Below are 144,179 nucleotides of genomic sequence, written 5' to 3'. Positions count from 1 at the left end.
TCTTTGCGTAGTTCTAAGATCTTTCGTTGCGAAACAATTAGTTCCATTTGTTAAGCGCCGGAACCAATAGGCTTCTTTTACTTTACGTACACGACTTCCCCCGGTATAGTATGTAAACATCGCCTATTCTAAGAAGAGACAAAGGGACTATACTATGCAAGCCTTTACTTGGAATTCCCTTCCACTGTTACTTTAGATACCCGGCTTGCGCCGCAATAAACAACTAAAAACGAAATAAAGCTTAACTGCGCGTATTAAAATACGTTTTCGAGACATTAGCGTCCGATTCTAGAGAGCGTCTCGTCCCCACACACCGGCCAGCCTTGCTCCTTCCCACGTCGGACGCCGCCGAACGACCAGAACTGCTGACAGGGTAAACAACGAGCGTCCACAACAATCTCCCACACAGACACGTATACAAACCCGTTTCCTTCAACATCAAACACGTGTTTACGATTTCCCACTTTTTGTTCTTGTTGTTTTGTGTACGAGCATCCGCATTACACCCGCCCGTTCCCACACGCTGCCACAACGCGCGCCGCGGGCATCGAGGCGCATTGTGTGCAGAAGTAAACTTTTTCTAACGACGCAACCGAGAGGCATATCTTGAAATTCGAGTTTTGTCGGTCGTTAACAACAGCGCGCGATGCATGAATGCATGCGGGGCCGCTGTGCTCGCCCGAGGCCGAGGCTCGCGCGCGCTCTCACATACGTCGGGGGGTTCGGGCTTGGGTTGGTCGGAGGATGGTTTCTGGTCATTGGAGCGCGCGGGGTACGGCCCTCGCGATTAATTGCGACCACTAATTATTTGTTTACCGGCCCCTGTTCCCATCCCGAAATGACGGAGCAGGTGGAGGGGATGGCCAAACCGTGAATGGAGGAGGGTTCTGGAGCGTGCGAACTGCGGTGGACGTTGCGGGCACGAGGCTCCTCCGACGGGGGCTCCTCGGCAATACGTGGACACGGCTCCGTCGTGGACGCGTAAACAATGCAGAAAGGGGAACGGTCGAGTCGTGGTCCGTTGGTCGTAAAATTACGTGTAAAACCGTTTTTGTTTGATGAGATTAGTTTCACAAGAACCATATTACTTCAATAGACTGAACGCTTACATATGTTGTTTCCTTTAGCGTGTTTATAATGGGAACACCATTGACCAGGACGTTGCATGTCTTGTAGATTACAATTATCCTGCAGTGGCGTCTAGCTTACCGCATTTACCTTTTTGCACGGATCTCTTTTGAGACTGGTTTGGCACGACAAAGCATGAGTTACTGCGCAGCGGGAGCCACAAATAATGTTATAATTATTTTTAATGAAAGTACAATGGTAGGAAATCTGTTGACGCGCTATTTTATGTGATCTGCGTTGTCCAGGGCAAAGACTTCTTTTTCAGTACGGGTTTTCATGTGCTGAAGTTGTCAGGTTTACTCAAACGAGGCCGCATCAACGAGGGCTGAAAAAATTGCACTAATATCTTTATACATTCAACGCCCAATAAAGAGAGGACACATTAGAGACATTTAGTTCAAAAGAGGTCTGCTAGAAGTCAAACAGATCCAATTTGAGTTTTTGCGAGATCAACGTAAGCAGCGTTTTTTCTTGGCAATTTCGGAAGTCCGTGTGCATGGTTCTTTTGTCTTCCATAAAAACTGGCGTATGATGTGCAATCCAGAAAGGACGAACATTCCATACAAGGCAGTGTCAGGGAACAAATATCAGTGATATTTATTTACATGCTTGTGCCGATGCGTCTCAGCAATAAAAATCTGAGGGTGTAAAAGTACGTGCATGCAACTGAAAAGGTTCTTTCGAAATTCGATGATGAGCAAGATTGTTTACACTTCGCATTTACAGCTGCTTTTCACCTAGTGTGCTTACCAGATTAAGGCACCTTTATATTTTCCGTGTATTTAAAACCTGTGATTACTTCGTGTTCTGTAGCAAAACCACGCGCAGGCGGAACACACCAAATAGATTGAACAGTAATTTACAGAACTTCGAATAGATATACTTTTAAATTTTCTTTAAATCGGAAAGAAAAATAATTTTATAGAGCTTTCCGAAGTCAGTGTATGTCGCATTGGTTCGATGTTGCAGTGAAACTATCTCTTCGCTCATGAGGTTGGGCTCTGACCGTTCAGACAAGATTTGTTAGCTCTTTAGACCAGTACGTCACGTGTGACCCGTGAACGATACATGTTTGATATGTGTTCAGATTGTAGTGACAAACATTTCGATGGTTATAATTATATAGCGGCACTAGCCGATAAGAATGCCTAAGAACGAATCATTAAGCAAAACGCTTGAAGACACGTCCTGCGATTCTTAAGTTGTTATAGACTACACCATATTCTCTGCTCTCTATTTACTGCCGAAGAGCAAATCACAAAGCATGAAAGGCGAGCATAATAAGACGCCCTGCATTTTCCTAGCCTCTGTGACTATGCGAAGAGCAAGTATGTCTGCTTTTTGCTGCGTGCCTGCAGTAACGTCAGAACGCCGAGCTTGAATTGGCTCTGATCGGGAGGATAGCGGGTAGACCTCAATGCTAGTTGCCTTGGATCCCTCAAGCAGCCTCAAGGCTAGTGGCCTTAAGGTTACTTAAGGATCCTGCCATCAGAGCCAATCAGGGCTCAGCATTTTGACGTCACCGAAGCACCTGCGCAAGAAACAGACGAACTTGCGCTGCGCATATGCACGTTTTATTCGTCTTACATAAAATATCCCACGTATTTCACAGAAAACACGCGAGTTGGCACCTATTTACATGCACAAATTTTCGCTTAATTTATTCTCGGTAAATATATTATGCCGTCGACGTCGCCGCAAGCGACGCTGCCACGTGGAGCTCCGACGTTCTGGCGCACGTTTTCTCGAAGCCGCGTCTGTGGCCCGAGCTGGCAGTCCGGCAGAGAAGACCGGGTTCCGAAAGGGGGCAGCACAAGACGGCAGCCGGGCCGGGTGCCGCATCCACTGCGGCGCAGGCGGCAGCCAATCAGATCGAAGCCAATGGCGAGGGAGACAACGCCCTCGCCAGTCCCCTACACACGCACAGCTGGGCTTCTCCGCAAACTTCTGGAGCCGTGCAGAAAAGAGAGACGCATGTGCGCCCCAAGTTTGTTGGACCCCAAAGGAACGGAAGCGTAACGAGACCTTTCTCCAAACGTTTTCGAAACTTTTCATAAAAAAAGGAAATAAGAATTGTAACAAATAAAAAAAAAAAAAAAGGGAAACATTTTTTTGTTTTTTTACTAAACTTATGCGTTATGCCTTTGTATTTGCTCGAGAGAGTGCTCTTTGAGGAATAAAAAAAAAAAAAAGAATAAAAAGAAACAGCTGTCTATCATGAATTCGCGTATATTTTTGTTTGGAAATATGTGATCGTAGCATCACGTACGTTGAAATAAAAATTATCAAAAAAAGTGGAGAAGAGTTCTGTTTGATGGAATGAATGAACTAAAGCACATAAATTCAAAACGAGTCAGTCTCTTTTTTTTTTTTTAGTTAGTTACTGAAACGTCAAGCTTTGAGTCGTTTATGCATTCTTGCGTTCTCTACGAATGACAAAAGTTTGTAGATTTCGTGCAGTGGTGCATAAATAATGTGTAGCTGCAAAGCTTCTCCGACAAACGACTGCTTATAAAAGTAGTATTTCGACACAGTACGGCAAAGTATAAGAATCTTAAGATTTGCATCACATTGACAATAATATTTTAAGCATGTCTTCACTCACTGACAGTTGTGAAATATCTAGTTTTTGTTTTGTTTTAAAAAGCGATAGAGATTGAGGTCATGATACTTAACAAATAAAAATATTTTAAACTTAAAAAAAAACGGGGTTCTCTTTTGTTACGGTCTTGTTGGAAATAAACTCCTGCACTCAATCCTACCTAAAATTATTCTTATAAAAACTTTCGTCATCAACCTCAAGGTGTTTGCAAATATGCAAATATCTATGGGTAAGTAATAACCTATATTTAATCACCGTCGCTTATTTTTCTTGTTCTTTTTATCGGGCGAGTAGGGCCAAAAAAATCTACGGACATTCATTTCACTATACTCTCTTAATAGAACATAATATTGCTAAAAAGTATACATCTTTAAATTCTTGGTATTGTTATGATAACATAACAATTTCTGCATCTAGTATGTACTTTTATTTTTATCAAAATTGTTGTAATAATGCATTTGACTTGAGCCGTAATTACTTCTATTCCCCTTTATTTTCGATGAACAAGACAGTCTTTTCCAAATTGTGGGTCGTGCGACAGATTCAAAAGGGAGGGGTCACGAAGTGGTTCGGGAATTTCAAAAACACAAAACTGACCTCAAGGGGTTGCGTCGATAAAAACAGAGTACACTGCAGGCTGCAGCTCAAGGATCGCTGCTCAGCACCGAGCCGAAGCTGGATTTGCGGTGTCCGAACAGCGCCTTTGTATCGTAAAACTGCGCTCTAATGCTCTAGTCTTTAGATAACAAGCGCACTTTAGTAAGTAGGACCAGTCATTCCTGTTTGTATGCATCTTTTTCTTGCAAAAGAATCTCGTCCATCTGATTCACTCCCTCGCGGTGAAAACTGAAAAAATAAAATGTCTGCATCATTTTTGTGTATTACTGTTCATGCACTTAAATCTTAAAGCATGGGGCGTCGCCAAAACCCGTGGAGGGAGAGGGGGGGGGGGGGGTTGCGACGCAGTATTTTATATTTTGACGGGGTCACAGCCAGGGCACCAGAGTTTGGGAAGCACTGCAGTAAAATATATCGTTCGCAGTATATGTTCGTTTTAATTATATTTGAAGGGGTTTATTTGTCAGTATTCAAATCTTAAAGAAGCAAGATATCACCGACGGAACTAAGTGGATATACTGCTCGGTGCTAGTCAGACGCTACCGCTTTGGAAATATACACTAATACATAACATATTTAGTGGCAGTTTTGTGTGTTCCGTCCAATTAGAGAAACGTTTGGGTCTTATAGGAGTTATAGTAACCAAATGTCTGGCACCAGCACAGATCTGTTACCTCTCTTCTGTCAACAATCACGCTCTAACTCAATTTCGGCAGTCCCGCGCTTCTGGAAGAAGCCCGTAAGTTTTAGCAATGCTCGGCGTGCCGGTTAACTTGATTTTTACTCCAAACAGTGACTAAAGAGTCAGAAAAAAAAAAAAGAGAAAAAAACCTATTATATGAATAGAGTCGTAATCGTGGAAATTACATTTTTTTGTAATATATCAATGTTCCCCACATCTGCTGCGCTCGAAGTTTTTAGGGAAGAATATGAAGTCCGTGAATAAGTTGAATATCCGGATACTTACGTGTCCCCTCGTGGGATGCGCGATGCAGAATCATAGCTTAAACGAGGCGCAAAAGAGTCAACGCGAGGGCGGCAGATGACGCGACACAGGCAGCTAAGGAGAGCATCCGTTTTGTCGCTGCTCCTCCGGACACATACCCGCATCGCCAACTGGAAATCGCCCAGTGCGTGCCCAAACAAATTACGACGAATGACCACCGAGTTTTTCGATCAACGAGCCACGTCGGAGCAATTAGTGCGTGCGTGTGGCGGCGGCCTCCGTACACTTCTCATTCACATAACTCATCCCCGAGAAAATTCGGGTTTGTTCGGGGGGGGGGGGGGGGGGGGGGGGGCCTAGGCAAGATGGCGGCGACGTCCTGGTGCGCATGGTTGCCCACCGTTCGCGCTCCGCGATTCCGCCCAAGGCGCCGCCGCCGTCGCCTCCCGCGCGGATTCGCTCCAAAGGAGCGAGCGCCTATACTTCATCTCGCGCGGCGTTAGAGCCTGCGGGAGAGAAAAAATGGGCGCCCGTCGTAGCAGCGTCGTCTCTCCGTTGGCGGCTCGCGCACCTTCGGGAAAATCCTGCCGCTGACAGGAGCTTAATAACTCCGCTGCGTGGCGGAGAAGCCGGGCTGCTGCGCAAAGCCGGGGGGATCCGTCGCGCTCCATTAGCGCTCTTCTCACACCCCGGGGCCATTAGATGTTGGTGCGTGTTTGGACCGTGTTCGAGAGTTGGACGCCTGCGTATGCTACTACTCGTGGGTACTGCGGTCGGGCGCGCGTGTGCGCGCGTGCGAGGGGCGGTCCGAAGATATGTTTCTGCGGGTTCAACGCGACGCTGGGTCGCCACGAGCTTGTGCGCCAGAGAAAATGTATGTGAGACGCATATAGGAACCGCGCGGTGCCGGCTCTGAACGATTCGGGTTAATATGTCGGCCGGTGTGCGAGGGATAAATCGGAGTTCTACTGGGACTTGGCGAAACATCTCGAGTCAGGTAGCGACTTCGGCATGTCCCGTGTGCTCGTAAGGTCTTCGACCCCTTGTGAACACTGAAATGCATCATTCATCGCGGGCTTCGCTTCGAAAAATATTATCCCACGGCGTTTCCAAGATTTGAAGGATCGATCGTTCATTGGTTCTCGTGACATGCATATAATTCAAGATAGAATATAATACTTTTTCTTAGATGCTGGACATTTAGTGTACGAAGAAGTATGCTCACAGCGACGGTCAGGGCCATCCAACGTGCGACATTTTATTTTTTATTGCGCGATTCTGGAAAAGCAGGAGGCACGAGCTTATAAATGTGCACAGAAGCTGCTGACAATGATATTCAAATGACTACTGGCGCTAAGGGGTGTCAATGAGGCAGGCATCATCTGTCAAGTCTCCAACACGCTTGCGAAAAATCAAGAAAAGATTGAAGGGAATTCGGAACTTCCAAAAAATTGTTCAACGTTATTTAGCTCTACATATAGTATTTGCTGCACGCAAATGGCAAATACACTTTCCTTGCGACAAATTTGAGAGTTAGCTACGATAAGCACGCACACGTCATTTATAATGCAAAGCAAACATTTTTTTTTTTTTTTGCGGTTTTAGATTCGCCTATTGACCTCAACTCGTGTCCGTCACGCATGTTATAGTAAATCGAGGAGCCATGTTCCGTTTTACTTGAGATGTGGAGTACAGTAAAGGCTGGGGCCCGGAGGCAGACTCTCGATCTCTACTGCACCATGCACAAAGGGTGGTGAATAAACTAACCTCCAAAGTATATGTTATATTTCCTATCTGTTCATCGGTATCTAGAATCATCGTTTGTGTTTTTCAGAAGACCTCATCTGGCTCCAGATCAAACTCAAACCTCCCCGTGCAGCCGAATGCTGACGGAATATTTGTGTGCAATCGCAATAGTGCGGAAACCATATTTTTATAACCAGCATTGCCACTTGTGGGACATACACAGCGGCGGTTCCCGCCCCTGCCATGGGCTTTGCCGGGTGACAACTCCCAATACCAATTCTGCTCTAACCAAAAAAAGCAATGAACCCCCCCCCCCCCCCCCCCCTCCCCATTCCCCATACCCCACTGTATAAGGTGTCATGCCACATCGTATAGGGTTCTTTGCACGAGTTCGTGATGCAACTTTACTTCCTGTTCGAAAGTCTCGCCGGAGCCCGCCGGCATCCATGTTGGAGCCATCCGTCGTTGTTAGGCTATGTTTTGTGTGCTTTGGGGCCGTGTTATCGCCGTAGTTTTGTCCCCTCAGTCGAAATGGTCAGTGGCGCCGTAATGAATTGTTCTAGCCGTAGAAGACGGAGACAAAATGGATCTACGCCCTGCAGTATTGGTTTCTTTAGAACTCCGGCAATAATTAGAAACCAGGAAAATGCGACACTCGAGCAATCGGTTCGCTGGCGTCATGAATGGCTCCGACGGACATGCCGGCACAGTCTCGACAGGCTGCAGCTTCGTACAAACTAAGGGTTTCTGGACTGCAATTCGTGTCAGGGAACAAACCTCCTTGCAATTGACTAAAGTGAAGCAGACGAAATTTTGTACGGCAGCTTCAGTCTTTGGCCTCTAAACTCGTCAAACACATAATTTGGGGCCGAAGTTGACGGAGCGCTACGATTGGCCTGTTACGATGATGACTTTGCACTTTTTTCGCCGACGTCCAATCGGCGCGCTCCACGAACTCTCTGCTCCAACTTTGTGTTTGACGAGTTTAGGGCCCTTGAACTGTGTCGCCGCCCAAAAGGAAGGAGGTTCGGCTATAGTGCTGACCACTTTTGCACAATATCCCCCAAATGAGTTCATTATGAGGGAGGAGATTGGAGAGACACACCTCTAGCGGTACGCTTACGCTGTGGGGACAAGAAACCGTTTTTTTTGTTGTTGTTTTTTTTTATCCGAGAAGATGAAGATGACGATTCGAACACCGTTCCTCGTGCAACCAAAGCGCTGGTCAGAGCGAAGCGCTCGTACCCAGATCTATAGGCGAGCTTCAATCTCTTTGGTACGCTGTGTTTGTAAACACGGGTCTGTGAGGAGGACAAGCTCAATAAAGTGCCCCCTATACTTCCATCTCCTGTCCAATAGATATACGCACTAATTTTCTTGTCATTCATCGCAAATGATTACCAGGCGACGCATTTTTAGCCGCCCGTCGGATCTCTGGCGAGGCATTCAAGTGCCGAGAGACAGCACTCCGCGTGCGTATTCAAGTGTCGTCTGATGATGCTAAACACAAGTCACGCCTATTCTGAACTGTGTTTCATTGGCTGCTCGCCGCCAATTTATTTTATCATTAAACTCGAGCGAGGCGAATGCCAAGGGTCTACAGCATTACTGCTGCCCCAATAAGATGCCGAATGCCTCCAACATGGCGCCAAGGTACACGACAATGCTGGTTTCAATTTCGAGGCTAACCAGAAGTGACGTCAGGTGCAAGACGTTCTTAAGCCATAATCGCACTAATTTATTTTTCGAGTGAAAGTCTTAACTGATCTCCAGTCTTGGAAACGTCAGGTAAACTCTAACGAATTATTTAAATACTGACTCTCAGCGTGCCGGAGTAACTTGCATTGCATATACAAGTCGCAGTGGTGAGAGTTCTCGGGCGAACAAAGTTGCCAACAATTTCGCTTCTGTCTTTTGAAGGACCGAAAGAAACGTATTTACCCGAGGGACTAAGGCTTGCATATTCAAACGCAGCTTAAAATGCGAGATGAAGGCTGCGCAACTTCCAGCCTGCCTTTGCGTACCCCCGAGATAGGGAGTGAGGGAGAGGGAGAAAGAAAGGGACAGAGAGCAAAGTCGAATCCTGTGCTCGGGGCAGAAGCGGATTGCAGCAACGTGTCTGCCGGCCATGATTAAAGAAGCGCTTGTTTATTAAAGCGGGCATCCTCAAATGAGCGCCTCTCTTTCTCCCCACCGGGCTCGCCGAGGGCCAAGGAAGCCCGAATCGGACAACCGAGGCCAAGCTGGGCCTACGAGGTGAATAAGTAAGCGGTTAAATAAGTAACGCCCGGAGTGCACGCTCCAAAGCCGATGTTCGTCCTCCATTCCTAATGAGACAAACACAAACACGCACGCACGCATGGGGCAGAGTAAACTCAGGTGAGAGCTCGTGGAAAGGAAAAAGCCTCAAAGGGGGGAGGTTGAGACTCGAGTTAGGTCCGCAGCACCGGGGCTGCTAGTGTACAAAAACAAAAACAAAAAATGATTCCTCGAGTGACACCGCAAACGGTAATTTATGGAGGTCTCAGATTAATCTTGATAAGCCCGATTATAAGAAGACGACTTCGAGTAGCTGGCGGGCGGCTCGGCTCTCGTCCGTTCCGTTTTTTCCTTCCTCCGGGGGATATAGGATAGGCATTCGCGGTGGTGGTGGTGTCCGTACATACGCACAAACGCCCTTCGGAACCCCGCCGGCATTTGGGAGGGCGAAAGGAGAGCCGGGCGAGGTGAGCGAGGCTTTCCCGCGCGCTCCGTACAAAAACGAGCTGGGGGATCGCAAAAACCGAAAGTGGTATAAGAAAAAAGAAAAGCAGACACAACACCGGATGGCGAAGAGACGAAGAAGAGAAAAAGAAAGGGAACCGGAGGAGAAGTCAGGTTTTTTTCCTCCCTCGTCTCGGATTCCTCCTTACTATTCAGCGATGCCGCCTTGCAGAACGTGTTGAGAGGGCCGGGAGAGGAGGAAAGGCGGCGTGCCTGTCCTGATTGGTCGATAAGAGGCACCTCCTCTCCCAGGTACCGGTGATCGCGCATGCTCCCTGGCGGCCGAGTCGCTCGGATCGGTAATGGCGGTCGGATCCGGCCGATGTACCGGCGAAGGTATTGAACCGAGATGGCAGCCCTGCCTGCACGCGGCCGTTCGATGCCTCCCTGCCGTTTCATTTCTTTGTTTTACAGTTTTCTTTTTTCTTGTCAAGGAAACGGAGTAGTGAAACTTTGAGCAAGCGGCTGCTGTTTTCTTGAGGAGTAGCATGATCCGGGTAATTATGGTTCCCGCTTGTAACCTCTCGAAAAAAAAGCGCTATAAAAAATAAACAAAAATATTGAAAGACGAGGGCTTCGTGAGTTTCCTTATTTATTTCTAACGTCCTTCGCGCAGTTGCACGCCCCAATGTAGTAAAGTGAAGACAGGTGGGGTGCACCACATGCACGTGGGGAAATGTTACGGTCAGAAAAGAAATTCAACTGACCCGACTTGTGATGAATACTGCGTCATACGTAATTCTGGTGAAGTGGAATACGATTTAGAAGGAAGACTTCCTTGTCAAGTAAAAACAAATGTGGAAGTTTTTTTTTATATCATTAATATTCTACAAGTTATTGGTGCAAAGGATAGGTAACCGAATTCCGACATCGAGGAGAGATATTGTACTTGAATAAACATCTGTGTTCTATTTTACGTAGCTGTAATTTTCAAGGCGTGACAAATAGTCCTGACTTAAGCAGCATCCCTCTGAAGTATCAAAGAGGGATCTGGCAAGAATTTTAGTTTTTGTATCAGCCAACTGTAGTGGAAACGTAATCCCCTCCATGGCACTATTGCCCAGTGAACATAGAGGTGTTCAGGTTATATATTCAAATTAGGAAGGAAAATACGTTTTCTTACTGTATTTTGGCAACAATTTTGGTCGTGAAGGTATAAAATAAGATTAAATGTCAGACCTAAAGCTTTTTCATTGCACATAAACATGTAACGTAGGGTTGGTCTGTATGTACAGAAACCAAGTTTTGAGACATTTAAATATGTGTCCATCTTTCTAATAAATGCATATATCAGAATTTGAATTCATTCATCATGCACAGAAAGCATTTTTGTATGACTTATATGAACAGGTTCTGAACTTGTTTGCCACATTGTTCAAGATGCGCTGGCAAACCAATGTGCGGTGATGAAAAGATAAACTCAAACGAAATTAATACAAAGGTTTGGAGTTTCTTGTTAAATCCATCCGGCAGGTGGAAAGTCTGAATACAAAGTGTAGCTTGTAAGCATTACTTCGCGCGGCAGTAATAAGGCCTCAGTAAGCTTTCATTGAAGTTGACTAATTCGTTGACACTCAAAGTTTGTAATTATCTTTCTTATGCATTCGCCGCGCAAACACTATAGAGTGCAAATAAATAAATAAACCAAGCACTATAGGCGTTGCGTCTATTAATCATTCTTTATTAAGAGCACTTCCTGCAAAAAATATAAGCAAACATTAAGCTGGGGAGTCCTGTTTACACCTGCTGCCTACGTCGAAAATTGTTAAAACGAACTCGAAAATTAAAACTAAGAGCTATATTTCAAGCGACAATCGCGCCATGAAAATGTTAAGCGCAGAGCTACTTTCATGAGGGCCACCTGTCTTTTCTCGTCGTAATTAACGTCTGACCTTTCAGAGGTCAAGAGAAAACCTTTCATTGAATGAAGAACAACCAGCTGGGGCTGCAGACCTCAGCATTTTCATGATCCCAACAACAATCAGTAACTTCGTTTGCGTTCCGTTGCCATCCGGCGATAGTGGCTTTGAGCCTTGAATGTTCCATTACATCACGCCGTCCAAATTTACTTCATGACGAAATACCGTGGCCGAGCTTTTTCTCTTTCTCTGCGCTCTACGCCCTGTTAACAGACTTATTGTTCTGAAGTGCTTGAGCTGAAAGGCAGACAGTAATAAAGTATATGAACGACAGGTGGTGAGGACGCGATACTTTGGAAAATCGGATAAACATTGAACAAGCAATATATAAAACAAAAACTTTTATACGTATCCTCCCCTCCTTCCCCTTGTTTCCTACACAGTATTTCACAAAAGTTACAAAACCCAAACTAGAAAACTACGCATCGCACGAAAGATTGATCCCAAATTGGCCACCACCAAGTTGCGTATTTAGACAGGTGCACAGCACCGGTAATTAAAGCGTGAATTACTTTTAACGTTTATTTTTCAATAAGTAAAAATAAAAGTGGTGGTTTTATTTATCAGTGTATTGGACATCGTGAAAAACTACTAAGTAGGGTGATTTTGAAACTTGCAAGTGCGTCGGGCGTTTTACCGCCTTAAACAAAAACAGTTCCAAAGTATTTCTCAGATTTTCATTTTCAATAGTGGTATGCATCTAAGGGCCTTCTGACAATAAAAAAACAAACACTTGGAAAAATACGCGGAAATTGGGGTATTTTTCGAGGCGCTGTGATACGTTGCACGCGCGAAAAACCTTTGTAAAAGCGACTTTTTTTATTGGCAGCCGTTTCCTAATTTAAACCATACGTTTAGTACTTAGATATTAGTAGGGTAGAAATAATTAACCCTTTAATCATTCGAACCGATGTGCGCTTCTAGAAAGAGTTTCTTGGGCAATTACCAACACCACATTTATGCCTCATTCCGACGCGCAGTTTCGGCGGGAAAGGTTTAGCTGGAGTCGAATTAACAACATTCACTTTTATATGATATCTGAGGCCGATCGGAAACGATTATTGTGCTGGTTTATCACCCGTCAGTCTCACCGCTCGCTTTGAGCTGTCCACAGTTATAATCAGCGACTATACGCAGCTTTCCTGCAATGAGATAGGGTTGTTCTGGAGCCACCTGTACGCCCAGCATTCGCGAAGAAAGGCGAGAAAACTCTTAGTTTTATAAGTATTTAACAACTCTTTGATCCTTCACTGGCACGTGAATGTAGCTATGGAATCTGGACATTCGCGGCCGTCGCAGATGCTTCCGTTCGTGGAGACGAAACACATTCCAAAGCAGGTTTCTCGAACTAATTCTTTCGCCCCATCACCAATATAAGGTCGAAGTGAAGGGTAAGCGGGGACTACGGTATACGGCCGAAGTACAAAATAAAACCAAATATAACTTTGATTAAAAATTTATGAGATGTAAAAATAAGCATAAAAGCGCAATACCAAAATGTTATTCGAGATGCGGGGAGCAGACAACCACTCAGATGGATTCATGATGGTTAACGACGTAAACGAGCCCTCGGCTTTGTGCTCTGCGATGCGGGGCCCCTGTTGTTGGATTGCGCAAAAACGCCGGCGCCGAGATTGCCCAAGCGGAGAGATGGAACGGGATCCCAAACTCTGGCCGACATAAAGGAAAGAAGTCACGTGGATCTTGAGGCACTTCTCGGCTCTCCGCGCTGCCAGAAAAGGAGAATGGGAACCCGAGGCAACGACGCAATCACGCTAATGCAGCGCCGCAATCACTGCCGATCACTCGACCCATCCAATTCCGGACTCCTTTGTATTCGGACTCGGAGCCAATCCCTATTAATCGACTCCGTTGTTCACTCTACCCGAAGGGAAATAGAAAATGTCCGGAGCATCCAAATACTGAAAACAATAGAAAAGCGAGCTGAGAGATGAGAGATAAGACCGACGTAATAATGTGTATAATATAAAGGAACATTTCTTCCAAACTTATTAGATCCCCACACATCCTATTTTATTTATAGCGATGGAAGGCAAATTATAGTATGGCATTGATCGCTCATTTACCATATCTAATCTGCATTAATTGTAACTTTAGCCCGGGCATTGACTGCATTGACGGTTCGGTTAGCAATGACCCTTTAACGTGCCTTGACGCAATTTACTGTCAAAATAGATTTGCATTGAATAGCTATTATTGCAGAAGCGCAGCACCAGAAGAAACCTCGAGAGCAGGAAACCCCCGTGATGCAAATAAACAGGGGGGGGGGGGGGGGGGGGGGGGGGGGGGGTGTTGACGTATTTGACGTATTTTGTAACTACCGGCAATTACCCTTTGCACTTGATTCGAAATCGCTTAGAAAAGTATTTTAAGTGCATTTCTTTCTCAATACCAAAAGCGTACAGGCCATGTCTTGAAAGACTCGAGTAAAAGACGAGCAATCTATGATTGACATTCAGGTTTATTGGGTGAAAGAAAAAAAAACCTAAAAAAATTCGAACCTCGATTGTGCAACCTTTCTTTCCTTCCCTTCTCTTTATATGTGCAAATAAAAAAGAACACTTAACAAAAAATACTACAGCTACAAAAAACAAAACAAAAAAGACAGTTATAGTTATAGGATTTTCACACTCTTATTACATTCAACGGGCATATTATAAAAATTCCGAGACAATGTAAAATACACTTTGTTTTTTAGATTTCCAATGGACTACCCAATCACCTTTGAGTACGCGAGTGCAACGGCCTCGCAAAACACTTGGCGTCAGTTCCCACACCGACGACCAGAAACCACCGACGTCGACAAAGCAGCGTCCGCGCAGCGGCGGCGAGAGCGGCATCCTAAGCAACCGAGCAAAAAACGGAGGCGGACCATCCATAACAGCGTGACACCGGCATTTATAATATCAGGACTTACGGCAGCGCGAAGGGGCCCCTTGCACAGGGGGCATTCCGGCGCGCCGAGGTTCGCAGCGAAAGACGTCGCTGCCGCGGCCAACAAACAGCTCGAGAGAGAGGAGACGACCGAACACAGCGTGCATGCCCTGCATTCTTTTGGGGCCCAACGCGTCGGGGGAGGCAGCCCAGAGTCCCCGCGGGCGAGGCCACACCACATTCGCGGAGCGTGTTCCACCGAGTAGCCAACGAGATTTTTTTTTTTTCAGGTTGAGAAATAAGAAGCACGACTTTGGTTTTCTTCGTGGGATGACACAGTGACAGGGAAGACAAATGAACGTGCAGAGCGCGCGCCTGCCGGCCGCGACGCGTAGTACGCGATTTAGCCAAGAGGTCGAGGGATGATAAGTTATCGTGGCCTCTGCTGGCGCGATGTTCGGCATCGCGCAGGGCATGACGTTTCCGGAGTGAGAGTGTGTAGACCCGGTTGCGTGGCTGGGTTTTGGGCGGTGCGGTGGTAAGCGCTTAGCATTTTTTTTTTTGTTGTTGTTGTAATGTTTGTATTGACCTGCGTGCGAACTTGAGGAAAGTTTGGTATCGATATACGGCGTGGGAGTCCGATGGAGCGGAGAGAGGGATGGGTCCCTGAACGACGACGAAGGTAGAAGGATAACTGCTCTCGTCCCACTTTTGTGCCTATGAGGTAATGAATATATCATAAGTTGTCCCATACATACATTTTTTAGGAATGTGCCGTCTAAGCACAGGGAACTAAAGTCGAGCTCGATGCTGTACTTTAGTAACAGGAATCGCACAGTGAAATTTCTAAATGCGACTATACCCGTTGCGCGTTTTGTACTAACTCCTTCTAATGTAGCTTGAACGAAAAATACGATGTTTGCGCCCCGATACATTTTAGTGAATATCTATTTCAACCCGTGTACCAAAACGAGATTATGATAAGTAGCATCATTTTGACGTGACAAGTCCAGAGGCGCGATAACTTTGCCACATGTTATGAAGCAATCCACAGAGTGAGCCCGTCGAATCTCCACGGAACAAATTAGGAGTCTGGAAAGAAATAATTTATATAATTTAATGTTTCTGCACATCGGTGCGATATTATATATGTTACCAGGAGCGCATCATTTATATACTTGTAAGAACAGATTTGGGAACATTAGTTGTAGTGTGTTCTTGCTATCCATGCTTATCCGTGCGGGGGAAAAAAGATCGAATTATTTTGGACATGACCAAAGCTAAGCATCTCGAGAAAGCAAAAACCGCTGATAACCTGCACCATTTCTTCGACTCTTCCTTCCTCAAATTAACCAAAAGAATCTGCTACTGTCGCTTTACAGTGTTCGAATAAAACGAATTATCGCAGAAAAGTGTTGGAGAGGTGGCCATATTTAAATAACATCGAAAAATACTCGTTTATCTTGTTTGCACGTACGAAATATAGCCAACAATGAAATGAAGACTCTTATTAGGTCCTATATAGAGAAATAAAGAAAACATAAAATTATCACCGCTTCTATCGTCCCTTGACAATTAACTGAAATTTCAAAATGGCCAGTAAATTTTAATGGGAAAACTCACAGCGAGTGTTGCTGTCGGCAAGTACGCCAACTCACTCATAGTATCCCGCGAAAAGGCAAGCTGAATATAAGAGAATGAGTGGTACAGTAGAACACAAGGCGTAGCATCTCCCTAATCACCTATTGTCATTCAACATGTCCAACCACACTTGTCGCAGCAACGAATAGAACCTACTCTCACCTAGAAAAAAAAAGGTGACTAAGACTAAAATCAAGAAGGAATCAAGCGAAAGCAATGCAGCGTCATCGCGCCAGAGCGCGAGCGAAGGAGAAAAAGAGATAAATGAAGTGGGCAGCACGGACTGGCGAATGGGATTAACCCCAGGCAGGCGCTTAGCACCCGGCCCCAAACGACGTCCTAAACTTTTACGACGCAGGGGAGGGCTGGCGAGCGACGAGACTCGCTTCGCTCTGGGCTTGTTTACGGGCGGCCACAGTAACCGCACCACGCCGGAGCTGAATGCCGCCTGCTCGTAGCTGTCTGCTGTTAAGCACGCCAACGACTCTATAAATTGACTGCCACTCAAAACATCGTCGCCACAAATGGCACGTCGCATGCTTCTCCAAAAGGAGAGGGGTGGTAGAAGTACACGTGTTGTGTTATTGTTATTTTGATCAGGGATACTAGGCGTTTTGGATGCTGACGGCGAGGCTTTTACATATTCGCCATATTTTGCAGCTGTTTTTCTTCGCCTGTAGGTAGTGTTTTGGCTGCCCTTGCCCAATATATTACCTAGCTTCGTGCTTACGAGATTTTTTTAGATTTTAATCCTATTCGACATTTAAATATTCGTCACCGTTTACCTTGTAACAACCAAGACAAAGGGGAGTAGCTGGAAATCTTACCTTCATTCTTGAATATTACAAAGACACTAGTTTGAGCCTCATAATTTGGAGGCTCGTGCAAACCTTAAAAGATGCCTCCAAATCCCTATTTATTTAACCCATTCACGATCTTTTTCTTTAAATCATGTAAAGCCGGAAATAAGAAAATAATAAAAAAACAACGATACAAGGAATTCGTATGTGCTCAAAAGCACGAACTACGCGTTCAGCAGCTTTTCGCCCGTGAAATGTCGACGGCCTTTGAGGATATAAAACGATTTAGGTGAAAGATTGCTTTACCACGCGCTCAACATCGACGCACATGCCCGAGTCGGAATATGAGAATCGGTTTAATACTCATGGCGATGGCAACAGTCGCTATATGTTACATGCTCAGAGCGGCTAAGACACTTGAAGCACGACGTGTCAACTGTTACTTCATAAGCAGCGTTTGGAAAGTCCGAAAGCCTAAAGGATTAATCTTTCTAGCTTGCAAGAACGACATGAAAAGCTTTAGCACACCTGAAACCAAACACAAACATCTCTTCTGAGGAATTCCTCTGATTTATTACCACTAATAAGCAAAAAAATTGGTAATCGCTTTCAAATTTGACCGCCGAAACTTGAGATACCCCCTAACTCCGGTTCCTTCTCTTTCGTTCCCTTAATTTCTCACAAATCTCTGTTTCAAGTTGCGTAAAAACAACATTTCACACAATACAAGGCGTCTATGCTGATTTGCGTGGCGTCCCGATGTGAAGTCGTGACATGTATACACAGAGGAAGTATGCGCATCGATGACCTAGCGCAGCTATCTCCAACTTCATAGGATTTTGTGCCTTTCAGACACGCGCCTTTCAAGCGTTGCTGTTATTCGTGTTTCTATCACCTTAGGAGTACAAGTTTAATTAAAAAAACTTACATCTTGCGCGATTCTCTTTTTACATCAAACACGCAAACAACTACCGCAGTTGTTTTCGTGGCCGTTAGAACCACTTGGAAGCTTACCCTCACACAAATCTATGACAGTCATTGTATGAAAGGCAGTTACTTCATTAGCGAACCACAGGTAGCAAATTCTCTTCGTAATTACGTTTTTTACTGATCTGATAAAATCTACAGTAATACAGATGTGGAAAAATAAAGATTATTTTGATCGCGCGTCCCAAGTTCAAAAGAAGGAACCCAGCAGGAGGACTGAGTTACGCGCTGCGTATTATTATAGTAACTCAATTAATTAAATCATGTATTACGAATAAAAAATTAATTGAACCAAATTGGTCTACTATGACTGTTCAGTCTCAATGCTTTGTTTATTATAATATCCAAACTAGTTCAAGTATCTGCACACCGATTTACTGTGCCCCAACCATGTTTTTGAGGTTTTTTTTTATTGTTTTCTTGTTATAAGCATATACTAGATGATATATCGACGTCAGTATGAAGGTATTGGCTATTTCTGGGAAGACTATGTTAAAATAATATAAAACGCTACGAATCAATGTGGTATACGAAGAATCGGGAGAATAAAACTGGTTCCCTTGTATAGATTAGTATACGTACTGTAGTAAAGAAAGCTTACACGGATAATTCAGTTTTATACTCAAGATAAATACAATAAAGCAGCACCTCGGGTTTATATTTAATGAATCTGTCGAAATGAAGACAGATCGGTATTTATTATTAACGCATACTGAATTATTATGTAAACAATTCTTTGAACTCTCGCCACGAAAACGTCACATAGTTCGCCACCTTCTCTGATAATCATCGAGAAAACGTACTTCAATCGTTCACTGAGATTAGCTTTTTAGAAATGGTAGCATTACCTAGGTATCGAAGCACATAGGAATTTTAAGATAAAGACGAAGAAGTATGTGGCAACATATACAAAATTAAATTTTTAAGATAATCGAATTGTTGGTACAAAACTTCTGACTTTAGTGTTAATGAACGACTGGAATCAACTCTCTCTCTCTCCATGCCAACTGATACTAATTCTTACTCGGTTTTCTATTCTAGGTGTGCATCTTCTCGAAAATACCTTTCTTTTATATTTACGTAAAATTTTTGTTGTTATGATTTCTCATTCCAATTGTGTGAATTACTACGCTTTGTTGATAGTATAGCATATACGTTAAGTGCCGTTATCGTCGAAAGGGCCTCTGATGTTATTAGACCATCTAGTATGGACGCCACTGACGAGCAAATAAATTTAAACTCGAATAATTGTATGCAGCCAATTAGAATTGTTTACACTTGAATAATCATCAGAGTGATACCGCAAATTTTACTTCTCAACATCATCCTGCACATTAAAAAAAAACAAAGAAACTTTTAATCCGCTTGTAGAACAAAAAACACAAACACGCACACAACAATATATATATTGAATAAGAAAACAATAGAAATCGTTTGCAGTCAAAATAGGGTTCCCAGATGTCGAGTTTACTGCCAACGACAACCGCACCACGAGGTATAATCACAAACACAACGTAAAAGCATTTCTTATTGTGCGTCCTTTTCTCATTTCCACTCACCTCGGAGCGTTTACATCATCTGACGGGCTCCTTTATTCGACCGGTTCGCTCGCTGGCCCTACGTCGCATCATCCGCCCGCAACTAATTCATTACGGCATACCAGGTTCGAAGCAGGAAAGAAACGTCGACTTACCGCATGCCACATGACGTTGTTTCCCCTTTTGAAGCTCTTGCGACGACGAGTTGGAAATCGGGAGCAAGATGGCGGCGGCGGCGTCCCGACGCTCCGACGCTCGCCGGGCGCACTTCGTCGTCGCTGGCCGGTGGCGCCGGGCTGCTCGGGGGAAGAGAAGCCGTTCCCGTTGTCGATGATCGTGTTCGGGGAAAATGACGTCGTGGCGCAACTTCCACGCGCCCCTTTTCTGCCGGGCTCGTAACTCGACTAGGTGAATCGAAAATCGAGACTGCGACGGTTTGGGATACACGGAGACTTCCGCGGAAAATTTTCTGCCGGCGGGCTGCGGCACCGAGCCGCCGTGGGTGCGGGGGGATCGGACGGCTGTTCCGGTGGCGTGTTGGGGGGGTCCACGGACGACGTTTCGGCGCCCGCTTTTTCCGGGAAATACGAATGGGCTTGGCGCGAAGAGAAATCAAGTTTGGTGGTGTTTCGGGCGTTAGGTGTTCCAACAGCGGTTGGCGGCTTCACGTGTTCGTGTTTGGCCTGTTTATTATGATAAGATAAGAACAAGTGCCCTTGATCCGGTCAGGTTAGGTACCGGCGAGGGTGGTCTGAGGATTGTATTCCATCTTGGAAATCCTGTTCGATGTTTAGAATCTGAAACTAAATTGCGTGTGGTTGTTCACTTCAGTATGTGCTTCTTTGACGTGGAAATAAAGCAGAAGTGTATCGGTTGTGTTCTTTTGTTGTTGGGGCACAGAAATAAAATATTACGTTCGAACTAGCAGAGTATGGCCTTGTTTTCAAGTTGACGGGTCGATTCTCTTGTGCCCTTTGAATTGAAGAGTTGCCTATGGTCCAACACTAGTGTGTATATTCATAGGCGTAGGCGGACCTGAAAACGTGAAAAGAGCGACAAAAAAGTGGAACGTGACACGATATCTGAGATCTATACACAAATTTTACTTGAGCGACATGACTGCGAATAGTCTCGTTTTACAATGTACAAGGTGGAAACCTGTGTTTTTGCAGGATTCGAGGATCCGAAAAGAGGGAGACGTGGAGTCACGTAACATCACTACAAATTCAAAAACGGAATGCATGCATCCACACGTACGCAGGAATCGAATACCCGAGTAAAGTTTAAACCACCAAAATAACCTCCGTAAATTATTTTCATTTGGTGCAAAAAAAAATAAAGCAGTGTCGTATTATTTTCTTTATCGTAAAATAATTTGGGCGTGGCCACTAAAACCCTGCAGCAAAGAAGGATACTTTTAATGTATTTGTATTTCTGTAAATGAAAACGGCTATTCCGATAGATATTTCTGTGTAAAAAATAGAACACCAATTTTCAAAATATTTCTGGATTTAAAAAAAAAAATAAGACTAAAGAGGCAATGTTGACCTTAACAAAGCGGCAAATGTACGGCACAATTTCTGCGAGCTGATCCAGTATTATCCACTCCTCACTCGCACCGCGAGGCATCAAGAAATCAATCACATTGAGGACGACTCGTGAAAGCCAGGAGTGCATTCAGTTCCGCTGTTGTATACGTATATCTCTTCGAGACAGAAAGGTATACCTCGCTACTTAAACCGCTCGTTTTTACCTATCTGTAGAAAGGGGTAAATCGCTCTGATATCTCCTTCACTCTCGACGGTTCTCTCTCCCAACGATTCATTCGAGGAAGAGATAAAACTGATATAGACAACCCTCTCCCCGCCTTGCACAAACAGACATGCAAAACACAGCGAGACATGCACCCACACGCGTTGCACGCGCGACACGAAACAAGAAGAGACGACACCCGTCTCATCCCCCCACTCGCACACACCATCTTCCCACAAACACGCACACGCGTGTCAAGAGCATCGACACGCTGACAGGGTCTGAGAAGAACACGAAATTATATAAAATGAAAACAGGGCACACAAATGAACAAATATTTTCGGTGAGAGGAGACTCAGATCCTCGAGAACACGCACACATCAACACTCACGGTGGGGATGGGCAAAAGAAACACAACGGGTTTGAACTTGCACTCCCGCTGACTGCGACCGATGACCAGCGAGCGCCAAGAGAGTGAAACACATCACAGACACTCACGCACACACGCACGCACACACACGCACGCGCGGGCTGCATCGGAGTCACTAGCCGAACGTCACCGCGCCACCACGGTGAACGGCGAACCTCGTTGATGAGCCGAGTCTTTTTTTTCTTTGTTTTGTCCGTTTTCCCTTTGTTCGTTTCCGTCGCACACGTGCATCTCACGATAACTCTGGACCAGAAGAAGGAGTTGTTGTTTTCGTCGGGTTCGGGGGAGGCAGGAGGACACACCGCCGTGGCTGGGGGGTCGCTCGTGGCGCGTTGCAATTGTTCCCGCGGTTGTCCACTTGTTGTTCCCGCGTGGCATCACATCACCTCGGTGACCGGCAGCAGCAAAGAGAACAGCGTCGGCGCGGTGAAGCAGCGCAGTGTCGCAAAAGAGATCAAAGCATCGCCGCATACCACTGCGCGTGTAAGTAAATTCGCTGAGAGGAGACTCAGCCAGGCGAAATGGCGGCCGCCGGACGACTCATGTGCTGGGGCTTTCGGGCCAGACCCAAAGCGTGTTGCGCAAGAAGGGTGCGAGCGGGTGGCCGCCGGAGCCACCGCGCTTTTGTCGCTAAAAGCATCGCCCCTGCTCGGAAGAAGCCTTCGAGGGCCGCGATGTCGGGAAGCACGCGCGTGCACGCTGACACACAGAGACGCGCCTTGTCCCGGCAAAGCCCTCGGGTTAGGTAGCGCGTGCACAAAGGGGCAGGAGGGGAAGGGGGAGGACACTCGCTTGAGCGCCTGCCTAACGAGTTCCCGGAACTGAGGTACTCGCAAGGAAGCCACAACTAGACGGAAAAAAAAAAAAAAAAAGAATAGGAAAAAAAAAAAACCTTAAAAAAGATTGGAGAAACCGCCTTGGGTGTCACCAAATAAAAGACAGGAAAGCGGGAGGGGGGAGTCGAGGAAACCACAAAAATGTAACCCTATCGGCAAGATAAAAGTAGAGTTGTTTCGGTACCTTGAGTTTTTAGAAGGCTAACAATTGTTCCTTTATCATCGAAGTTACAGAGCTTTCATGGAACTGCGCTGTGATTGATTGCTAACAAGCGACACTGAGACTGGCAAGACGACACGACACACAAGTAAGCACTTGCATGTATATGTTGTGTCGTCTTGCTTGTCCCAGCGTCGTTTATTCGTAGCGCTTCGCAGCGCAGTTTCATCAAGGCGTAGAAAAGAACCAACCAGCTAAATCCCAAGACCTGGACTGTTAAACGAGACCAGAGGTTTTTATAGCTATTTAAAGTTGTTCAAGCTGCTAGCACAATCGGCGAATAAAAAACAGAAAGCTGCTTCTTTCTTTCCTTTTTAAACCAGTTTTACACGACAGGGAGAGAGGTGTTTAGTACAAAACAAAGCTTCCTTGCGTGCTCGCAGAAATCGCGTTACATGACGTACACCGCGGATTTAGGGGTTGCAAAGACGTCAGATGGTCAACGCCACGTTCAGTAAATCACACAACCTTGCTTTACAACCATCGGATGCACTGGCAGTCGCGACGAGTGTCTTGAAGACAGACAAAGAGTTTGGGCGACATTTCTGACAGGGAATCTTAAATTATAAAATGGGGAAGAAAACAAAACAAACTAGAATGAGGAGATGAGTATTGCACTGTGAGCATCAGTTGAGTTGTGCCGCTCCAACAACGTCTTGTACGTATATCGGTATTCGAGAATAAACAATACGAACTCATCGGTTCCATACGTATATATGTATAACACAAACTCTACGTTAAAAACAAGAAAATAGAAGCGGGCGGAACACCCACGGAAGATTCGCGGTCGCACCAAAACTTAAATAAATACTCTGGAGGGAACATACAGGTGCCTTGCGTATATGAGGTACTTCGGTCGTTCGCAAACGTACTTCGATCATAAACGGCGATAGTAGCATTATCGGCTGGTGATCTGAAAGCGATGAGGCAAACTCGAGATGTTCTAAAAGTTCATGCAATGAAATTGAGCTGTTAGATTGCATTCAACGTATACGTATGCCTGGGTATTAAAATAAACGGTGTGAATAAAAGTGACCGATATTCCTGTCTCAAATGGAATTTAGGGTATAGGTTTAGGATTAATGTTCTGCGTTCAGCTGTTGCTGGTTTTTGAATTAAATATTAAATCGCTCGCCCTTAAAGTGTTTGCTACATTGCGGTAACCAATTTTGTTTCTGCGCTTACAGGCAGTTTCGCTCAGGGGCGGATCCAGAACTTCGTTTTAGGGGGGGGGGGGGGGGCGGAAAATTTGTAAGGAGACTATTCTCCCATTCTTTCGTGTGCACAGATGGGTACACCCATGTAAAATTGCCCTCCGAGAAGGAAGGAGGGGGGGGGGGGGGTCGACTTTGTTTGGGGGGGGGGGGGGGGGCAGCCGCCCTCGTCGCCCCCTCTTGGGTCCGCCCCTCGTTTCGTTTGATGCGATAGTTGAATGATACTTTAATAATGGTAGCCTGTTCCTTATTACGTTGTGCCATGAATGAACAGAATACTAGATCCTCGATTTCTGGCGAAAAGATAAGAAGCATGTGGTACTACATTAACTACATACTAGATAAACCAGAGATGTATTCCCAACCGAACGTTTCGACATGAACATCGTTAAAGAAATTCAACGCAGAAAGTGTTTTTGTCAGAGTATGCCTGCTTCTACGACCGACTTCAACGTGCTCTTTAAGATTACTTTTTAAAATTTTTGGGGGGTTTGACTACGTCGCGTACCGTAACTTCAGGATGTGAACCCACCTGTGTTAGTGCCTTCCCTCAATAACAAAAAAAAAAAAATAGAGCTACATTGGGATGCAGTCCTACCTCCATGAAGGCATGCAGCACACCGCTGAAAAGTTAACGTCGGACGTGGACAATTCTGCTGGCCACGAGAATGTAAAAATCAGACTGTAGTTTTTCAAGGTGCCCGTAAAACTAGCCGTCAATCAAACACAAATCCCGTGGCTCTAACGTATTGAATAATCTGATCAGTCCATGTTGCTCTTAACGATGATTTGTTTTGCAGCGCTTTAACAATCGAACAATTTCTTCCCACATTGTGCTTGTCTACACTATTTCTTCGTTAACCATTTAACTCTCAAGTGGGATCCATCTCCGACGTTTGCCAAATTTATATTACATCGTTTGGAAAATATGCAGACGCCCACAGGCTTGTCCTTGAAAGACATCACGGCGATGTTGTGGACTTTGAATTGCGAATTCAAGATCGTCGAAACGGGGCAACCCAAGTATATCACGTAACCGAATGATGATTACACATAACTTAATCGAGAGAGAGAATGACACCACCAAATCTCACGGAATTGTACCTTTGTCCAAGGGACCACAGAACACAAGCAAGCTTCAATCAATCTCGAAAGGTGACAATTAGGGCGGCGGGTTTCTTCAGCCATCGACGTACCAAGTAGACGTCCGTTCGACTTGGCGGCGACGCGGAGCCACGTGCACCACACAACCGAAAGAAGTGTCCTTGTCGGGTGAAACAGCGCCCTTACGGGCGCGACACGGAGTAGGGAAGGCGTTGGGGGCTTGAGGCATGAGCTGAGGGACCAACGGGTGAGGCGAGAAGCTGCGGAGCTGCAGTCCAGGGGACGATGAAGATGCGCGCGGCCGGGGCCTCTCTTCTACTGCGGCCCGTGGTCGGGGTGGTGGCTGAGTTCCGGCGGACCGTGGCCCAAGGCGAGGCCGGCTTCGAGCTTGGCCTTGTTCTCCTTCTTCCACTTCATGCGCCGGTTCTGGAACCAGATCTTGATCTGCCTCTCGGTGAGGCACAGGGCATGCGCGATCTCTATCCTCCTCCGGCGGGTCAGGTAGCGGTTAAAGTGGAACTCCTTCTCCAGCTCCAGAGTCTGGTAGCGCGTGTACGTCTGGCGGCCCCGCTTTCGCTCTGCAAACGAACAAGAGGGAGGGAGTATTAGGCGGGTGAAAACATGTGATAGGAACCCGTTGTAATACTGGAATAAGCATTTACGATGCCGGCATTTGAAAGATAAGATGAAGCAAATGCTTTCAAAAGTTCGGTATTGGGAAGCGAAATGTGCAACTTGCATGCGCCTTACACGTTGACTCTTCTTCTAATGTTACTCTATTGCCCTCGTTAATGTTACCCGATTATAAGCCTCTAGCGACCCCATCCGTCTACTGTACTTCAAAAGCCCGCGTCATGCAATCTGATGGCAAGATGCAGAATTACTATTCGTGATATGTGAGAGGCCACAGAACGTTCAGTACTAATAGTAATAGTAACGGTAAAAGTAAAAGAAACCGTAATGTTATCATTAATATTTATTTTGGTACAAGAGAGCCGCGGCACCGCACAGAGACAAGTTCATAACGCGACGACCTACGGCGCCGCATCATGATGATTTGATAAGATAGTGTACAGATGATAGAGAGGTTCTAGGTTCCAATGATGAATAAGTGGAGCTTGTGTGCGACTTAACCCTACAATGCATGGAGTATATGATATGATACAGTCATGCAAAAAGCGCTTTTCAAGAAATCGGAGCGGAAAGGCACCGAGAATGCATGTTGTATCAGATCCGCTAAATGATTTGCGCCACCTGTCTCGAGAATGCTTTTCTACATGAGCCATTTGGTTTACCGGCGCTCAGATGCACGGCTTGCTGACGTCGGCACCATTTTCTGGCAAAGCCCAAATTTCAGGCAGCTCTCCTAGCTCTCAGGCTGAGCATCCCTGATGTTTTGAAACTGCGAGAAATTTGCTGTTTCCCTGCGCTCGAACGAAGACAAAAACTGCTTTCGCCGTATCTACAAGCCATGAATGAGGCACCACTGCATCGTGTCTCAGATATAATATATAAGATATTGCTTCGTTCTTTTCATTAAAAAGAATCTAATACAGTTTTTCTAAATCATGTTAAGAATCAGGCGCGTAGCCGCGGGGGGGGGGGGGGGGGGGGGGGGGGAGGGGTAGGGGGGCATAGGGTTCGAGTTTCCCCCACCCGCAACCAAAATCTTGAAATCTTTTATTTTGCTGGGGCCTTCTCTCCCTCCTCCTCCTCATACAGTATTTTGTTATAAACAGGCCCCCGCCCACTCGCCCTGCCCCCCCCCCCCTCCTCCCCCACATCAAAATCTTGGCTACGTGCCTGTTTAGAATCATGCTTTATAGTAGGAACCACCCCTAAATAATTTAATGAAAAAAATAAAAAAGTCATGCATTGAGGGTAAAATTATTCTCATGACTCGCGCTATCTTTCCTAAAAATCATTCATAGAATGTCTGAAAAATAGGTATACCTGAAAGAAACAATCAATACACACCGAAAGGAAATTGTCCACCCCCGAAAAAGACCATAATGTCGCAAAATCAAGTAAAAACGTCATGACTGCCCCTTTAAGGACTGCAGATTTCTCTGATGAACTCCATACCTTTTTATTTTATTACGCGTTCTCTTTGTGTGTGTCCTTGCCTAAGTTAAATCTAATTCACAAATGTATGATTCTGAAATATGCACAACCCCTTATTGTTTCTTTGCTTAATCTGATCACTTATTGAAACCTGCTGCAGATACGTTTCATTCCGAGAAGAAGGATTTGCTTGATCCACGAAAACAAAACATCTCAAGACTTCCTTCTAAAAACCCTTTAGAACTCTAAGCCCACTCCAAATTATATCCAATCTCCGCCGCAAAGCCAAAAAACACAAGAACCCAATAGAACTTATACGGCGTTGCCCTATGGCCCGGACAAAGAAAAAATATAAAAACGTACTCGACTCTTTGCTTGTTTCCAGAATAAAATATAATTTGGGGACGGAAAGCAACCTCACCGAGACGCCATCGAGTTCCGGAATGACGCGTTCTGGAGACTCTGATACCTATCCAATCAGAAACTAAGTCCTCGGGCTTCGTTGTTCTTCCTAAAGCCCGAATCTTCCGAGACAGACCCGGAGATTGAGTCTTCTCTCCTAAGTCTCGGGATTTGAAACATCCCACACGGGGTCCGATATCCATCCCAAGTTACGCCAAATTGCTTTTGCAGAAAGAGATAGGAGGGGGAAAAAGGACGGACAGCGGGCGCGGGAGAAGGGGGGACTGTGTGTTTGTACGAGGCAACCGCGGAAAGTCCTTCGTCCAATCTCGACGAAATTCGAGCGCCTGAAAGAGATCCCAGATTGTCGCGCAACGAAGGAAATTGAAAGATAATTCAGCCTCGCGTGCTTTCTCCACGTAGCCCCAAAGGTTGAAGAAACAAACAACACTACGTCTTCGAGTTCGTCCTTTGCTGTCGAACGTATAATCTAAAGTGAATAAAGGCCCGAAAAAGTTAAGGAACTGGACTCAATACTTTAATAGTAATAATTCGAAGATCTTAGTTTTCCGCGCTTCCGGTATGCCAGAAAAATGGTGATTTTATGAACTAACGTGGCATTTCAAATAAGGCAAGCCGTCAAATGGTTTTTAACGCGTATATTTACGAGCTAATGCAATCAAACAAAATATATGTTATGTGGCTTAGCAACTTAGAAAGATGCAGATACAAATACAATTAAGTTCATGTAGTTATTAGATTGTGTTGTATCCTAAATGCGCGTTTCAGCAGCGCGTTACTGTCGCCATGCTTGATCCTAAAGCCCCAAAAACTAAAAAAAAAAAAAAAAAAATTCTCTACTAAGTTTTTTCTTTCTTCTTTTTTTTTCTTTGGTGTGGCAAAAAACAAAAACTCAAAATACGCCCCTCCGCCTACATTTAGCCAGCTTGAAAATCTACACTAAGTCGTCTCCTTAGGCACTGGCTATTTTCAAAGAAAAAAAAAAAAAGAAACCGTTTTAGATAACAATACAGTCGAAAGAAGGACAATCTAATGGCAAGGGGTTGAAATTCTTCGGTGCCCGGTCTTAGAATGAGGTGAGGCAGGGAATTTCACCGAACTGTTATCTTTGTTTAAAGGCGAAACCTCTTTATATTCGAAAGCTGCTGATACACACGAATACCTTAACTGCTTTTTGTCTCTAAACTTTCGCCATATTTTTATATGAAGGTTTTGCTTTGTTTCAATGTTGAGTTACTCGGCGTGAAGGGGTCCAAATAGAATCCGCGACTTGGCTCAGCAACTAAGTCTACTTGGCTCCAAAACAAAGAAAAAATGTATAAGGAAAAACAATTCGCCGGAAAAAGTAGACGAAAACTGTCCACGTTCTAAGATTACCTATTAAGAAAATTCGGGGAGAAAATGAAGTGGAGACTCCCGCACGGCGTAACGGGTAAGGTTAAAAAAAGAAGAAAAAAAAATGATATAAGAAAAACAAAAAGAGCCAGGAAAGTGTTCCGTACTGCCTGATTCTCTGAAAATTGCCTTAAAAAATGCGAAACTTTATCGTTTGTGTGTTTCTACCGAAACGAGATGGTGCAGAGTTGGGAGAGGTGAATTCCAATTTTATTTGCCCATTAAGTCCGAGGACAGGAGCCTGGCGAAAACTATTCTCCCGCGTTCGTACGCGACACAATAACAGTAATACTGTATTTACGAAAAAAAAAAAAAAGAAAACTAAACTTCCATGTGATTTAAAAAAGTAACTGTAAATATTAAAAAAAAGAAGATAAAATCTAGATTTCAAGTAAAGAGAACTCAGGAGCAGGATTGGTAGATGGAGTGGAACCGAACGAACGCCAGACCCAAAAGTTCCGGGGCGTGAAATTGTAGCACGAAGGCGCGAATCCTTCTTCCCCGGGGGCGGAACTCAGCTAAATTGTGACGACGACTACGTACGCGTGGATGTCGATGAGAAGACCGTCGTGTTCTCGACGGGCACCCCGAAAATTACAGTCTCATTAGAAGTCGATCTCACCCGAAATGACATTTTTTGATTATGTGCTGCTTAAAACAGACTCCTTTGCAAGCAGGGGTCATGAGTCTTCATTAAAAGCCGAACACTTTCTAAAATTATTATCACTTTTCCTTGCAACAAGAACCTAGTCGCTGATGTACATATTTGATCGAGGATAGACGACAGTGGCAGTCAAAACAGTGTTATGAAAAGGGGCAAAGTTTGGTACAACTTTGTCCAAGAAGTCAGCAAAGAAAGATACTACGTATTTATTTTCTAATTATATATTTTTTTCCGAGAGGCCAGCATGGAGGCAGTCCTTCTAGGCATTTGACTGCCAAAAATAATCTATGAATTGCGGCGCATCATTCGTATCGATGATTTTATGTGTATTATATGGTAGTGTCAACTGGACGTAGAATTATTTAACTGTGAATACACCTAAACAAATGCTACTCGAATTTACTACCTCACCCCCTAAACTTATCTTAATTTGTCTTGCAATATAAAAAAAAAAAAAAACACAGACATAAAAAAGAATACATTAAACAAAAAACTTTTTCTTGTAGGTGAGGGTTTTTATGCGAGCAGCTATTTCAAAGTTATTGAGGATATTAAGCTCATAGAAACACTGAATACTCAGTTATAGATACTTTCGGCTTTTAATGTTTTTCAAGAAATACTCGTTTGGTTAAACGAGGCGAATCACTCATTCCGCATTCAAGTTGTTTCTTTGAAACTACCGCGCCCGCAACCCCGTACCCTATACGCGACGCCGTTATCGTGAACAAGTGATTGCCGGTTCTTCCTGTTTAAGTCCTACCATCTGAAGGCTGCCATAAGAACTACCACGGCGGTGGAAAATGCGCACTTTGTCTATTCACATAGCATTCAAATTTGTGCCTTACAATACCATTTTTAAATTAAATAAACAAGAAAAAAACAATCACAGGTGTCGTGTTCGTACTATCATTGTCACGATACTAAATCGAGTAATCTGGTACTAAGCTTATTTTCTGCAATGGCGGAGAAGAAAATATGCCAAGCTGTGGCCAGACAGGTCCGACTTTTCTAGCTACTGTTATTGTGTCTGGTAAATAATGAATAAAGCAACCTCGAGACGAGTGACGCTTTTTAGTTAACGTGAGCGTTACTGTGGCTTTTGCTGAAAGGTATTCTCGATCATCTGGCGAATTATTTCTTAATGATAAATTAGTTTCCTGTGAGGCATTTGGATAAGCAACCCATTCAAATCTGATCTTTTTCATTTTTATTTTGTAAAATACGGACATCATGCTCCTTAGTCATTAGAGGCAGCAAAAGACAATGAAGTGAGATCGTTAAATTTTAAACCAAAAAGAACAAAAACTCTTTGTCGCCTATTGCATCCGAGACCACATTTTAATTTGAAGACATGTTAGTTAAGCACTGCGTATACGTCAATTATCAAGAAACCAGAAAACTGGTTTTGAAATTTTTACCGGTGTCTTACCAAGACGGTAGTTTTCGTACTGCCTGAGCTCTACTCAAGAATCGAAATCAAGGATGATTAATGCATAATCTAGTGCTCGTTTTTTTTTTTTCTACGATGGCTAAGAGCTTTGAAAGGCAGAGAATGTACTGTAAAAATCGCTGTGTGGCAAAAAAACAAAAACAAAAAAAAAACGTGAATACGGGATAACAATTGTACGCGCAAACGAAAAAACGTATAATATTCTCTTCTTGTCAGGGGGGGGGGGGGGGGGGGGTTATGGCGACTCCGTGTATGCAGTTTGAACGCGCAGCTCCCATTCAAAAGCCGGAACGAAAATCAAGTACGTTCATGTAGTACTACGTACAAATATTATCGATCCATAAATATTTTGCCCCCAACGTCCATCCCTCTTGTTGACATTCGACGTTACGCGTTGCCAATTCTATCCTCGGGCGTTTTTTGCAGACGCAAGAACGCCACAAGAAATGTTCCAGCGACCCAGTGGTAGGTGTCCGAGCTGTTTTCTCAAGATGCCATGTTTTGCTCGAAATGTGCTGTCTCGCTCGTCTCCCGGAGTATATACAAGTACACACCCACCTACCCACGTACGAAAATGTAGAAAGAAATAGGCACACAAGAGAGTAAACTTTTTGCAAGCTTCCCGACCCAACCGATTGAAGACCACCAAAGAGCACCCCATCCTCCGAAAAGTGCGGCACCACAAGGCGAACTTTCTCTTATTCTTATTATTGCATGTTTGAGAGACCCTTCAACAATACAAACACTAACCCTTAAGTCTAATTGGCGAATACGCCTCCCCTTAAAAAAAGGGGTGGCCGCAACTAGCTCCAGGCGCCGCGAAAAAAGGGGGCCATTCAAACCAACAAACCAGCAAACACACATCGTTGTCGTCGCGCAGGAGGCCCCCGCTTGAGAAAAGGCACCCAAGACTCAGCGGCAACGGGGAGAAACAGAAAACCCAACCCGCTTCAGGCCATAAATCCATCAAACGTCACTGGCTTCCTCGAAGGTTGCGTGGCTTCCTTTCTGTCTGACCCCTTCTTCGTTTTTTTCGTAAACCTAACCAAAGCCGGTTTTTTTTTTTGTGTTTTTTATTTACTAAAAAAAAAAACACCCACACCCAGGTACCATTCCCGACAAACGCGGCGTTGTTCTTTCCTACGTAAATGTCCCGTCGCCTTCTACCATCAAGGACACGCTTATTTTTTCCGTCTACCTTTTATGACTCGTCCCTGGTACGACACCAACTATTGTGACAAACGTAACAAAAAAAAAACACAAAAAAAACGAGGCAGGCAGACGACACCTGCACAATGAAACACGTGAAAACAGCGCCCACCAGCCACCTCCTGAAAAAAAAAAAAAGAGCATGCGTTTTTTAGTGCTATAATTTTAGGCGTTTTTTTTTTTTTTTGCTCGGTACTGAGTTGACTTTCCAGCATTGGCGGTAGTTGCAAAGCGGGTTAAGTAAGAAAAATCGCCGATTCACGCAAGCAAAATAAAGAAAAAGTTGCTCAGAACAGGTGGGAAAGGGGGGCGGTAGTTGGAAAAAAGGCGCGCCAAGCAGGTCATTGCATAGAAAGGTCTCTTGCGAGTGACGGAAGACATAACAGGCAGGTCTTGGGGAAGAGCTTCACAGCCGGAAGAATTCTTCCTCTGCACGCGCCTTAATCTGCGCGGCAAAGCTTGTGGGAAGGGTCAAGAGACAGGCGTCGGACTTCAAAAGATGCGAAGCTCTCGTTCCATGCGCCGAACAAGAAAACGCTATCGCTTATGGGCGTCCAGCTGCCAACCTGCATAGGTGGCGCCGAGAGTTGCTGAGCGATTCAGGTTAGACGATCTGTTTGCATTACCGGAGGTCCTAACAATGACGGAGGAATCGTCGTAAGACTACGCGGCTTCTGGGGATTTTCGGATGGTCTCTTATCTGCACCGTCTTTCTTTGCAGGGCCGGACAAGGACGGGGCGTGAATATAGATCGACGACTTGCTCTACTCGTGCGAGCCTGAAGAGCGCAGGGACGGGCGCCGCACCGAGTGTACGCGTTTCAGGGTCTCGCCGAAAGAAGTCATATAAAACCTAATCACCTTTTCCACTCCCTATCGGTGGCATATACGGCTGAGAATTCACTTTAGGAAAGAGGATGGGGATATTTAATGCGACAAGTTTGCTTTCTGAAGTGTTTGGCCGGGGGCCAGGTAAAACAGAATAAAAACAAAACGCAGTAAAAAAAGAAACGTATTGTTGCGGCATAGGTGTAGTTTGGCTAGTGAAATGCAACTGCAAGGTGTTCTAGCAGTACACAAGCACGCGTCCATAAAGTTCCTTCGGAATTAGAAACGGTGAACTATGGACTCCAGCTCTCGTGTACTCGGGTCTTCAGAACGTGACGCGCTGAAGTCTATCGACGAGTAAGATTGTACACCTATCCTAGCCCATGAACCTTCCCTACTCTACAGTAGTGAAATGACAGTAAAATATTTAGACAGTTTTCGTTAACCTATTTATGTTGACCTATATAATTGAAGCTTACTTTTACTTTAAACTATAGATTTGAATACTACCAAATTCACTTGCATTCTCGGAGATTCTCCCGCGTAATAACTTTTACTTTAAACTATATATTTGAATACTACCAAATTCACTTGCATTCTCGGAGATTCTCCCGCGTAATAACTTTTACTTTAAACTATATATTTGAATACTACCAAATTCACTTGCATTCTCGGAGATTCTCCCGCGTAATAACTTTTACTTTAAACTATATATTTGAATACTACCAAATTCACTTGCATTCTCGGAGATTCTCCCGCGTAATAACTTTTACTTTAAACTATATATTTGAATACTACCAAATTCACTTGCATTCTCGGAGATTCTCCCGCGTAATAACTTTTACTTTAAACTATATATTTGAATACTACCAAATTCACTTGCATTCTCGGAGATTCTCCCGCGTAATAACTTTTACTTTAAACTATATATTTGAATACTACCAAATTCACTTGCATTCTCGGAGATTCTCCCGCGTAATAACTTTTACTTTAAACTATATATTTGAATACTACCAAATTCACTTGCATTCTCGGAGATTCTCCCGCGTAATAACTTTTACTTTAAACTATATATTTGAATACTACCAAATTCACTTGCATTCTCGGAGATTCTCCCGCGTAATAACTTTTACTTTAAACTATATATTTGAATACTACCAAATTCACTTGCATTCTCGGAGATTCTCCCGCGTAATAACTTTTACTTTAAACTATATATTTGAATACTACCAAATTCACTTGCATTCTCGGAGATTCTCCCGCGTAATAACTTTTACTTTAAACTATATATTTGAATACTACCAAATTCACTTGCATTCTCGGAGATTCTCCCGCGTAATAACTTTTACTTTAAACTATATATTTGAATACTACCAAATTCACTTGCATTCTCGGAGATTCTCCCGCGTAATAACTTTTACTTTAAACTATATATTTGAATACTACCAAATTCACTTGCATTCTCGGAGATTCTCCCGCGTAATAACTTTTACTTTAAACTATATATTTGAATACTACCAAATTCACTTGCATTCTCGGAGATTCTCCCGCGTAATAATTGACACGGCCTGACAGGTTTTATATCTATATTTTGTAGAATATCCTTGACGTTTTGCTTTATTTTCACAAATAATGAGGAAGTCTTTCGGTTTCAAAATTACTGTCGAAATTCACAAGTGGAAAAATGTAGCGTAAGGTGTATTTTTAATATTTTAATTTTATCTGGTTTTCTTAAAGATGAGAGTAATCGGCCAAGACACCCTTTTTCGGCGATTTGTAATCTGTTCAGTGCAATATGTCCTTTTGTAATGCACGCAAGTAGGAAACCATAATCCAGATAAAAGAGGACCCATGCGCTCAAGTGATCGTACCCCAGAAGTTCGGCTGCCCACAGTGCAAGAAATGTTTAGAACTTTAATGGTTACATTTACTCGATTAATAAATCGGTTAATCGGTGTAATGTAAAGGTTGATACCACTGTTAATACATTGCGGAATTAAAATGTAGCATCTACGATCAGAATTGCCGGGATTCATATAGCCTCCACAAGGCACGTCTGATGAAAACGTGTAAATCAATTTAATTCATTTGTACGTTAGACATTAAGATTTCATGGGCTGGATGATATCAGAAGTAGGAGAGATGATAGAAAAGAATGTATGCACCTTTTAATGATGCCGAGCTGCCAACCTCTAAGCATTGTACAGGTAATAAATGGCACAAGTAGTATGTAATTCGCCTACAAATATTGTAATTAGAGATGAGACAATAATATTTAAAAAAAGGCAGAGCGGTACTTTACATATTCACCATTCCCCCTATCAAGGGCAATAGCCACATATAAAAATGAAACCTATGCGAATAACAAGGAAGAAGAGAAGTACACATTTAAAAAAAAAAAAAAGCGGAAAGCGAATTCACGGTTGCCTAGTTGGAAAACATGACATCTAGCTAGTCAAACATTTCCACTGATTAAAATCGAGTTTAACAGCGATGAACATGATGAACGTCAGAAAGCCAGAGAAGGGTGTCCTGGCCCTTACCAAAATTATCAATGAGTTTCAATTGAGTTTCTAATGTATTCTACAAGAATATATATGAAACTCAATTGAAACTCATTGATAATTTTTTGCTAGGGGAACGACTAATTGGATAATAAATCAGTCGGCGATTAATGCATTCCTCAATTAAAGGGTGGGTAATCGATAAGTTTTACCGACTACAAAGAAAATAATAAAAACATCTTCTATTCGTGACTTTTCTACCTTAATTTTGACGTGAGTCTTCAAAAACCGGGAGACACGAGTTTTGATATTTTTAAGTCCTCCCAACAGCAACCTGTACAATGTTTCAAATAATAAACTCGATTGTTCTTAATCATGTAACTAAACCACAGCCCCGCAATTATATAGACAACTTCAGGGGATGTTTCATCTATTGAGGGTGTTCATTATGAACTGAAATTTTGAAAACCTGACTGACTTTAGAAGTAGGAATCGCCAAGTACTCGTATTTTTCTAAATGTTAATAGGAAGTCCGCAGCCTTCACGCCTCTTACTTTTCCCGAAGCATAATAAAACATATAAAAACTCTGAACTTTGGGGAGAAAAATAAAGAAAGGCCGAAAGAAAGCACAGGACGGTAATTAACGCCACAAGGTGCGAAAACTGTCAAAAGAAATAGTGTTCTTTCTGAGGAAATTTGAACCAATAAGGATAACAATCTTAGCCGCGCCATAAACGCGCTGGTATCCTGACGTACCGTTTAGCCAAGCAAACAAAAACAAGAAATCACGCGACGCAGGAACATTACAGATTGTGTACGGCGCTTAGCAACACAGCGCCATTACACGGATGTAGCCGCAACGAAGGCTCACGCTTCGAACACATGGTAGGCGAGACGACTTATGACGCATTCATTATGCAATTAGCCGAGCTCGGAGCACACACACACGCTCGATTCCACCACGCCTCTGGGAGCGGAATAAAGCGAGCTATGGCGCGGGGAGAGCGGCACGAAACCTCCCCTTTGCTGCACATATGGGCGCATTAAGCACACGCCTATGTGCTAATAATGCGCTACGTGGAGAGTCACGCGCTGGCGATAAATCTGAAGGAAAAAAAACCCTGCAACCATGACCATCCATAAAAACAAGGGCGCGCGTCGGCGCCACACAATCGATCCTTCGGCAACACAAACACACCCCAAAAAAATAAACAAACAAAAAACGGCATAATTCCAAGGCGCTGCAAATGTGGTTTAGAATAGTGTGTTTAGATATGCGATTAGTTAGGCTCATAAAACAACGCCTCAACAACTCAAGCTATAGGTTCATTCCTTTATATCAGTTCTCCGTGATATATAGTCAGGGACAGGTTAAGAGTGCAGGAAAGGTTCCTCAGACCGCTTTCGACTGCAGCAGAGCGAACGCTGGAGAGGAGGCGACATCCTCTCTGGATTTCGATCTGTTACAGTGGAAAAAGGGAGAAAAGCTTTCCTTGAATTTTCTACCTGTCACCTACTATATGGTGAAGGACGTAGCTTACGAGACGATTGAAAGTGTTTACTCTGTGGGGCCGAGTTTAACGAACATTATACGCCCTTATTTGTTGCAAAGCAACGAATAATAGCGATAAAAGAAGATAAAAATAAATTAAAAATAAGTTAATTACCGGGCCGCGAAGGGAGAAACTGTCTGTCTCTCATATTTATCCGAAATTTTATTCAAGGTTTTCCTGAAGGGCAGCAAATGGGAAGCTGTCTCGAGTAGAGTTCCTGTATAGGCTCCCTACGGGAGCCAGAGTTGCGCGTTTGATTCCACGTGCCGCATGCCGCCCTCGTCGCTATTTCGCCGAGATCCGATCACGTGAGGAGCCGTATCAAGTGTCGTGCAGCAAAGTAGACGTCGCACGCGCCCCGGCGTACGTTCCCCGGCTTTTGAGCGCGCCGCGCGCCTCGAACGCGCGGAGCTGCTATTCGCCGAATTCAGTCACGTGAGGAGCTGTATCCACATGCCATGCATGAGCGCGCAACTCTGGCTCCCGTAGAGAGCCTATAAAGGAACTCTAGTCTCGAGAAGCCGGCTTGTGAACTGCGGTTCTCAGATAATTTAGAAAAAACAAAAGGATGAAACGAGAGCTCGAAAAATAAAACAACAGCAAAAACATTCCCGAGCAGGAAGCAACCCCAGCAGCTCCCTTAGATTGCCCTTAATTTATTTAACACGTAATACTTCTAAAGTATGAGAGAAATGCTCGCCGGCCCCTTTTTGTACGATATTTTATTCACCCATACCGCGAATTGCGCGTCGATCACGATTGTGGGCGTCAACGGGCCTAACAACTTTAACGCGCCGCCGATACGTCCGGTGGCCCTCCATAAAACTAAGTGGCGACGAAACGAAAATTTGGGGCTTGCTTTTGAGCAGGTCAAGAAGGCGCTTGGAGGAGATCCGGGAGACGCCGCCCCCCATCTGGTGCTTCAACACCCAACTTCCGAGCAGAGGTCACGATTGCCGTGCGACCTACACCAGACATCGATACTACTGAAAGCGAGACTAATGACTGACTGTATCCACTGACAACTTAAGAAACCGAGGGGGTGGTGAGACCCGAGAGTTTAAGAAGCACCAATAGACATGGACGTACGAAGGTATACACATAGAACATGGACATGAATTCACGCTTTCTATGCACTCGTTCACTTTTAAGTCCGAGAGAAGCCGACGCTACGATCGACGGAGCTAATAAGGCAACGCCAAAAGTGCAGCGTCATGATGCTCATCACCTACGTGCTTTTGCTGCTAGAGGCTAAACCAACCACGTACTTAAAAAAGCGCAAAGTTACGCTGGGCTCGAAAGTTTTTAATTAGATAAAACCCGACAATTGTACAAAGCTCGACGTCCAACAAATCCTGAACTGACCTCACCTGGAACACGTGCTCATTGAGCTTGACACGCTCTGTGGGAGAGCATCGAGCGTTTGGCTCAGAAATAATTTTCTGCCTCGCCATTTGTGGATCGGAGTGACTTTATCTCTCTGCACTCTTGGCAGGAAAGTAGTTTCGCGACAATTTCTTTTTTTTGAAGGATGCGTTAAGGCATTTGGAAGTCCCACTTGTTAGCAAAGATTGATACCCCCCAAAAAAAGGCTGTGGCAAGTAGCTTAGCGACGCAACCCCCCCCCCCCCCCTCCCGCAAATTCTTCCGGAAACAAGAAAAAAAAAAAAAAACCTTAAGTGTAACCTATATGCCCAAATTGGGTATGAAGTTTTCATAAACACAACTAACTTGACCAGACTGTTCCAATCGTTGTGATCTGTCGTGACAGAAACCCATACCATAACAAATGAAGGCCTAGAGAGCAGATAGACCCTCGAATACAGTGTGCCTTAGGAATCTTGCACCTGCAACGTTCTGCTCGGTGTTCCAGTCTAGATATCTTATTTTTTATGTTCGAATGCCGCATTGACTCTATGTTTGCTAAAGTTATTCTGTCAATATATCTATGGCTTCGGTTAGCGCCTTTCATGTCCTGTGAAAAAAACAACAAAAAAACGTAGGCCTGAAAATTGAACGATTCTACACTACGCAGGTGAATACGCCATTTTATATACTATACTTTTGTTCAATGATATTCGCCTTACCAAATGCCAAAATAATAAAAAAAAATACCGAGCTTTGTTTTGGCCAGTGCATAAATTTCGCTAAAAAAACCCTTCCCACCCTTGTTTCATGGAAAACAAAAATTGTAATGCGAAGCGTTAACTCTGAACCTGCCGAACTGGTAAAAGAATCGGTGAGGGCGTTTTTCAAAGCTGCGTCGACCAGCAACAAATGACCCTGGGCGCGAAAGAGCAATAGTGCAGACCCGCACGCACAAGAGAAGCAAAAACATGCAACAAAAAGCAAGAAAACAAAAATAAAACACCAAGTCACGGCGTGTGGTTTCGCGTGAAATATGAAACCTCGCTCGCACCGTTATATATAACGCAGCAGCTTCGCGCATGCTGGACATACACACGCCAACACCCACCCACCCACACACACACACGCACAAACACACACATATCAGGAAATGTGAAATAAATGAAACCCCGCGAACGCTCCCTGCAACATATATAAAGGTTGAGGCGACGGCCGAGCAATTAATTCAGGGGCCCCGCGTATCTTTCCCACTTTTCCCTCGAGATCAATAAAAAGAAAAGCACCGATAGAAAACGGAAGCACAGAGCGGAAAGGAAGGCAACTTGGAAAGGGAGAAACAGTTTCTTGTAAAGGTCCGGCGGCGAAACTGATATCTCGCTGCCGTCGGTCTGCGCCACAGAAAGCGAAACAGCCGGGCCAGTCTCAGAGCTCGCCGGCTCGGTGTATACCCGGCGGCCGCCTTAACCGAGGCGACTTGATTAATCGCAAACCGAGACGCCTAAATGAAGATACCGGCTTTCTGTATTGCCTTTCGACGTTCTTTGTTTTGTTTTCTAAGGCCACACAACAATGACAGAAAAAAAACGTGTGAGATTAATTTTTGATTTGCTGGTAACATTGGAAGCGGATTCGGCGTACAAATGGCAACCTCAGTGCCAATGGAAGTGCTACTATAATAAAGGAAAAGAAAAGCCGGGGTAAAGTATTCCTTCGCACCTGGGTACACGGCACGGCTAATGGAATTAGACACCATGCAGATATATCTGTAGTACATGTCGTAGCCGGAAAAGCACAATTGACAGGATGTGTGCAAGCGCATTTTAATGTGCTTGAATATGAGCATTTAAACTTACCCAAATGTTGCTCTGCCCTGCGCTAATCAAACAGGCTTTCACACTCTACAAAAAAAAAAAATCACGCCACAAAAAAGCATTCGTTTGTTGTTTGCGTCTTTAAAAATAAGGTGGGACCGAACCCCCTCGATACTGCCCGTAACTAGCTGGAAACGCCACTAGTACGGCAAGATAAATATAAAAAATGAGTGTTACCATCTTCTCTCCTGCTACACACTGAACATTGTCTAAAACTAGCACTCTCATGCCAGATGAGCCAAATGCGAAATGGAGTTACACACCGACTGACGCCATGTGCGAAATGATGCGCAATGGAATTACACTCCATTTTGCCATTTGCGAATTGAAGTTACACGCCGAGTTGGCAGGGAGTGAGTCATTCTTTACTGAGAGTTAACTCCTTCTCGCAGGTTTCCCTCACATACGCGCAATAAATTGATTGTGAAATCTGTCCTATCAGGCAAAAACAAACAAACAAAACACATAATTTACATGTGGTCTTGGCAGCCAACTTAAATTCGACGGAAGGCTGTCTTTTTATCACACGAACTGCGCCATCATTACAGACTCGCAAGATGTCCACACCGGGGTAGTTCCGAAAGGTAACGAACCAAACCCGAAAGCCGTTACACTCTCAATTACTCCCATTCTCAAAGCTAAGAAGAAACAAACAACAAAAGTCTCAAAGCTAAGAAGAAACAAATTACAAAAGAAAAGTAGCGCTAAAGCAGATCGGGGACCTTTCCGGCTATACATACAGCAGCACGCGTGACGCCTGATAACAAATCCGCTGACGTGGTATGTTTAGGACGCAGCCAAGTGTGGTGCTCGGGCATTAAGACAGAACGGCCGCTCTCCGCGCTGCTCACACCTCGGAAAGCTGAGAGAAGCCGGCCGACCGCGGACCGTGAGATGCGCTGTGGCGGCGGCGGCGTCTCCCTTGCCGACTGCCCCTGATGCTGCCACGCCAAGTACTAATATGCACCTGGGGAACCGGCATAATCACGATTTATAATTTGCCGAGCACCAACCCACGAAGGGGCAGTTTTTTTTTTTTCATTTTTTTTTTAAATTGTGATGAAACCAAGCTTTGCCTTAATAACATCGTAATTGATTACTCGTTTGCGATAGGGAGACGGTGCGTGTACGCAGAGGTAGCCAAGAGCTAATTAGTTCGCTGGCCGCACTCCTCGCGCACTTGCCCATGAGTGTTTTTTTTTTCTTCCGAGTTTTGCTTGTTTCCGTTGTTTTTGACTGAGTCTAATGAATGATTACGAAATAGAATAATTAAATTTCCTCACGTTTTAACACCAGGATAGCAACTTTTCTAGGTTAAAAAAAGTGATTTTTCTTCATGTTCTCAAGAACATAAAAAAGGTTTATGGTGCTTTTTTTTTTTTTTTTCAGGATTGCGTGAAAAGCAATTTGATGACGGCTCTCTGACTCCTCTTTCTTTTCCCTTCTTCCTCTTTCCTCCTTCTCCTCGTCCTCGTCCTTCTCTCTCTCTCTCTGTCACTGGCAGGAGCACGACTTTGAGGCTGTCCTTTTTTCGCAAATGCAACGAATCAAGACCGAATTGCATGTATGCAGAGGGTCGTTCGCCGCAGAACAATCTTGATGAAGGTCGTGCTGTTCCAATCAACACGTAGGTCGGCCATTAAAACGACTATCGGGTACAGATGTAGTTGACTTGAGGATTTCTTTTCAATAGTAGGCTGGAATTTCCACGAACGCAAGTGCAAACGGCGATTGAGATGAATATACCTTGGTAGAGAGCATCACTGTTCCGAATTTAGCGGGTTTTGGCTTAAAACTTAGGTGTTTTTATTGTTTCTGGAGTGACAAATATGAATCCTGGAGAAGAGCTCACCGGAGAGAAGCTCACCGGAGAAAAGCTCACCGGAGATAAGATCACCGGAGAAAAGCTCACCGCAAAACTGGCGGAAACGGAAAAAAGCTCACCTTTTTTTGTTTTTTTATTTATATGAAGGTTGTTGGACCATGCGTAACATATGTCGCCCCGTCCCCCAATTTATTATCATTAAAATTCGTCAACTCTGTAAAAGAGGAAATGTCCTTTGTTGTGTTATTTGCTAAGCTTATTGCATATATCGCCTTCAAATTTATAATTGCGGGCCAGTGTTTTTTGGGGTTTACTCTCTAGGCAACGAAAGCTTAACTGAAAACTTTATGAACTTGAAGAACAGAAAAAAGTTCGAAAACTTAATAATGTTTTCCCGAAACCTAAAAATCAAAACTAAATTTCCGAAAATCCGAAAGTGCATGGCAACAACGCGGTGCCTGAAATTCTCTTTGAAGCTTCTGCTAACCTTAGAAAACGGGATAAAACACCTAGTAGGATATCGAGGTTTCTTGCTTCCATGGACATGCACGTTTTCTAGCCGTTCGTGCTGGTGTTTCCACACGTTGCCTTTGTGTGATAGTGCCCTTCTACGACGAGCTACCCCTGACCTTCAGAGCTGCACACTGCCGCCGTTGTTACTTGTGACCCGTATAAGAACTCGTATTATGTAAGGCATCGAATTGGGCGAGTTGGTAAACGTTATACATGATGAAAACCGCTTAAACGACGACGACGGAGTGAAGACAACAAATACGACAGGACGAAGCTGCTCTCGCAACTAAAGTGTTGTTAGTGAAATTAACAGAAAGAAAACAGCGTAGTTGCCATTGATTACATGAACAAACACATATTTATCTATCAGGCACTACACAACCTTTGGAGCTGAAGCGGTTCATACACCGCTATTCATATTAGCTCGCAAAGAACAAACGTCTTCATTTTTTTCTTTTTGCAGAGCTACCGACGGCGCACTGTCAGCTGTCAATAAATTGTTGTCTTTCTTACCGGTGTCCAATGTTCTTATTGCATACCACTTTGCGGCTCCATTAATATACAAAATTGTTGTATACTAATTTCTGACGAATTAGTAAATATTCCCAATGAATTTCAAAAATATTACAAAAAAGGACATAGTTTCAATGAAGTAAGGAATTCGAATTGTGTTACATTGCCCCGTGTGACGCAGAATCTGCTAAGCTAAAGAAATATTAAAAAAAAATAAATCGGTGAGCTTTTTTCCACATTCGCTCAAAGGCCGGTGAGCTTTCCTCCGCGTCTGCCGGTTTTGCGGTGAGCTTTTCTCCGGTAAGCATTTCTCCGGCGAGGTTTACTCCGGTGAGCTTTTCTCCACCACCCGAGAAATAGCCTTTTTGACGTCATATTAGGAGTTTCCAGATTATCCGCTCTTGCGCATCTTCAGTGAATATCATAAGCTATGCACGCACACTCTTGCTATTTTCAATAAAAAATATTTAAAGAAAAGACGTCACGTTTGGTATCAGTGTGGGGGAATATACATGGCAAGCTTGCATCTGCACTCGCTGCCCATACGAGCGACACGCGCTTGGTGGCCGAAAGAGCCTTTGAGCGGCGAGATGTTTTGGTGGCGCTTTTGTATGGTTACCTTTCGTGGCGCCATTACCTTGCGAACAACAAGTTCGATATATTTTTAATGAGCACGGGGGAAGCTTGAAATCATTACGCTTTGAAACCGACACTGCCAACACCATCGAAATTGAAGTTATAACATTGCTCTTCTTTCCGTCGATGGGAAATCTTTTGCTGACGTCATAGTCAGCATTCGGCCAATTCTAGAAGGCCGACCACAGCGACGCTTTCGATTGCGCACGTCGCCCCATGACTGCAGCCATTGCCACAACGAGCACTCGAGGTCGCCGCTTTGAAGGGTTCTTTAGGGTGCCTTTACATATCTGTCTGACTCAGGGTGAAGACATCCATTGTTGCACTGAATGTGCCAGCGCATGACGCTCTCGCGCACTCGATGCGTGACTTGGGCGATAAAATGGCGTCTATGCATCAGCAAAAGCTGCGCGCGCGAGCTGAGTGACACCGGATTGCACGCACTTCAAAATGCATAAAAAAACGATTGGGCGGGAAAATGGCTGAGATGCCACCACTCAAGCAAAAGCGCGCGTGTGCATGAAGACGACTAATCCAAGGTTTTTTTTTGTGTGTGTGTTTTCTCGCGTAAAGTTACGTCTTCGGGGAAAACAAACGTGATATTCAGATTTATGGGATAAAAATACTCTTGAATTCACCTCTAAATCGTTTTTGTCAAGGACCGCTTCAGCTTCCCTTTAAGGGGGTACGGAAACGAAATGTTTGCTCTTGTTTCTTTGTTTGGGCATGGTCTATTTTGTAGCGGTGGCCCTGAAACACTAGTCTAGACTGTTGTTTCTGGGCTGCCCGCAGAAAAATGAAGAAAACGTATTTTAAAACGAATGAACAGATTTCAAGATTGCACTTGGTGGCGGCCTGTGAAGCTCCGTTGGAATACCGCCACGTCATCGGCCTCTACGAAGCAGCACATGTTAGCGGCAGTGTGGCTCGCTCGTGGAGTTACCTAGTCCTGAATGTGACTTGGCGGAGAACGCTCAAGTTTAGTACTTTGTATATTTTAACTTCCACAGTGCTTCCGCAACGTGCATTTCACACCATCAATATCGCTGTTCTTTGCAGACGTTAGATTGGAGCTTAATCTGTGGATGCGAGGACCTCTGCCAAAACAACCATACCACCAAATACTTTACTAGGGGGAATACATTCCACTCTGCTAATTTGCATTAGACAGAACTCCTACGGCACCGAATGACGGAGGGGAGGTCCGCGTCAGTCCACGCTCAAGTGCACGTGGATGTTCGCCGCGGCCGCAGCGGTGTCGTCTCCGATTCCGCCTAAAGCCCCTTCATGTTTCAAAAGTAGCGCAAGGTGCGTCGATGCACGAGGCACGTGCAACGTGCAACTCTTGGGAAGATCATGGCAGCACAGTGCAGCAAAGTATTTAGCGCACCACTGAGCTCAATTTTAGACGCCATTTTATTCTTAGAATTGGCGCGCGGCACGTGTCTCGCGCATTTCCACAACAATGAATTTGGTATGTAGAACAACCATCATCAATATCATCATTTACCGCCCGATAGCCGAGACCTCCCCGACGATAGATGGCTCCCGCCAAGTCCAGAAAACCTGTCCGCGCCGAGGCTATTTTATTTGAGAGGAGTGGAATGTATTCCTTCTAATAAAGTATTTGATATCACTGCCCCCCAGGCCCCCCCCCCCCCCCCCCCCCCCCTCCCCCGAGGATGCGCTGTGTAACAACGCGCTCAAAGATGGTACCCATGTGAATACCTTATATACATAGCTTGCAGGTCGCCATGCTGGTGTCGGTTCTTTCTATTTACTCTTTATATATTTAGGTCTCTCGAGCTGCGGTGTGGAACTGACATGGTGGCTCGAACGCTCGTGGCATATAAAATGCCGGCATGGCCATGAATGACGTTACGGGCAGCTATGTATAGGTCATAAGGCGTACAGTCCTCAGATATACTACTTGGCGAGATTGTGACGCGTTGACGCCACCAAGTGGCAACGCTCGCAATGACAGTACCCTTGGCCGTGCAGGAGCCACTGACGTCACGAGCGCGATAAGCTTCTCGCTGGCCGATTTCGAAGCGAGAGGTAGAGAGATCGTGACCACGTAATTTCTTTTCCGTAGCCTTTAAACCCGGGGTCACGCTGGATATGCATCATACAAAAGGCAGTCTGCAAGAAGATTTGAACGCGAGTCACCGCGAGAGCCATACTTCGAATGCCGCGTGTCAATGAGTTCAAGGAGAAAACTTGGTATGCGGCATTCAAACCATGAATATTTCGGTGACTCGTGTTTGCACACTTTTTTTTTAACGATATATGAGCAGTGTGACCCCGGCTTAAACGAATACTGCAAGGAAAAAAATTTGTTTAAAGGGAATATATGGGACACGTTATTGTTTAAATAATTTTTCCTGAATATTTAGGCCGTTAGACGCAATTTAGGTACAGGATGTAGAGGTCGCTGCCCGCTAAGCCTCGCCCATGGTGCTTACAAGGTGCGTACATCTCTCATTGGCTGGAGGGATGACTGACGTGTGAAAGGTTGGTTGTAAATTTTTATCTCCGTGCCGTGATATAATTTTTATCGACGATTTTTTTTTATGTTTGAAAAACCAATAATTAAAATAGAGTGAATATTATTTTTATATGTCTTCTGAGATTGCTTCTCCCGCTTTGGTTTGAAACGTTAACAAACATGGCTGCCGGCGTGTGCGGAGTGCTGAACAAGGCGAAGCTCGTTGAGCTCGTCCATTTTTATAAGTGCGAAGAGTTTAGAGTTTGCAAATTTTTTTAGAAGATCTCCTCGAAGTAAACAACCGCCGCAAGTACGCGCCTTCGGAAGCGCTGTACGGATGGTTGCTCACGTAGCGGGACTGGCCTAAGCCTAGCGTCATAGATCAACTAGTTTGATCGATCTGGTTTGATTTCTTTCTTTGCGCGTGTTGATGGTGAATAAACATGCTGGTCCCAGTAAAAGCAGCCCCGTTGGTCTGTGAATCGTGCAAGCATCGTGATTGCGACCATGATTTCAACACATTGAAGATACCTACACAGGTAAGAATTTGCGAGCCATTTGGTTGGAGGCAATCGGGCGTTCGGCTCGTATCGAGTTTTTCCAGGTATGTTCCCGTCATTGCGCCTCGAAAGGCAAGCTTTTAAGTATTCCAGTGCACCTGGCCTGCTAAAGCGAATATTTTTACGTCACGTTTTAATCGTGGGTCAGGACGCTCACCCGCCGTGCTCGTGGATGCCATGTAAAAAAATAACAGGAACAGTAAAGCTAAAAAGACTGCATATTTACTTTGTTGATTTTCTTAGTTCTCTCGGTCACTTATAACGCACATCGATAGACGCTTACAGATGCTTGCATTGAACCGCAGCTCGTGCATGATGAAACGATTGCCCGATGCAGAAGTGCTTAGACGGCGGTGAAATAGCAGACGACGCCGGAAGCTGCGGCTCGTCTGCTCGCACGACTAGCATGGAGTGTTAGACTTCCGGACTAGACGCACAGGATGACGCGAACGGGAGACACTACACTTGTTAGCCCCTTGGGTGAAGCAGCCAAGCCAGTCCTTGTAATGAGCGGAGCCACTGATTTGTGGTAGGGACTTAGAGCGGGGTGTAACCTCAACCTAAATTGCGTCTAACAAATTAAACATTGCGCGAAAATGTTTTTTCGCAGTTAAGCGTTTTATCTGTGCTGTTTAAGAAAGAAAGTTGCCCTTGCTGTTTTTTTTAAGGGCTCTGTCGTGCACGAATTTGTTTTTTACTTATTGTATAAATAAATTGAATCAAAACATTGTTCTTGCCATGCGTCAAAAATAGCGCGGTTTTGGGGTTGTTCTGGATATCTCCAGCGGATTATTGATTTCTGAGTAGTCGAGACTGATCACTGTGAAGAGACGGACTGATGGTGGCCTTTTACAGTAAAGAGAAAACAGCGGAAAATGATGGTAAACCCAAGGAAGACACAGAAAGAGAGGCGCTCGTCTGTGGTCCGCCGTCATTTTTCTCTGTTTTCTCGTTTCAACGTATCTCACCAACTCGCCCAAATGTATACGTCACCTGTTCCTGCCGTGTGGACGAATGTTTAACAAAACTATTTTTAACTTGTGCACTATCGCGCGATCCTGCTCAGTATTCGGATCATGTGCTTGAAAGGCGAATATTTAGCTTCTTTTCGATTTAAATTTAAGCAGTTCTGTCTTTCGCCGATAAATGTATAGTACAAATATATCGACGGCGGTATTGTTCTTTGTGTCTACTTAATAGAACCCATGCTTAGAATGAATGCAGATAGTGAACGATTCCGACGAAACATAGTTTTCTCCCTTCTGCGTGATTATCTCGTCCGCATCCGAACTGAAAGGCTAACTAGGAGTTTGTTAAGCCGCTTATCAGTAGCCATAAATTTCATCTATCCCGCGTTCTGTATCGGCATTCTCCTTAAGAAGTATAGTTGTGACTGGAATACGTGAAGCAAGCCGTGCATGCGGTCCGCTTCCGGTCAGCACTGGCCCACCCCATTCCGTTGCGAAAACGACCACAAAGCCGGCGTTCTTCTTAAAAGTGGTTTCAACACAATCGCCACAGTATCTAAGCCGTCCGAAACTGACAGGACGAATGCCTCTTCCGCGTCTAATCCCCACGAAAGAAGCCAGCAGTTACAGCTCGTGCTGGGATTACTAACTTTGGATTGGCGTCACCCCTTGGCCCGCTCCGACGAATGACCCTTGTACTGACAACGCGGAGTAAAGCCTATCTTTTCATTTGGGCCCTGAAGGAAACTTGCGCTGGTTCTGCCTTACTGCAGCCTGCTGGGAACCGGAGAAGGAACCCTCACTATTTCATTAATATATGGGTTCACAACGTTTTGCAACGTTCCATTTCACAACGCTGCATTCAATATGCGCATATGTAATAATGGTGGGAAACCTAATTTATTTTGGACTGTTTGTATTAATATATATTTTGTTAGTCTTCCTTTCATGTCAAACTCTGTAAGTTTTCGAAAATGTTGCTATATTTTTGCATGTGAATAGTGTATTATATTTCAGTTTCGAAATTTTAACGGGAGCGCAGCTTTTTAGAAAGAATAAACAACGCCCGATAGATATGCGGCCGTGATCGTTCATGCTTGAAAAGAGGTCAACCATTGCGCAAGCTTTATTTATTATAAAAAATCACTAACTGGGAGTGGGCCAGTGTCTTCTGTGTTCTAATTTTGCTTTCTGAGAAAGAGACCGCGTTGAGTCATGAAGTGCGCCAGCAGGAAAGAGGTAATCACATTACAATATATTGCAGACAGGAGTCTCATTTAAAGTAATAAAATATTGTACAGATAATTTTTTTAAAGAAAATTTGACCTCGTATTTTATTTAGACCAGTAAAGCACAGTGGTTTGATAGGTAACGAATCGAAACACAACACAATTTTGGAGCCGTTCCTAGTTTGCGCAGTTGGAATAGACTCAAAAAGTAGTATAGAAGGTAGCAATACTCATCGGCGTAATTTTTTAATGATTTTGAAGAACGTGAGGTCGCTAAGTTTGATACGTAAATAAATTGACCTCGGCGCATACGCGTTTGCCATAGCAAATAAAAATATTTAATTTTACATATTTTGTATTGCTGAGTGATGAATACTTCGCAAATCTTGATGCAAACCGTCGTCTGGTTTGGGTTCACCTGGAAATTACACACAAGAAGCAAATGTTTCCTGTTGTAGCGTTTAAAAGAAGCCGTCATTCGAAACGAATTTTGTCCAAACTATTACGGGGACGTTGGTTCGTTTATTTTACAAATGCTTCCGACCCAAATTTGAGCTCTGGTGCTATCTTCGGCTTTGAAGAAAGTAAAGCCAAGACCGCGGCTTCATTAGAAGGGACGACGAGATAATTTAGCATCTTTTAGTTTCTTTCGCCTTCCTTTTACGTGGGTCACCAGGCAATCAATCGTGCCGTCGAGATAAGAAAGCCAGGCAACGAACGCCGGCAGAAATCCAAGCACCTACTAAGTATCAGTAAGAACTATAAAAAAGAAAAGGTGCAGACAAAAACGACGACGACGATGTCGACTCTCTAGGCGCTTTAAATGACAGTCTGACTTATATAAAAGCAAAATACAAACTAGCAAAAGATATACCGAAAGGACTCGAGAGGCGTTATCTTCCAGCGCACCAAGATGAACGGCCCATATTCTATTATTTGGCTCCGCAAGAATCCTAGCTCCTGCATATATACTCGTACGGCACAAACATGTACGAACAAACGCCGTGGCCCACGGACGAACTTGCGTGCAAGCATTTTTCTGTATTTGTCTTCCATTTCTAAGTTCACACGCGCAGCTCTTAAAGTCTGAAAAGAAAAAAAAAAAAGAAAATCGCAGAGGGCATCGGTCACGGAGTTGGGGAAAGCAACCACCTCAAGTAACGAGCGAGTAATAATAACAATAATAAAACTAACACGAATAAAAAAAAAAGTGCACCACGGCGCTGGAGATATCGTCCTGAATAAATGGCGACCGGATTTTCCATTCAGCCGCTTCTGTTTGAGGCTTTGCGAAAGAGAGGAAGGCGAGATGCGGACCCTCCCCCCCCCCCCCCCCCCCCCCTTCTTTTTTGGCAATCACGGCCACTCCACCGCTGGGGCGCGTGCAAGCCGGAGAGTTCGGAAATTAAAGAACAGCGAGTGCGTGCCGAACAACTATAGAAATATATATATATATACATGGAGAAAACGGAAGAATTGGGAGAGCTACGCTAGAGAGAGACGACTATACCGTATCTCCAGAACGGTCTGGCGGGCAGCTCCTATCTGGATACCATTACGCGGTGTTCTCCCCCTTTTGCGCTACCAAACCCAATTAAAAGTGGGGCGAATCCAATTATGCAAATTAGGTTTGGCCATTTTCTTCTCATCTTGGCTATTGTGCTCTTAGCGCGCACGATGCCCCACACGCTTCGGAAACTTTCGATCTCGGACGCGCTCGTCTGTTTCGGTCCAGAGTGTGCATATATATGTACGGTGAGCGGGTACGAATGAGATCCCGATCGCAATGTAAATAGGACGCGCACATCAGCCGAAACGCATTCGGAATTGCGCTACTCGTCTCGACCCTAATCGCAGCCAAAGCGGCGGATTTCCGAGAAAAGCTCCGTTGGCTATCTAAATTACTTCGGCTTAATCTAGGAGTGGGTCAAAACGCTAAGAAGCTACGAAATAGGGCCGGACGTATAAGCCGGTGTTTCGACGTGAGGGAAAAAAACAAACAAACAATGGTAGCCGGATTCGTGCAGTATTTGTTTCAACGTAAAATGGTGTGCATAGCGCATCGACCAAGGAACATTTAAAGGGGCCATGAAACGAATTTTGGGTTGGGATGAATGATTTTAAATTGGGACTTGACAAATCGCATATCGTTTAGTTGACCAAAAGAAAGAGGCTAGAAAGTCAAAAGCCAGCTTTTCGGTACGAACATTTGAAAATATAGCGGATTATTTTGTACCTTCTTGCCTTCGAAAGCTCTCCGCCTTTTCACTATGATACATCCGCGGTTCTAAAGGCGCGTCACCGGCGCCAAACTGACGTCAGCAGAGCCCAGCTCACGCACTGGACACGAGAACTGCGTCACTCGGACGTATGCGCTCGTCAACAATCAATCCGTCGACGAATATTTGGATTCGCGTTCGTGGCCAATGAGTGCCCTGACAGAACTTATTGCCACTGGGGAATGACAAGTTCTGTGGTGTGCATAGAAAGCACGGCGGAAGCTAGGAGTCATCGCACCGGTACCGAAGGAATGTCACGACCACGTGATTTCACAATTCGCATTTGAGTTGAGGATTAAAGCTAAGGAGGAAGAAGTAGGAAAATCGTTTCATGACCCCTTTAAGCCGCAATCTTATTGACCGCGGAGCGATAATAAGATGATCGGGATTTGCCACGCCCCAAGCATCTTAAGCTGATAGCGGCTGTAGTTGATATGACGGCGTTTATGGCGCTCCCGGTTGCGTACAGCTTTTTACCCCACCAAGTAAGACCATGACACGAATCCGGGGCTCCTGATTGGCACTTTAACGTGAAACGTTATTCGGCTATAGGTGTTCGGCATTTCGTGAAGCCCAGATAAAAGCGTGGCCGCGAAGATCGACAGTGATTGGTTGATGGGTGGGAGAGGGGGAGTGAGGGGCTAGACGCGGGTTGGTTAACGAGGAGGCCATGTGACCAGAGGGGTAGGCGAGGAGGAGCTCGACCACCTGTGCTCGCTAAGGGAGAGGAGCTCGAGTGTATGGAAACAGGGAGATCGACAGGTCTATCAGCCCGATTGGCGGTAGTAACGTCATTCTAGGAACAACCTACGAGTGTACATATGGTACCCGTTAAACTATCTAACTCGGAGCATCGCGAAACATTTGTGATGATAGAACGTTTCAAGTATGCAACACGATCGCCTAGCAATTTGCCATAATTATCTTTTCAGCACCATCACTAATGCGCGACCCGCAGGCACCGCCGGCAACTAGACACGCGCGTAGGAGGGAGCGGCTTTCTTTTGTGACTTCTTACGTTACTCGCTTGCTTACACGGTATAGAGAAGACGGGGGGGGGGGGGGGGGGGGGTTAAGCTTTCGGTAAAGAGCCTCCAATGTTTCACGCGTATAGGGATGCCGCCTCGAAGATGATGATGCCACCTGGGAGATTTGCTTGCTTATACGGCTTTTGGCATGTCGCACGTCAGCGCTGCTCCATTTACTGTCACGAGCCGTTTGATCACAAACAACAAACAACGAGCGCAAAAGGTCGCATCCTGCTTGCGAAAGAGCGGTCCATTCAAATAGGCCATTTAGGACCCTGGATTTCCTCCGTGGTTTTACTCGTGGCGAATTCCACAGGTCGTTTTGGAGCGCACCGGGATCGACTTTTCTGGAGCGCGCCTAATTCAACGGGCGATCGGGATCAAGACGGACGTGTTCTGTACGTCGTTTTAATGAGCTGCCCACTCCAGATCTTGATCCGGATGACGAGAAAAGTCGCACCGCCGATTTCGGCGGATCGGACCGGAAGCCAGCCTGGCCAGCCCTCGACGCGCAGACGTCACTTCCTTTCTTGCCGGGCAAGGGCATCTCGACTCGGAAGAATTCGTAATAGCCGCTCAAGAAGTGCAGCCCGCTTTACTACTGCTGCTGCTGCTTGATGACAGTTCGTCGTCAAGTTGCTCGAACAGCTCCTCCAGCAACAGTGGATCGAGTAGCAGCCGACGAGGATTGCTTGTATGACCCGCATGAATTCGACCGCCTGTTCGGACCTCCGCAGAAGATGCCGAAAAGCGAGACGTACCTGGACACCGTTCACGAAAATTCCGATAGAGAGGCCAGTGTTTGCTACGCTGATGCACATCGCTTACCAACAAGCAACTTTCAAGTCATGATTAACTTCACTCGTGCGTTGAACACGTGTTGTTAGCGCCACGATTGCGAGACATGTGCTTCGAGATCCGGGACCGCGGGAAGGGTATTCCCGTGAATGGGAATGACGGGAAGGCCTGCGCTGATCCCGGAGGAGTGTTCATGTTTAATTGGAGATCCGGAAGCGGAGCGGTGATCCATCTCGGATTTATTCTACTGATACCGGCGTGCTCCAAAACGACCTATAGAATTCACCATCAGTGAGGCAGTTCCAGTATGTCTCCCAGATTGGTTCCTTTATATTCTTACCTTAAGTCAGATACAAGTTAAGAAAGTGCGAGGTGGAAAATGGCACGCAGGAGAAAAGCCATGGTGGAACGGAGGCTGCTCCTCTCCCACTTCTGCCTTCTACATTCCGATCTTTTCCCCTTCGCACTGCCTTCCTTATGCTGTATCTGGCTATAGTGAGGCTACCATTTCATGGAGGCCTAATTGCTGATTTCACTGGCGCAACCCCGCTTCAATGATTGTTGAAGCTCGGTAAATAATTGTTTGTAACCCGTTCTATTGCCACCGACAAGGTGAGAAGGGAGGAGCTTCAGTTGCCCCGCCCCCAGCCCGAGCATCCACCTTCGACAACGCGTTGGCGGCTCGCGCAGCTCAAGTACGCCCGCGTGAAGCCAAAGCACGGAGGGAGGCATGGAGCGCGTGCTGGTGGCCGGGCTTGGAAAGACAAGCTCACCCGTTCTCGTTCTGTCACTGACTATAGACCTTTCCAGCGGCAGTCTCGAACGAAGCGCGCGGGCGAAAAATGCTGAGTCACTGAGCTGTGGACGCACGCGCAGCATCCGATATACCGCACAGCAGAACAACAGCGCATGCTCAGAAGGCGTTCCAAAGCCCAGCAGGCAAAGATGACAGCGCGCAGAAGGCAATTTTTGCAAAGGTCTATAGACGCCATTGTGAGGTATACGTAGAGTGAAATAAACTACGTACTTTCCGTTGTTTCGCGATCAACGCGACCTCTCAGCTTTTCGCGATGCCTTGGTAAGATTGTATAATCAACGAAGCGATTTGTTGTTGCTAGTTTGCCAATAGTTATATTACTCTTTTTCTTTACGGGTTTAAATTAAGTTGGATCCGAAACCACGAAAGCAACAGACGAAAGCAAAGAATACAGCTGCGACGATGAGCGAGGAATTGTTGCTGCGCAAAGTTTAAAACGGCACCGCCCGCAGGCTACATATATTATGCTCCCGAAATGAAATTACCCGGTGTACAGAATATTCCAATACTGTTCCGCCCAGGATGGAAGTCGACAATTTCTAGCTGTTTCACACATCATCTAGCGCGCTTTGTGCAATGGGTACACGAGCTCTTGAGTTTGAACCAAATATATTGTGGCGAAGAAACGCCAAGGGAAACGTGGCACCTCCACCAGAATGTGAGGGTACTCAAGAAGTACACGCAGCGGCGGTTGCTCCGTTGGAATCTATTTGTCGAAGAAGAAGCCCCTCGATTCGGACCTTGCACTCCGAGCTCGAGACGACGGATAAGCGTCTTCGCTCGTACGCGGGAGGGGGGTTACAAAATTTGTGTCGTTAATTTTTGTATAGGCGAAAAGCAATTTTTGTTTTATTATAACACAAACGAAATTTATGAAGCCACCTCCTACCCCAACTATAATAGAGCAAATGTATCTACCCTGTAGTAAAGAAAAACTCCAGTAAGCACACGTGTGGCTCCCATTCTTTCGCAAATGGAATTCCAGTGCTTTTTACTAACATAGGAAGCATAATCCGTAACCGCGATGACCTGTCAATATAGTTATTGACGCGTCATCAAGCGATATTGCTGTTTTGACAGAATCGTGGCTTTCAAGCGTTGTCCGTGATAGTGAATATTTTGACCCTAATAAATGCTACTACTTTTCTCGGTGTGACAGAACAGATAGGCATGGGGAAGGTGTACTTATCGATGTGAATAAAGCCACTGAATGCTATCACGTAAAAATAGTTTCTTCGTTGGAATTTGCTTGCGCAGGTCTGCAATTTTCTTAGAAAAATATAAATTTGTGCGCTTGTTACCGCCTTCCTAACGCTCTCTCAAATGCTTGCTCAGATTTCCATGATTTATATATGATCTGTTCAAGGTTTCCTCTTGTATCTGTATTTTTACTAGGTGATTTTAATCTTCCTCAAATAAGCTGGTCTGGTCTGTTTCCTGTTTCATCTTGCAGTTCTCCGGGGTACCCTGATTTTCTCTGTTTTTCTACTAATTTTTCTTTTACACAATGAGCCACTGAGCCTACTCGTATTACTGATACAACGGCCAATGTGTTGGACCTTATTCTCACAACTGACCCGAATCTCGATTGTTCTATAACTTATTTGCCTGGCATAAGCAACTATGCTGTTTTGAATTTCAACCTGCTTACCAAAACGTAAGTCTACGAAACACTTTCTAGACAAAGCAAACTTTGACGCAACAAATAACGAGTAGGCTTGCTTTCTTGACGAATTTCGGCCTGCGCTTACAAAAGGTACGGAAGAGACCAATTGGAACATGTTGAAAAACAAAATTAATAATCTTCGTAATTTGTTGATCCCGTGTCGGATTATTGCATCGAACGGTTCCAACCACACGTCTCCTTGGTTTAACACAACTACTAAACATCTTTCTAAAAAAAAAAAAAAAAGAAAGAAATGCCTTTTCCGTGTTGCAAAGTTGTGTGGTCTCGCTGAGCGCTGGGAGCTTTATAAATCTGTTGCAGATGCTTATAAAGCAGCTGTTCAAGGAAGAAAAACGGTCTTTTTTAACGTTACGCTTCCATCAATGTAATCAAACAGCACTAAACAATTTGAGTGTTGTAAACGGGCATAAACGAATAGTTGTACCCCTCACAGGTGTTGATCGTATTGTCATTCCGAAAGCCCAATGTGCATCCGTTCTAAACGATGTCTTTGTCAAGGCTTTCCCTGAAAATGATGGTTTAGTTTATCCTATGTATCCAGATTATGCCTTCTTTGCCATGGATCCACCGATTTTTGTTTACGATGGGATTGTCAAGCTGATCGATAATTTTAAGATTTTTTTCCTCGTGTGGGGTTGACAACATCACCTCTAAATGCCTTATGAATACTAAAAATGACATGTCGATTACTCTTACTAAAGTCTTTTTAGAAAAAACTGAAGTTTGTTGTCTTACCGCTTGATTGAAAAACATGAAAGGTGGTTTTACTTCACACATCAGGTAACAAGCATGATCCTCTCAATTACAGACCCCTTTCGATAGCCAGCACCCCGTATAAAATTTCAGAACACATTATTTATTCTCATTTAGCTAATCATTTAGAGTCTAATTCTTTCTTTCCACCTTCACAACGTGGTTGTCGCAAGTCTCTCTCATGTGAAACACCGCTTTTGTCTTTCACTAATGAACTACTTTCTATTCTTGACCGTGGGTCCCAGGCTGACTGTATTTCTTGATTTTGCCAAAGCGTTTGATAAAGTTTCTCATAAACTATTACTTTTTAAACTTGGTAAACTTAACATCGATGCTAATGTTTTGTCATGGATTACATGTTTCTTAACTAATTGATCTCAGTATATCAAAGCTAACGAAACTAGTTCTTCCCTTAATCCTGTTACCTCTGGTGTTTCACAAGGGTTCGTTTTAGGACCTCTTTTGTTCCTTACATAAATGACTTACCAATGTGTTCATCATCCTATATTAGTTTTTTTTCTTGCTGATGACTGTGTAATTTATCGTGAAATAACTAATCGATCTGATTTAACACTACTTCAATGTGACCTGTGTGCTGCATCCGAATGGTGTAACTTGTGGAAAATGACTCTTAACATTAACAAATGTAAATTTTTGAGGGTTTCACCTCGGAACACTGTTCATCTCACCATATACTCAATTTCTAACAATCTGTTGCAGTCCGTGACGTCTTATAAGTATGTTGGTGCTTACATTACTTCTAACGTTTCATAGAAAACCCATACTGATCATTATAGCTAACGCTAACTCTATGCTCGGATATCAAAGAAGAAATTTTTATTTAGCCCCAATATCATTAAAGATACTTCTGTACAAAACTCCGGTTCGATCAAAAATAGAGTACGCCTCATGGATCTGGGACCCCGGACATACAACGCTTGTGACTAACTTAGAAGGTCTGCAAAATCGCAGAGTACGTTTTATTTATTGTAACTATCATTGCACCGCCGGTGTATAATCTATGAAAGCCTCTTTCTTTCTTCCTCTCCTTTCTTTGCGAGGAAAAATATCTCGTCATTGTCTTTTTTACGAAATGTATCACTCTAACGTTCCTCTAAAAAAAACTTATTTATTCCTTAACCACTCATACATGTTTTCACACATCCATCATCATTTCAAGGTCGGCATTCCTCAATGTAAAACATCAGCATAAAACAACTTTTTCATACCAAGAACGTCCTCAAAATTGAACCACCTTCAAGAATATTTAGTAACTATATCCCATCACTTGATTTGTTCAAAGAAGCACTAACTAACTAACTGACTAAGTAAAAAACCTGTTACAGCTGCAGGGAGATTTACCAACCTCGGGGATATTGTTGAACCCCAATCCCTTCAATCAACCTTGAATCTTGGCCCCAAGTTTTGCCTTCAACCGAATCTGCGCCCTCCGGAACTACTCACTTTGGCAAGAAAGGTGGCGTACAGGACTAATGAGAAGATACGACCTCGATGTATATAGGCATGTGTTGAAGCTATTTCTGGCTCGGGGAAAGTCCAGACCCAGGATCCTATGCGTCTGGTTAACTTCTTGGTTGACAAACAACAGCGTGTTTTGGAGGCCGATAAAGAAGGCTCCTTCGTGATAATACCTAAAAGCATGTATAATGAAAAGCCTGCGCAGCAGTACAAAAGAACTTTCGACAGGTGCAGATTGTGATAAAAAAAGTGAAGAGCCAGGCTCTCAGTCTGTGTGAACGTCTCACGTTAACAGAGTTAGCTGCCAACATAAGAAAAGCTGAAGAGCTGCACTTAGAAATCTTCTTTAGTGCCAAAACACACAAGGAAGCATGCCCATTCTGAGCTATTGTTACTAAAAGAGGTTCGTGGCGGCGGCAAGTGTCGACATATCTGCAGAAACACCTTTCAGGGTTAATAATTAACGACCCCTTATTGATCAGCAATTCGGAGGCTGTTCTTGAATTTCTGAAGACAAATGACTTTAACAATCACAGTGTCTTCAGCGTGGATGTTCAAGACCTCTTCTACTCACTTCCCCATGATTCCTTGCTCGCCTCTGTCAGGTCCTGCATTGAGTCACATGATGAACTTTCGTTCCAGAACTCAAGTGGAATAACGTTGGAAAGTTTCCTAGAACTTCTCCATTTCTACCTCAATTCCACTTTCATAGGGTGGCGAAATGGGGTTTATTTACAAAACTCGGGTGTGTGCATTGGCTCATGTGTAGCACCGGTTTTAAGCGATATTTTTCTTTCAGGTGTTGACCGTGCTATTGAGTGTTCCATTCATCCCACGACTGTCACAAAAGTGTTTAGATATGTCGACGACTTCTTGCTGGTGCACAAAAAAAAAAACGGTCGATGATGATGTTGTCTGTAAGACAATGGACATTTTACACTAATGTGGTTTGGGACTTGTCTTCACCTGTGAAACGCCAAAGGAAGGAATTTTGCAATTTCTGGACCTTTCGCTTTCTCTGCTACCCAATCACCTGTGCTGGACCTTTTCCCCTCGTTCCAAGAAAGGCTTCCTAAACTACACGTCCTCTCCCTCCAAAGTCGTTAAACGGGGTATAGCTATGTCATGCCTTACAAGCGCCTTAAATAAGTCTAATACCCTCAAATGTGGTTTTAAAGCACAAATTGAGAGGCTGACATCCTCGGGCTTTCCAATGCAGGTGCTGACTGAGGTAGTGCGAACACTGGTCAAGAGAGTGAAGGGAGCTCAAAAACCTAAGCCCGCTTTTGACAAAAAAAAAGAAAAAAAGAATTGTGGTCGTCCCGTATATGCATAAAATTTTCCACAATCTTAAAAAGGTGGCTAGCCGTTACGGGGTCCCTTTAGTGAAGTCAGCCCCCCAAAAAATGGCTCAAATTTGTCAAAAAGTTCATACTAAAGTAAACAATTAAAAAAAAAAAAACATACGTGCAACAAGAACCACTCCCACTTTTATGTGCCCTGCTACCTGAGTGTAGTATATAGTATCCCCCTTTCATGTGGTAAAAGCTACGTTGGACAGACCGGACGGTGTGTGAACGACCGGCTACGAGAGCACAATTTCTGTCTAAAGTCTACGGTGGGGAGCCATCTACCCCTGCACTGTAGATCCTGCAATTGTACGCCATCCTTAGCGAAAACCAAGACAATAGGCGGGTACCGAGAAAAACACACCAGAGAGATTTTTGATGCTTTCATTATCCTAAGCATGGGCGAGCGATGTGTTAGCTTTCCGTCTGTTTCATTAACAGAGGAGGAAATTGTCTTTTTAAAATCATTTTCGTGTGGGTAATTTTACCAGTCCCCCTCGAGCCCTCGGGCCTGTGGTCCCTCGTGCCTGTGTGGCCAACGCTCGAGCGGATTCCGCGTTCTGTACCACTTTCTTTTCTTCTTTCGTTAATATATGAGTTGTGAGTGTGCGCTTGTCTGTCGTCTACGCGTTCCTCTTCTCTGTCCTTGTCCTTGTGTGCGCAACTGTCACTATGTTCACTAACTAATCACTGTTGTCGATACTCGTCGATTTGTTTGTATTTTCATCACCGCTTTCTATGTTGTATTTTTAAATAAATTCTTATATGCCCCTACCCCTTTGTAGTGCCATATAGACCCTGAGGGTATTTAAATAAATAAATAAATAAATACGCGGGGCACCGCATGCCACGGTTCCCGTGACGCTTCTTCGCCACAATATGCTCTTTTCTCACAGTACAGATAGTTCCGTGCAGAGACCTGGATGTTTGATTTATACGGGTAGAAATCGAGAGAGAGGAGGGAGACGAGACCGGCGCGGGGTCGTCAGAACACCGAGCTCTGGTTGGAAAGATTAGAGGGTAGACGCAAAGCTAGTTTCCTTTGTCTGTACTCTCCGTTCGAACGAGTTCGAACGCGTACGCCAAACGCCGGACGCCGGCGTTCATGTTCGAACGCGTTCGAACAGCGAGTACAGAGCAAGGCAGCTAGCTTTGCGTCTACCCTTAATCATTCAAACCAGAGCTCGGTGTTCTGACGACCCTACGCTCTCTCGTCTCCTTCCTCGCACTCAATTATTATATATCTATTATCTGGGCACAAAGACGGTAGGGACAGAAATGGGGCAAGCTTCGTTCGAACTCGAGCTCGTAACGAGGGTAATTAATTGCAAGCTCGGCAAGGCTTAATGTATACAAATGAAATCAGTAGACACCTGTATAGAGACTTACAAGACGATGTAACATTTGCGAATCCGAAAATAACCTTAATTCAGTCATACTTTCCCTGACATCACTCGAACGCATGGTTTTGATTGATTCGTGCAGCAAAGGATATAAAGACAGGACACCCCCGCTTTAAGTTAGAACATGAGTTTCCTAGAATAACGCGTTAACATACCCCCCTGCAACAAAGGCCGGACAAAGCATGGAACCTACAAGGGAGTCGAATGATGAGCTCGCAATTTTGATCACAAGCACACCGCTTTCTCTGTATACTGCGACGTCGACATTCCGCATTGACTTCAAGATAACCCGCATCCTCAGCGTTGGAACTAACCATCGACATAAACTTTTTTTTTTGAATCATGGCGCATTCAGGCTACGCCAGAAAATATCAATAGGCCCCTCGGCGCGTTTCCGTCATATGCGTTAACTGGCTTCGCGACAACACCGAACCTCAGAAAAATGCACCACAATAGAAGACAAAAACGAAAACACTGCTCCTCAGCGGCCATCGACACGGTCATCCGTCAGGAAAGAGTCCGAGTACAGGCCTCGAAACGTTGGAACCCTAATTATGGCCTGGTTGGGCGTCCCTTCCTTTTGACTAGCCTTGTCCATACCAGATCTCTGTCAAATGTTTACGTTAAACTATCTCAAAAGCGTATCGGGAGCTCGTGTCCATTAATAAGTCATGACGTTATTATAATCAATAACACAAGTCGAACCCCTCGCACATGAGACAGTAAGGTTCGATGAGTGTGCCACTTTTAAACCCCGGTAGTGCTACTTGGAGCATTGAAACATTTCGCTGCATTGAAAGCCTCGGGAATTTGAATCTCTTAAAAACCTAAACGTTTGAAGTCACCTAGACCAAGCATTTCGCATTTTGTTTTTCAAACTCGTGCGCTGAAAGGTTTAGCCTTATTCTTTCTGTCGTGCCATCCATTGCCAGAAGTACTAATCGAAGGAATAACGTGGTGCTTCGCGATAGCCCGTGAGCTCTAAATGAGCCAAGAGCTCACGTCAGCCTCAGTCTTGACTCTTGAGCTCAGCATGACAGCGGAGAAACAAAAGCATGGACGTACACGTGCTGCTGACGGTCTGCTTCTTCCTATATTATGACATGGCTCGAGGCTGCTTGGCTGGGAGGGGGATATTAGACATTTAATTTGCTATTGATTCACCATATATTTGTTTTCAACCATCGAATCCCCTTTCTCGCATGACATCGCATACCATTGACAGAAAGCAGAGGGCCATGAGGGTCCCTCGAGGTATAAGCTAAAACAGAGCATCGTCCGGCTTTATACTGCAGCGTGTTTGATGACTGAATATGACGTTTTATAGAATGAGGGAGACGAAATGTGACCGGGTTATTCCCAGCCAAGAAAAAAAAAAAAAAAACTGACCGCTCATGGCCATCTGTGTCGATTATGTAAAAGTGCAAAAAATAAAACATGAACCTGCGCCAGTGATTTCATAACTGTATAGAGACGACAAAAATTAATCATAAATGAAATAGACAGCCCTATCTAAAAATGTATACGACTGATTAGTTTGGGAAATATAATCCAGTTGGATTTTGCCGTTGATTGTAGAGTTATTAATGTATTAATTCGGCAAGAAACTTGTACTGACACTCTTGTGAGAGAACGTGACTGCACCCCATATGGCGGAGAAACATGAGGCGTTCTGGTCTTTTCTATCGTCCCCATTTCTACTATGAGCCGTCTGAATGTTAATCCCACTATGTATGTATTATACGTGATTGGTTCACACGCAGCAAACACGTTTTCAAGGTGTTAACAGGAAACAACACCTAAACCGGAAACGTCTCATAGACAAAAAAAAAAAAAAAAAAAAACACGAAAAACTATAGGTTTGTAGCACATAACGCCTATAAAATATTTTTCAAGACATTTAGAAACATTTTTGCGTGAACGCCTATAATGTTTCTTGGCAAGTTGTATTGTTGTTTGTAAACAGCTGGGGGGAAGACGTTATCTAGCATTGAATGTGCTGAAACATCCTGTAGCTGAGTTAATTCAACGTTATTTGGTTCCTACAGGGCTCCTGAAAGGCTACTATTGTAACTTTAAGATATCGGCGAACAGAGCTGCATGCGAAATCGGAAGAAAAAACCGCCACAGCAACTCGTGCTACTGTCGTTCAGTTCCCCCCAAAAAAGCAACAAAAGTATACAAAAAGTCCATAGCCGAAATACGCCGTCTATAAAGGGGTCGCCACCATTGAAGTTTCACTAAAGTGGATTCTGAGATCGTCTTTTTATGGCGCAAACTTAATACGCCCCTATAACTGAGATATGTACCTCAAAAAGAGGCGTACCGAGACTTGTGGTTTCGTTTTAATAGAAAAAAGGCCACGTAATCTCGTTTTTTTTTTTTTTAGAATGCTTGATATGCGTATAGCTTGAGTTTATGCCATAAAGAGACGACTTCAAAATCCTTTTGCAGTTCCCTTTTTGACAACCGATACAATGCCTGGACCAACGGGTCGTTCCGGATTGAGATGTGTAGCATACACTCCAGAAAAAGAATCACTAACCCACCACGTAAAACTGCCCCCATTATAGCTTGTGCGCATACACCCATGTAGTATAGTTATAAATTTCACAAACCTGCATTTTCCTTTACTTTGTTAAGATTAAAAGTATATCCTAAGGCGAGTCTACAGAAAGTTCAGTCAGAATGATCACTGCTCGTATGAAATATTCCTTCGATTGTTTTCTGAACCTTGAGAAGACCACCAAAACATAGCCTTTGTACCAGTAAAGTGCATACTGATATACGTCCTCAAGACGCCGCAGGATATCAGTTTCATCTTCGCTTTTCTGCCCCTGCTCTTCCCCAACCCACCATTGCCAACCGAGGCAGGTCGTATTGGTGAACCTCTCTGTTTTTTTTTTTCCGCAGGCTGCTTTTTTTTATAACGATAGATGGACTCAAAGAATTTTACTTCTAGAATGTGTACGCTCCGAGTCTATTATTATTATTTTCCATATAGTGTACACGCTTCTAAGGCCAAGGGCTGTTTGTGTCCAGAATAAACAGAAAAAAAAAAAAGGAATTTGGAAGGATCAGTGAGCTCGATTATTGTATATCTTCCTCTGTCCGTTTACGCCTCCCTCGATAACCCTGGACCTCTTTGAAACGTCTCGTAGCCGTCATGAAGCTCAGCTAATTCGAGCTTAGATTTCAAGTGTAATACGTCTTGAGAGATACTTAGACATTCACAAAAAATGCAGATTTATATTCGTATTCCTTTGCCTCTTTAGAACATGTGACGGACGCCTTGGAAAAATGCAAGTTATCAGGAATACTGATACATACATAGCGTTACAGTGTAAAATAAAGCTTGATGAGTAATGCATAAAGGCCCAAAAATATTTAAACCTGGACTAAAAATGTCTGGAATAACACAGGATGACATTAATATTGAACAGTTGTGAAGGAAGTCAATGATACCAGACAAGACCGTAATAAAGTAGGCAATTTTTTTTTATGTCTGAAACTTTATCCTAAATGCTTCAAAATTTAAGGCCACTCCCCCAAGCGCTTCCAAATTTACGTATGCTACAGTAATGTTAGATGGAAAACTACATAAATGCAATTATCTTCGCAATGTTCACCTCATCTTTATTTCTGGGTTAATAAGTAATTCCTTGACAAAAAAAAAACACTTTAAAGTGCAGTGAAGATGATTTGTACAGCGTTGGAAAAATATGGTTTGTGCTGGATAGTAACAAAGAATATTTTACGTTCTTTGCGTTATCTACGTTACCTCGTTCCCTACAGTTCATCAGCGCATCGTAATGATGGGCTTTACGCGTTCATTATCTCTCAGCATTCCGTGAGATTGCGAGGATAGCTGATTAGAAAGCCGAAGTATTAATTACGTAGCAACAAGTGAGAACACAATGAGCGACGGGAGGCGTTTCTTAAACTTTATTAAGGTCTCACTTCCAAAAACCCGCAACATTCATCACGCCGTAGGTTAAAACCACATTCAAACAGACGATCATTTTTCTTTTAGATTCTTGCGAGAATCCTCTCATCCAATTCTAAAATATGAGGAGACAGATTCGTGGAACCTGCGGGAGAGGGTAAGTGATCAAAAAGGAGAAAACGCGGGAGCGTGTTTTCTCGCGGTACGGTATGCAGGCGCCATCTAAGAAGGGACGCACGAACTTCTCTCTGTACGTCGATATAGGCTTGCCCGAATGAAACTTGTTCCCTCCGCGTCACTTTAGTAGGTGGCGCAGGGAGACTGACCGTATTCCTGCCGCTGGACTACGAACACTTTGAAGTAGTCTTGATTTTATAACGGACGCTGGTATTTTTGTATGTGGGGCTCATACGAACAGAAACTCGGCAATTTTTCTGATCAATCTGGGAATGAGCATAACTAATATTAACAAGATGGCAAAAAAAGAAAAAAAAAGGTGTTCTGGAAGAAATGCTGCAGAAAGGATTCCCTGACTTTTCGTTCCTATCGGTAAAGCTGCTTATATTTCGCTAACGCTGTTCAATATCTAGAGATATCTTAGGAGTTCAACTGATGTCACTGAATCACAACGCTGCTCACCGAGCTAGGAATGCTAAACAAAAGTACACGAATTTATTATGATAATTTTACGCTCTCTTTTATCTCATGAACATAATCTATGCCATTCTCGTGATTTCAGAGGTTAAATTATCACAATATAGCGCAATGATAATACTAACCATTAAAAACTGTCGAGTCGCGTTCATATATCGTTTACAAAGACCCAGGCACCAATCTTCGATCCTACCGCAAATGCAGGAATAAATGACGTCTGGATATATCCTTTGGTGAATGAATGGACAGAAGGCGCCATCTATGTACCAGAACACCAAGTACTGCCCTATCGACAAAACAAAAACAGAACTGCGACGATAGCTTTTGTTCCTATTCACCAAAACGTTCAATACTAAAGAATGAACAATTTATCGGAAATTGAAACTGGTGATTCATATGTAATATCAAGTGAAAAGAACAACCGAAATAGCTGTTCACGAAACGTTTTTAGGTAACTCCGGATGATGTACGGGAGGGACAGAACGTTGAGCCAGTCGTTTAGCGACATTCTAGAAAAGTAAAGATAAAAAGAAAAGAAAGTTTCAAGCGCGCCATTCCAGAAGCAGTTCGTCAGTCGTTGGCTAGATGGCGTAGTAATATAATTTTTTCGTTCTTTCTGGCTTCTCTTTTACTTTGACCCCCCTCCCCTCCCTGCTCTCTCCTACATGCTGCAAGCGTAACTCTGACTTCTCTGTTTTTTGTTTTTTGACCCCACAACCTCTGCTCCCTCCTACATGCTGCATGCGGTGCTCTCCCGTTGCGACAGGCTCTTGACGCACCATTTTTGTTCGTTTTGCACACAGGCTTTTGCAGTTTAGTCAGCTGGCGTGAATCGCTGTACTACACTATTTAGGTGTATGCAGTCATGTCTCGTTAATATGCACGCCATTAATATGAACACCTCGCTATGTAGACAATATATTTGAGGGCGAACTGGGCAAATATATGTATTTCGTTTCGTTACCATGGACGATTTACATTATGGATGATGTTTTGGAGACACGTTTGTGTCGCCATTAACAAGACGCGAGTGCAATACTCATTTGACGCGCTCTTTTCTTAGACTATAGAACAAATTTATATGCACCGACAGCGCGCTTATTTTTCTAGGAAAGAGCAGCTCGGTGATGTTCCTTCTCCGACTGCGATTTTGATTCGCCGCCGTTCCAAAATATAAACTGCCCGTTGCAACTTTTTTTTTTTTTTTTGTGGTTGCTGGGGGGGGGGGGGGGGGGGGGGGATTTGGATTGCCCCAGCAGGCAATTTACACCAGGCAGCAAATATGCTAGTATCATTCTGGGCTTGCCTATCTGTATGGAACCGACAGTGTGGTTGCTACGGGTTTTAAATAATACTTTGAATTAGTGGAGAAGTGTTCGACCATCCTGGAAAGTTTTAATATTCTTGTAAACCAGTGATTTACATGCCGAGATCGAGGAGTGTTCTTGTAACACGCCACCAACAGAATTCGCTATACTTTCTAATCTTTGCTTCAGGAACTGCATTCTTGGATTAATAATGGGTTCAATCATGTTCATTTTGTGTCCACATGCACGATACAGAAACAAATGTCAGGATTTTGATACGGAAAATCTTAATTTGTGATAAGAATATAAATGCATTATGTGCGAGCAGGTGTATTGATGTACGTTGGTGTACAGAGCTACGACATTCATGTGGTATTTGGTTTACTTAGTACGAAGGGAGTGCAGAATAAAAACAATTTGAACCTCGTTTTCCCCGTCCCGTATGGCAGATGACAAAATGAGACACCACAAGGGGCAGAATGAGACACTGGCATCTTAAAAGTGTAGTTTCTAAACTACTCCACAGGTGGAAATTAGATTTAAAAACAACTAAGATTCCAGCCATGCACTCCGTGCTATATAATCCTGATGATATGTGCATGAGGATATTTACTGTTTTCTTTTTTTTAATTACGTGAAGGATACAGAAACAAAACTGGAACCACGAAAAGAAGCGAAAACGAAATCGCAGCATCTTTAGAAATGCTCGTATAGTGAAAGGAGATCTTCAAACTTACTTTCTTCACCAAAGTAGCGACCCGAACTATTTTTGCTTTCTTTGGGTAAATAGAGAGACTTTTAACATTATCTCCCATTCCTCCTCTATAGGCGTCGTCGGGGCACCTACTTCGCCAGCTGAAAAATAGTTTCATGGCTCCTTTTTCCCAGTCGTATCATAGAAAAGGAACGTGTCGCGATGTTTGGTTCCATTTTTAATGGCGAAATCATTATCGCAATTTTGGGTCTTTTCGGACGCCTCATAGGAGTTACTAGAGTTTCCCCATAGAAAGCGAACTGAAAACCCAGTTTTGTGTCTCTTTAATACTTACTTCTTATCTTGAAGTTATGGAGTAGCCGGCACCGTTTTAAGGCTCTAAAATCTCGACAATCTTCTTTTACATTTGTCTCTCTCCCCCTTCTCCCCCCCTCTCTATCTCCAAGAAAGATCAAAATCTAGTCATGTTCATTGTCAGCATGCATAGCACCATATCTGCGCAGTAATGTGAATGGATATTGTGACTAATGGATTATACAAACTTATTCAATACTTAACGAGCTATTATTACGTTGTGATCCAACTAACTGACTTCCGTACAAAAAAAAAAAAAAGAAAAAGAAGAGAACAACAACAACAAAAATTTGTTTAATTTGCCTTTGAAATCCTGTTAATAGAATGACATATACACCCCCACAACTGCCATCAAGGTGGCTTTCCTTCTCCTTGAGGGTCCAAGAAGGTAAAAAAAAAAAAGATGCAGAGATGGATGTTTTTTGTCGCGAAAGTCCATTCAGGAAAATGTGGCCACATGTGTTATAGCCAGAGACAACCCGAGAAAGACAATGCGAGGGGGAAAAGGGTGAAAACTAGGAAAGCTGAAGTGGAGAGGGGTGACCTCCTCTCCACCATGGATTTTCTTGTGCGCGCCTTTTTTCCCCTCGCACTGTCGTCTTTCATCTGTTGTATGTGAGCATCATGAAAATTTCATTTATTTCCCAACAAACAGAAGTTTTGGGAAACATTGCGTGCATGAAACGAGGGAAAAAAAAGCTGTTTACAAACAGCTACAGCTAAAATTTCCTTGCTAAATTTAGCGGGGACATATTCCCACTAAATTTAGCCGGAAATTTACTAACATTGTTCCGAAAAATTTAACCAAAAATTTACAAACATTTCCCCTCTAAATTTAACCGTAAATTTAGCGAAAATTTTACCGCTAAATTTAGCGGGGAAACTAAATTCGTGTTGAAGTCACGTGATGTCCATTTTTTCCCGCTAAATTTAACGGCGAAATTTTTCCGGTAAATTTAGCGGAAACTTTTTCTGCTAAATTTCAAGTGACGTTACATTCATTCACGTGAAGTCACACGTGATGTCACGTGTGACACCACGGGGGTAAAACGTTCCCGCTAAATTGGGCGGAAATATTTCCTCTAAATTTAGGGTGTAAATTTTCCCTCTAAATTTAGGGGAAACATTTTTCAGCTATATTCAGCGGAAACATATTCCCGGGTTGAGTGACCTCACGTGTGACGTCACGAGGGTAAAGTTTTCCCACGAAATATGGCGGGAAAGTTTTCCGCTAGAATTAAGAGAGAAAATTTTCCCGCTAAATTGAGCGGAAAACTCAACTCAAAACTCAACTCAAAACCGTGATGTCATTATGGGAAACATCCCATAGTGCCACGCGCGGTTAAGCCGACGGCGACGCCACTCACCCCGGGAAACGGGCGCCTAAAGCTGCGTTCTAAAACAAGCATATTCGCTATTTCTCGGCACAGCTTTTATTTTTAAATTAGAGGTAAACCTACAACTAAGATCAAGGAACGTAGACCAGCAATAGTATTGAGCATAATTTCCGAGCCTATCGCGCTAACCCAGTCGCTCCCCCACGTCAGCTGCTGCTCCTAGCACTCCGGTGCAAAGTGGTGAAGCTTGATACGCGAGCTCTGGCGAGAGAATGTGCAGGCTGACGGCGCGACGCGAACGGCGCAAGTGCCACGGTACTCTGCAACCTCAGAACGGAGTCATGTGGCAGAGATGATAACCAAGTGATCTCATCAGGAGCACTGGCGTAATCAATCAAGTGTGTGTGGGGAGGGGGGGGGGGAGGGGAGGGAACCTATAGCGCTTCAGTCCCCTCTCCCCCCCTCCCCACACACACACCGAAATCCAGCCGCCCCTATAATATGCACGTGCATTTTAAACCCCCCCCCCCCCCCCCCCCAACCCCCTCCCCCGAAGTCATGGACGTCCAAGAAACCTCAGACCCCCCACCCCAGAAATCATTCCTGGCGACGACACTGAACAGGAGTACAGTACTTAAGTTTTCCCTTATCACAGTGTCCGCCATCCTACTACTTTGCTGAATTTTCTCATGACTTCTGGCTCCTGTCATCGCCTGGAAATATAGACGATGTCAGCGATCAACCAGGCAGCGTATCAACCGGTTTGCGCGCATGACAAGATATCTTTTGTTTGACCTTAAGTGAAAGTGCAGCCGACGCTACGAGCCATTGGGACCAATCAAACAGCGTCAAATCGAGATATCATAGAATCCGTCATCTTCCTCTACGTGCTTGTTTATCAGCTAGACCAATCAAGTGCAGCAAATGTTCCGTGACTCGCACTTGTAGTACGTGTGTCCGTGGCAGTATGCGTTCGAACCTTCGATTGTGCTTTGACCTAACATGTGACAAACTATACTGCAAGTACAGGCGCTGTGAACTATGCACACATTTGCACCCTTTTCATTTCCGCCCATTTCTCTGGATATTGGAGTCAAGCAAGAATTAAATATCTTTATTTTTCATTTTTCAAGCCTACTTGGAGCAAGTGTGGCTCGATTCTCGGCAAAAATGTCGCTTTGGTGCGAGATGTATCAGACTCTCGCACGCGGCGCCATTTGCAGCAAATAGCGCGGCACTTCTACACTGAGTACGTATATTATAAATTTTGTTTTAGTTTAAAAATTTTTTGTGTGTTGTTGCGGTGAGTACAACGTCAAGCCTCAATTAAAGGCGGTGCATCACGCCTATTGATCATATAGTAAAATATATTTTACAAATGTACATTCTTTAGATAATATGTCCACCGGTCAGCACAACCGATTAGTCTGGCTGAAATTTTCTACTGACAGCCAGCTCTAGTTTTGTAACGAGAAAAGAAAAACACACAAACAAATACCAATGGAAGTATGCATCGGGAAAGTGAGGGAGAGGAAGATACGAGAGCCTTTGTCTTCATTGAACTCCTTGAACGCGTTCGAACTCGAAACGCCGGCGTCCAGCGTTTGGCTCTCGTATTCGAACGCGTTCGACCAGTGCAGTTGGAACAAAGGCAGCTAGCCCTCAGTTTCTACCCCTATAGCTTGAGACACGATACAAACTAGTCTTGTTTGTTAACCTTTGTGTTAAATTGTACTGCACCTGTTATGTCCCGCGTGGCCTGCGATGTTAGCCTTAAACTTTAAATTGTACTGCAGTGATATGGGGCACAGAATTCATTCTGTGTTACCATTAACTTTGCCGCAATCGTGCTAGAAAGGGGTCCTTTGTTTTAAATCTTCATATATTGCCACGCATGCATTTTCTCTACCTCATTCTGTCTTCTGGCATTGCTGTCACAAAATATGAAATTAAACTATAAGATTAAATTTTTGCGATCAGGAGCAGGATGTGACTAAAGTGTTAAATAGGCATAAAGGCTTAGTTGTAACCCGTGTAAAACAATATTCAGCACATAACGGCCATAAATGAAGCTTCGAAAACATGCCGAAACGGGAGGGAAAGGACATATAATAATTAAAAAACAAATAGCTCAATCCGTCGAGACCTCTCGGTAAATAAACATGCAGCAGTTTACTTACAGCAGGCTACTAAGGATGAAGCAATCGAATTGAGTGTGTTAGATAGAATACAGGAAATATAATATCGCAAAATGATACACGTGTGAAGCCACTACGAATCTCTGCAAGAAGCTGTTGTTTGTCCCTTATATGAAAATATTTGGAGCATGCCTAAATGGTACGCGCAACGATTTTAATTTGATTTTAATTTGGAACTTTTATTATATCATAAAATATATTTAACATTGTTTGGAGCTTTGTGTTGTCCGTCCCATTCCTCCCCCGTCCCTCCTTACCATCTCATTATTGAAACTATTTGCCCGAACACTTGCTTTAGTTTTAATTAATACAAGGCCATTTAGCATCACGAATATAGTCAAACTTTTCAGGCTTTGCGTGAGAGCGTCGAGAAAATAGTAGGCCTGTCAAAATAAGCGTTACGACCTCCCTGTTATAGGGTGCGCTTTGGCATTTTTATGAATTTAATGACAGCCATGTCGCCTATATGGCTGGGCCCGCGGGCGTTCCTGTAATTTTTGGCTGACCGTTTGTGAAGGGCCAGCTAATTATTTGGAATGCGTTTGATAGGGAGGCCAACATAAAAACCGCGGGAAGCGGTGTTTACTTTTATTTCCCGCTTGGGCTGAGAAGAAATAATACCTGAAATTAGCCACCATGTATATGTATATAGGGTGGCTATATATATAAAACACGTTTTACCAATATAATTTTCGCGTTTCGCTGGTTCATTAGTCTGCATAGACACTAGGAGTTTTTTCTTCTGTAGTCTCCTTATCTTGCATATCCAGTTCGTCGAGCGATTAGTAAAAGCCTTGAGCAAATTCTACATAGAGTGTTTCAATAAACGGAGTTCAAACATGTTATTCAATAACAAGATAATAACAAGCGGCTAACGCTGGACCGCTATTGTGTAAGATTTTGAACTTGCCATAATATATGGCGTTTTTCTTTTATTTAGTTTTATGAGAGGTACATATCTACGAACTAGTCGCGTGTTCACTATAACAAATTATGTCTGGGCTTTTTTGTAAGGAATTTCGTTTTCTGGAAGCTATAGGCAATACAGAAGAACAAATAACAAAATCAAAACAGATTGCCATTTTTAGTATTAATGATGCTGCTATACATTTAGATTTTTCCTTATAATGCTTCACGTGCCGGTGCATGACTGTATGGTCACGTTGTAGAATAAATTTCATTTTAGACGTTTTCTAAAAAACAAAAAAAAAATTGAGCGAGTTTTTTTATTGTTTGAATCACATTACAAATCGTTAATTGCACAAGGATAGCCACGACATGAAACTGAAATATTGCTATTCTTGGCTTTCTAGGGTTTCGGTCAAACGGATGAAGTAATTACGCCGGTGAATTTGTACCACGAAATATAGAGTAGCGGTGTGCTACGGCGCCAACCGACTTCGTCACACTGCAGTTGCACAATAGCAAGATAGGAAGATGGTCATCCATCGCGCAACTCTGAAGCCTGACCTTGTTTGAACCGTGGCAGAACTTGTGTGCGGCTTTCCCGCTTTGCCTCCCAGCAGCAGACTCGAGCGTAACGACCTACAAGTAAATGATTACTAGTAATCAATTACATTTTATTGTAACTTTTAACGCTTCAATTAGTTTTTTTCCTGCAGTAACGGTCGCCGTTATTCAGTTATTACTTTTCCGTAATCAATTCAAGTAATCCGTTCTATGTATTCGAAAAAGCTAAAATGATTGAATCGAGTTTTCTTACGTAAAAAATGACTCTGTCTGCCTGGGCGTCACTCTTCTATGTTTTTAAGGCAGCTCGAGCCTATAGACAGAAGTGAATTAGTTTATCGTAGATAGTAAGTAAGTTTAGTACACCTGCCACGCGGAAAAATCAACTTTTCATTGAATGATATTACAGGATTGAATCAGCTCGCGATCCTGAGTGACTATATGAGCGTCGCGAGCTGACTGCCGACCCCATAATCTCATTCGGTGGAAATTGCGTTAATGTTTTCATGTGGCCGGGGTATAATGCAGAAATTCATTGAATTCATGCGTTAACATCGCTTTCATGATTGTAAGTGACACTTGTCTAGCCGTGTCCACGTTAACTACGTCTACCTCTTTAACTGGGATCTGTTTTGCTGTGTCCAATTACTGCGTGTCCCGCTATTTGGTTGAATTATTTCTTTATAAGATATGCAGTCCAACACCAATAATTGCGTGACTCAATGTTTTCGACTGAAAACAATCACATTTCTCTGTAGACGTCTTATACGAATACCTCGTGCCATTTCATACCGATTATTTAGCAGTGTAATATTTTACCCGCGCAATAAAATGTGTTCTAGCCCAGTTGCTATGTGCAGCTTTCGTTTTAGCTAATGACACACGCTTATGTGACTAAAACCGTGTTGTTACGGCGGTCAATCCACGTGCGTTGCCTGCGCTTCGGCGCTTCGACGAGCGCCCCCCTGGTCCTCCTTTGCGATGTTACGAGAGGAGGGTTACGGCCTTAAGGGCTGTTTATACTCCGTCGTAACGTCAACGAGCGCACGCGCTCGTTCACGCTCGCTGACGCTGTCTGCGAACGGGGTGTCTACACTCCAACGTCAAGTTGAACGCGGCGCCGCGCTGCGTGGCTCGACGCGCGACGTCGTAGCTTGCGACCCACTTGGACATGCTCTACGTTCAACGTTGGACGTCGGCGCCGCCGACGCCGGCTATCCCAGAAGCCCTCGCGCGATTGCCTCATTCGGGAATCCGGTTGACGGGGTCAGTCGGAGTGCGGTGCGAAATGCTCATTTCTGGGATCTGAACCTGTCGTTTTTGCCGTGTGTCGTGTGCTGTTGTCGTGTTCTCTTGTTGGTGTGCGTATTCAACGTTCGTGCGCTTGACTGAGCGATTGTGTGCATGGACCTGGACCGTTCCGAGGATGCGCTACCTTCGATTCTCGATAGGCCTATCGACCTAACGAGCCGGTGGTTGTGGGCCGTAGTGTTGGGGTGCCGGCAAATCTGGAAGCTCGATGACGCGCCAGAGGTAGGGTTAATTAGAGTTAAGTATGACCTAATGTGAGTGCTATTTATTATCATGTGCCAGTCGCGCTCACCGGCAGTTGTTCCCGTTCGAAAAAGCGTCGTCGAATGTACGGGAACGGCGGTCACGGAAACCTCTGAACTATTTAGCCGGCCAAAAATTTTCAATTGGGCTGTCCCAGCTTGTAAATGGTCTCAGCTTGTAAACGATAGTAGCGATACGCGATGACAATTAGGCTGAATCCTGTATTGTTTGTGTAGGCTTTGTAAAGTGCGTTACAATTTCGAACGCGTACATTGCGTAATTTAGGCATCGTCCGCTCTCTTCGGTGTCCGTTTCTTAAGTCAGCGTGAAAGTCTACTATGATGATAACACAACGGCTACCTGTCAGAAAGAGGTTTCTGTGGAATATCGAGTGCATAGATTTCATTGAAGCATTCCGGCGAAATCGCCGGAGTCGATTGGCGAGATTCCGGCGGACCTGCAAGCAACTAAATTCAAAGATTATCGGGCTGTTTGGCTGACATTTGTGTGGCATTTAGGAGAAAATAAATCCTGGTTTTCACTCGTTATCACCATCATTTGCTTGTTTTTGAACTGCTAACCGCTGCCCCGAATGGTTATTTTGAAGCGTGACAGGACAACACGAGGACGAACCACACTGACCGATTGCCTCTAGGCTAGATGGCGCAAGCTACCGCCCATTGTGTGCGTAGAGACGATGCGGTTGCCACGGAGACGCGCATGCGTAAAGTGGGGCAGTTCGTCGGGGCGCGCTGGACCAGCGTTTGTCTGCGCTGGACTGTAAACACCATCGTTCGGGCGCTTCTCGGCGCAACGTAGTGGCCGACGAACGTTGGTCTGCGCCGGCGCGCGTTGCGTTCGTCGACGTTGGAGTATAAACAGCCTTTTAACATCTGGGATGTGATGGCTTTACTCTCCCTTGGAGATTAGCCCGTCACTCAAAATTTGTACAAAAGAGGCTTGCCTCTTTTTCTCACCTGCAGCTTACGCATTATACTGCGCCCAGCTAGTGAGATAGAGTATACTCCACAACAAAAATGGCTACACACTGCCAGTCTACAGATGTATTAATTCGTCGGAATGCTTCAAAGAAACCCCTCAGAACTCTCTCTCTAAGACGAAAAATATCCTGTGGTGGAAAGATTACTCAAATGCTTCACAGTGCTTCTAAAAAATCGCCAAGAAGCAGTTTTTTTCTTGGTCAACTGAAGCGTGGTTTTTATTTCCGTTCTAGACACTACACCACTACAATGACCCAAGAGCACTCTACTTCCCACTCAACCCTCCAGTACGAGTGGCACCGACCCTTTGTCCAAGGGGAGGGGGAAAGGGGGGGGGGCACTGGTAGCGTTTGTGCTACAATACATTTTCTAGTACATTTTCGCTGGAGTTACTGAGGGAAATCATTGAATCCAACTTCATAAATGTGATTTGTTAGATGCATTTTGACAACGAAATTACATGTATTGTACTCCCTTTTGAACACGCGATTGAGACAAATTACTAGATCATTAGGTTATTGCCCACTGTTTTGTTTAATTGTTTACGTGTAGGTTCATATTGCTTAAAAAATCCACGTGCATTTTATGACGCCCAATGGTCAACTGTCAAACATTCTGCATTCAATAATTCCGGTATCCCTATGTTCTCGCTGCTCACCTGATAAGACAAGCACTGTAATCCACACAGAGAACGCGACAAATTATGAGACTGAAAGGATATGTTTTATTTCCGGCTGAAACATGCTGTCCGCTATGCGGCTATGAGCTTGACGTCTATCATCCTTACCTTATGATCAGTGCCACATCGCAATTTCGGCCTCTTCAGTCAGCGAGGTCGAAATGGCTCTTTGCAGATTACAATGATTTGCACACCGCCAGCTTTGCGGGGAAGCAAAATCAAGGGCATTCTCAAGTCAGCCAGAAAGTGACCGCCTAGGAAAAATCCGGCTACAACCAAACGGCTACAGCAGGACGGTTAAAAGACGGGGAAACAACGGCGACAAGAATTAATCCAACATATCGAGGCTAGAGTCAACCTTATACGGGTCGAAATTAATAAATGGATGTATATGAAGGCGCGCGAGCAAGCCGGAGCGCCAACCTCGGACTGGAATAGCCTACTCCCATAAATCCATCACCGCGTACTTTGCATTCTGGGAACCTTTGGGCCAGGAGCGGAGCGGAGCGTATGAATTTTGCTTCCCACTGATTCCCACAATGCATAACGTGGCGTTACGTATCGATGAGGCGGTTCGAGTTCGGGAATAACTCTATGATTCGTGGATCGACGCAAAGCTGGCTGCCCTTGTAACTACTCACTGCTTGAACGCGTTCAAACACGAAGGCCGAACGCCAGATGTCGGCGTTCGGCGTTCGAAAGCGCTCGAAAAGTGAATAGAGAAAAAGGCAGCTGCAGCTTTCCATCGACATACTAATCATTCCAACTAGAGTTCGGTGTTCTGACGTTCCCGCGCACTCTCGTCTCCTCCTCTCCTTCAGTGTCGACCCATGTGGCCGACCAAGATTAAGAGTGAAGCATACTGACTCTAGTGCGACTCAAGTACTCACGCAGAACGCCAATTACCCGCAAGATTTTTTTTTGTTGTTGTATTGCAGCGCAAGTTCAAAGCAAAAAGCAGATTGCTTCTTCTAACCTGTCCTTTGCAGAAGTTGAAATTAAGAGGTATTTCGCAGTGATCTAAATGGTTGACGAAGTTACACATATCATCCCTTGGCGACGAGAATTAATAAAAAAATACTAATTCTACTTTTTGTTTTTGTTTTTCTTGATTCGTCGGTGCGTGATGTTTGGGCGGAGAGTGCGCGTGGACACCGCAACTCTTGGCATGATTCTGAGGCTTGAAAGCCTGTCGTGGCCGTCCGTCTGTTTCCATTCCAGAAACTCTCAAACCAGAACGCGTCGCTAATTCTTCTAACTTTGCGAGTTGACAGAGTGAAATCTGCTAGCTTTTCCTCTGATTAATTCTGCCACTCTCAGTGCGTAGAGATAACCTTAACACGTATGTAGTAAGTTATCAAGATCGAGGATTCGCTCCAATAAGTAGTCACTGAAAGTATAAAAATAGTTGCACGGTCCTTTATAGCCTATGTCCGACGGTTGCGTTCGCTGGCACTGAAACAACGGCGGTGACAGAGTCACCGGGGCACTCGTGCGTCATTCGTCAAATGACAAGCAAGTTGCGCGAAACAACTCGTGAAGAAATCTCCAATATTATTTTCCGCCATTTATTGTTCGGACGCAAGCGACGCGACCGACCATAGCCTCCAAGATTCGCGGTACATCGCATGAAGGTCTAGAAGACCTAAACACTCTAACCTCGGTAACCTCTAATTTGACTTCTAAACCGGAGTGACGTATAAAAAAAATAAAAGTTACAACGGCAGTCGTTTTGATGTTTAAATTATTTTCGTCAAGACTATAGATTACAAGGCCGAAACTGAAAGCCACATAGCCGATCTCAAAGTTACTTGAATGGAAACCGACATGTAAGCTCTACACATATAACAGGTAAAAAGTGTGGTATACCCTCAAAGCCTTCACTGTAATCCTTACGCGAGTCTTTATATTTTCTTCCTAGCAAACAAAAAGAGAAAATAAACCGAAGAAACTGGGGGATAAGGCGCATAAGAAGGAGAGTAAGTTCGACGAATTCCGACACTATATATGCTCACGTAACCGCACACGGTATCCAGGCTTCCACGGCAGAGCCGCGGGGTTGGCACCATTAGCTTCGGCATGCTCGCGCGGTAACGGCGTGGCGACGCTTGGGCTACTCCGTTCCTTTGTGCGGTCGTCATTCATACTGTGCACTCCTGAGGATCGGGCGGCTCTAACATACAAGGAATTTTGGAGCATCTGAACGCATGGGCTACCTCGGAGAAGCTGCTTCGTTGACAGCTTGGTCCCCGCTGCTGAAATGATACCGGAGCCGACATGGACTATCGGCGCACACAAATTAAAGCACCTTGGGTGAATGGATTCTTCATTACCCCTAAGATGCGATTAGTTGAAGTTACTTTTAAAGCTTCTCCGCTGGGAAGTTCGATCTGCGAGAATATGATAATACATGCCAAGGCGCACGCAAATTAAGGCACCTATTGGGTCCTTCTCCGGTGCGAATTTCGATCTGCGGGAAAATAATGGTATATGTCACGGCTGAGCTTCACGTTTATGTCTGGGGCGAACATCAGTTTGCACCTATTCATTTGCTTGTGTTTGGTTGTGTCCGGCGTTCTCCGTTCCTATATATATGCACACGTCATATCTAAACTCCTGTTTTTGACGCCGTCGAGTGTTGTGTATATCTTATAAAATAATCATGTTTTGCCGGGGCTGGCAGGAACTTCTGCTAATACCTTCAAATTACTCGAAAGTTCTTTTTTTTTTTCCTTTTGTGATTGATTTGCTTCGGCGAAGTTGCAGGTGTTTTGTCAGCTATGCACGTTGTTCTCTATTTGCAGGGTTTGGCAGGAATTGATAGTACAAAGATGGCACAATATCTCGTGCCCTAGCAGGCTTCCACTTGCATATTTATTGGTTCTTCCACAGCTCGCAACGATAAGAAAAAGATGTTTCTTTGGAAACTGATACTTAAAAAAAAATGATGCGTCTAAGAATAATAATTAAAAAGAAAACCAAAGACGTTTACAATTCACTGTAATGTCGAATTAGAGCGCAGGTCTTGAGGAAGAGGAGGGGAGGGTACGGAGGGTAGGGTGTGCCCCTCCTTACCCTTCCCTCCTCCGCTCCAGGTCCCCTCCCATTCAGCGGGAAATTTACCAACATTTTCCCTCTCAATATACCGGGTAAACGTTTCACTCGTGACGTCACACGTGACGTCACGTGTGACGTCTTTATGGAAAATGTCCCATAATGCAACGCGCAGTGACGCCGACGCCAACCGCGACGCCGACGCTGCTCAACCCGGAAACGGGTGCCGAAGAGCTGCTCTCTAAAAAGCATACAAGAAATGAAAGTTTAAACAGAAGTTCAGAAGGGATCAAGGGTTCATCGACAATGGGCGGTGACCCTTGTTTAGAAACAAACACATGTGAATTTATGCCGAAGCAGCGATATTTGTGGGAAGTTATGCTGCATTGTGCTTGTGATTTGTGCTGTAAATATTGTGTCGCATATGGTAGGTGCTTTTGTAGGTTGGATCGCATCATTTATCTGCACGGTTTTAGTCCCTCTCTTAATGACCATATATCAAGATGACGGGATCAGGTGAGAGGCGGTGCGCAACAACACGTTAATTCTAGACTTTTCGGTAAAAATATACACACGTTTAACGAATTGTTTGGTACAATAGAAGAGTACAGCTTGGTAGTTAATGGATATTACTAATTAAAAAAAAACAGATCAAAAGAACATAATTTTTTTTATGAATTAACGCAGCACCTCCCTTCGCCCCATCTCACCCCAGTAATATTTGTATTTTACATAGAGAGAGGAGCGGCAGCATTCCACACTTAAAAACGTGTGTATAGGGTGCCACCTAAGAAATGATCGAAATATCCTCAATACTTAGAGGACCCGCACGCTTAGCGGAGACTTTTCTTTGTGTTCATTTTTCAGGAAGAAGTACCAGGCAACGTCCTCTTTGCCGACCCTCCCTTTTATAGCTGGCAGCCGAGAAGATTGCACTTCAGGGTGAAAGGTCGGGAGAAGTTGCACTCGGAATGCTTCATGTACTCGTAATGAAAACATCGTGATATGTTATGCAGTCAATTACGTCACGAACTTCCACCTCCCTTTCTATGCTCGGCTATTGATTCTACCTCAAGAGGTGATTTTCTAGTACAGTGTCCCTGGATATTGGTGAACAAAAACCGAAGATCTGCTGTGTGGTATTTTAAAACTTATAGGCAATATCGATCCGAAGGACAAATTATCATGTATTGTTCGGATATATAAAATAGGATATTTTGTGAATCGCTGTGTGCTGTTTTTTTGTTTTTTTAATTCAAGGCATCCGTCGTCGCGGCCGTCGCGTGTTTTGCGCTTTGATTTTGGTTAAATTAATAAACAATAATTTTTTAATTGCTGAATTTGAATTATTTTGGCCCTGCTCTACGACATCGTGCCGTTTTGTATCGTGCTCGACTGACGCAGCCCAGGATTTTCCTTTCACACAAAAATAAAGTGTCTGAGACGCGAGACACTAGACTAGGAGAGGGCGTCTGAGGAACGCGCTCTCCCAGGCTAGCGTCGGGCATCTCGGACACTTTATTTTTGTATGGAATGACAAATATGGTGCGTCGGTCGAACACACCATTTGAAGGTGACAACTAATGATCTGAAGCATGTATACCTATAATAATGGTTACAAAGCTTTAGGTTACAAGGCACCTTATAAAATAAAGGTATACTAGGATTTGGAAATGTGAACCTTTTGTATAGGTTACCGAGCTTAGAGTGTAGCCTTCAGCAAAACTGTTCGGCACGAGTGTCAGTGTTAGGTGTCATTTAATTTTGATGATACCGATTGTCTTATTTTATGGTTGTTGTCTCATTCCGACTATTTCGGTCATTCCCGAGTGGCAGATGAACATATTAAATATTTATAGTGGCCATTATCAAGCTGAGCGTGGATTGTTCGTTGATGTTACGGCAAGTGTGTAAACTACTTTCATAAGGTATCATTCGGCTATATAAGTTTACGGGTCATAGCAGCTGGGGCATGACGCGCTTTTTTTATGCCCAGTCTTAAAATCAAGATTGCGATAAAGAAAAAGAAATATTGCAGAATATTTCGAATAGTAATAGTTTTGTGCGAGACTTAGCAAGTAGTAATGTCATCTTCAGAACTTGAACAGCAACACAAAGTTCGTCAGATAAACATGAGGGTTATCCTCTCATTCAAGGTGCTTCATGTTCGACGAGTTTGCAGGAATACAGTATTCATGTAATGGTCGCCTCTAAGAAGGAGCAGATATGCATCATACTATATCTTAAATCCAAACATTTCGTTTAATCCTTGATACTGGTTTACTCCGAAATTATCGGTTGGAAGCCATATTCATTGTTTTCTTGTCCTTCTTTTAGCTTTGCATAACAATTCCTTTTTTGTTTTATCGTTTCCAGAACGTGTTCGATTTAATGTTTAAACTTCATTTAATTTTTTTTATTTATGCGTTATTGCTTTTGATTATGTATCTGCACCCCCCCCCTCCCCCTTCCCCAATTTCTGTAATGCTTTCGGGCGCTAAGGCGCGCCTCAAATAAATAAATAAACAAAAAATGTACAGCTTAAAAAAAAATCTCGCAATCGAATCAACAAATTTAACGCCTGAAAAAAATGTAGCATCGTATTTGATATACAGCCGAAGTTAGGCAAAGTAGCATAGCTAACCAATAAAAGTAACTATGTGACATTATAGCAAACAACAAACCTTTCCCGCAAATACTACTAAGTAGTATATATATATATATATATACATATATATATATATTTCAGCACAAAGCTCTCATTGAATTTTCCGTTATTTTTTTATCTAACTGGCCTTAATATTGTGACAAATACCTGATTAACGTACCGAACTCGCATGAAATATGCAGGTATTTTTTATTCATTTTTACATATTGCTGGCTCATGGGCCGTGGCAGGGAAAAACAACATATAACAAAACGATACAGTTCCTACCTTCAATAAAAACTTTGAGCAATACCGTATTTAGAAAGATTGGATACAAGACGCGCCCAAAGCTCAAAAGAAAAGAAAAAGGGAATTACATGAACGCAAAAAGGAAAAAATTATAATCACTTCAACAATAACAATATACTGGTCACAATAATTTACAATATTGGAAGGCACGTGCCGTGTACATTCGAACTGATAACAAAGAAGACAATATAAAAAGACAAAAGCTACAATACAACATTTAAAGAATCACGCGATATATACATATTTAACTTCAAAGAAAGTGAAATGAGAGAAAATAGCGTGATGTGTTGATTTGCAACACAAATGGCTAATTGTTCGGCAATATTAACCGCTTCGTTGTCAAACTCCCTTACTCAAAATCGCTCCCCCTAGTTCACAAATATTTTCTTCGACAATACGGCACATAAAATCTCTATTGAACGAAAACAACCACAAAACATTGCGCAGCTCAGACTCGCAGGTGTACTTCGTTCCTAGCTCTTCTCCCATTCCCGTTTCCCGTTGCTTCCCAACAATGCGGAACACTCGGAGAACCACTTGAACGCCCGTAAACCCAAAGCGATGACCGCATAAAACTCATCGCCAATGATGAGCCCCCGAAGGGAGGCCGAAAACTCGATAATGCCACGCAACAGTTGCCCACAGCCAACAACGACGACGACGACCAAGCAGCGTACGCACACCCATCGAGCAGGAAGAGACTTTTTCCCGCAGCAGCGAGAGCAGACACCGAGCGCCGTTCCGGGCTCCCCCTCCGGGACGGCCGCCGTCGTAAAGAGTCATCGCGGTGACGTTTATGGGCCCTAAAACACACTCTCAAAAGAAGGGGGGCCCCTGGCAGCAGCAGCAGCAACACAAAGGCTTCCGGGGGAGCGCCCCACGAAGAAAACAGCCCGAGCTGCGTGAAAGAAGACCGGGCCAAAGCGGACGACGACTCGCAACGAACGTTACGCGTGGCTTACGGGCAGTGCCGCGCAAAAAGGGAACTTTCAGTCGACCTTGGGAAGGTCGGGAGGAATGCAAGACGCTCGCGGGTCTACTCTGCCTAATGACGCCGGCTCGGTTTGACAACGCAGCTTTCGGCTTTGTTGTGAGGTCTTCTGCCGCCTTTGGATATCTTCCTATCTTGGACAGTTGTCGTTTTTTTTCTCTCTCTTTTCTTTCACAGGGTTGGGGGATGCGCTTCAGAGTCGGGAACGAGACGGGACGATCGCCCTTGAAAAAGAACAACAACATGGGGTCTTCATTGTTGCTCGACACGCTGCGGTCAGGAGGGTGCCGGGCGAGGATGCCCCCAAGGAAGACACTAGCCACGTGACACAACCGGAAGGAAATGCTTTTTTTTTCACTTTTTTTTTCTGGCGTTTGTTTTTTCCTGTAGGTTCTGTTGCAGCAGAATGAAGGAGGTGCATTTTTAGTGCGTAGTAGTCAAAAGCTATCGTGGCGAGTTACGGAACCGCGCCGAGTCGAGTGTAGTGTAATCGTGGACTGTGTGCTTCAGTTGATCGCGGTTGTGCACGCTCCTTTGGAATTTGAAGTTTGGATACTATCAACGCAGCGGAAGACAATGCCGCCTCACAAGCTTGTCCTTCACTGGATGCCCGTCCCTGATAGCCAGACGGCGCGAGGTAAGTCACTGTTCCTATATTGGTTTAACAGCACCTGACCCTGGCATAACTCATACATAAAAAATAGTGCACGCACCAGAAGAACACATGAGACGTACCTAAAAAGGCAACTTGATATGCATCAATTCACTTCTTTTTTTAGATGCATCAATTTTTAATAACTCACTGAGAATGATCACATTTAAAATTAGAATCAGGGACGAGTGCCGCACTCTGAGAGGACGTCTGCTGGTTGGGAGATAAGTGATCGTGTCACCATCAAATGTCATTGTGCCACGGACGTTGCCGTTTTCTGGTTGAGTATCCAACATTCACAAATTGAGAAGTTATGTAGAAATATACGTAATTTAAGAACCGATGATGTCACAAACGAATCACACATCTGATAGCGAACAGCCCAAACCTTTTCTTCTTTTCTGGAACACCATTATATTTATGGTTACTGTGAAAGAGTCGTGAATGCACACGCTTTCCCTAAAGCGTTGTTGTTTTTATAGCTTGCACGTTGCAGCGGTGCCTCTTTTATTGTTTAAATTGGTCAGAAATGAACGTTATCTATACTTTAGGAGTGTGTTCCAAATCTACAGATTGACACTTAGTCAACGTGAAATGCTAAAAACCAAAAAACACCCGCAAAACAAGACCTACGCGGCTGTGACCACTGTCCTTTAATTGTTGGAGTCTCACGTCTTCAACGATTTTATATGTGCGGTTTGTTTACAGGCTCATACATTTAGAATATCCGTTCTCAGAAAAATCCGACCAATGACGGAGATACGGACACTGATACTATTGGAAAAAAGTACTTGCAGCGCTGAACAGCACTTCTAAATTTATTATACTATGTTGTTTGATATCATTACAAGATAAACGTTGCCGGACAGACATAAACTTATAGACAGACGATTTGCATGTACCGTAGTATTTCTTCCTTTGAAATTTAGTTTATGTGAAGCCACTTTTATTCCTTGATTTTTCAGTAAGAGTCATTAATTAGGAAATAACAATATAGAGACGTCAAGGATTACTACTATATACATCGTGTGTTGTTAACTTCAATAACTTCGAACGCCTCGACTTAAAACATAGACGACGTCTGTCGCGTTTTTTTTCCCTGCACCCTTCTGTTGCCTTCACCTCACTTTTCAAGTTATTTCATTACGATCGTCGGCCTGCTTTTCATACTTCCAGCTCTGGGCCCATTAAGTTCTCTTCATGGGAAGCCTTTCTTACCCGTCTGCTGAGAGGGCCTACCCTGGGCCTATTCACGTATGCCTGGCGGGAAAAAAAAGAGCGGTCAGAGTTCGTTGGCTGGAAACACTGAGTAGCAGAAAACAATACTGATAGAATGAATAAATCATATGTCGTTTAGTTGGAGCTGACACTTGCTTGTTGCGCCTCTCAAAAGAACTGTTTTCGCCCCAATGCAAGGAAAAAAAAATAATTTGACTTATTCAGTTGTTACGCTTCGCCAAATTTACAATGTACAAATTGTTATCGAGAACAGCGCTTCTGACCTGATGAGATCCCCGTGTCAAAAGCGAAATTGTATAGAGTCAATAGGGTACAAGAGGATTGATTCCATTTTCTTTCGTTTATTAGACTTCGACTTACTGCAAATTATATCTACTCTCGCTTCCCCTTCCCGGCGGAAGAGAGAACAATAAAGACTGGAAAGCTAGCATCACCTTCATTTATTTTTTAATAATCGCCGCAGAGTCCGCGAACTGTAATATGGAATATGAACGTTAGTCGAAAAAGCAGAGTGTGTCCACGACAACCTCCGCCTCTTGCACGAGATCACTCTATGGTCACCATAAACTTGAAATAATCAGTGTCCGGCTAATCAAGAGCCTGATTTTTCGCTCCGGCATAAGTTGCCGATTCTTCTCATCGGGTGACTTTGCGATCTAATAGGTTGCTCATAAAAGCGTGATCGAGATTTCTTCAAGCAGTCACTGAAACCTCAAGAGACGCAGGACGGGATGTTCACGCTTAATTGTTTCGGGATTCGCCCTTCCGCGTCCTTATTGTCTAATGCCGCTATTCATTTGTCTCTGGAGTGAGGCGCTCTGGAGTAGCCCAGCCCTGCGCTTTTGAAGCTCTCGGTGGCTCTAAATTACTCGTAGAATATCCGAACAACAAGGTGCCGACATCTTTCTTGGTCAATCTCTTTTTGCCCGTCCTTGAATCATAAGATGCCAAGGGCAAGCGTGTCGGGTTTCCAGCACATAAATATTAAAACCCGATGCTTCTGATCCAACCATCTTTCACGATCACCCGTGTGGTCAGCACTCTGTCGCACTCGCTCTGCCCGAATGCAGTTCCGTCGAACAAATCCTGCTTAACGTTTCAGCTATCCATATTCAATTAGCGGTATTCGCTCGAGTTAAAGCGGGGCCCCTGCGAGTCAGGCGAATATATTATATTTGCAAACCAGTCACGTTTAGAAACAAAGGCACGCGCGTCTGTGACGTGTTCGCCTTTCTGTGCAGATCAGAAGTATAAGGAAGGCTACCGCGCCGAAGCAAGGGAGACCCAACCCGCGCTTGTTTGTCAGTGTAGAAAAAACAAAAAAAAACAATGCGTGATGGTGTAGTTCGGGGAATTCTGGCAGACCGACACAAGAAGCGATCGCGTCTTCTTCTCTGCGTCCGATAAGTGTGCGACGACGAGACGTTCGCCTCCCGAGGTCTCGAACGGGTGGAGATAAGCCACGGAAGCCCTTCAAAGACGGCCGACTAAGGCCGTGATTTACCTCACGGAATATGTCCTCGAATTTCCAAATCGAGACAACCTGGGCTTCTTGCCCGTCTGTAGCGCAGCCAACATTTTTTTTTTCCACAAAGAAAACAAAATGGTTAAAAAAGAAGCGCGTGAGTGAAAACAAGGGAGATAGAGAGAGAGTGGTGAAAGAAGGGGGAGGGGGAAGAGAGGAAGGAGCATATTTGTTTTTCGTTTATTGAGGGCGCGAAAAGGGGGGGACATCGCACGGCAGCACTCGACAAGTTTGGTGACGCAATCTATTCGCCGTAGTGGCAACTCAAATGTCGTCCGCCGATCGAGGACAGCCAGAGAGGCGGGCACGTGCCTCTCCGATAAACAAAAAGATACGAGCAATGAACAGTGCTGAGCAACTGCCCTGTCATCCCCCCCCCCCCCCCCCCCCCCCCCTCTTTTTGACCTCTGTAATTTCATACCGGTTTCCAGACAAGACAAAACACGAAACGATCGAAGCTTGTCTTCTCAGTCAGCACTCATGTTTCTTACGTACTGAGAGTACGCAAAAAAAAAAAGTATTTCTGCCCTTAATAATTAGTACAGCTTGTACTACAGGCTGTTTTCGAGCGATATTCGCGCGAAAAAAAAAGAATTGTATAAATAAACCAATGAACGGAGTGCATTGAAACGTTTCCCAATGCACTCCGTTCCCATTTTTTTTATGCATAGGGAAGAAAGCGTCAAAAACAGTCTGGTTGACGGTCTTACTCTAAGATGATACCACAGACATTCCAATTTGCTGGACCTGCTTTCGGCCACCCATCTAGAAACAAAATATTGAACGTTTTCGTTTTATGTTGTGTCATCTAGCAGCACCAGCCAGCTGGTTTTCTTTCCGGTTTCCTCCATGTGCAATAACAAAATATGAACTAGTTTTATTAGGTTTACATTTTTTTCTTTCTTTCAAAATCTACTCCTGATATTTGAGTATAAAATGCACTATATGAAGACACCTTTGTTAAATATTTGATTGCACTCAGTTTATTGGCTTATTTATGATACTTTTGACCCCCCCCCCCCCCCCCACGGGCGGCGGAGAAAAGCTCACCAGAGAAAAGCTCACCGGAGAAAAGCTCACCGGAGAAAAGCTCACCGGAGAAAAGCTCACCGCAAAACCGGCAGATACAGAGAAAAGCTCACCGGCCTTTGAGCGGATGCGGAGAAAAGCTCGACTTTTTTTTTTTTTTTAACTTATCGGATTTTACGCCAAACGTGGCAATTTAACACAATTCGCCTTCGTCACTTCATTAAAAATATACCCTCTTTTTTCTAATATTCTTGAAGCTCATTGTGCATATTTACTAATTCCTCTAAAATTAATAATCAACCATTTTGTATATTAATGAAGCCGCAAGGGTATAAATTCAGAACATGGTACACCTGTAAAAAAGACAACAATTTATCGAGAGCTAACAGCGCACAGTATGTAGCTCTGTCAGATAAAGAAGTTTGTTCTTTGCGAGCTAATATGAATAGCGGTGTGCGAACCGTTTCAGCTCCAAATATTGTGTAATGCCTAATAGGTAAGTAGGTGTTTGTTGATGTAATCAGTGTCGGCTACGCTGTTTTATTTTTGTTAATTTGACTAACAAACCTTTAGTTGCGAGAACAGCTTCGTCCTGTCGTGTTCGGTCACCTCGTTGTCTTCACTCCGTCGTTGTCGTTTGAGAAGTTTTCATTATGTATAACGTTTACCAACTCGCCCGATTCGCTACCTTACAGAAGACTAGTTCTTATATAGGTCACGAGTAACAACGGTGCCAGTGTGCAGCTCTGAAGGTCATTGGTGGATCACCGTAGAAGGGCACTATCACACAAAGGAAACGTGTGGAAACATCAGCACGAACGGCTAGAAAACGTGCATGTACAGTCTCCGGCAGTATGAAAGACCCACTGGGAGCGCGTGGCCGAGGTGGTGGTTCGCGGGGGCGCTGCGAGCGCTCGGGGCAGTTCCATTCTGCTTCAAGGGGAGGACGCTCACTCGGGGCTCAGCTAAAGCGCGCTCCTATCAGTTTGTGCTGAGCTTGAGTGAGCGTCCTCCCCTCGAAGCAGAATGGAATTGCCCGGAGCGCTCGCAGCGCCCCCGCCAGCCACCGCCTCAGCCACGCGCTCCCAGTGGGTCTTTCATATCGCCGGAGACAGTACGTGGAAAAAAGAAGCCTCGATATCCTACTTACTGTTTTATCCTGTTTCGAAGGTTAACAAAAGCTTCAAAGAGAATTTCAGGCACCGCGTTTTTGCGCGTGCACTTTCGGATATTCGGCTGTACAGTTTTAATTTTTAGGTTTTAGGCAAATAGTATTAAGTGCTCGAACATTTTCCTGTTCTTCAAGTTCAAGAAGTTTTCAGTTAGGCGGTTAGGCTTTCGTTGCCTAAAGAGTAAGCCACAAAAAACAAAAAAAAAAACAATCGCCCGCAATTATTAATTTGGGAGTAATGTACCCAATGAGCTTAACAAATATTAAGAAAAAGAAAATTTTCTTTTCAACAAAGCTGACGAATTTTAATGATAATAAATTGATATATGTCACGCATGATCCAACAGCCTCCATATAAAAAGAAGAAAAAAATCGGTGAGCTTTTCTCCGCATACGCTCAGTGTCCGGTGAACTTTTTTTTCGCATCCGTCGGTTTTGCGGTGAGCTTTTCTCCGGTGAGCTTATCTCCGGTGAGATTTTCTCCGGTGAGTTTTTCTCCGGTGAGCTTTTCTCCGGTGAGCTTTTCTCCGGTGAGCTTTTCTCCGGGATTCCCCCCGAACAGCGGTCGAGAACTCCCCTCATTGATGACGTATTCTTCTACTGTCACACATATTGATCTGTTATTCGTTTATACACAGCATTTGTGTATTGTTGAGTAACCTTTCCGCAACCGAAGTCCGAATTTGGGAAAAGAAAAAAAAAAAAGGTTTTTTATTGTCATTACAAGCAATTTTTATAATAAGCCCACCGGATGTTCTTTATGCGTGGATTTCGCGATATGACATGTTTTGCTATGATTTATAACCTATTTATTTTTTCCTTACCCTAGCTGTTACCTGTGCCTCTGAGTGTGCCTATAGCTACACAAATATATAGGTATATATAGAGAGAGAAATAAACAAAAATAACAAATGTTGTAGAGAAAGTGGGGACGACGTGAAAGTGCATGAAATAAAAAAAAAATTGATAAAATATATTTAAAAAAAAAGAATACCGGCTCTTTGACTTTAACATTTCGAATTCATTAAAGGTCTTGCTAATACGTCATTTCATTTAAAAAAAATTATACATTAAACTTTCTTTCCTTATAGTTAAATATATACAGTTGGCTGCATTTCATTCGCATTTTATTCTTGAAGTGCTACTGGAGAGATACATACAAATCAAGATACACAAGAAAAAAAGTCTTCCTAAATAAAATACGTTTTAAGAATACAAGGATATGTATTTGCATGCCAATAATTTGCCCTCTATGCAATAAACAGACATATGCGCCCCCTACTTAAAAATGTAATGGATTACAATTAAAAACATTTTGAGTATCCTGTGAAATGAATTACCGTTAAAAATCACTTTCGCTGAAAAATAACGGATTACTTTACTCGTTCCGTTATAAATTACTTTCACGTTATTTCTTCCGTGCACTTATCAAGGAAACTATAAAAACAAGTTTGGATTTCCAAAAATGTTCTGTAACACTTACCTTCTACCTCTCACACGCCTGCATTACGGTAGTCTTTCTAAAAATAAAATATTGTATTTTAAAGAATGTAGGTAGACTCCGTTCACCTGTAAGCTGACAAGGCAGCGAAAGCTGCCACTACACCCTACACTCTTTAGCTTACGGCGACCGGGAATAATCCCTGAAATTCTGCAGACATAAGCTGTACTTCGTCTCACCCTTGGCCGCGCGTGCTAAAAGCGCGAGCTAGTCGCTTTGAATGAAGCCTCGGCGGCTGCACGAGTGCTCGTGCAGCCAGTGCTCTAGTCAAGGCAGTCGATGCTGGCCGCTCGCGCTAGCACAGCCTTCGCGGTTAGTCCATGCTAGGGTGAGACGAAGTAAAGCGGTGAGCTTGCTCAGTATCAGCGTCTACCCCAACTGGGAGATTCGGACGCAAACAACCGATCTACGAAAGCTCCTTTTTGAAACGGGTGTTTCAAGCGTGAGCAAAACATTTCAAAGCTGCGGTCTAGTGCATGAAGCTTTAGCGCACTGTGAGCTCACGCATGAACGGAGTATAGTTGCATGCCGTACTGAAAAATGCATGGAAGCGACATTCGTTTTTGAGCTTTGGTCGAGCGGGAGGTCGCACACTTTTATTGCTCCAGTTCCTCTATTGTTTTCATATTTAAAAAAAGAAAGTAACGGGTAATTAGACTAATGCGTTACCAACTTTTTGTAACGAATTTTTATTACAAATTACTGATGCAAAAAGTAACGTGGAATTACAAAATTCCTTGAAAAGGAAACGGAAATATAAGTAACAAGTTAATTGCAACGGGTTACTTCCCCAAGTCTGATTTCAATATACCCTTCCCCGTATCATCGCGATAAAGTATTGAGGGTGTTTTCTCGATCCGGGCAGTAAGTCTTACATTAGCCATGGTCGATGACTGGCCGGACGTGACTCGAAATATCGACAGGCGCCTCTACGAGCGCACGTGACATCGGAATGAAAATAGGAAGCTAATCGGTCTGGCCCGAAACCGGTTGAGGTCAAACCCGTCCGTCGTCTCTGCAACGAAAGGGATTCGATCGAAAAAAAAAGAGGAAAATATTGAGTAAGCACAGTGATGTATCCGACGGAATTGATTAACTGAATGTCTTCAGTGCTCTGCTGTAATGCTATAACGGCTCAATCATCTTCGCTTGCAAAGTGGCGAGTACACGAGTGTATTCTCATTAGCGGTGTGCGAATACCTGTTCGGATCAAATAGCACTGCGTCATACATAGCCTTCACAGTGGAAGTAGAAGCAACGCCAGTCGGTTTTCCTAGCAGCGTTAAATCTATGGATGAGACTTCGCTATTCGATTGAATCCCGCACACCCCTAATTTTCAGGTAAAAGAAAGTCGCCACGTCATGTAATTTTTATTTTTTATTTCGGTGCAGGTGTCTTTGTTTCTTTATTTCTTTCAGTTTACCCCGCAGCGCCAGGACAAGCGAGACAATATTTTTAAATCGAAAGTTAAGGAGGAACATCTATAAGGGCCGGACAAAACACAACCTGTCCCTTGCATGCTTTTTTATTTCCCCTCAAATATCTTATCTTTTTTACTAACGTCCTTGTTCTCTCTATCATTAGTTCGGTCTGTGCAAGTCCGACTGAGACTTAAAAAAATTGATGTTGTCCTCGGAACCGTTTTCTATAGTTTATCTTAGTGACATAGAGCATGACGAAGAACGATATAATCGCTAACAAAACTTTATTTTCTTTCCGAACAAACAGACTGCATAAAGAACCTTGGTCGATAGGCATTTATAGACACCCTCACGAAACGGTACGTGATGGCCACGCGAACCCGAAACACACACCGTTCAAACGTCTTTTGAAGAAACTACGTTTAATTATAGTAGCTGCACCTTCAATCAAGCAGATGCATGAGCTAGTAAGATTCCTTCCGTTTAGATTAGCTTTTTTTATAATTCTGGCCATTTGATGAATCCTGTGTAGCGCGCTTGATGGGCGTACAATGATCTTGTTGCTCGAGGTAATCACCCCGTTGTTCGCCGCGCTAAAATACGACATGATCATTACTGGTTTTTTTATTGGTATACTGTTTCAGTCGTGACACCTGTTTCGTTAATGATTATAAGAAGGCAACGTCACTTGTTACTCCATTCATATCGATCTAAGTGTCAGTGATTTCTAGGAAGACACGGAACGCACTAGCCTATGGTACTCACCAAACTGGCTCCGCATCCAGGGGTAGAGGGGGCTCGGCATGGCCCCCGAGTTGTGCGTGGGTGGCTGCTGCCCGTTGGGCGGCATGCCGCCGTGTCCCGGCGAGTAGAGCTGCTGCTGCTGCTGCTGCAGCGGCGGAGAGTGGACCCCGGGCGGACTGCCGCAGGCTCCGCCGTGCATGACGGCCGCCGAGCCGCAGTCGCCGCCGCCGCGCCCGGTGACGCCGTGCACGTCTCCGGCCAGGTGTCCCGTCTGCATCTTGCAGCTCGGGTACTGCGCCATGGCCGGCGGCACGGGGGCCTCGCTGGGCGAGCCCCGGCAGTTGGGGGCCTCTACGGGGGCCGGCACGTACGCGTTCGGGTGGGTCATCGCTTGAGGGGGCTGCTGCTGCTGGACCGGCGTCGGCGGCGGCGGCGCCGGCGGGGCCCCGCAGTGGTTACCGTAGTAGCCGCTCGGTGGGCTGGGGGAGTCCGGCGCGCTGCTGATGGCCCGGATCTCCAGCCTATCATACGGCGGAAACCGCGGGTAACCCTGGTGGCCCGGCGAGCCCCCGTACGGGAGGTACTGCCGCTGGTCGCAGTGGTCCCCGTTGGGTTGCTGCTGCTGGTGCGGCGGCCCGTAGTGGTCGCCGTTACCCACGCCTGCCGCCGGCCGCATATCCGGTAGGTACGAGTTGGCGAAGTACGAGCTCATGGCGATATCGATGTCCCCAATCTTGGTGGCCGTCTGGGGCTGCGGCTCCAGCGCGAACGCGTCCGCGGTCTCCAGCGCGACCGGCTCCTCAGGTCCCAAGAGGGGTCGCCGCTGGCGCGGGCGACCGCCCTCCCAGGCTGCCTCTGGGACTCGAGGACGCTGCGGCCGCGTCGGCTCACGCCTGCCGCTGCTGCTGCTGCTGACGCCTCCGCCAACGACGCTGCCCCGCTAGCATCCGAGCCTGCGACGAAACAGAGGACCGTCGCTCGTCAGGGATTCCCTCGCGAGCGTGAATAGGACGTCGCTGAATCCCCGCTCTGACATGTGTCTCTCTCTAGCGCAGGGCACAGGTGTTATTACATCCGAACACCGGGGCAATAGGGCTGCCGCTTAAACCGTAGTCACGCTGCTTACACGTCATACAAATGAAAACAGTCTTCAGACACTGTCCGACGCCTTGTTCGATGGTCCTGCAACGTTGGTCGTAAAAGAACTGTCTGCAGACATGTATGTATGAAGCATGTGCGTTCCCTCTAGGTGTGTCCTTAGATATTTATGTCATCCTGTTTGCAGTGAACACTTTGTTTTTTGTATGATGTTCAAGAAATGCGACAGCGGCTTTAGGATGGTGCTACTCTTCCTCGCACCACAATGCAGTCCTCGCGCGACCGCAGGAAAAAAAGCACAAAAGGTATGACACTATCAAAAATAGAGACGTATCACCAGCCAACGCGATGAGGTTTAACCATGAGTCATGGTGTTACCACGGGTTTCAGGATTAGACATATGAGCATCGTTCCGCAAGAAAAGTCCTGATTTGAGCACGTCACGCAAACTAGGTATAAATACTATATACCAGAAAGATATAACGCACTAACCAAAAGAAAAAAAAAAAATTCCGAAAGAGACGAGATGTTATTGATAACAGTGCGCTTTGTCACCGTGTATCGTTTTTTCTTTTTTTTTTTTGCCATTACGCTTTTTGTATTATCGGTTCTTACCTTTGGGCAAAGCGTATAGGCCAAAAAATGCTTCCGGCGTATCGTGAAATCAAGTAAACCCGATTGTGATAAACACTTGGCTCTTTTGTAGTAACGACGTCTGAGCGCAAGTGACGTCATATCTTTTGTTGAGAGACGCAACAATGCTTTAACATGTGAGAGAACACTTATCGCAATATACTCAATTGTTCGAGTCTTGAAAGACAAATTAAGAAAAAAACGTTTTAGCCGACCAAACATGCATAACAAAATTGTCTCGAGCAAGCACGTAATATCAACAAACTAATAAAAACATTCCCGGGCGAGCAGACATGCATGACAAATGTCTGAAGCAAGTTAGCAATAACAACAAATTAAGAAAAGCATACCCAGCCGAGCAAAGGAGCACGACGAAATAGTATGATCAAGTTCGTGATATAGACATTTCAAAATCCTCACCTATCATGCCAAGCTCGCCGTGACCTTCCTGTTTGCGGTTGCTGTTGTCGAGCATTGTGTGCACCAAACGAGTTAGTAAGTAATTAAAACAGACAGTAGCCTTTTTGTGGCAAGCATTAGGTTACGTTAAGTTAGGTTAGGTTGGGTTAGGTCTCAATTTTATTCTGGAGGCAAATTTGGTTGATCAAGATGCCACCGCGACTGTTTTTCTTTATCATTAATTCCAATCCTTCAATTGGTACATGAACATTGAACCGTTTTCACATTGGGTGTTCTGCACGGATTGCACAGGTCAGCAATATTACGGCCCGATGCTGCTAAGTTCTAACTGGGCAATATCTGTAGACATTCGTACACGTTTCGTCTAATTAAGTTCTATACCATTTACGAGAAAAGGGGAAGCGAGTCCTGCTGTTTGGTGTGTTGTGCGCAAACATAACAAGCGCGGTGATGACGCACTTTGGCCGCTGTTTGATTGGCTCTATCGAATCCTACCATCGACTGAGGTCGGACTTAATAGGGAGCTGTAGGGAACCATTTTTGCACATCCGCTACGGTACGATACGCCCTCCGGTACGCACTGCGCATGTGCGAGTGGTATGCGGTAGTATATGAGCAGTTCGTACGGAAGGGCCTATCATATACCGCATCGAATGCGATAAAACGGTTCCCTAAACGTTTCCAGTATTGGCCACGAGATCGACCTAGAGGTGGCGCTACGGTCGCGCTATCATCATCATCAAAGCGGGGATAGGAGAACGGCCGCCCCATAGGCTCCCCATAGGCCGCCCAATAGGCTCGGTTCATCAAGTTCATCAACGTGGCAATTAAAAAAACAATAAATTCCAACCCAGATAACATTAATACTGGTACAATGGGCTGTGAAATCGCAGCTTCTATGCTTTTTTTTTAACTTCTAGCTTTTGCAGTAATATAAATATTTAGAATGAAGATAAGTTAGTGCTGTATTGGAAATTACCATGCTATTGAGTTCCTCTGCCCTTTTACTGTGCCATAGTGTGGGCAAGTTTTTTGGAGTCTGAATCTACTGCGTTGCGATGAGGAGAGAGTGTCTCTTCTAGTTAAAATCTGCATACTGCACGGTTGGCAGGACAACTGAAACAAGTGAAACAAACTGCCCTAATATGTCTGCCGTGACTGTAATAAACTGTTGTAACCGAACAACGCAGCAATGTTCCTGTTATTAAATGCTTTTCTCGGTAGTGTGAATTAACCCGCTTCAATTTTCTTTTTTTTTTGTGAAGGGTTGCGGACGTCAAAAGGCTAATACTATAAATTTCTGGCTAAATAATCTTGTATTCAACACATTAGACTCTGCAACTCCAGCAAACAACCCGCACCACGACACAGACAGCATCGGGCGTGGTGATACTCTTTTACTGATGAGGGCTATCGACCTTCACGAGACTTTCCGATCACCCTCCGCCCTCACCTAACGTATATCGGGACTGGGCAGTTCATCGATTAACCTTCAGATTATTCAAGTGATGCTTTAATTGCAATTTGTTTTGGCGGTTAATTGGAGTCTTGTACTGGAGAAAGTCAAGAAGGAGTAAAAAATGCCGGCTTTAATATTTTTGACGTCTTTATTTCTTTTGTGACACAGGCTCGCACAATAAACCACTTCAGCGTGCTTGTCATTTCACCGAGGGTGGTCATACTGTTTAAATAATAAATTTTAAAAATTCTTAATTTTAAAAAGCTTCCCGTGTTCATATTTATGTAGGACTCCCAACGTGAAGTTTAGAATGGGAATGCAATATGCCATTTATGACATAGTAAAACCAGTAAAAAAATGTATAGTTTTAACGCCTTTTACGCAATATGACTGGCGAAAAATTAACATACGGATTTATTGATTGATTAGTCTATTAAAGGATAGCGACCAGTCGGGTTAATTTTCCAATCAAACCACAGACCCACTCAACATTCAATTCTTTATGAAAGCGACGGGTTGTGCGAGATAACAAAAATACGTGGGACCAGCGATTGTATACAAACCAACACACTAAGGTTGTGGAAGCTTCCGACTTAATAATAATCGCTTTGCTGAATTTCTACGCATGGGAAACGATACAACATTACCGTTAGTAAGAATAAACGGCAACAAAAACATAAAGCATTTAATAAGGAATGTCAAGCTCAGCCGGAAACGGGCTTGCGTTGTCGAGATCCATGCTTCTGAGCGTGCGCCCATAGCAGACGACGCACGGCGGTATCCCCGCTTTCGCGTGTTTCCAATTTCGGCCGCACGGTGGCGACACGGTTCGATCTCGAGGCGAATAGAGTTTTAGGGAACCGTTTTTGCACGTCCGGTACGGTATGATGAGCCCTCCGGTATACGAACTGCGCGTATGCTACGGCAGAAGACTTGCACATGCACAGCTCGTAAAGGGGGGGGGGGGGGGGGCATTGTACTGTATCGGATGTACAAAAACGGTCCCCTAAAACTCTCTAATGTTAAAAGGGGCATAAAGAAACGGAGGGGTATACGGTATGGAGTGGTTTCGACTTTCTCATTGCCAACTTATCTACCGATGTGGGTGTGCGTGCTCCAGCCTTCGCACACAGAGCTGCTTTGTAAACAATTTGAAAGCGCGCATTACGCTGCGCAAGTAATGGTGAAGCGCAAAGCAGAAAGTGGAAGCAGGAACCTTCGCATAATCATGGAATCGTAAAGGTTAGAAGAGGAAAATCGGCTCCTGAACAAGTTGAGTTATTCAATCGCCGCTTAGACTTTCGTGCACGGATTAGGAGGAACGAGGAAAGGCGGAAAGAGATAGCCGGGGACTGTGTTCGTGTTAGACGTTGAGAAGATAACCTTGCGTTACGAGCCTTCCTAAATCAAACTCTCGAATTAAGCAAACAACAAAAAGAAGGACCTAAGAAGCATTTAAGACGTGCAGAAAGAACTATTTTTATCACATCTGAGAATCGTGAATTCCACTTTAGAAAACAAACTACATTCCCTCCCGTTAACGAAATTTCAGTTCAAAGTGTTTTTCCAACAAAGCCTTTGAGATTGCCACATAAAATAGCATCTCTAGATATTCTTAAGCGGCGATCTTTGATACGTCACAGGTAATTACATATTTTAAAGCTTTCAGGATAGCAAAAGCTGACAAATAAAAGACGGGAGCTCGTGGTCATGGCTTCATTTATGAATTCATTAAACCCTTAGAATGAGCCGATATTTAAATATCACACTCAATTTACTGTGCTCCCTTACACGTTTTTATAAGCTCGTTGTCACAAAGGAAGAATACAATTTTGAACAGATTTTATGCTGGGTGTTTCTTTCGAAAAGTTTATAATGCCTAAAAATATGTTGTTCGAGATGAAAAGAGAAACTCTTTGCGGAAGCGAACTTCAAGCCTTGGAGGATGTCAAGGATGGCAATAACCATACTAATTAGCAAGATAGTTAACTAAAATTTACTAATTAATTTGTAATAGTGAATAAGAACACATGGCTCCAATGAGAAACCTGATAAGCATCATCGAAAACCACTAAATGAACTGTGTTAAAAATATATAAGCCACCGGCAGCACTCTACGGCGTGCCTCAAAAACGGTCAATTTACACGAGTTTATAGCTTTCAGTTTCTTATCGGAGCCTATCTCTGCGCCCGCGGTCATGCTGCCCAGTGACCGAGACGCGCAATAGACGTGCGCCGTACTTCCCTCCATCCTACGAGGGAGGCGAGGGGGTAGCTTCGCGCGGCGGCCACCGGGGGGCAGAACCGCGGGGGCGCAAAGTTGCGGAAAAAAAAACAAAAAAAAACAAAAAAAAAAAAACAAGTCTAAAAACGTGCCCAAACCGAGCTTTTCTTTAATTATTTTTTTAGAACGCCATAAAATGGCTGCCTTTGCCGTATACCTTTCTAGGAAGAGTTGATTTAGTAGTCTTCGATGATGCTTAGCAAGTTTACCAGTGGAACTATCTGTTTATTTTGACTAATTAAAACATTATTCAGTAAATCCTAAGTAATTATTGTTCTAATTAATATACATTTTGCAATTTTTGACTTTCCGCGAAAGCTGGTAGTTTATTCCCGTAATCAGTTTCTTTTTATATCCAACAGCATATTTTTAAGGATTTTTGAAGGCTTTAAACAGCCTCTATAAGCAAGAACTAGTTTCCAGAAAACTCCAAGGAAAAAGAAAACATAAACAGAAAACTGTGTTTTACGTTTAAAACAAGTGCGTTTTTTTTTTAGGCAATACGAATTAACATTATCTAAATGCCAAGATAGATATCTTAAGGCAGCACACGAAGATGGAAATAAGAAAGACACTATGAGAGGAAAACGTTTTCTACTGCGGTTCTTGAAGAGAAAACGAGTGTAATGGCCATTGTGATCTGAAATGCGGCATTCTTATACTTTGTTTTAGCTTAAGTCCAGGCCACGGTGTAAAATATATAAATAGGTGAGGACACCCAGCACGGTGAACCCTTTGACGTGATCAACCAGATAAAGTTCGATGCACCGAGAAACGGAGGGAGAGAAGGACACGAGCAATGGCCGGAGACGTCAAAACGCCGAGCTCTGGGTGGAATGATTAGTGGCTAGACCTAAAGCTATAGCTGTCTTTGTCTCCACAGAACTCGTCAAACCCGTTAGAACGCGAAGCACCGGCGCCTGGCGTTTGGTTTTCGCAATTGGCGACTGCAGTGGAGACAAGGACACCTTCCTAGATCTGAACTCTATTCATTCCAATCCCAGCTCGGCGTTCCGATGTCCTCGCCCGCTCTGGTCTCCTGCTCTCCCTGAGTTCCTCGGCGCTTTGACACGTGCCCGAGTGGAGAGCGTCTCCGCCGTCCGAACGGCGCAGCTATATATATATAAAAAAAGAAAGTATAATAATAATAAAGTGTCTGGTCTTTATGGCACCCGGGCGCGCGCTATAGCGTCTACTCTAATCTAGACAGATGTTGGCTTGAACATCGAGCCAGAGATCTCTCCGCTTCAACGTGTTCATAAAACTGTTATTGCCGCCGTTCAGAAACGAAATTATGGTCAATGATAAATCGGTGTCTAATGATGAATTTCACCGGTTGATCCGGATCGGTTTCCAAAATATTCGAGGGAGGAGACAAACCGTTCCATGGTACACGCTCCAAATCGACGCGCGGAAGGTGCATGGAGCCGCAATTTTGGAGTGACCCGCGGAGACGGTCTCTGGTTCAAAATGACCGTTGCTTGAAGATTCCTGAGCTTGAAGTTGACGAGCTGAATGAAATCTCCGACGACCAATCAATACTGTTGCTATCCACTAGCAGCATAAATACAGGAAGCAGGTCGAGAGCCAATCTACGGAGTCCACGTCACAGAGAAGAATAGACACGCGTTCGCCTCTTCGGACCGACGGGGTACGCGGTGATTGCCAGCGGCAGAGCTCAGATCGCTGGTACTTCATGAATAGACATACAGAGGTAGAAGACCATCTCTTGCACGGCTGTTGTCTAGTCTGTTCTTGCTTTATTGCACAAGAAGACACCGGCGGCATGCAGTGTACAAAGGCAAACACTCAGTTGCGGCAAAGTAAACGCGCCTAACCTTGCGTCTGCTACCTTCGGAGTTTCTGTCGCGCTCTTTCCCGTGTTCCTCTCGGGATCGCAGATATCAGCGCGTATACGATTTGCCACGCTCCAGTCCCACCCGTGCACTCCCAGAACCCTACGAGATACCAGCGTACGAGACGGAATGCACACACCGCATGCACAGCCCGTCATCAGCCGCGTAAACAACCGACCGACCGGACAAGACCGGACATGCTCGGCCCGCGGCGCGCATGCGCAATGACGCGCTACTGACGACTTCAGGGGAGATCTCTCGAAGTTGACGAAGCGGTTTTGTGGCGGTCAAAAGCGCTCCACGGAGCTTGCGCTGCCACAAATCTGCGAGCGGAAGATGACCAACTGTGACTAGAATGTGCGTGTTCCAAAACAGGCGCTTTTGTAGCGCTCCAAATCTGAGAGCGGAATTCATCATAAGAAATACAGGTAAAGCAAGTGCAGAGTATTTTACATGATGTGGCACCAGCCAGAAAACGACTTTAAAGAGCAGCATGTCTCCCATAGAGAAGCATGGGAAACTGGGCCCGCAACTGGCTGCCTTTAGCAGCATATCGCGGAGCCACCTGGTGGCGCCGCTCCAACCGAGGTGACTTTATCTGGCAGCTGCCCGACGCGCTCGGCCTCCACACCTATATATATGTATCTTACACCGTATCTAGACGCAGACGAAGCTACAGGGGAATCGGACCAAACCAGCAGCATCAAAATGCGCAACTCACTAGGCCTGTTCTGTTTATGATTGGCTCAGCGATGATAGAATACGTACAGAAACATGGCGAACATGGTGTGCTTTTAAATTTTTGATGCTCTCTGATTGGTCACAACAGCTCGTAGCATCGGCCGCGTCTGGGCTTAAGGTGATACAAAGTATAGCCTCTGTAGTAACCGTATCACAATATTTACGTCGACTTTGGACGGTATGTGCCATTACCACTTGCAACTTGCTGCTCTACACGTAATACGAATACATTTCCTAACACTTGAGATATAAGGTATAACAAATTGCACAAGCTCGTGTTATACTCTTACATAAAAAGACCACGGGGTTTATTTCGATCAATCGACATATTTCATTGATATAACTCAAATTATGCCCATAATTAAAAAAAAAAAAAAAAAACAGCTGTCTTCGTTTGCAGCGTCGCGTACAAAAATATTTTACTCAGTGAAACCTACCAAGATATAAACACGCCAATCCGAGTAGTCACGCTCGCTCGCTTACTCGATTTCTCAGCTTGACTACGTAGTGATTTTCGTCAAGGATACAGTTGCAAAATGAAGTGCCTTTTCAACGCCGCCAACAAGCGCCTAACAAACGATGCCCGCAAGCGGTCGCAGTTCATACACGCGGGCTCGCACCGCGTATACGGGAGCACTTCCGACAAGCCCCATCCGGCAGCGACGCTCTGAGATTTTCAACGAGGAGACATTAATCCCGCGATAACATCCCCCCCTCGCGTCGATAGAGAACGCTTCCTGTTACAAGCGGTGCGCTTTCTTTTCGGCAGGTTGAAATACGTTAGCGCGTGCCTAGACGACCCTCCTTCCGGCAGCTCGAAGCGCACCGCAACAACAACTGACAATTGCTTCCTTTGCAGGCAAAGAAGCTCCAATCGTTACGAGTACGAACGGTGCACCTGAAATAAACAGCTATCCAATGCAGCTGCTTCAGTGTGTCGTCAGAAAGAGAGAGATGGAGAGAGAGGAAGAGAGAGAAAGACGAGTGCATAATAACAACCCAGCAGAAAAAAAAAAAAAAACACACACAAAAAAAACTATACTTGCGCGTTTTAAATCACGGGCTAAACCAATCTCGCGCACGGTGAATGCGGCGTGATCCTGAGTTCTCTTTTTTCAGAGAGTGATTAATTCGGCCAGTGACAGCGAACGCACAAAGAATAGGAGGCCGTGACGATGCACTTTTGCTGAAGCTCGACTGGTTTCCATCGGATCGCAACCTCGGCTGCGGTCAGACCTCATGCGAAATGGACTATATACGAAAAATTGTAAAGTGCTCTAGTCGACATTCTTTTCATATATACTTTAGCTTACATTGCATCAAGCGCAATGTAATTTTGATACAATTTCTACTGGAAGTTAAAAAAAAAAGTAAATGGGTTCCTGGAAAACAAAACAAAAACAAGTTAGAGGTGAATTTTAGAGTATTTTTATTTCGTGAATCTGAATATCACGTTCGCTTGTTGTTTTTTTTCCCCCGAAATTGTAATTAAGCGCGAGAGAACACGAAACTAGGGTGCCTTCATGTGCGCTCTGCTAAGGGTGGTGGCATCTCGCCGTTTTGTCACACACGTTTATTTTTATTTTTTGTTCAGAAGCGCGTGAAAGAGCGTGTCCCTGCACGCGCTTGCGGCGCTGACTGTGCTATGGCGACATTTTGTTTTCGTCGATTTCTTTGTATTTTGCCCGTGAGTGCGTGCTGTCGGCATCTGGTACTACAAAGGGTGGCATCACCCTAAACAGAAGGACATTGAGGCACCCTACACGAAACCCTCCGACCAGTCTTTTCTTTCAAACGTATTTTATTTTGATCCACACGCCTGGCTTGGGGGCCGTTACGGTATACGCGGATCTTTCGGCCACCAAGCGCGTGTCGCTCGTGTGGACAGCGCGTGCAATCGTGAGCTTGCCATGTATATTCCCTCGCACTGACAGCAGTCGTGAAGTCTCTCTCTGACCTTTTCTGAAAATAGCGAGTGTGCGCGTGCATAGCTCTGATAGGCGCTGAAGATATGCGAGAGCGGAGATTCCGAAAACTCTGGATATGAAGTGTTTTTGTTTCGCAAATACAGAACCACTTCAGTTTCTCTTTAGGATTGGGAACCTGATTTATTGGCGTATGATGGATTGGGTATCTTATTTATTTGGCGTATGATGTCACGCTGAAATTGAGATTGACACAAAAATATAGCACCTGATCTCGCCCCCTCGCGGTCGTCTTCCGCACGATAAAATCCACTTTGCTATGGTGACCGTCACCATGGAAACGAAGCGTCTACTTTATGGAGGAACGCGAGAATGCAGCGTCTGAAGCAAACAAAAGCAGACGCCATCTTCCGAATGTCGTCTGCAAACGGGAACGTGGCAACGTTAACTAAAGTCTGACGCGCCGTTGTGGAAGTTGACGCTGAGAGTTGAAAGTGGTCACCCGGCGATCCCTTGTCGGTTCCGACGAGGCTTGGTTTACGCTCGGGCCTGAGATTTTAATAAAGTTTGCCCTAGGAAAGCGAGGGGTGACCGAGCGTAACGGTTTGTTTGGAAGCTTAGCATGGAGCCCAAGCTAGCGTTGACGCGATGGTCGCATACGGCAGTCAGAAATTTGTGCGGCGTTGGCGTGCACGTCTATTAATATTCGGTAGCCATAGCAGACGGACTTTATTGTGCGGAAGAGACGGTAATCTGTAGAGGTCAGGTTTGTTTACTTGGGCCTCTTTGTCGCGCTTTTCGATTGGAGGAACGTGAACAAAAAGTGCCCAATATAAGAACTTAACGTAGATGGTGGATTTTCTTTAGCGACTAATGATTTCACGAGACTTACACGAAAAGCACGTTTTTTCGGCCATCTTAGGGCTGGTCTTTTGTGCCTCTGGATTATGGGGGCTAAAGTAGCGAACTGCCGATATTTTTAAGAGTCGGTACTGTGACATCACTCCATTGCTTACTGTATTGAATTTTCACGAGCTTAGCACATCTTCCTTAGGTTAGTAACCTCATACACAATATACAACAACAACAGCAACACAAACTTTGTCCCCGAACAAAAGACGAACGAATTGTAAAAGCGTGGCGATGGCTACATGCATCCGCCTGGCGATTGTAGCCCACTCGACAACAGTCACGCCAGCAGCAGCAGCAGCAGAAGCAGCAGCAGCAATCCGCCGCCGGCTGAAAGCAAGTAAGCAAGAACCGGCCCTCTCCTCTCTTCCCAGTTTCTCGGAGGCGCTGCCACATGTTGCGTCGGTGGTTGCGTGCCCAGCCCGCTCTCGCAAGCCCTCGCTCGTGGATCCCCTCTGCGTTTTTGTGATGGCTCCTTCCCCCGCAAACGCTTCCTGCTGCTCGCCCACCAGTCTGGGTCGACGCCGTCGCTCAGACGACGCGGGGAGGAGGCCTCATCACGGGGGTCGTTTCACTCGCACTGGAGTTGCGGCTTGTAGCACCGCCGCCGGGGTGCGCTCCGTTCACCCCTAAGCTGACAGTAGGGGGGAGCTACGCGCTCCCTGGGCCAATCAGCCGCCTCTCTTTCATCACCTGACCCCGTTGTCTGCGTGTGGGTATTCACTATTCACGATCACGTGATGAAAGGTAGTAGTATGACCGACCCAACGAGCACGTGGCTTCCACCGCGCTGTCAGCTTAGGGATGAACGGGGTACATACGGTACACAGGCGGGCGCAGTGGCAAAGCTGGTGATGTCTTCAAGCGACCTCGCCACCGCACTGCTCCTTCAGACATGGAGCGTTCATTGGGCGCTCAGGAGTCGCTTTCCTTTTCCCCATGAAGACGCAAATACTTCGCTACTGCAGACAGCAAGTCCTAGTGGCGAAGGATGGTAGCGTGCACCGCCTAGGGGGAAAACGCTTGCAGAATGTCTCCCACCAGTGTGTGCGTGTCGTCAAGTAGGACTGATTGGGCCAATTAGGGGACAGAAGGACATTACGAAGATAGAGAGGTCTGAAGAAGGATAGATATTACCACACATAATAAGGGAAGTAGTGTTGCAATTTACTACTTTTTTTTTTGCTTTTGTTTGCCATATGTGCGTTAATGAGCCCATTTTTTTGGATTGTAAGTCCTTTGGAATGAGGAGAGACGCGATAGCCTGTATCTGATTTCCTTGCAATTGAGGTGGTGCTACAGGGCAGTCTGGTGTGACTACGATCAGGGATCTCAATTAATGAAGGCCATGGCTCACAAATGCCAGCACATTGCTTTTGACAGTAGCAAAACTATGCCCTAAGAATCAAAGTTCAAATAAGAAAAAGCTGCAAAGATATAGCATAGTCATACTCGAGTGTATACTCCCTGTGATACATTCAGAATTTTTATTTTTTGAACTGATAATTATGACGTCCTGTGAAAAGTGCAAAACGTATGCGGATCTTGTACTCCCGAGCAAAAATTTACATGTTCCGACTCGAGAAACCCTTTTCAAACACCATCAGAAAAAAAGTAATTAGTATGATATCGAAATGCTCTTTTGGACTACTTTACAATACATCCCCAGCTACAGAATAGGCATACTTTCTATGTTCTGAAGAGATAATTGTGGCTTCCTATAAAAGGCGCACCTGCACCAAAGGTCGGCGATTTTTGTTTTCAGAGCAAAAATATTACGTGCTCCTACACGATAAACCTTTTTCAGACACTGCCAGATAAAATAATATGCCAGTATCAAAATGCTCGCCTAGGCTACAGTATACAAAACATAGCCAGCAACAGAGTAAACATTATTTGTATCTTCTCAACTGATAATTGTAGCTTGTTATGAAAGCTGCACGGGCCCAAAGGTCTGCGGGTTTTAATCTCCAGATAAAAAAAAGTGTTACGACACGAGGAATTATATTCCAACACTCACAGAAAAAAGAATATGTTCGACATCAAATTCTTTTTCCATCTACAAACACAGCTACAGAATAGGCAACATTTGTATGTTATCGAGTAGTAACTGTGATCTCTAACGTGAGGAGCACCTGTCCCAAAAATCAGCAGGTAAAATACCCGCGGATTCTGTTTCTCGGAATCTGCGAAAAATGTTGTCTTCAAATCAAGGCACTGCCTCCTCCTAGGTACGTATTTAATTTCATAAAACGTTTTCGTTGTTATGGAAGGCTCTGAACTCAAAACATCCTCTTGGATAATTAGTCTTCTTTCGCGATCGCAGGCACTCATTTGAAAAAACTTCGAACGCCCTTAACTCAATATAAAATGATAATTTCATAATAATTTCTGGAAAAGAGCTACAAACAGCGCATAAAAAAAGCAAAAGCAATGGTCATTAGTTTTCTAAAGTGCCATTATATTTTTTCGCGATGGCTCAACGTCTGAATCCCTTTTTCCCTTCTTGTTTATGCGATCTTGATTATTGCTCCAGGAAGAAAATAGTTTTGTCAGATTACCTTGCATTTCTAGAAAGAAGCTCGTAATTTTGCCAGTTTACGAATTCCCCAGCTCCCTCTTAAAGACAAATAAACAAACAATCATTCGTGGCTTTCTTATAAAACTAAAAATAAATAATTTCTTGTCTATTCAGTTATGGGGGACGCTACCTTAAAATTGCAATTTCTTTTTACAAGTCACATTTTTAACAAGTTGTCTTATCAGCTTTCAAGTATTCTGATGCATGCTGTCAGAGAGCTTCACTTCTGTTACTAAAGTTCTTTTTTTTAATGAATTATTTTAGACATGGCTGCACCATCTAAACTGCAGCTTAATTTTTGAACTTTGAAACGTGTTTATCTCAGGTTCACTTTATGGCATCAAATGCTGGTTGATGAAAACTATCGTTTGATAATAAATTGATCTGTGGAGCCAGTTTCAGAAACTTCTATGCTTAAACTTTGCAAGAATCGCGAATGTTAGGTTACTTTCTGTATTTTCATGACATTTTGTTGTGAAAAGCTGCAGTACCTTCAACCTAATTCACGCCAAAAAAAAAAGAAACTTTGACACTTTTATTTAATGGAAATAATATAATATACGAAATATCTTGCCACAGTCATGTGACACGGGTGTTAAACTGTATGTTTTACCAAAATAGCTGGGTATTATCATACCTTTTCTAAACTGTAATTCTCCTCAGGGGGTGCAGTTGTTCTTTAGTGTACATTCATGTTATGTACTTTTATGTTAAAACACAAGAAACACTATACCGGAAGTATTTGAGCACATAAGTGAAGGCCTGCCCATAAATGGCATACCGAGTAAACATGAAATCTTCGAGCATAGCGATATACCCGCGACTAGAAAAATGGGAATACAGATGACACAGACATACCAGATTAACGCAATATCCAACTTGTCATAATGTTCGATGTTCAGCGGCTAGACAGCGCCATTAACATCATTAGAACGAAATGTCGGCATTATAATACGTGATCGTTGAAACAGTGGAGCACTGGGGACATTCACCGACGTATACATCCGGAAGGGCTATTTTTACTCGAACACGGTTCTTGACATTTGGCCAACTGCTCAGGATGGACTCCACACACGAGACGCCGAAGGAGCACGCACGTTCCGTTATATACGACCTGCTGACAGAATGCTGCAGGGGCAGAGAGGGGACCTGTGTTCGGTACAAGCCTTGTCAGCATATGGCCTCTTCAAAGATCCTGGCAGCCGTTTCTCGGTTTATTTAGCTATTATGCATGGCTATACCACGTTTTTTTTTGCGATATCAGATGTATAAATATTATATTTCTACAGTTTAAGAATAAATTGCTTGACATGAAATAACTATATGGGAAGCTTTCATGTATGCGCCGCGCATTCATCGTTGCCGTCACGCATCTGTAGGTAGAAACAACTCGAACTATCTCCCGACTGACGGAGCGGAATGATACACTGGACATTGTTGTCACTCCCACTTGCCGGTAAGTTAGGGCCGATTGAGCACATTTTATAAGGTGATCCAGCGGTTCTATTTTTTGCAATGTGTAAGTTGCAAACGCGACTTCTACATTGGGAAAGCGCAATAGCGATATTGTGTTAATCGCTTCCGCAAATCTGTTTTCATGGTTACAGTTTGGCTTCGTCTTTAGACCAGACACATGCAAATAAGGGCACAGAATTCTGATTGCGCCTCAGAGAAATTTTCGTCACGTGCTGCTTGAATCAGGTGTATTTCCGCCCACTAAAAGTAGGGTTCAAAATAGAGATTGTGCAGCCGATGCAGGCACGTAGCCAGGATTTGGTTTCGGTGGGGGGGGGGGGGGGGGGGGGGGCACCCATGACAAAATGCTGTATGAGGGGGAGGGGGAAAGGAGGTCCCAACAAAATGAAAGATTTCGGGGCGGGAGGCGAACCCCATGAGCTCCCCCCCCCCCCCCCCCCCCCCCCCCCTCACTGGCTACGTGCCTGAGCCCGAAGTATCACGGGAGCGAGAACCCTTTTGTCAAACATGCCTAGGACAGAAATTTCGTGTTGGAGGGCTGGGCGTCGATTAAAAATTTTATCCCGATTAATCGCAACCCTCTTTTGTTTCATTAATTGATTAATCGGTCTCGTTAATTTTTATGCATATAGTTTTGGAAAGTCACAATTAATATTTGTTTTCTGTTTTTACATTTTCCGAATATGAGATAAAGGCGGAATATGCAATTTTTGTTATGAATCAACCTTGATGTGTAGTTATAAACAGTTCAAAGCCACTCACACTCACATATCATTACTTCAGCTGCACGAGGTAACGAGATTCGTTGATATTCTCCGGCGAGAGCGACCTCCTTTAATTGTTCCAACTATAGTCTCTGCTACGCTAAACGGACACTCAAGTGGCGTTGAACTACACGTGTAACCTTCTGCGCTTCTCAGAAGTTACAAATTTTGCCCCAAGAGTTTACTTTAGACTACATTTTGACCTAGAGTTTGCCCTTAATACAGGTGTTCTCGTCCACGTCTGCTTGGCGAAACCATTTACTTTTTACTTTACTTCGGTTCGTTAAAATATTACCGATTAAGCGGTTAAACAAATTAATCGGGATTAAATCATTAATCGATTAATCGGTAGGTTAATCGATCAATCGCCCAGCCTTAGACTTGGTACACGAACGATTGTTAACTTTGAAAGTTTATACAAAGATCACGCTTGAGAGCACAGTGAACGGACCATAAACTTCACGTGAATATCCTATTTCCTGACCTCGGGCACTTGGCCACTCTCAATTTAGTTCCCAGTAGAAGAGAGTCTGTGCAATAGAGAGCTAGTTTATTTTTCATCAGCTGCTTGGCCCAGAGTTGACACAATGTAAAAGAAAAGAACATATAACGCGAGTGTCTCAAGCTCTGGGTAGGGAGGCGGTTCTAGAGAGGGGTACGGCCTGCCAGCGGCTTGTTTTCGGGGGTCTGGGGCGTCTCTCAACACTCTCCGGTTGGTTGCAAGGGGAACGAGAGCTCGAGGTCGAGGCGCGGCGCTAAAAGGAACCGAGGGGCGAGGTCTCCTCGGGCCCCCGTGGCGCATTTACGCACAATATGACAAACCAAACAAGGGCCCGCATAACCCGCCCGGCGTTACAGGCTATGCGGGTAAAAAAAAAGATAAAGTTTCGAGACATATACAGGTGACTTTGTCAGGACGCGTGTAATGGACCTCTGACTTCCCAGGGCTAACACGCAGAGATCGTATAGTCACTCTTATCTGGGTTAAGTACTCCGAAGGTTAATTAATGAGTCTCGAGAGATGGAAACGAGCGCGTGCAGGTGGACCCGCGCATTTGCATATGCTTGTTCGCCGCCTCTCCCTGGAGCGATCCGAAACCGACCGCATACCTCTCGTGTCAGTATGCCGACGCGAGGGAAAACTGTCTTCCGGAAAGTTATAAACAAAATAAGTAAGAACATTTCGGGCATAGGGTTTTCCAGAACTCAACGCAATCTTCACCTGAGAGAAATTTGCCGCACTTAGAAACAACCCTTGTCTATTATAACGACAGAACAATTAATACTTTCCGGTAGAGTTCACGGAGAGCTAACCAATGTGGTTTACGGGGTTCAGGAAAGGACAGAAAAAAAAACAGATATTGCGCTCACACACATGATCTGTGCTAATTTAGCGAATGAAACATCGTGCGTTCCCGATGCTTTTCATATGCCTTTGCATTTGTGATTGGCTCTTTGTGCACATTGCCTTAAGAGTTCAAAGTGAATTGTGATAATGCACGGGTTCTTTGAATGCGATTTTACATTAATTGTGAAAATTCTAGCTCATGTAATGCATCAGAGTCTTTGAGTCTAAATAAATGAAATGAAATGAAACTAGCGGAAAGATGATAATGTTGCTTTTGCATGCTGGTCACAGTAGACATAAACTACAATCATAAAGTGGAAGATGACTGTGTAATCTAAAGGCTGCTGCTTGTAACTAAAAGTTATGTAATTTGGTATTTTTTTATTTGCAGCAAGATATAGTTTTGATAGTATACAAAAAAAGGACAAACTGTAGAGAGCACTGAACTGACTGTTGGGCTCCGTGCCACAACTTGTTGTGAGTTTGACGGGCCCTAATACTATATATTGGAAAAAAATAAACCAATAAAGACATAAATTTAAAAAAAAGAAACGAGCTTAGGCAAAATGTATATTTCCTCTTTTTGTGATCAGCTTTGACCTCAAATAGGACTATATAAACCAAATTGGTTTGCTTATTTTCTATTTGGTTTTCCGGAACAGGTCTGCCGAATAGGTTAGGTTTAGTTCAAGAGGAATGGCACGCTTCAGACAAAAGGCTTCCGGTCCCTGGGATGAAACCGGAAGAAGCGATAGGATCGCTAGTTAACCGATCTTTGGCGCACATCGTGCGCATTCCTCGACAGATACAGGGTAGGAGTTCATACAGCAGGCCAGAGGAAAATAAAGTCCTCAGTTGTTAACCCGCACGGAGCGTAATTGGGTATTGTTCGCTTGTTTTGTCCTCTTTCTTCAACATTTGCGAATTTGTGGAGATGTTGGCGCTGTCTTTCCAGTGCCGTCTACTCCATACCGATTGCATATACCTTTGAATGAAATTATCTTTCCGAAGACGTGATTAAGAAATTTTTTTGCGTAGATCCGAATCAATTTTTTCAGCATAACCTTAGTTCCGTTACTAAAGAGCGGACTGCTTCTCGAGTTTCTAATGGCCTTTAAAAGCACTACACATTTATTTATTAAATTATTTAGTCTGAACATAATGCCGGTCAACTTTTGAAGGCCAAAGCATGGTGTAGGAAACTCAATGAAAAAAAAAAGTCAGTGAAGCAAATAAATACGCATAAACATTAAAAAAGCGAACATTTTACTGAATTTGATAAAACATAAAGAAAATAAATACATTATTGACCCTTATCGCGTAAGTCAATATCTATGAGTCAAATAAATCAAAACTCGAAGTCGTGCAGATTGCTGAAATTCTACTTCCAAATAGCCCGCAGAGTTTGAAGATCTAATCCTATTTAAAACGTAGATCGTACAGTTTAAGAAGCCAACGGGAGCGTTCACGTGAACACGACAAGCGTATTTCAACTAGAGGGCACGACTATGATTGGGCAGATAAGGAAAGCAATGGGAAGGGGTACAACTGACTGGTCAAAACCCACCAGGATCCGACATTATCAATACTATATTGCATTCACGTAAGGGTAGCTTATGCTAAAAAGTGTACCTAACAACTTTCCAATTTGAAGCCTTCATATTTTCATTTCCCCTAACAAATATTGCGCGATGGTTTCATGCAGATTTCGGAGTGGTTCTAGTTGCTTTTGTATTGCAAAATACTTCCAGACTTTTGAATCGAGGGTTCAACAAATATGTCAAGTAAACAACAAACATCATTCAAAAACTCTCAAAATAAAACAACAAAGATTTTTTTTTTTAAGTCCAAAGATTGCTTGAATAACGCACCAAGATGGAGAAACGCAACCAGTCAGTCAAAGCGGAACTTGGAAGGTCGTTCGTCCGCAGACATTTCAAGTTTCTCACGTTGTTCTTCTCGCCTCGATTCCGAGAATGAGCCATGGGAGGGAAAAGGGAGTCTTCCCATTGGAAGCAAGAGCCTCGCCCTCCCTTCCTCTTTCTTCTTTTGGCCGTATTTTTTGCTCAAACGCAAGTGACCGCTGCGGCATTCTCTTGCCAGCACGCAGCACAGCCGCGACGGTTCGCCTTGACATCATCATTAGGGCCGGGACCAACATCATTTGTTTTCCTGACTGGTCCGAGCCGAGCCTTTGCGAGAGAAATTCCCCCTGCGTATTTTTGGTGTGTTTGCTTGTGGCCTCACTTGTTGCTCGCTCGTGGAGTGGGAGCGACTTCAGCCACCGACAGCACTTCCAAAAGGAATCCTCGGCTGTACTACGTTTGTTATTATGATAGAGGGCAGCGAACGCTACCAGCTAATCCCTGCTTGTCCAGCGCTGGGAACGTACCACGTGACTATACTCGTGTCGCTCGTCGCCTCGCCCCTTTCGAAGGTCACGTCGCACTCACACGGCATCGGATTGGCTTCGATGGCTTATAGCGTCCTCAGAGGTCCATTGTAAGGTGAAACGGAGAATAGAAATTTGGCCAGTTTTTGTAGCCCGATTTTTTTAAAATTCCACTCCGCTCTCCGCAATGAAGACGTCGCTAGTGCGCATGCGCGACACTGGTCTTGAATGTAGAGTTCGGGATCACGTTGTGCGGTTTGGCGGGGAGCGATGCGGGACGGAGGAAAAGATCTGCGAAAACAACCTAGTGAATTCATTCGTCAGACTGTGACTGTCGTGGTTGGGGTATTCACGAAAGCGTGTCCAAACTCGAGTCGGGTCCTCTAGGGAGGACACATGAGTGGATCTGCACCTCTGTCTTCCTCGCGACTTCGTAACGTGTTTGAACCATCGACTTTTCTTCTTTTTTTTTTGAGGCAGGGACGTGCTTGCAGTTAAGAAAAAAATGTACCAGAACCTTTTAGCCGATATATCTTAGGAAATCGACGAGAGCGGGAAGGATATGTAGTTTGCGTGGCAGAGCGAGTACGAGAAGAGAACTTGTCCGCACATAATCCACGGGAGGAACTTGTTCGACTACATAATTTCGTCCTTCGCAACTGCTTTGAGATAGTCAATGGAACCGGTTTTACTATAGTGGTGTCACACAGATTTCTAAGTGAAGAGCCGAACAAGTACGTGTTATAAGTAGTTTTAGAAAATCATTGGTGCGCACGCGCTAGTAACATTTCTGAAAGGAATTATAATTTTGTGCTTAAATATAATAGTGTCAAAAAATTCGGAATATTTTTTTTTTTTATATCTTCTACCAGCTTCCACACTGAGGACTGGTACACACACAAATAAAGCAAAATATTATATCGCCGTCTAATGCAAGGACTCGCGTGGGCGTGAGCTTTTGAGAGGTAAGCGGCTCACGCCACCACGGAAGAAAATTCGGTTCAGGGATGCAATTTTGTTTTTCTCGTCGTACATGTATTTGTTCACCTGAAATTACCTGCCTCTTTTCCCAGGAATAACTCGACTTTGAAGAGCTTTTCGCCACCTCATAAATTTTAAGCACGTATTTCATTGTTTTATTTACTCCCAACTGATTGTTTAGTAACAGGCCCCAGTAACGTGTTCAACCCGAGAGAAATAATGCCTTCACGCTAACTGCCCCGAAACGCGCAATGGGCAGCCAATGACTGATATTCCTTCACGCAGCTTAGCAACAGCAATAAGAGTGAGATATATAGCACTCGGATTCTAAAGCAGTTTCAGTGGAAAATAAACATCCACCCGTTTTGCCACTCAGACAACTTGACAACTATGGCGCGAATCTCGCACCGATCCTCGCTGGCCGATCCTAATAAAGGAAGATCACTGACTGGCGCGTGGCGTATAGTTCAGTAAAGTATACTAAACCTATATCGGAGAGCATAGCATCTAACTACAACAAGTCATGGGAGACAAATTGACATCAAAATCGAACTTCACAACGCGTTTCCTGTTATTTGTTTTTTTTTAGGGGGGGGGGGGGGAGTTTTGACGCAAAATTGTTGTAGTTTTTTGGGTTTTTTTGCAATACATTGAAAGATTTTAGGGCAGGGTGTCGATTGAATATTGTATTCCGATTACTCGCCACCATTTAATAGATTAATTGGTTTCGTTTATTTTTATGGATAATATTTTAAGAAGTCAAAATTAATTTTTTTATGTTTTGCCTTTGTTGAATATGTGATAAACGGTGCAAGAAACAACTTGGATTATGAATTAATCTCGTAGCAGCAGTTCATAGACACTCACGTATACAGATTATTACTTGAGCTGCATGAAACAGAGAGGTTCGTTGATATTCTCCGGCGAGAGCGACCTACTTTGATTGTACGTAGTAGTCAGTTGTTCCAAACAGATTCTTGAAAGGCGTTCTTGGAGCAGGCCGGGACATTAACTTTCTGCACGTGCCTGGAGTAACTAATCTCGGCCTTGGAGTTTACTGTACACTAAAATTTGACCTAAAGTTTGTCGTTCATACAGGTGTACTCGTCCACGTATGTGTGGGGAAAGCGTTTAATTTTTTTCCTTTCTTTTGTTTCGTCAAATATTTGCGGATTAACAGCTTAAAAATTTAATCGCAATTAAAGCATGAATCGATTAATCGGGAGGTTAGACGATAAATTGACCAGCCCTATGTAAACGCACGTGTGTCCTGACTAATTTTACTCCAGAATTCAAGCAAATATTGATGTGATTACTCCAGACCATATTATTTCATTCTCCAAACGCGTAATGTCTAGATTCTGCGTGACGTGGAGACTTTCGGCCCATGTTCATGTTGCTTTCGTCAACCCCTTCCCTTTGTAGGCCTGCAATTTTGGAAAATGTTTCCGGCAAGGAAATAGTATTTAAATATCATCCGAAGAGATTATACCAAACGGGCTTATAAAAATACTGAAAACTACCTTTTATCATGACTCTCTTTGTTTCCAAAGCTTTACCGACTGTTATGAAAGAAGTGATGTCAATTGTTCCCCACAAGCACCCCCCCCCCCCCCAAAAAAAAAAAGAAAAGAAAAGAAGAAAACTTATTTCGTAAATAACTTTTCACTCCCATTCACATCGTCATGCCTAATAATTTGTAAAAATGTTAAGTTACACGCACAAAAAAAGAAGATATTGCTTTAGCTTGCATAGTTTGCCAGAAGGCAAATTTTGCATTTCGTTAAAGCCTACCCCCCCCCCCCCCCCTTTTAACGTTACTGGACACCTTCCATAAGTACATTTCCTGACTTTTCCTAGCAGGAAGCTGGGCACCCCTTCCTCCAATGCTCGTCACCAGCGTATTGAAGTGCCGCCCATATTTACGTTATGGCTTATCTCTGAACTCATCTTGTAAATTCGCGCCAGTGTTAAAAAGGTGTCGCGTCAGCCAAATGGTAAAAGAAGCTCAATGGAGAGGGAGCTTTATGTTTCTCGTTAAAAGTTTGCCAATCGAGGTGCTCCACTAACGACGCCTGCCTCTCAGCATCCTTTTTACTCGGTATGTTTTGTGTGTGTGTGTGCTAAATAAAGAATCGAGACTGGAAGGAAAAATATTAAACCCCCTGGATTATTTATGGACGGCTCTTGAAAAAGGGGATGTATTCACGAAAATGTTGGCAGCTTGTTCTTTGTTTTTCTTAGTATTCACACATATTGGTTAAAAACTTGGACTTCTCACCGCTCGCTGGTATATTCTATGCAATACTTCAATTTATTTTTATATTCACATTTCATTTGTTTAACGCCAAATAAATAATGGAAATAATATAGTTTTCCTATTCAGTGAATATCGTAAAATTTGACTGTCGAGCAAACGCATCATTATTTTGGGGATCTGTACGCACTGGGATCGTAACATCTATGAAATCTAGTTTGAACATCCCTTACCTTGCATCTCGTAGAGAAGCTTCTCCGATAAAAGGAAAGCGAGGTAAACGACGAAGACTTACCAGCACACTACAATTCGTCGATAAGTTTCTCGTTTGTGTTTGTTTCACAAATTCTATTATAATCCTGTTTTATGTGAAAAATAACTAATACCTCCCTTCTACATATAATCGCCTAGACCATCGACACAAGATAGGCATACCATTGTGTAAAATTACGACTCTCCATAGTTCATTCTACCCCGAACCACCCATTCATGGAGTCATTTCAAGGCGTCGATATAGTACTTAATCGTCTTTAAAAATGCCTTAAAAATTTCAGAATTTTAGTATTTAATTAAGAGTTAATTATTTGCGTTCTTAGAATTGCTGTCTTGTTATTATTCTTTTTTGATATATCTGCGTTGCCCCGAGGGATTTGAAATGAAGAGGATAATAAGAATCAATATTTTATTGAAGCTACTTTCTGGGGAATAATCGTTTTGCTATGGACTGTGCAAGAGTCAAAATAATAAGAACAGCCATATGATCACGTGTAAATACATACACGGAATATGAGAACTTCAGTATAAACACACGTTATGGGGTTTAAAAAGTAGTTAATGTTAGAGTTATTGATTAAAGAGCTTCGGGGGGTTACCCTTTAACATTCACTACAGTCACCCACAAGGCCTTCATATTAAGCTTGCCACGTTAACGCTGTTATTATATGCACTGGGAATGATAAAACAAATTGCGGAGACTATTCTTTCTTCAGAATATACAAGTTTAGCCGAAAATATTTTCGATGGAAGAAATTACTTTGAGCCGCCCAATGCCCAAGCTGCTGTTTAGAGACTAACGTCATAAATTACGAGCATTGAAAAACAGGCTACGACTAAACGAAATGTACACAGCGCGACACTGTTAACGAAAACAAGCAATCGCCAGTTCTTTATTTTTTTTTTCGTTTTCTTAAACTTGAGAAGGTAACATAGAAACACGAGTGCAGTGGAAACTTAAAAGCTTTCTTTCAGGGCATTCGCTTAAGGCCTGAAGTATGGTGCCGAGCGATAATCCCTTTGTGTGAAATTCAGAAAAGCGGCGAAGCCGTGTTCGCGATAACAGTGTCGCGCAGTGTATGCACAGCAGAATTATTCTAGATATAAACCGACTCGTTAAAGACGTACCTATCATCGCCGTCATCCTGCTCTGCTAGATTGCAAGACAACGCGAAGCAAAACGTGTCAAAGATGAGGGCGACTAACTAGCAGTCTAGAATACTGACCCAGTTTGGGGTTCAAAATGGTGGATCTCCATGAGCTGGGCTGCGTGCCCACTCCTCCCTAAGCGTTGTTTTCTAAGTATACACTCTCCCAACTTCACTAGTTCGTTTGGCTATCCGAATAATATACGTCACTCTTAGTCTCGTATACTTTTTTACAAGAATTTAGGAATAAACAATGAGTCATTATTCAAATATTGAAGTTTAATTTGTGATAATAAAATATGTATTAACATCTACATGTCATAAAATCAAGTTAAAATCAAAGCAAGATTTCGTCGTCAGCATCTTCAGTTGATGAAGGCGATGAATGCGAAAAAATAATACACCGCTTACCATTTTGTTTTCCTTACTCGACGTTGGTGCTAAATAGTGCAGCTTGTACATAAAACGTGCCTAAACCATCAACGTCGGTTGCGGAAAATGAGCGCGGAAACAAGAACGATAAAACTCGAAACTTTTCCAGCTGGCATCACACCTTTGATCTTGCAGCTCGAGTATTTTCGGATCAAATAAACAGCAACTGCGGGGATGCGTGAAAAAACGTGTGGCGCTGCGTCAGCTTTCAGTATACACAAAGTGATACAGTGATAGACCAGATATCCTGCGTAAACTATTTATTGTGTAGATCAAAAAAATATATGATCAATACAGTTCTGTTGCTTCTTTTGTTATAGCTAGGCGGTCAAATAACAAAAAGTGTAATCTGAATGTCCGTACAAAAGAAACAGAAGAAAGGATACAGTGGAACAGAAAACAAAAAACAAAAAAAAAACGTTCGCCAACCATAAGGTCACAGCGACAATTAAACGCCAATTGAAACTTATACAGTGTGCGCACGTCCCTTTTCAGTCTAACTGGGCTGCGTTTTGTGACGATATTATTACTGTTCATCTATAAGTTCGTTTAGTGCAGGGGTCTCAGAACCCCGGCCTGCGATCCAGATGCAGCCGCGGATGCTTGCAATTTCTCCAGTGACACCCGACCGCCGGCCCGCTTTTACAAACGGAAAAATAAACAAGCGTAAAAATAAAAAAGAAAAGAAAAAAAGATGGCATTGAAACGCACGCCGAAAGCGCAAATGAAGCTATAAGAAAGAACGAGAAAATAAAAGCGCATAAGAACGCGGGACCTTTCATTATCATATTTATTGTACATTATCATCACCAGATATTTCTGTGTAACAATGTTAAAAACTTCTTTGCGTTCTCACGTATGCCGTTCTTAGTGCCATGTGTCACAACCCTAGTATATTGTCATCGTCAGATCGAGCATTCTCATTAGTATTCTGTACTGTATGTTTATTCTGAAGTTCCTATCCGCTTTTATTATGCATGGTGAGTTCCCTGGGTTACAATCATTTTGTAATGTCATAATAATCACGTCTCAAAATAAAGAACAAAATGTCCCACAAGAAAAGATTTGTGTTTTTTCACCGCAAAAATGAACTACGCATCGCCAGAAGGCTCATTCTCTCCCCAAATGTAGCACTAGCGGTCTGAATCAGACAAAAAAAAAAATTCAGAGCCAACTGTTGCAAGCAAATGTTTTGAAATTTTTAATTGGAAATTGGCGGCCGCTGGAGTTTTCGAATACACAGAGTTAAATTGCGCCAGTTTCCGAAATTGCGCAAAAACGAACCCCATTTTTCTATTGAAATTTACATTCAATCATTTATAACTTTTGAATGAGATAATATTTAGTTCTGAAACTTTGGCATCTAATTTGGACCGCTAGGCTAGCCCTACATTTGGGCGACGAATGAGCATTCGGCAAAAATATTATAGTTTTGCAGGAAAACGAGAAAATACATTTTTTCTCGCAGCTTATTTATTTATTTATACTTACTACCGGCCGCCATTTGTCACCCAAGGCAGGAGAGGGCACACAGGGCAGCACGCAAGAAGAAAACCACATTACACGCCAGTGAAAAAAAAAAAAAAAGCATCTAGGACTGCATATGTACTAATAACGCTGTAATGATGAAGCAAATTCCTGAACGGACGAGACATTGGTAATGTTGGCAGGGAGACTATTCCATTTGTTAGTGGTTCGTACGAAAAAACAGTTTTTTAAACATTGGGTTCTGATGTAAGGTACCACAATGTGACGTGTGTGAAGGGAACTGTTAAATTGCATAAATCTGTCGAATGAAAGGCGAAATGAGTCATGTACAATGGTATACAAAAGCTTTAGACGATTCATTTTGCGCCGGGTTGAAAGAAGCTCAATTTTCGACCCGTACAAGTTCGTGACAGAGCTCATTTTTCTGTATTCGTTGTAAATGAAGCGCAGTGCTTTCTTCTGTACCCCCTCGAGTCGATCAATATTAAGTTTAGTCGCAGGGTCCCAAGCAACATCGTATTCTTGCACATGTATTTATGTATTTATATAAATACATAAATATGTATATGTATTTATCCATCTTACATTTATTTTTGTCTAGATTACATGTTTTTTATTTACATTCTTATCTAGGCTCATTACTTTAGTATTTCCTTATTTATATTGGCTTTTTCATTTTCCGGTACTCGAAACTGCGACAGGTCCCCAGTCCAGACCCTTAGCTAAAATGTTTGGAGACGTCTGGTTTAGTGTATCAAAGACTGAATGTTTACATTTCTCGGACAAAATGAACTACGTAGGAAGCCGCTTAGCGAAAGACCCAGACATCAAAACACTGAGAAGTTGTGAAAGAAGTTACGTGGCCGAGCGTAAGAAGTGCTTTGAAGGTGGTATACCCATTGCGAAAGTGCGTGTTTCGCATGTGAGGGGAACGCTTAGTTCCTGGCTATCGTATTCAGTATTTGGAGTTCGAACAGAATTATTCCTTTCATGGTTGGTCTATACCCAAGCTGAAGATGGGTGTATAGACCAAACTAGGTGAATTCAGTATACGCGTGAATGTAGGAATATTCGATAGTTGAGTATAATTTCCTTGGATCGATTAACAAAACAATTGTTTCCTCGAAGGATACTGTCGGTAACCCGAAGAAACGAGCTAATAAAAGCACAAAAGGCAACTTTGTTCTGAATACTTTGGAAATCTTAATGTTATATATTCGATACTAATGTGCGGTATTTTATCTCTCGTCAGCATCATGACATCCGCTAACGGATATGCCCCCCGCCCCCACCCCCCCAAACAAACAAAAAAACAACAACAAAAAAACGTTTCTAACCCTTCATTTTACTTTAAACTTAGCCTACGCTACCAGCCGATACGAACAAACAAAAAGCGTCAAAGGTGCAGCGTCATGGTGTTCCTCAAATGTCATCCGTGTTCTATCTTCGCATAACCAATCATGTGCAGAAAAGACCAAGTGACTTGCGATTTTCACGCTGTTTGATTGGCCCCATCTACTCTTAGCGTCCGTTTCGTCTGAATTTAAAGTGACACAAAGTATAGACCATTCTACTTAGTGCTTTCTCTCAGCGCTGTGCGATTTCGTTACATCCGGGAATTTTAACGAATTCAGCGGGTTGAAAGACGGAGAGTGCACGCGCCCGATCCCAATAGCAGACGACCCAACCGGTCGTTCTCAAAGTTTGGGCAGTAACCCTTGGGCTGTACGTTGGCTGTACTGAACAACTAACGTTCACTCGCTGCTGCCGCTGCGAAGTGGTTCGCGTTTCTAGAACATTTATGGACACTCATGGATCAGTCTCTTGTGGTATGGGCATTTATGCCAGTAAATAATAAAGTAATGTATCTTCGTTCGGTTGCGACGTCCACGGGCAGTACTACCCTTAGTCGCTGCGTTTATTTTGTCAGCAGATAAAGAATGCCGATTGTACAGTTTTGAGTTGGGAAAATCCTTACTTGTTTTTGTGAAACGTCATGCAAACGCAATATGTTTTCTTACTCCGGGATTGGAAACATCAATACCTAGTGCAGTCTTCTTACGTGTTCCAAACCTTATGGGATAGAAGTTTGTTTGCCAAGGAAGCGCCGCCATGTCGGAGTTTGCTGTTTTTTTTTTTATTTTTTTTTTATGAATAGCCATAAATAACTTTTGCACAAACCACGCTACTGGAGCACCCGCGCCGTCAGGTTTTCGGTGGGGCACTGAAAGTACTTTCGCACACATTATTCAGTTCTCAAGTACCACCTACAATAAAGCAAACATGCCAAAAAGTTATTTCAGGTAAAACTAAACCACTACAAACATCTGCGATAATGTAAGCCCTCTACGTTCTTCATTTTTAGGTCCAGCAAGTAATGAATACCACTGCGCAAAAACGTTTTTCGCGAAAAAAAAAGCACGTTTTTTTTGTTTTGTTTTGTTTAGTGAGCACGTTTTTTCTTAATCTAGATTTCCAAAACATAGTTGGTAAAGGCATAAATAAGTACGAACTCTATCTCACAAGAAGCAACTGCAACCGTATTCACTTTTGGACGGACACGAGCACACTGCCTTCAGGGTTGTATTCACCTTTATTTTTTATTGGCGCCGTAGATGACAGCAGGGTTGTGCTCGGTTAGTCTCTTTATGGGGTATAACTAATTACATTGACTTACTGACTTGTACATCTAAATGGACGAATTTGGGCCTGATATTGCCGAAATGACACGATTTTCAACCATGTTTGTACGCCAGGCGGTTGTCAGTAACTGTCCAGTGTATAGACCTTTGCATCGACTATTACCCGGGCGAAAAATGCTGAGTCACTGAGCTGTGGACGCATGCGCAGCGTCCGATTTACCGCACAGCAGATCAACAGAGCATGCTCAGAAGATATTCCACAGCCCAGCACGAGGGTATTTCCCTCTCCGCTCTTTTTACTGAAATAATCTATACAAGAAACCGATGTTTTTTTTTTTGTTGTTGTAGGTTTTTGTAAGAAGAAAAACCAAATACCTATTCTGTTATCAAGGTCGTTCCGGAGACTCACCCATGCCTTATCTGAGGGGGACAGTGAGAGCCCGGGAAGGGGGGAACGAGACGTTTAAAGCCCCTCGATATTTACTTTTACAAGTGGCGACAACCAATACAAATGACAAATCACATTCTGCTGGAACAACATAGCGTCATTCAGTTGAGCATTCTGCTGTGCGCCTCCATGAGCTTCCTAAACTTGCACCGACATGCAGAAGGCGCTGCAAAGAATGTCGTTACGCAGGAAGCTCTTAGCTATGCTTGGTTTCATCTTAAGTCCAGACGCAGCGGACGCTACGAGCTCATGGGACAAATCAGACAGTGTCAACTGCGCATCATCATGATGCTCGTTATGTTTATGTTCGTGTTCTTTCAACCATCGCTGAACCTTTCATTAACAGAGAAGGCCTAGTGACTTGCGCCTTTGACGCTGCTTGACTGGTCCCATTACCGCGTTGAGTCGGCTGGTGTTTGGAACTTTAGGGACGTTGGGGCGACCTTTTTTGTATTTTAGTTGGTATTCCTTGTTCTATCGACATAATATACAAATATTTTCGATCTGTTTTCATTTCAGGTGTGTCGATAAAGGTAGGACAATTCTATACGACTGATTTCAGACACGCTATCGCGGTTTATACAACGGTAGAATTAAAGCGCTGCCGGAGTCTAAATAATGTGTGCTCCTATGATCACACTGTGAACAAACCTCACATATGTTTCGTACATTCCGAACGGAAACGGCGAAAACGCGTAGTTCAAATGTCCCCAGAAGACGAGGACCACACCGCAAATAACACTTTCGTTTTGTCCACAGTCGGCGGCCGAGATTTTAGTGGCTCACAGCCTCGTGATTATTATCTCGATGACTCATGTCACTAGCAGGGTGAGAATGGCATGGCGTCTCTTCCGGACGCCCAGCCTTCAGCACACGCTCATTGTCTATTGGCGTGCTTGGATGCGCGTGCGCATTTGAAGCTCACAAGACGCCGAAGTGTTGTCGAAAGCAAGAAGCCAACGCCGGTAGAGAGAATAGTGATTTCTCGCCGGTCGTTCTCATGTCAGGGATCGTACAAGGAAGAAAGCGGGGCCTTGATTGCTAAAAGCGGCGTCTCATCCGAGACCGGCTGAAAGAAAGCACAGCCAAAGCAAGCGCGCGATCTGAGCGGGACTCAAACCGTGCCTCAAGACGCCCGCGCGCCCCAGCTTCTGCACTGCTTTCTGACACCCAGCCACAGCTGAGACGCTGTTTTGGCAAGACGGCCCTGAATTCAAGCGTGGAGATGGCGAAAGAACGTGACAATTTATAAAGGCATCTGTAGGACCGTTTGTGGAGGTTTGAGAAACCAGGTTACAGAATACGTTACCCGTTACTTACAGGTGAAGCGAAAGTTTTACCTCTCTACGTTACTTCGAGTTAAGAGTAACAAGTTACCGTTACCAACACTAACGATTGCCTGGTTACTTATGCAATTAGTTTCCGCACGTGGAAGAAAACAATCTATTAATTGTGTTATTACTAATACGCACAAGTGTCACCTTTATCACCCGATACCTATTTTTCAGCGCGAAAAAATGCATGTTGGAGGATGGTAAGGGCTGGCAGATTAACGTATGGATAGTCAAGCCTCGGTGGCTATGAGCAAGTTTCTCAGTGGAGCCATATGTTCCTTTTCACCAATTAAAAATAATTTATAAATTTTAGTTAGCTATTTTGCTAATTAGCATGTTTTTGCAATCCTTGACATCCGCCAAGGCTGGAAGATTGTTCCCGCAAAAGTGTTTTTTTTTTTATCTCCAACTGCAAATTTTTCGGAATCTTTGAAAGCTTTGGCCGGAGCACCTTGTACGTATATCTGTAACATATTGGGCTGAAACTATTTAAGGGGCCCTAACGCAAACAAAAGATGGAAGTAATTTGCTAGGGAGGCCCTTTAATGTGAGGCTGATCAACTGAAACAGCTATACGCCAAAGACTGACTTCACGGCATAACGACCTAATACTAAAACAGCCCCACAGCAGTATATCGGTGGCGATGCCCTCGAACAATGAGAAGTGAATGACCATTTTCGTGACGACTCAATTGAAAAAGGGAATCGAAGAAAATGATAGCTCCAGCTTAAGTTTGTCGATCGTGCGGTCACGAGCATCAGGTATTTTGGGCATAGATAAAGTCACGACTGAAGCCGCACATTGTCTTTCACTCTCTTCTATTGGAGCTGCAAAAATCGTTCTACTCATAACAATCGCTCGCACCTGTGTAATTCCACTGGCGGTATTTCTAATACTAAGCGGGTGAAAGAAAGAAGAAAAGCGATTCATTTCGTCAGTGTTGGCAAATAGTTTTCGTTTAACTATCGCATCTTTTTGGAGTATTCTTCCTGACATTGCGCAGAACAGTCCTCCCTTTTAAAATAATCCCGGAAGCACTGACGCTACTAGGTGTACCAGGCATTGTATCTAAGTGCTCTTGCTAGGCTGTGGCAGCATCTTTATGGCTACACAATCACTGTCTGTAAAGTTTTGTTCAGCATCGAGAACATAAACAAGTCGCATGATGTGAGGCCTATTTTGTTAAGCGGATGGTTAATCAATTCCACTGAAGAGTCTTTGAAGAACTTGAGTTTTATGCTGGCAGAGTGGGCTGATGCATCGTCGTGGTGCAGCTGAATTTATATCAAATCTTATGTTTGTCGCCTCTCCTGATTTCTCTCGAGGACTGCCGGCAAGCGGACTGGGGTGAGTCGCTGTGCAATATCTGTGCTTTGGATTTTGACAGCAACCGGGGACACGTGTCCACTGGTAAAAAAAGGTGTTGCCAGCATTTCCTTTCCTACGCCTTTTCTTGGCCTAAAGGCTCTCTGAGGTTGAGCCAAAAGGATTGTTGGTATTTTGTTTTGGAATCATACCGTAGACACAGGTTGCCCATAACCAAGTCGGATAAACTCCAAGAGTCGTAACTTCAGAATCTCTGCGGCCTCTTTTGGCACTTTTCCACTACTGCCTGCATTTGGTGTTCCGTAATATTGTGCGGCACCTAACGAGATTATACTTTTTTTTTAGAGACGAAGGTGTTCGCGAAGAATTGTCGAAACACTTGGCAAACAAATCGTTAGTGCCCCTTCGATAGTCCCGTAACTCAACCGAGTGTCTTCTTTGACGAGTGTCTCACAGCGGCGAGGTTTTCTTCAGTCATGTGTGTTGATGACCTGCGAGTGATCTCGTCGTCCTTCAGAAAGGTGCGGCCACGCTTAAACGCACCGAACCATAAAAGCATCCGTTGCACATAGCAGAACAATGTCACCAATAGCACGGGACAACCGTTCCGTCGTTTCCGATTTATTTAAACGACCTTCGAAATCGGAAAGCATTACCTGTTGACAATCCCGTCCCTCTTCGTCTAAGGCAAATTCCGAATGGAGGGATATTGTACTCTGTCAAAGTCCGCGACTGACGCCAGGCGGCGCTGTGGCAGCCGACGGGGGGGGGGGGGGGGGGGGGGGCTAGTTTTTCTAGGAAAGATTGAGGCCTCGTGGTGGCACACTTCCTTTCTGCGTCCTTTTATGTTCGCCACCTGTCAAACGTTTCTTGTAAGTTGTGACCATGGTGCGTGTATAAGAATCACCTTTTCTAGCAACAACCAAAACAACAAAATTTATTGAACAAAGAAAAAGAAGGCTGCCAAAAATTGCTAAGATGTTTCTGGGCCTTCCGAGTCGCAGTCGGAATCCTCGTTTATCACAAAGCATTTTTTTTTAGATTGTCTTTAGGTTTTTTTTTTTTTTTTTTTAAATCTGATGCCTCCTATTCTGGATTAGGTCTTGCTCTGGTAATTATATAAAAATGATCAATTAATTTTCTCGGAAAAACGATCATGCAATTTCAGTACGCTCGGACACCGCCTTGTAGGATGAAAATCTCTTCTCCACGGGCACATTGAAATATCACGTTGGAGAAGTTAATGGCATCGTTACTTTCGCTTTTATCCCGTAAGCACGCGAGCACACCCCTCACAAACAACATTAAAGAAAAAGGCAACCAAAGGAACAGTCGAATGGTAATGCCGCACACTGTACCGGACGCTGCACAGATGTCCCGAGCTGGCGTTTTGCGCGGCAGTCACGCGAAAGATCCTCGAACTTTTAATCCGGTCTTCCTAGTCGTCTCCATAGCGCAAGAAAAATATAGAAAACAAGGCAAGAAACACAAGGAAGAGAAGCGAGCAGACACGAGGAATGACGGACGCAAAGTGTAACATTGGGTTAGGTCATAAACAGCCTCTATCGGGGACGTAAATCTTATTTATGAGGCTCCCGAATACGCCTGGTTAGGCTGCGCGTTGTGTTCTACGCGTGTATGTTATGTACGCGGCTGTCTGTCCGCGTGCCTGTGTGTTCCGAGGGCTCCGAGAAGCGGCGAAGGAGAGGAGGTCGGTGTAGAGAGCCGGCACGGTCGGGCGCCGAGGAGGGTGGGCAACACAAATCATACCAAGAAGTACACTCCTCTCGCCAGCCTACAGGCACGACTGCCGAATGAGTGCTCAAGGTGTGTGAGAGGGACTTCCACACTCTGTTTGATGATACACTATGCACATACGCTTGGGAGGGAGACCGATCACAGCTTTCTTGTACGATAGCTTATGTTGGAAATGGCTATGATACTGATATCTTCCCTCCATACCAAATTTCTGCTAGAAGGATTGACTGAAAAACTGTTAAAACACACGACGTTCGTAGATGATAACGCGAATGGCGGTAATCAATTATATATCAAAAATATTTTCTGAATGATATTTTTTCTTTTCTTTAAGTTTTATTGTGAAGCATTTCTCTGGAGTCGGTACGCACTTTCTGAGTGCACAGCAACCACTGGATGCCAACCCCAGTAACGTGAGCTGAACCCTGGTAGACTCAGGTCGAGCATTAGTAACGCCCCCTGGCTACCACGTACGTCGCATGTTAGTATTGATAAACTGGGCACTGATAACCAATTACAATTTTGCGCCAGGCCTGCCGCGGAGCTGTGACTTCGAAATAAACCGACCATTTAGAGCTTCGTTGTAAGTTTCTATGGGGTAGGTCGCTTCCCTGTTGTGTTGGCTATTGCCATAATTATTACAACACAGAATGAGCATTACGCGTGTTCCTTTTTAATGACGCTGAAAACGCTGTAATTAAGATAATAAAAAAAACATGCATCGGCAGAACACGGATAAATGACAAACCCGACATGACACGCCGCTAATTAAGTGTAATTAAAATAAGTGCCAGAGAAATTCCCTGTTCAGACTGGGGCAGGTGGATTGCGCCGGGAGGACGACCATGCCACTCGGCTCTTCGAGTGGCTCTTTTTGGGACGAAACTCAGATGTTGCTTCGCTTCTATTTTCACTTCCTGTTCAAACAGCACATGGTTTTGTATAACTAGGCCGCAACATACGTCGGCTATTATGTTTCCTGCGGGCGGTAATTGTATTGCTATGCCTAAATTGAACAAGCAGATTGCAATGACTCGTTACCGCAGATGGCTGATGTGAGGGAGGGAATTATGCTTTGTGATGACGACGAGTTAATACCCGTACTTTTAGACACGTGGACGTTTGGAAACGAGAAAGGGGGGGGGGGGGGGTACGCTTTATTTTCATATGTGTATTTCGTAGTTCATTTGAAGTTAATAGAATGTAATAGAACAGCTATCCGTGTGTGTACCATTCTTTGAGCCAGCCAGCTGTACGCCGTTTTGCTGGGGACTGAAATCTCACAAGGAAGCTTGATTTTAGGGTTTAAACGTTAATGTGACCCCGTTAGTAACCAAGCGGTCTTTGTGCTCTGCGCCAGACTGTTAATGTGAACCGGACATTGGCTCTGCTTGGTGTTTTTATCCGACATGTTACTGAAAAACAACAAAGTTTATACCACGAGTAGAGGTACCGGTTGGAAGCTTTGCTTAAAAAAAATTTTGGACGATAGATGTTCCATAGTGAGGAAAACACGTAAAAACTTTAACCGCTTCTTTGTTGTAACTGTGTCGCGCTCTGTACATTGCAGTAACGCGCTCGCCGTGTGCTGTTTGAATAAATTAGGCGTACGGGAATTTTTCGAAAGTGCAGAAATGGAGGTTTGGATTGGCTGACTTTCAGCTGAACCTAGCCAAGTTGGTAATTTTTATTGTTACTGTGTAATGCGTGAGGTATGCATCACATTTTCTTGCTGGCTCTGGTAGGCTTACAGGTACAACAACATTTATGTTAAATTTAGAGCCATTTACGCTACGTCACTGTTTCTGTAACCCTGAGTTTTCTTGTCGGACTTCGAATTGCAAAAAAAAAAAGAAATGTATTCACTTTCGTTTTGTTTCAAGAAGCATACCAGGAAAATCTCATTCCATCTTTTATACGCAATTAAATTTGTATGTCTTTAACTTGCAATAAATACCGACAATTCTAATAACGCCAAGAAAAACTACCTGCCCGAGCGAGCAGAAAAACAAACGACAAGCAATCGCATTGTTCATTCCCCTGTGCCTTTTTTTTGCATAGATTTAATTCAGTGAACTTTCTGTCTAAAACGTCTGATCTGATAATTCCAAGTCAGAACATACAGGTCGTACTGAACTAACTAAAGTTCGCTTCTACAGTTTAAGGAGGTCCGACGTCTAAAGGGACTTCAATCTTGAGCTTCATAAATATATTACTTTTTCCTTTTCTAAATGAATCTTATATATTCCAGAACGGACGAAAAAAACTCACTTTTGGTTTCGCGAGAGGTGTATGCTAATATCAAGTATCAAATATGTTATTTTGTCTCAAGCGATAAAAAAATAAAGTTGACTATCGTAAACGACATGAGCGTGTACAGCCGCCCTTACTTATTTGCCCACCGGTCACACTTTTAAAGATGCTCTCGTTAAAAAAAAAGGGGCTGAAATTCAAGGTTCAGGTTCCAGTCTCTGATTTATATGACGAATCGAGAGATAATGGGGTTGTGGGGACGGCAGTCGTAGCAAGAGGTGAGATACAGTGTTGTCACTGATACTGTGTATGGGTGTGAAGAATGTTTAAATCGACGATAATTAACCTGAACCGTATACAACCCCATGCCCTTGCACTTTTAACATTAGGTATTTAAAAATATCTGTATCTAATGCAAGATTTATTTTATTATCTTAGGTAAAATGAAGGTCAGAGTAGATGCGCAATGAATTAAAAATGACCCGGTTGAAAGGATAACATTACACCAAACAAAGAGGCAATTTTTACGTCGTAGTGGGTGATTAAGCGGAGTGGAAGGCGGGTATCACACGTCGTTCAACAGCTCCTCATTACGATAGCTGACTGGCGCGACGAGCCGCGGAGTACAAATGGGATTATTATCATGGAGCCAGAGCGAGATCGTGCACTCGGCCTTTTACACCTCGCCATTATCGGCTACCTGTTCAGATCACAATGCCAGGCGATCTTGTATGCGTCGGGCAGAACATTGGAAAGTAGAGAAATGGCATGATATAGGAAGTTAGTGTTGCGGTTTGGGCGCCTTTAATATTACATCAGCCACTAGTCATCCCGCTTCTAGTGACATCCTTTTAGTCAACGACCCTATTTAGGTATCACGACTTATCGGTGCTGTACCGATGCTGCAAGCGCTTTTATTTGTTCTCCAACGTATAGAATTCAAATTCTATACAAGACACGTAAATCATAAGCTTGTATTTTATCAGAACAAGTCTGCTCTTAATTAAGCTGCTTGGGGAGAAGAAAGCCAATTTTCTAAACCAGAGACACCGATAATAATTACGCACTTATGACCATAAATGCTTTGAAAGCCAGAGTAAAAGAAAATAATAAATCGAAGAAGTAACATTATAATGGTTCGTGTTGTGCTATCGCCACTCTTTGACTGAACGCATGTATATCCCACTAAACAAAAACTTTGAATCTAGGGACACAAATTAGGACAACACAACACCGTCTCACAACTCAGTTGGCATTCTGAGCGGTGTTGCGTTGTCCTAAAAGTTTTCCCTAGTTTCAAGGTTTTTTTTTTATGATCATTTGCCAGCTTGCTTGCGCGGTAAACTTTTATTTATATACGTATATGTCACGTAAAACAAAAATGGACAGTTCGTTTGCGCAGTCGGATATTTTTGACATTTTTATATTGTTAATTTGACTCCCTACTGTTCCTCCGACTTGTTCGTCACTTCATAATTTTTGTCTCCAAGGGGGATTAGGTCAGTGGACACTTATGACCACCGCCTCGTAGGACACTTTCATGTGAAGAACTCGGGAACTCGCCCTTTCAGATCTCTTTTCCTTGCGGTTGCTTGGTGCGCCTTTGGGTATGCTCATCGTGGCGAGACTGCAGGATCGCATCAAAGGTTTTTCAAAAGTATTGCTACGATAAGCACCAGATATATTTCTACGATTTAATCCAGGAAATTGATGCTGGAGTATACAGAACCAGAAGTTCGAAAGTACAAATGATATACTTTAATAATCATAGCGAAATTCACTCGAGTTCATCACTGTATGGTCAGTCAGGAATTCAGATTACTTCCGATGAATGTGCGGCATATGGCTGAACTTAGTGCGCGGAATTTCTCTCAACCGGTGCGTTTGAAAAGGCTACATAACACCAGAACATATCTCAAGCCTGTTGGCACCATACTTCGCTGGGACACGTTAGTATATCCCATGTGACTGGCGAAGCGACATAAAAAGCTGGCCCGTCAGATTCAGATCCACAACAATACGGCCGCCTAAATGCGTAAAAAAAAGCAGAAGTACAGTACTTAGAGACTTTCGTTAATTTGATTTACTCTAGTGTATATTGACAACCGTAAGTGACTGATTACTTTAGATACATTAACACAAGGCCCGGACTGCACGCTGGTGTATTTTGAATTCCGATGGTACAAGCGGGCTCTTCTAATTCGCCGTGGCACGAGCTCTATGCAGAGCGCAAGGTTGTCTGCTTCTTGCACATTGGTTGCGATGATGTGAGAATGCCGAGCTCTTATTGGATGATTAAAAAATATAGTGTGCAGACTTCTAGGCCTTTAGCAATGAGGTCTACCCACTATCCTTCCAATTAAAGCCAATCAGAACTCAGTGTCGTCCTGACGTCACCACAACCCCTGCACAAGAAGCAGACGACTTGCTCCCCGCATTAACTTAAACAAGTGACTAAATTGCAATACAGAATACAAAAAAAAAAGAGAAAAAAAGACAAAAAAACTGGGGGATGACAGAATCCCGACAGAGGGAGACTAGGACTCAAGAATGCAAATTTCATACCAATATTTGTTATTCTCCACATATCACAGTAGTAAAGTTTTAACCATTGGGGAAAGTTGAATTCTGGGCAATAAACTTAATTTTATTACAACGTTACTTTATTCCGATACAAAACTTTTCAATTATAATTTAAGATCATACCTGGCTAACTGGTATCATTCGCTCTATGATCACGCGCTATACTTTAACATTTAACGCCGAGTAATGATACGCATGAATGCGGTTAAGCTGTGTAGTGTTGGAACTGAGCGCGTTTTTCGTTTGGCCATGCTTCTGGAACGGTGTCGGACAAGTATATTGGCTAAGCTGGCGTTAGTTATGGTGTTGTGAGATTCCTATGATTCTTTCGTAAGCGCTGCAGCTCAAAAAAAAAAAATAAATAAATAAAGAAAATCCAAATCGGAAGTTTTGAAAAATAGGAAACATGAACGAAGATACAAGTGAAAACTCAAACTTCCAACGAAATATTTCACCTTTCCTTCGTCTGATTTATGAAACTGGATGGTTACCTGTAGCACGTTCATTTATTTATCGATTGCTTATTTCGCTTACAACATCTACAATCTTCCAATATTGAACCAACAGAAAAGGTAGATGGGACCCGGTGAACTATTAAGTTGACACCTTGGAACGAACCGACTCCACCGAGCCAGTGGGTAGCATCCCCATTTTCGCATTCACCGCCAGCCAACCGTGCGAATCCCTCACGCTCCTACGCTCATACCGCGACCCCTTTTGAAATCCCCCAAACCGAAACCAAACGGTGCACCCGCAGGCACGTGCAAGCGCTTCGCGGACTGCGCCGGCGGTGGCCGGGAACACACCTACCGTGACGACAGCGCAGAATCGACTTGACAGGCGAGGAGGGCCCAGCACGGCGTCAGGACATGGCTGCGGTTGTAATCCAAAGATCGCCTGGCTCACGCAACCGTCGGCGCTTGCCGTCGTCTCGCGAGTCGCTCGTATGGCTGCGCTGCCAGCGCTGCCAGCGCTGCTAGGACGTGCGTTGCGCCAGGCCGGGGCCATGCCGCCACAGCGACTGGGACGCGCCACCAGCGTGTCGGCCCCCCCGCGAGCGCGCCCTCGCTCCTTTCAGCGGACCAGCTGATCCCTTCGCTCGCTCCGCTTCTTCCCTCTATCCTGCGCCGGCAACGCTCTGATATCGAATCGCGGGGCTACCGACGCCGCGCGAGGGCATTGGCGGAGCCGCCGCTCCCCGGTAGTCGGAAGGGGGATGGACGCCACGTGGACGGGTCACGTGGGCGTCCGACGGCCAATGGGAAGCCAGGAACGAGCTCCCCCTTAGCACAAGGAGTTGTTCCACGCGCATGCACAGACGTTGACGACGGATGACGCTACGCTCTCTTCCGATAGCGATGCGAAGAGGAGGTATGGGACCCCACACTCCCCGCAGCACCAGTCCACGCTATATACCTTTTTTTGTTTCCTCCGGTGAAGTTCTCGCTTTTTAGACTTTTGCTACGGGAGCGAGTGAATAAGTGCGTGTCGCTTTAAAGGTTTCTGCTTTGCTCGCTGGTTTGCGCGTAGATTTTTGTTTTGTTTTGTTTGTTTGTTTTCGGGGAGGGTGGCAATGCCGCGGGCGGCAGTCTATAGCTAATCTGTTAGTCTTCGGCCGCGTAGCGCGGACACAGACGCGGACAGGTTTCTGCGTTAGGATATCTGTCCCGGGGGTTCGAGATTATACTAGTTCGCTCAGCGCCATGAAAGAATATATATACCAAAAAACTTAAAAAAAAAAAAAAAAAAAAAAAAAAAAACCCGGAACGATGCGTGAGCGACTTTGCGGGAAAGGAGGATCAGCGGGAGCATCAAAGAGAGGGAGTAAAGAGAATGTTAATTTAGCGAAGCTCCAGGACGCTACTCGTTGCAAGAGGGAAAGAGAAAGTTGCGTCCAGCGAGAGGCGAGACAGGAAACTAGAAATTGCCAGCTAATTAGACTGCTACCGAACGCTGACGAACTCCGTCGGTTCTTTTGGGGGGGCACCCTTTCGCGTGAGGCAGCGAGCGACATCAGCGACGCATGAAGCTCCTTTTATTTCGAAAAAAAAAAAAAAAGAAAACGGCGATACAATGCAAGAACTGTTAATGCGAGAAAAAGGCGGTAGATGTTGTGTCATTAGTCTCTATTAGTATCAAAGTACCCTCAAATTACATAATAAATTCCCAGACGCGTCATAAAAAAAGAAGAGTGAACGTAAGAACACGACTTTAATAAGTTAGCCACCAGTGAGTCAGCGTTGCGTAATGCTGCCACATCTGCAGACATTTGTGTTTTTTTAAGTTTAACCGACTGCGTTTTGACCGCTTATGACTGGTTACGACGAGGTGATTGCGAGGCAACCCAAGCCCTCGCCATGCATCGCTGTGGAACGCAAGAAGTCGTAACGCGCCAGGCCACACTCAAACACAAATGTCTTGACCGGACTTCGTTGTTGCCAGATGTGAATTTTAAACAAGATAGGCCATAGGTGACGAGGTGGTTCCTAGCTAAGTTTCAATTGCTCACATTAACCAACAGAGGATTGAGACGGGTGTCCCATAGAGTTAGTTTACAATTTGCTTGTCGTCGGGGCCGTATCCGAACTCGTCGTCGAATTTAGTGTATACGGCGCTGGCCTGCTTGAAGCAGGATCACCATTACATATCGAGTCCCAGTTAAACAGAAGCCGAGCACGTATTTAAAACAGGACCTTTTGCGTTGTGAAGAGGAAGAATTTGTACGATAAATCGAGATGCCATCTCTCTCCGCAATTCTTAACAGCACAGGTATAAAAGTATATAATACGAGACAATATGAGAACAAATATATGCTTCGTCGGAGAACATAGAGATTTATCAGGGAAGAATTTTTATTATGAAACGGCAGCATGTCATTATTTGCTATTGAATTATACTAGAGACTATACGTCTGTACATGTATAGGTCTATACAAGTGGGCAAATCACTTTATTATTGACCCAAGATATTACTATATGTTGTAGGAACAGTTCCCGCCACAGAGCTTTCTTTCCACTTAATGCATTTCAGCACAGGGTACGGCAACGACGGGTGGAGAGGTAGTCAGCGCTAATTTTGGCGAGAATATATAGTTTTATTCACCAACGCGCTGATTAGAAACGAGCCAACGTTTGCTCACTCTGGGCACTGCGGTTCTGCGCATGCGCAGTGCCGACAGCAGCGCCGTGACGTAATAGTGCTGGGTTGGCGTATGAGGGGTCTCTTTCTTCCCTGCTTATATTGTAACAAACGACGGTAAGGAGTAATCTGGAACGTTCATTTCGTGCTGTCATTAAACTGTAGGATACAAACCGCCCTCATTCAGCGCTGCGCACTGAATGAAGGCAGTCGCATGCTTACGCGCTCCCTTGCTGGCAACATGCCCTACTCGAAGGACGTGTGCTCAGTGTGCTCCGAAGCGTTCATCGGCCGGATGCAATTGGTGCGATGTTCGGGGCGTTGCGGTACCCGCTTTCACTGTAAGTGCATCGACGTTGTGGGAGATGACTACGATTACTTCATGCAGAGTGGTATCAGCACTTACGAATGTAAATCCTGCACGAGGCGCAGTGGCTCCGATGAAGTTAGTGCTATCACGGAACGACGCCCTCCTGATGATTGTGACGTGGTATCGGTGAGCACCGTTGTGGGAAACTGCAGCGCGTGTGGCTGTCTGAAAGACTTGTTGGTGGCACTACATGGCAAGGTTGATTCCCTCGTCAAAGAAGCTGTCTCGGTCAAGGCGGAAAACGCGTCTCCGCTTCCGGATCTGTCACAGAACACGGTAATGCTACGTCATTTTACTGCCCAAAACATTGAGCCACGGCCGACTACAACGCCGTCTGCGCAACCCGGTTCTGAGTCCGCAAGCTTCGCGGAGGTTCTTGGGAATAATTCACCAGGCCGGTCCGTTGCATCAACCACTCTGAAGGCGTCCGGAAGCAGTTTTACTTCCGCCCATCTGAGCAATACATCTACATCTGCTGTGGCTGCTGGGTCCTCCATACTGCCACCCGCAGTGACCGTGCCGAAGGCGTCTACAGATGCCGATATCTTTACGCTCATCCGACGAAAAAAAAAAAAAAAAAGAGTCAAGCCATCCTCAGGTTCTTGCGCAAGAAGTAAGCTATCGTCAGCCCCTAGAGCACCAAGGCTCAAGGCGCTTTTTGAATCGCGTCTCAATCCTGACACTACGTGTAGGGATGTTGGGGAGGTGCTAACGGCAGTTTTGGAAGGAAAATATTTTGCATGCACCAAGTTAAAAACTAGACACGAAATCTACTTGTTATTTCCCATTGCTGTGAACGAGGATGACTTCGACAGAGTGAACAACGCAGACGTTTGGCCAATGGGCTCCATTTTTAGGCCATTTTTCGATGTTGCAGGGCGCAATGCAGTTCGTGACACAGCAAAGCCAAACTAGCATGTCAAATGAATTGTTCAGTGTTTTATCAAAACCACAGCGGCCTGCGTACAAAGGCTCCTATATTTTTTTTTCAATAACGTTGTTTTAGGTGATTAGGATATCATTTCTTTAAGTAAAACTTGGTTAAACAGCTCATTGGCATCCCTGGACTATTTCCCTCCCGAACACAGTGTTTCGTCGGGATCGAGGTTACGAGAAACTTTCCGTTAAATTCTGTGGTGGAGTACTAATTGCACTTAAGAAACATTTACGGGCTATTCGCCGGTTTGATCTCGAATTTGAGTACGAGTCCGTTTGGATTGAAATACCTCTTCGTGATAACAATAGCTTACCTAGGCTCTCTTTATTTTCCTCCTAATGTCGACGCATCTAAGTTTTTTTACTAATTAGATATGCTTGGGAATAAACTGGATGTGGATCAACATCGTATACTCATACTTGGTGATTTCAATATTCCTGAAATAAACTGGAATTTTGTACATCCTGCACTGTCTGCTCATAGTGCATCATTCAAAGCGAATGCTCCTCCTTCATTTGGTAACCTTCTCGGATTTACCCAAATGAACGGTCTTCATAACATCAGCAGGACATGTGCTCGATCTGGGCAATGCCAACTTTCCTATCGACAGCCTGGTGTCTGTTTCCAATCTGCTTGTTTTACCGGATGTTTGGCACGTTCCGTTTTCTGTTTCCTTTATGATTTCTGTGGGGAAAGTAAAGCAAAAACACCGCGAGTTGCTTGTTTTCTCAAGAGGCGATTACTTTGGCCTTTATCAACATTTAGATCATGCAGATTGGGCTTCCATTTATAGTATGACCGATGTAAATCGTGCCGTTGAAGTGTTCACAAATTATATCGTAGGTGCACTTGAAAGGTTAGTTACCAAAAAGTGTCCTTACACAAGTCGTTATCCGCAGTTGTACTCCAAGGAGCTTAGATCAGTTTTAAGAAAAAAAATTGCATTGTCATAGGAAATATAAGGTCGCGAATTCCGCCTTTTGGTACCTAAAATTTTCTGAGTCGCGTGCGCTAGCTCAGAGGGTTGAACAAGAGGAAAAAACATGCTCACCTCGATTAACGAACTAAAATCAAGTCATGAACAACTAAAAGTCACGGTTGCAAATATCGGTACGAGGGTTCCTACTATCAAATTGAAGGAAGCTTCAATGGACGAATTTCACCATGAGTTGGCTGGTGCCACGAAACTGTACAGCGCGTTGAAAAAAAAAAAACCTTTTGCACCTCAATTATACGAGACTGAAGAACAGTCACGCAGATATAACCTTGTATTCCATGGTGTAGTTGATTGAGCTGGCGAAATGTGGGCCCAGGTGGAAGGGAAGGTCATACGGCTACTTTCAGAATACGCTTCGCTTAGTTTATCACAAGAACAGATTGTGCGTGCTTAGTGTTTAGGTCCATTTGTAACTGGAAGACACCGTCCCATTTTAGTGAAGTTCCAGTCCTTTAAAACTAAAGAAAGTGTTTTGCAGATCAAACTTAGATTAAAAACCAGCCCTGCTTCTGTCTCTGAAGACTTTAGCGCTTCGGCACGCTTGGCTTGGCGTAAACTACTGGAATACGGGAAAGGGGAGGAGGGCGTGTTTAAGCTAAAGTAGAAGAAACTGTTTATCAATAACACGTGCTAAGCGTAGACAGTGAAATCGAAGACTCCGTTTATGAACTAGCAACTCCCCGTCACCAAGTTTCTGCTGTGACAGTCTTCTCCCATGCTCAAAATGTGCCCCCTTCCCCTGTGCCTTCTTAACAAGTGAGAGATAGTGATACGCGTAGGGCTTTCAAAAATGTTTCCGTTTCGTTTACTAGCATTGGCAGCCTAATCCGTAAACGTGACGAACTGTGCTCAGTTGCCGGTTCATGCGATGCAGACGTCATTGCTCTCACTGAGTCGTGTCTATCTAGCAAAGTGACTGATAGTGAGTTGTTTATTTGTCAGAAACGATTCAACACATTCCGCTGCGATAGACGGAACAGGAGTGGCGGTGGTGTTTTGCTGGTGGTTGCTGATTCATTAATTTCTCGTTCTGTATGGTAGCCAGAGAACTCGAGATTATTTTGGGTCTGCGTTAGCTTTAAGCACAAGCAAACTATTATAGGTGTATGCTATCAACCTCCAACTAGCAACTCTTCTTTTGTGAGTCTGTTACATGATTCTATTAACCAAATTGTTGTACAGTATCCAGGGGTGCCTATCATATTGATGGGTGACTTCAATTACCCCAGCATTTCTTGGTCTACCGCTGATCCTGTGTCTAGTCCTTTCTCATCCGTGACTAACGAATTTATCGACCTTTGTTCTGACTTCAGCCTTTCCCAATTCGTCACAGAACCGACCAGGGTCACAATCTTATCATCAAATATACTCGATCTGGTGCTAACTACACACCCGAGCGTTATATCACCTATAACGTACCTACCAGGTCTAAGCGGCCATTCAGTTCTCCACTTTGCATTAAATATTGCACTGGTAGCTCCGAATGCTGGCGTGAAACATTTTCGTGATTACAGCGGAGCTAACTTTTCTTCAATTAACTTGGCCCTGTACAAGTTCCTTGACGATTATTTGCCCGGTTTTGTAGAGCGCCCCGTCGAGTCTAATTGGATTCTGTTCAAAAACTGTGTTACAGTGTTGACTGAAACATACATACCATCTAGGAAAATTCGATGCAATACTAACGGACCTTCGTTTAACCCTAACCTCAGGCGGCTATGAAACAGGAAGAGAAGACTGTTTCGCGCTGCCAAGTAACTGTCCTCTGAGACACGCTGGACAGCGTACCATAGTGCAAATAATGGGTACACAACAACTATTAGCGAAACTATGTCACATTTTTGAAATTATACCCTGCCTACCATGTTAGCGCATAATCCTAAACAATTCTGGAGTATCGTGAATCCTAACATTCAGTCTAGCATTCTTCTGCGTTCTTTTGATGGCTAGATATACCAGTTTTCTATAGTGCTACTGTTCTAAACAGTGCTTTTAGTATGTCCTTCACGGCCACCAATGTTAATTAATTGCCACCATTGCCCGTCCATACATTTTTGCCAATGGACCCTGTAACCATAGACGCAATTGGTGTGGCTGGCGTTATTAATAATATAAAACTTTCATCTGGTGTCGGAATCAATGGAATTAGCACTAAGTTCTTAATAAATTGTTACATGTATTGTTCAATGATTCTCTCAAATATTTATATGCAACTCTTAACCTAAGTACAGTCCCAAGCGATTGGGTGGTTGGGAAAGTGGTTCTTATACGTAAATCTGGTGAAAAGCATAGCCCATTTAATTATCGACTAATTTCTCTAACAAGTGTGCCATGTAAAGTTCTCGAACCGGTTGATTAACTTTCTTGAATCTAATGACTTTTTCACAAACTCGCGGCATGGCAACAGGAACCATTTCTCATGCGAGACGCAACAAACATCATTCACCTACGATCTTCATCACTATCGCGATGATCATTAAGAAGTTGATTGTGTTTTTATAGATTTCTCAAAAGCCTTTGAGAAAGTCTCCCATAAACTTCCACTTCATAAATAAAAATCACCTAACATCGATTCGAGCATACTAAATCGGATACATGCATTTTCGACAAACCATCTACAATTCTTTACTGCTAATAATACCAATTCTAGCTCTGTTCCACTTAACTCAGGTGTCCCACAGGGCTCCGTACTTCGCCCGCTGCTCTTTCTTATTTACATTAATGACTTGGTACTAAACATCTCCTCTGCCATCTGCTTTTTTGCTGAAACTTGCGTAATCTATCGAAAGATTACTCACATATCTGACACTTTCCTTTTACAGTCTAACCTTAATCTGATAACGCTATGGTGTAACCAGTGGCTAATGAAACTAAACACTGACAAATGCAAATCAATGAGAATATCACGTTCTCAAAATGTGTGTCATGCCTGCCAGCTTAACAGTAAACCTTTCGCTGATGTGTCTGTTTATAAATATCTTGGAGTTCACATAACGTCTAACCTTTCTTGGAAGATACATGTCGGATACGTAGTTAACAGTGCTAACCGCATGTTAGGGTACTTGAGAAGAAGTTTCGTTCTCGCTCCGTCTTTATTAAAACTAATCATGTAGAAAACTCTAATTCCTTCAAAATTGGAATATGCTGCAGATGTATCGGACCCTGCTCACACGTCACTAATTATCATACTTGAATCCATTCAAAACCGCTCAGCCGTTTCATTCTGTCAGACTATCATTGCACAGCCAGCGTCACTACAATGAAAAACACGTTAGGTTTACCATTGCTTATTCATCACCGTAAAATATTTCGTTTGTGTCGTTTTCATAAAAGATTCAACCAAAATGCTGTCCTTCGTCAAAAACTAATTAGCCCACCATCCTACATCTCCGCTCGCATAGATCATAGTCATAAGGTTGGCATTCCTAATTTCAAAACATCGTTATTTCAATATTCTTTCATGCCTCAAACGTCCTTAGATTGGAACTACCTTCCCGCCTCGACTGCCAACATCACTTATATTGTCCTGTCCAAGAATGTTCTTACCAATATGTGCAGAATTGTAAATATTTATAGCTCATTCCACTCTTCAATGTATTTACCTTGAGGGTAGTTAAAATAAATAAAATAAAATAAATACATAAATAAAGTACTACACCGTGAGTGAGTAGAGCGTACCTTAAATCGTGACCCACTGCTTTTCTGGCGATATGTTAAGGATCGCACTACTACAACTTCGTCATCAATAAACATAGCTGACTCGTTTGGAGATATGCTGTCTGAGCCAGAAGATGTATCAAATGCATTGGTGTCGTCAGAACATGCTAACGCTCAATCCTCCTAAAACCGTTATTATGTCTTTGCCTAGAAATGTAGAAAAAATAAACTTTTGTTACCAGATTGGCAATGGTTTTCTGCGAAGAATCGAGTGTCAGCGTGATCTTGGTGTATACATAGACTCTTCGTTATACTTTCCTGTACATGTTAAGCACCTTATAAATGGCTCTTTGCGTAAGCTGGGAGTAATTTTTATAATCATGTGTGAGTTCTCCACATCAAGTTGTATTCTAAGGCTATATTTCTCGTTAATCCGGACCAAGTTGGAGTTTTTTTTTGTTGTTGTCTGGAATTGTATTAGTTTTACGAGCTAAGAGATGATTGAAAATGTTCAAAAGCGTTTTTCTTTTTTCGAATTGTTTACGATCGTTACATTGGTCGTACTGCATATTATTCTTATGCGAGGCTGTTGGAACGATGCAAATGCCCTACTTTGAGTTCCAGACGGCGTGAGCGCGATCTTGTTTTCCTGTACAAATGTATTCATGGATTAATTAATATCCCAGATCTCAGATCTGCTATCAATATTCACGTTCCGAGTCTAGTTTTGCGTTCTTCTCAGACTTTCCATGTTAATCACATCATCCAAACCAGCCCCATAATCAGTATTCAACACTTCTACAATACCCTCAGGGGAGCAGATATTGATGTTTTTAATCCAAATTTCGTAGCTTTTAAGACTTATGTAAATAACCTGTGAACATTTTGTTGTGCATCATTACTATGGTGTCAGGCTGTTCATGAGCACAGAAAATAGACAAATGAATGAATGAATAAGGCAGCCCTGGAACCGATGTTATCGAGCCTGAAAGCTTAACGTATTTGCGATATCAGGTGTACGCGCTATCTATGAGATATGGTCGTTTGTAACTAGGGCTGGGCATTTGGTCAGACGTAAACGAGTACACCTTTATGAAGGCAAAATTTAGGATAAATGTTTACCTAAAGTAGACTATAGGGTCGATATTTGTAACTCCAAACAACTGGAAAAGGCTATACGTCTCCCAGCCACTTCAACATCGCGCAAGTGTCCGTTTAGCGCAGCAGGGACCATTGTGAACACGCTAAGGATTTCGCTATTTCAGGAGAATATCAACGAACCTCTTTGCCTCTGCGGCTGAAGTAATAATTTTTGAGTGTGGGTGTCTTTTGACTCTTCTCAACCACACATCAGGGTCGATTTAAAATCCGAAGTTGTACTCCGCCGTTTATTACATATCCAAAAGAGGCAATACATTTCGTATTGACTTTTTTTTAAACAAAAAAACGATCTATTATGCATGGGAATTAACGAAACCGAATAATCGAATAATTAATCTATTAAAGGGTGGCGATTGATCGGTTAAAACTTTTAATCAACTCCTAGCCGATTTTCTAACGTTGTTAAAAGTTTTTCATCTCACAGTGAATGAACGATGCTCAGTAATATAAAAAATCTACGAAAATAGCAGCTGTTCCAGGACCACGCGACAGGTGGCAACTTTATCTGAAATAAAATTATCATTATTACTGTTATTATTATTTTTCTCTCGTCGTAGGCGAGCTCAATGCTAAGGCTGCTGCACAAAGCTGTAAAACGCAGTACGTTACAAACAAACGTAAGTGCGCAAATCAGCCTTCACATGTCATATCCATATTGGTGCTTCCGATATTCGGCCACGATACCCGAAAACGCTACTACTCCGTACTACTTTAGCGATTCCTGCATACGGAGAGTTCTAAAACTCAAGGAAAAGACGGGTGTTCTTGACACCACCATGAGGTTGACGGGATATAATATCGGTGTCCTTCCACACCGCTTTAAAAGGCGACAAAAGATTACTTGATCGTGTACGACCTTCATACTGATGTAGTCAGGTCATTACAATGCCCGATGTGCCATGTTTCATAATGTTTCATAACTCTCCCAGTTTCAAGCAAGTTTTACCTAAGCGAGATCGAGGAATGTGGCCGACCTCCCTCTATATATATGCTATCGCTGTATCGAATCGACGACGACATGCAGTCAGTAAAGTATCTTCAGAATCTGAACTATAACTTTGCGTTTTGTAGGCAGGAGCTATGTCGTGCAAGGCTGTTGTAGATTTTAGCGAAGAAAATGTAACGAAATACGTGGCTCGTTATTTTTAAATACAAAAAGACCACTGCCTCGAATGAAACCTGCCCAATTCGTTACTAGAAAAATGTAACCCACATTGCTTGATCATTGCTACTTTGGAGCAAGGTGACCCTATTTTGATATAAGAGATGCACAGAATAGTCGTAGTTCAATACACAACATGAGCACGCGGAAACTGCGAACAATAATCTTATTATTACCCCACTTTGTGTGTTTTTCTTCTGTTGCCTTTTTCACTATGGTCATGCATTACCAGCCTACCGGCGCGTTGGCACCTACTTTAGTTTTTTCTTTGTATCTGTGGCAAGAAGCAAACTTTCTTCTTGCGTTAAACGATTTGAACGACGAAGAAGTGTTCTAACCTTACCACATGTGAAGAGTTTACATGAATCGATTCACACAGCGTCCTGATAGGTCAATAGTTCGATGTGAACAACGCATCCTTTTCGTCAGTGGTGTGTGCCAAGGATCGTTGCCACTTAATTTCAACTCCCAGAGGTTAAGATGCATGTGGAATGAGCGTAAGGCTTATTAGATTTGTCTATAAATATTTAAGACCTGGTGTCGGTGAACACCAAAACCTATGAAACGTGTATGTAATTTTTTCATTGTGGAAGTCTTGACAATGACCTCTAGTAGGAACGTACTAGTCCTAAAGGACAAACAAAAGTAATAACATCACTACGAAGCCGTCACTCAATTGAAAGTGTAACGTGTACGTAACTAAATTAGAAAGTGATGCAACGCATTATCACAGTACTGCGTGCAAGGCTACCGTTTCTGCAATATCACCTCAGGTTGTCTCTCTGCTTTCTCCCTTCCTCTGGTCCCTGTTATTGTTACTCATAGGCAGAAAGTTTACTCATGAATGGGAGAAATAGCATCAAACTCGTTTTAGCCTTCTCGGATGCACTGTTATTGATAACAGCCTCAAGAGTAGCATAGCCCAAGCCCGCGAGAAGCGCAAATTCAATGGGTGACAAAAACGTTACTCCTGATTGCGAACTGGTAACCAAGATTTCAGAGCATCACGCGTGCCGGCTCCAGAGGAGTGTCGTTTCCAAACTTGAAATTCGTGAAAAAGTACTGGTTAAAAGCTATAGAGAACCGGAGGATATATGAACTTCAACGAGTTGTTGCTGGGAGTGGGGTCTATTTGTTGCTTCAAAAAACATGGTTGGATGCTTTGTACTCACTTTACAAAGCAGCATTACGTTTGTCGGCGCATTAGCTGTTATCAGTTCGAAATATTCTTTATCTATGCTGACATGTTCAGATAAGTAATCCTGCGAAGGTGTCCGTCCTCACGGGCTTAACGTATTCTGATCTCGGACGCACCATACTGATTTTCTCCAGATTGGCTAACTTTTGATGTAGCGCTTTTTCTCAGATGTGAAGATGCATTTGGATACCGAGACTGCCCGGGGCTTCATCCACGAACACTCTTCAGCATAACATGGCATTCTGAATAAAAAAAGCTCTCGAAAAAAAAAAGAAAAAAAAGTGTATCGTCGGATGCAAAGCGAACGTTTGTCGCGGCCGTCGGAGACGAGATGTTTGACCCCTTCTCCTCTCCGCAATGCTTCGCCTACGTTGTAGCTAAATTCGGTCACTTCACAAAACTGTACTTATTACGCCGAACAGAGTTCAGTTTAATGAGTTTGTTTTCAATAAAAGCATAA

General features: G+C 43.9%; 1 protein-coding gene across 1 annotated transcript; it reads right to left on the bottom strand.

The window, feature by feature from the left end:
- Positions 1-25,454: 25,454 nt before the first annotated feature.
- LOC8038053 (homeotic protein antennapedia) lies at positions 25,455-93,004 on the bottom strand. Its single transcript, XM_029986721.4, has 2 exons — positions 92,314-93,004; positions 25,455-25,717 (listed from the first exon to the last, which is right to left on the bottom strand). Exons 1-2 carry the CDS (start codon positions 93,002-93,004, stop codon positions 25,455-25,457), a joined length of 954 nt encoding a protein of 317 aa, XP_029842581.2.
- Positions 93,005-144,179: the final 51,175 nt, after the last annotated feature.

This window comes from Ixodes scapularis, unplaced genomic scaffold (genome assembly GCF_016920785.2).
Source record: "Ixodes scapularis isolate PalLabHiFi unplaced genomic scaffold, ASM1692078v2 PGA_scaffold0__279_contigs__length_252992795, whole genome shotgun sequence".
In the NCBI taxonomy this organism is placed as follows: Eukaryota; Metazoa; Arthropoda; class Arachnida; order Ixodida; family Ixodidae; genus Ixodes; species Ixodes scapularis.
The sequence above is the reverse complement of the archived record's forward strand: the minus strand, read 5'-3'. Positions and strand labels throughout refer to the sequence as shown.

Bases quoted from the DNA above. Each gene is read 5' to 3' on its own strand.
- LOC8038053 (XM_029986721.4), bottom strand. From the start codon at position 93,004: ATGAGCTCGTACTTCGCCAACTCGTACCTACCGGATATGCGGCCGGCG. The intron at 25,718-92,313 runs GTGAGTACCATA...GTTCGTTTGCAG, and splicing joins CTGGATGCGGAGCCAGTTTG to AGCGAAAGCGGGGCCGCCAG.